The sequence below is a fragment of the Lithobates pipiens genome, unplaced genomic scaffold (genome assembly GCF_037356315.1).
Source record: "Lithobates pipiens isolate NorthernLeopardFrog02 unplaced genomic scaffold, aLitPip1_a1.2 Scaffold_1, whole genome shotgun sequence".
Lineage (NCBI taxonomy): Eukaryota > Metazoa > Chordata > Amphibia > Anura > Ranidae > Lithobates > Lithobates pipiens.
Genome location: NW_027507685.1, coordinates 30,964,756 through 31,108,934, shown reverse-complemented (window position 1 = coordinate 31,108,934; position 144,179 = coordinate 30,964,756).

Below are 144,179 nucleotides of genomic sequence, written 5' to 3'. Positions count from 1 at the left end.
GCGCACCGGTCCTTGGGACCCCCCAGGAAAGATGGCTCCCCCAGGGACGTTATCGTGAAACCACATTACTATTCCACTAAAGAGGAAGTGATGCGTCAATCTAGATTGCAGTCAGATCTCCAATTCCAGGGCCATCGTCTACAGATTTTCGCTGACCTGGCTCCCTCCACCATACAAAAGAGAAGGGCACTCAAACCACTTCTGGTGGTGCTTAACCAGCACGACATTAAATACCGATGGACTTTCCCGTTTGCAGCGAAGTTTTCCTTCAACGGTAAATCTTTCTCTTTCTCCAATCTGACGGATGGTGAAAAACTCTTTCTACATCTGAAGCTGATTTCTCAGGAACTCCCCATGGATTTTTCTACGTCTTCAGCCGGGTCAGCCAAGAGACCCCCCCCATCTAGCCCGGTTTCTCCACTCTGGCTCAACGGTCGCAACAAGAAGAGCAAGGATGGTGGTCCCCCTTGACAGATGTCTACTGCGAAGCTGCCTTTTCACCTCTTTTCCTGACCTCGAGTGGACTTCCTCGGGCACTAGCCCACTCGCTGGCCGGAGGGATTTCCTCCAACCGCACGGTTGATTTGACCTTTTCATCCTTGTTACCGAATGTTCTTATAAGGCACTTAGTTTTGGTTTTGTTTACATAAGTATTTTTTACTTGTTATCTTTTGCTCATGGGGTAGGCATCCGGGTGATTAAAGGGTTTTTTTCCCCCTTTAGCCCCTCCACGGTATGATCGTGGATGGGCTCTAGGAGCTCCTTACTGGTAGCTGCTGGTTCTTTTGGGACGTGTCCGTCTCCCCGCCTGGGGGCCCAGGCCTAACCCGGTCCTGTCCCTCTGGGTCGGAATGGACCCACTTTGCAATTGAAGGTCTTTGTGACTCATAAGTCTACATGGTGGGTTTGGGTTGATGGCTCCTCAAATCCACAGGCTCCCCCCCCTCCTACTCGACACCATGTTGAGTGATAGCCAGTATATCTGCATGCAAGGTTGACCTTAGTGAAACTAACATGTCCTTTAAAGTAGTGTCCAGAACAGGTTGATTTAATGTGGGAAATTCAGTAATAGAGTCCTGTAACTCTCTTGTATCATCCATGGAAGAATTAAGAGCACTCACCTCCCCTGTGTCACTCAAACACTCCTCTGTTCTTTGCTTACTTTTCGCTGGGCTGGTAGATGCAGAGGAGGAGGCAGAGTGTGATGCCTGTAGCACTGCTTGCGGAACGCCATGATCTGTGTGTCGAGCCTTCCATTCCCGCTGTGTCTGCTGGCCTCGTGCGCCGCCGCCATCTTGGATAGGCCTCTGTCGTGGCTGGACAAAGAAATCCAGCATTTTGCCCGGTTTGTAAGACCTTTTCTTTTCCGTGATGGCATCAGGGAGGTTGCCTGCAGGTACTGGCAAAAATTTCGGCCGAAAACGAGGGCTGGAGACGCTATTATTCGCCTTATTTGCTCAGGGTACAGCGGAGCTACTCACTCACACGTCCATCCGCTCCGCTCGTCGGCCACGCCCCTCATGGAAATCACTTTTAAAGCATGCAGGAAAGATGGATATTAGAAATAGTTCCTTAGTACAGGAAAAAAAAAGTATAAAAGCATTTGCAAATTATAAATGATCAATTATTAATGTGATCCCTTATATTATAAACTTTTAGATCTATGAATGTGGAATTCAGTAAATCTGGCAACTGAATCAGCCACCAGAAAGTCAGAGAATAAACTTGTACTGCTTTGAACTAAATTGTATTAGTCATTTTTTTCAGTAAATTTTAAAAGGTGCTTTTCAATTCTTTCCCATGTTATCAGAAATATTGTTTCTATTATTTTATCCCAGTAAGATGTTATTTTTGGGCATTCCCACCATAGATGTTTGAAAGTCCCCAATGCCGTACAGCCCCTCCAACATGTTGGTGAAACATCGCCTCTAATTCTCTGTACCCTTGGGGGGGTCATATACCACCTAGCTAGTAGCTTATATGACATTTCGATCGTTTGTAAGTCTTTTGATAGCGAGTGAGTCATTCTAATTATTTCATTCCTATGTTCATCGTTTCTTAATGGGCATATCTCCCCTTCCCATTTTTCAAGATAAATAGGTTACCCCTGATCTGCCTCCTCTCTAAGTATTTTATATATTTTAGATATTCTTCTGACAAGACTTTGAGATGACTTCAATAGTTTCTCTAGTAGTCCCAGGTGTGACCTACCCCGTAATGACTGTGATAAACCTTGTGCAAAGTGTAAAATTTGAGTGTACAGAGAGCGCATGCGCGAGAGCTCCGACATGGCCGCTTAAGCCACGAGCTCCGCACCACCCCGGACCGCCGAGCAGCCTTACGCCGCCATAAGAGCACGGATCTCCGTCCCAAATACTCCCCCGATCGTGGGAAAGAAAGGAGCACAACGACGGATGCCTGGTCCCCCTGCCCGACGCGATCTCGGGCCGCATTTTAACGGAAAGGGTGTACCAAGATGGCCGCCGGCGCCTCAGCCTCACAGTCTCTCGCGGCCTACACGGACAAACTGCCAGAATCCAGGCAAGTTTTAACCCCAGCCACACTGTCCTACTCCCAGGTGGCACGGAGCGGCTCCCAACGCAGGCATAACCCGCCTGATGATCCCTGCTCCCCTCAGGCTCCGTCCCCTGCGTCCACCGAATCCCTAATAGGCCACCACATGGAGGACTTTCCCCCTTCTCCTGAAAGCCCAGGCACTCCGCAGCCATTGGGACCTGCATCTCAGCAAATTTCCATGATGGACATGTCCACTCTCCAAGCTAACCTGTTCTCCAAATTCTCTGAGCTTTTGGACAGGGGTCTTGCTAACACTGCTACTCAGATCACAAGCAACATCAAATCTGACTTTGCCAATCTGGGCATCAGAATTGAGGCCATAGAAAACAAAATGGACACTACGGTCGCCAGGACCAACCAAAACGAAGCACATATCAAAACTATCCAGGATCAACTTGACCTTGCCATTGCAAGAATCGATGACCTTGAGAACAGGTCCAGGAGGTATAACTTCCGAATCCGTGGCCTTCCAGAGTCCTTTGAGGACACCCCCCTTACAGTCCGGGACATCATCTCCCAATTGGCCCCACAAATCCCCCCTCAACGCCTGGACCTAGACAGGGCGCACCGGTCCTTGGGACCCCCCAGGAAAGATGGCTCCCCCAGGGACGTTATCGTGAAACCACATTACTATTCCACTAAAGAGGAAGTGATGCGTCAATCTAGATTGCAGTCAGATCTCCAATTCCAGGGCCATCGTCTACAGATTTTCGCTGACCTGGCTCCCTCCACCATACAAAAGAGAAGGGCACTCAAACCACTTCTGGTGGTGCTTAACCAGCACGACATTAAATACCGATGGACTTTCCCGTTTGCAGCGAAGTTTTCCTTCAACGGTAAATCTTTCTCTTTCTCCAATCTGACGGATGGTGAAAAACTCTTTCTACATCTGAAGCTGATTTCTCAGGAACTCCCCATGGATTTTTCTACGTCTTCAGCCGGGTCAGCCAAGAGACCCCCCCCATCTAGCCCGGTTTCTCCACTCTGGCTCAACGGTCGCAACAAGAAGAGCAAGGATGGTGGTCCCCCTTGACAGATGTCTACTGCGAAGCTGCCTTTTCACCTCTTTTCCTGACCTCGAGTGGACTTCCTCGGGCACTAGCCCACTCGCTGGCCGGAGGGATTTCCTCCAACCGCACGGTTGATTTGACCTTTTCATCCTTGTTACCGAATGTTCTTATAAGGCACTTAGTTTTGGTTTTGTTTACATAAGTATTTTTTACTTGTTATCTTTTGCTCATGGGGTAGGCATCCGGGTGATTAAAGGGTTTTTTTCCCCCTTTAGCCCCTCCACGGTATGATCGTGGATGGGCTCTAGGAGCTCCTTACTGGTAGCTGCTGGTTCTTTTGGGACGTGTCCGTCTCCCCGCCTGGGGGCCCAGGCCTAACCCGGTCCTGTCCCTCTGGGTCGGAATGGACCCACTTTGCAATTGAAGGTCTTTGTGACTCATAAGTCTACATGGTGGGTTTGGGTTGATGGCTCCTCAAATCCACAGGCTCCCCCCCCTCCTACTCGACACCATGTTGCTGCTTAGTTTCTAAGTTTGGGGGCGGGAGGTGGAAATAGTTGTTTAGGACCAGGGGCTCGGGGATGGGCAGTAGCCTGTCACTTCATTTCAAGGTCTCCGCACCACAGCCCTAGACTTCCGCACCTTAGGTTGGGACCTAGCTAGACCAGGTCAGTCCTTTTCCTCACACAACAGTCACTCTCCTGATTCAGTTTAGGTCCAACGGCTGGCAGGAGACTGATGCTCTTAACTTTTTATCATCCAGTAGTTATGTTTTCTTTTGTTTTATATAGTTTTATGTTAGGGTCCGGGGTGGGCCCAATGTGCTCTCACCCATATCATAGAGGTAGTTTCCTCCTCTCTGACATGGGCCTTTGGACGATCCGTAGGATCGCTCAAAGCATTTTCGTTGGGGGTCGGTGGGTTATGTCGCACCGACCCTACACCAGTCTTCGTAGAAGACATGTTTCTGTGTTCTGTGTTTCCCTTCCCTCCCAACCCTCATGTTCTTTCCTTTTCTTCCCCCAAGCGTGTCCGCAGACAAATAAAGTGGCTGGCTTTTGGGTCATCCGTATTTTCGGAATCGATCTGGGGACTTCGACTCGGAGGTTCATCTCCCAAAAGGTTAGTGGATGTATTTGGTTGATCATTTCCCCTCTCTGTTCTCATGGCTGATACACCCAATCCCAACGGGGATCTGAGATTGGTCTCACACAATGTACAGGGGCTTAACTCCCCTAAGAAGAGGAGAATAGCTTTTGACAAGTATAAAGCCCTTAAAATTGATATCGTCCTGCTACAGGAAACGCACTTCCCTATGCGATATAGACCTAACTTTATCCACTCCTCCTATCCCACGTTCTTCCTGGCAAATGCCACTACAAAAACTAAGGGGGTCGCAATTCTCTTCTCTAGACATTGCAACTATACACATATTTCAGAATATAGGGATCCAGAAGGCAGATTCATTCTAGTGAAGGGTACGCTTAAAGGAGTACTTTATTCTATAGTCTCTTACTATGCTCCCAATAAGGGTCAAGCCAAATTTTTCAATTCTCTCTATTCAACATTGGGGCCAATGTTGGAGGGCAAAGTCATTATGGGTGGGGACTCCAACGTAGCCTTCGACCAGGGCCTTGACAAGACTAAACCCTTTAAAGATCAAGCGATCAGACCCTCAAAAATGAGCAGTAAAATTGCAAAATTCCTCCACTCTATAGGCCTAGTAGATATATGGAGGGAATTAAACCCTAAGAGTAAGGACTACACGCATTACTCTCCCCTGCATCAGTCCTACGCTAGGATCGATCATATTTTGATCCCCCCTGCGCTAGTTCCTCTGGCCCTGAAAGCATCCATTATTGATTCCTCATGGTCAGACCACTCGCTGGTCTTTCTGTCCATCCGCAATGTCTTCTCCACCAAAGGAGGAACACACTGGCGCCTACACGAGTCTATCCTCAGTAACCCTATTCATGCCAAATGCATAGCCGAGTCCATTAAGGATTACTTTTCAACCAACGCTACGGAAGGTATCTCCCCAGAAACTATTTGGGCGGCCCATAAAGTTACTATTAGAGGTGAACTGATTAAACTATCCTCTCGTCTCAAGAAAGAACGGGTCGTAGAGATACGCGCTCTAGAGGCCACATTTTCGAACCTAAAAAGGGCACATAAGCAACATCCCTCTAAGGCCTCGGCAGACCAATTAGATAAGGTTAGATTAGAACTTAACTTAAAATTAACCGCATCAGCAGAGAAACAGATTAGATGGAGCGGGGCCAAATACTACATGCATAAAGACAAAATAGGAACCATGCTTGCTCGTAAACTAACCCCTAAAGTTCATTCGCGAACGTTCCCCAAACTTAGAGTGAACGGCCAACCCCCTACTTCTAATTCAACTAAAATCCTGAAGGCTTTTAAAGAGTATTACGCTAAACTTTATAGCCAAGATACCACAGAGAAGGCTTCAAATATGCCTGCCTTCTTTCGAGGCTTTAGCCTACCATCATTGTCTTCTGCACATAAAGACATTATGGAAGACTCCTTCTCGGAGGAAGAGGTCTTGGCAGTCATTAAGGCCTTGAAACCTGGCTCAGCCCCCGGCCCTGACGGACTATCTACCCCATACTATAAGACCTTCGGAGACATCTTAGCTCCACACATGGCAACATTTTTTAACTCTAAAACGGAAGGATCCCCCCTAGACCCACACCTCAACACCACTTTTATCACAGTGATCCCCAAGCCCAACAAAAACCATGAAGAAGTTGAAAATTTTCGCCCTATTTCGCTTATTAACAACGACCTCAAAATTCTAACCAAAATTTTAGCCAATCGCCTCTCTTCTTTCATTAAATACTATATTCACAAAGACCAAGTAGGCTTCATACCGGGAAGACAGGGACCTGACCAGATTAGAAGAGCAGTTGACATTGTCTCTTTACTCAAATCTGGCTGGAACGGTAAACGAGCTCAGGAAGGGATGATTCTATCCCTAGACCTACACAAGGCCTTTGACGCAATAGACTGGTCGTATATCTTCCTTCTTCTAGACAAATGGGGTTTTGGTCCCCGCTTCAAAGGAATCCTAGGCTCATTGTACTCGACTCCTACAGCCATGATTCGAATTCAGGGTCAACACTCAGAACCACTAAAAATAGCGAGGGGCACTCGGCAGGGATGCCCTCTCTCCCCCCTAATTTTCGCTATGGCGATCGAGACTTTGGCTATAGCAATTCGCTCAAATACAGATATTCAAGGTGTCTCAGACGGGACAAGGGTTCACAAATGCGGCCTCTTTGCAGATGACTTACTTCTCTTCCTTACTTCACCGACAACATCCCTCCCCAATCTATGCAAACTCCTCCAGGATTTCTCAAACGTTTCGGGTCTCAAGGTGAATTACACTAAATCACATGCCCTGAATATCTCTCTAATGCCCCGTACACACGAGCGGACTTTTCGACATCCAAACTCCGACGGACTGAGTCCGGCGGACTATCCGATCGTGTGTGGGCTGCAACGGACTTTAGCAAAGCTAAAGTCTGACGGACTTTAGAAATGAAGCATGCTTTAAATTTTCCCGACGGAACTCCGCCGGACCCGGTCCCCTTTGAAAAATCCGCTCGTGTGTGTGCTACTCCGACGGACTAAAACCGACGCTAGGGCAGCTATTGGCTACTGTCTATGAACTTCCTACGTCGAATCCAGTCGTACGTCATCACGTTCGACTCCGTCGGAGTTTGGTGTGATGGTGTGTGGTCAAGTCCGTTCGGTCGAAAAGTCCGCCAGAACTCCGTCGGAACTCCGTCGGAACTCCTTTGGAGGTCTGTCAGACTTAATCCCTCTCGTGTGTACGGGGCATTAGACATGAAACCAAATTAGCTCTACAGAGCTCATTCAATTTTAAATGGAATGACTCCTCTATAGAATATCTGGGCATCAACCTAACGGCCAAGATAGAACAGCTATACAATGCAAACTTCCCCCCCATGTATCGAAAACTCGAGGAAGACCTGAGACAATGGGAGAAGGGAGGGTTATCATGGTTGGGTAGGATACATTCAATTAAAATGACTTTGCTTCCAAGATTGTTATACCTTTTCAGGGCTTTACCCATCAATATCAAATTGGATCATCTAAGGTCTTTCCAAGCTAAAATAAATAAATTCATTTGGGGGGGTAGAGGCTATAGGATCCCCCAGCAGACGCTGTACGTCCCCAAATCACAAGGTGGCTTGGGGTTGCCGAGATTGCTCTGGTATTTTCAGGCTGCCAGATTAGCTCAGCTCTCAGTAACCTATAACAGCCTGAAAAGACCGGACTGGGTATCCATTGAAAATCAAGCTGCCCCAGACTACACCATTGAGTCGCTACTCTGGTCCCCCCCAAAGCATCGGCCCCCCATTCTTTCCCCGATCCTCTCACAATCGCTCCTCCTGTGGGACAGGTTGAAAAAATCCCCACACCTCATCTCTCATATAAAACCACTAGCTCAAATATTCAACAACCCAGATTTCCCTCCGGGCCTGGACTTCACGGCTTTTAAATGGTGGAGAGACAAGGGTCTTTATCGCATAGGTCACTTTCTGGACGCTCGGGGCCCTATTACCCTGGGACATTGTGTGAACCAACTAGAGATGCCTCCCTCAGAACGCTTCAGGTTCTACCAAATCCGCCATTTCCTCCTGCAGCTTTGGTCGGGTAAGCAAACCTCCCCAAGCTGCACTCCGTACGAATCATGGTGCGGACAAGCCTCGGAACAGAGAGGGGCAGTCTCAGTGGTATACAAGGCCCTGGCTCATCAACCTAATAAATCCTCGTACATGAAGACCTGGGAGACTGAACTGGCATTTGACATGACGATAGAGCAGTGGCAGACTTCCTTCTCCAGAGCCTTTAAAGGCATTAAAAATGTTTCTCTAATAGAGGCTGACGTTAAGGTCCTCACCAGGTGGTATCTAACCCCCGCTAGACTCTCCTTGATGTTCCCCTCAGCTGACCCCTGCTGCTTCAGGGGGTGTCTCCTGACGGGGACCATGGCCCACATTTGGTGGGAATGCCCCAGAATTAGGCCTTTCTGGACCAAAGTCCTAACCTTAATAAAGACTGTCACTACCCAAGTTATCCCAAGAAGTCCTGCCATTGCACTACTTAATGCTAACCTCCCTGGGATTCCAAAATACTCTCGTAAACTAATTCACTTTATATTACTGGGAGCCAAAATGACAATAGCCAAAGCTTGGAAACTCCCTAAAGTTTCCTTTGCAGCCGCAGTCAAAAAAATCTCTTGGATTATGGTGCAGGAGAAACTTTCCGGAATCCTTCTAGACACTACGGCTCAGTTTGAAGCTACGTGGGAGCCTTGGGCTCACCATGTGGGCATTTCGCTAATCCCGGGTGTCCCACCCTAGTTCCCTGGATTACCCTCGATAGTAATGGACGCTCAACTGCGGTCACGCTTCCCCTCCCCCCCCCTTTTTTTCTTTCCTTCCTTTTCCTCTCCCCTCTCACCCCCTGTCCACAGGTTCAGAAGCCTGTTGTTTTTGTTTCAGTTGAGTCTCAGTGGGTTGCTTCAATTTCAAAGACTTGCTCGGTTCTCCTATTTTTTTTCTGCAATGTTATATGCTACTGTTGAACTGAGGTGCGGGCAATGCTCTCACACCACATTTATGATACCTCTACATTTGGTTCCGGGAGACCTCCTCCTCGTTGGGGGATAGCGTTGGTTACCGAGTGTCCCCTCCTCCGCACAGTGTGCTCCCAGTCGGGGTGCGGGGGAGGACTAGCTAGTGTTTTCCAGATTAGACCTCGCTTTTCCCTAAAGCTAGCTAGTAAACGTCCCCTATGAAGTGTGTCTTTGCTTCACATCCTGGACGGTATACTAGGTCACCCCTGATACGTTTCTCTTGCAATGTATGTTACCTGTTTCGAGTATGTATGTTCACTTGATGTATATTGTTTTGTCTAAATTCTCATGATTGTCAAAACCAATAAAATCTTTGAAAGTAAAATTTGAGTGTATCTCCATCTATCTAGTGGTTTGTGCCCCCATTCCTGTGTAATTTCCCTGTAAATGCATATGCTATTCCCTTTCATCACATCCTGTAGTGTTATTTTCTCTCTATTTGCCCACCTGCTAAAATATAAGCGCTCCTCCTACCCCGGTGGAAAATAATTTGTATCTAATAATGACATAAGTGGGGAATTATAATTCCACCCGTGTCTCTTGTTTATACTATCCCAAATTTTAAGTGTTTTCCTTGTTAAAGTGCTTGTGCTTACTCCTAGATCTCTAAACTGAGGTGGTATCCATATCATCTTTCCTATATCTGTCATACTCAACGTGATTTCCAGCTCGACCCAGATTTTCTCTTTCTTATTATGAATCCAATCAATTAATCTAGAGATCACTATTGCTTCATAATATTTTTTGAATTCTAGTAATGCTACTCCTCCTTTATCTTTATCTTTCACTAGAATGTTATAAGCGATACGTGGGCTTTTACGAGCCCAAATAAACTTCAATACTAAGGATTTTAATTTACTGAAATAACTCTGAGGGAGAGGGACAGGGACCATTTGAAATGTATATATGGCTATGGGCCGAACAAACATTTTAATTGCATTAACCTTTCCCATCTATGTGAGTGCTTTATACTGCATACTCTTAAGATGGTTTTTGATTTTATTAATAAGGGGTATATAATTAGCTGCATAAAGATTTCCCGTTTGGACGGTCAATTTTATGCCCAAGTAGTTCAATTCTCTTTCACTCCACCTGAACGGGAGATGGGCTGAGATTGCACTTGCTCTGCTTCCGCCAGGTTCAAGATCTCTGACTTGGACATATTTATTTTAAAATTCGACAATCGTCCATACTGTTCTAACTCTTTAAGGAATGTTGGAATAGTTATTCTAGGGTTGGTTATGCATAATAATAAGTCATCGGCAAACGCAGTCATTTTATATTCTCTCCCGCCGACATGAATGTCCTTCATATCCTGATTCCTCCGGATTGCCACCAGGAGGGGCTCCAACGTGATTATAAATAGGAGTGGGGAGAGTGGGCATCCCTGTCTCATCCCATTAAACAATTCCAAGGGGCGAGACAGGGAGCCATTAACTCTTATTCTAACTGTCGGATGGGTGTAAAGAGACTTAGTCCATCCCATCATCCACTCCCCCAACCCCAGGTACTTCAACGTCTCATACATAAATTCCCAATCGACTCTATCGAAAGCCTTTTCGGCATCCACCGCCATAATTACTGTGGGGATACCCTTCCTAGTGGCTTCCCTGATCAGAAACATGGACTTCAAGGAATTGTCTCTCCCCTCCCGCCCTTGAGCAAACCCCACCTGGTCTGTATGTAACCATTTCGGGAGGAACACTTTTAACCTATCTGCCCTTATTTTAGCAAAGATCTTTATGTCCGTATTTAATATTGAAATTGGTCGGTAGCTCTCCTGGGAAGCTGCGTCCTTACCTTCTTTTTGTATTAAAGCAATATGGGCGAGAAGAGCCTCCTCCTGGAAGCTCTCCCCTGCTCCAATTACATTAAAATACACAGTTTGGGGGCTAGTAACCTCAAAAATGTCTTGTTTTTGTTCAATCCCATCTCCGCCTCTCGGGCTTATGTTATAAAGAGCACTATAGAAAGCATGAAAGCTTTCCACGATTTCCGATGTTGCAAATCGCATCTCCCCACTCCTATCCTTACCATTGGGATAAAGGTCCTGTTCTTCTGTTCCTTCACTCTTCTCGCCATCCATTTGCCTGATCTATTCCCCCACCGGTATCTGTCCTTATTTATCTTATGAAATGCTGACTTCCTCTCCTGTTCTACGTACTCCTCTAACTCGCTTTTTTTGGCTATCAACTCTTGTCTTTCTCGGATCCCATTGGGTCTAGTTTTTTGTTCTAATTCCTGGATCTCCCTATATAACTGGACTTTCTTTTTCTCCCTCTCTTTCTTTTTCCTGGCACCAATCCCGATCAGGGTCCCTCTTATGACAGCTGTATGTGTTTCCCATGGGGATTTCTGCCGTGTCATTTAACTCCAAAAAAATTGTCAGCTCTTGCTCAATCATGCTAATCCCTTCCTGGTCCCGAATGAGTGAGTAATTTATTTTCCAAGTTCTCCCCTCTCCCCTGTCTCCTTGTACCTCTAACTGTATTTCTACGGGGGCATGGTCTGACAGAGTGGTAGATTTAATTTCTGCCTTTTTAAGGTTTGTTACTAATTGATGTTCTATTAAAATAAAGTCTAATCTGGAAAAAAATGTATGGACTGCAGAGAAGTGGATATAATCCCGTTCTTTTAAATGTGTGATCCTCCATGAGTCTTGTAGCTGCCAGTTGGCCAGAGCTTTCTTGACTGCTCTTTGCCTCTGCTCCGTCACTCGGGTTTCTCCCCCTGAAGTGTCTAACCCTGAGTCAAATGTCCAGTTTAAATCCCCTGCCACAATCAGTTTACCCTCCTTAAAGTCCTACAGTCTTTTTAGGATTTTCTTAAGGAATCTATCCAAATTTTTATTTGGTGCATATACATTTACTATTGTACTTTTCCTATCAAACAATTTACCTTTTATAAACAAGTACCTACCCTCTGGGTCAGCCAAGCGCTCCTCCACTTCAAACCTAGATGTCCTACTGAAGTCAATGGCCACTCCTCTTGAGTGTGCCGATGGCGTGTCTCCATAGAACCAAAGGGGAACTTGTAAATTAATATTTGGAAAATAATTTGATCTCTGAGACGTGTGTAATATACGTCTCCTGTAAACATACTACATTCGCACCCATGAATTTTAGTTTATTCTTTATTTTATATCTTTTTTCCTTTGTATTTAATCCCCCGATGTTGTACGTAATCATGTTTACTACTACCATGGGTTATTGCTCAGGAAGTTCACAGGCCCCCGTGGACTGACCCAGCAGGCATCCTAACTGAAGGATAGAGAGGGAGTGAGGAAGGGGGGGGAAACAAAAACAACAGAAAAAAAAAACCCATACCACCCACTACCCATGGCCAGAGTCCCCCCTTTTTTGTTGAGTTTATGGGTTAGGCGAGCTTCTTCCTAGCATCGCCTTCTCACCATAATTACCTAGGGACTCCCACCCTCGGCCATCAAGGGGATGAGTTAACAACAGCAGATTTGTAACTTACACGGCATTACAGGCGCCTCTTTACATCACTTCTGGTTTTCTCGTAGTCTGATTACTTCACAACACGTGACTTCATCAGGGCGTCAAAAAAAAATCAGCTTGCATAGTGCATGACCAGCTTAAGTGCCAAATTTGGAATATAGATGTGCCATGACCCACTTGTATTTTCCAAACGATATTTCTTGGGCATTATACAAGGCACATGAGAATACACCTTTTTTTCAAGACATGCTAGAGTGATCAGAAATCTTCAAACTACGGCTCTCCAGCTGTTGCGGAACTACACGTCCTATGAGGCATTGTAAAACTCTGACATTCAAAGACATGACTAGGCATGATGGAAATTATAGTTATTGAAAGACTGGATGGCTGTAGTTTGTAGACCCCTGTTCTAGACCATTATTATGCCTCCAGAATTGGGAGTGTGGTATCTGCCCAACTTCTCTCTGCTGGTGGACACAAGAACATACATCTATAGCTATATCTAGATATAGATATATCTATTAGGGATGATTAGTTTGCAACAGAACATACCAAATAGGCAAAAAATTGGAAAGAACACACAAACACCATTAAAGTCTATGGGACACGAACATGAAAAATCAAAAGTGCTAATTTTAAAGGCTTATATGGAAGTTATTGTCATAAAAAGTGTTTGGGGACCTGGGTCCTGCCCCAGGGGACATGTATCAATGCACCATTTTTTTTTTTAAAAAAACCTCCTTCCGGTTCCCCCTCAGTCCATTACCAGGCCCTGGTATGAATAGTAAGGGGAACCTTGAACCAAAATTTTAAAAAAAATTGCGTGGAGGTCCCCCAAAAATCCATACCAGGCCCTTCAGGTCTGATATGGAAATTAAGGGGAACCCTGTGTCAAATTTAAAAAATGGCGTAGGGGTCCCCCAAAATCCATACCAGACCCTTATCTGAGCAAGCAACCTGGCAGGCTGCAGGAAAAGAGGGTCTAACCCCAAAGCACCTTGTCCCCATGTTGATGTGGACAAGGGCCTCATCCCCACAACCCTTGCCCGGTGGTTGTAGAGGTATGCTGGTGGGGGCTTATCAGAATCTGGAAAAAGTGTAAAAAAAAAAAAAGACGAGACAGCTTGGGACAAGTCCTTTATTATAAAAAAAAAGTCCAGTGATGTAAATTCACGCCACCAGATGAACCAAGGGGCCACTCGCTGGTGTAAATGGGTGACCCCATCCCCTCTGATGCCACAGGGACAGACCCCAAAACACCCCCCCATGTTGAGGGCATGTGGCCTGGTACCGTTCAGGAGGGGGGCTCTCTCATCCACCCTCTTTTCCTGTGGCCTGCCAGGCTGTGTGCTTGGATAAGGGTCTGGTATGGATTTTGGGGGTCCCCTAAACTATTTTTTTTTTACATTTTGGTGCAGGGTTCCCCTTAAAATCCATACCAGACCTGAAGGGATTTTGGAGGGACCCCTACACCATTTTTTTTTATTTGGGAAAGGGGTCCCCTTCATTTCCATATCAGACCTGAAGGGCCTGGTATTGCCTATATATCAATGCCAGGGTTCTAAACCACCCAGCAAAGAGGTTTTCCATGTGGGCCAAGGCCAAAAAGCACAGAGCAGATATTTTATGTGTTCAAGAACCTCACTTCCAAGTATCTAAGACACCAAAATGCACACACAGGGACTTCCTCCATGTGTTCCTAGCATGCACACCTGGTCAGAAAAAAAGGAGGAGTGTTACTAGCACTCAGAAACACTTTATCTTTCCAACATAAGGAAACCATTGTGGATGACAATGGCAGCTACATCATAGTCAAGCTAGATATCAACTCTAAACCTTACACACTGGTGACGTTATATGCTCTAAACTTACAACAAACATGTTTTCTAAACAGACTGTTCAAAAGAGTTCAATCTCGACCGCATGTTAACCTCATTATCTGTGGATACTTTAACTTCATTGTGGATTTACAACTGGACTTCTCAACACACAAAGTGAACCATAATAAGTGTTTGAGTAATGAACTACATAAAGCAGACCCATTCAATGTGTGGAGATGTCACCATGCAAATGAAAGGGATTATACCTATTTCTCTTACAGGCATTGCTCATATTCACACGTTGACTTATTTCTAACTGATAAATGGTTGTTGCAGAAAGCTGTGCTCACTCAGATCCACTATACCACATGGTTGGATCACACAGCTATTATAATGTCTATTAACGATCAGGTTGTCTCCTCTTCACCACCCATTTGGAGTAGTAATACTAGAATATTGCAGGAACCCATAATATCTACTGAAATTTCACAACGTCTCCAAAACTTCTTTCAGGATAATACCCAATCTACAGAGGACCCATTCATCTTATGGAATGCCCACAAGGCATACATGAGAGGCATATTAATTCAGTTAGGTGCAAGGGAAAAGAAAAGTTACACCTCCAAACTCAATACTATTCTAACTGACATACACACCCTAGAGACACACAAAAAACTTCCCCCATCCCAACCCATGCTCACACACTTTCACGGTTAAGTGAAAAGCTGAGAGAGCTATTATCACAGAAATATGACACACACCTTAGGCGGTTACAACTAAATTCTTATGCTAGTGCAAATAGAGCAGGCAAATATCTAGCTAACAGAATCAAAGCTACCACTACCAAAACCAGAATAGCACATCTGATCCACCCTACCCTTAAACACAAGATCACCAACCCTCAAGACATCATAAACCAATTTGCCAATTATTATAGTGCACTATACAACCTGCATGAGGACCCATCCACTACCCAACCCACAACAGCTAACATGCAACAGTTTTTACAAACAATGAACTTACCTTCTGTGTCGGAGGCCCAACTGCACACACTAAATTCCCCATTTACTGATCCCAAAATCCAAGCGATCAATGTTACCTTACCCAACGGCAAATCGCCAGGGCCTGACGGATCCTCAAATGAATACTTTAAAATATTCAGTAACACCTTAGCACCTCATGCAACCAGTCTTTACTAAAGCGACATTTCCCCCAGAAATGCTGAAAGCATATATGTCACACTACCTAAACCAGCAAAAGAACCCAACACACTTTCCAACTTTCATCCTATATCTCTATTGAATACTAATATCAAAATTTACACCAAGCTACTAACAAAAAGATTATGCCCATCATTGCTGCATATCAGTGCCGCCTATCAGTGCCCATCAATTCTACATAGCAGTGCCTCCTCATCAGTGCCCATTAGTGCCCGTCAGTGGAGGTCACTGTAAAGTCTAGATCGCTGTACTAGACTAAAATTGCATAGTGTTCGCAAAACCAGCCTTTTGGGCCATTTCCCAATAATTCTGGTGGCCTAGTCTACGTGGCGATGTAGCCGCCTTATTAGCTGCTTGTTCCATGCATGCTCAGAGTAAAGCCTCATACACACGATCGGATTTTCAGCAGACAAAACCTCTGACTTTTGTCCGAAGGCGTGTACCTGGATTTGTCCTTCTTACAAACAGCAAGGAATTGTCGGCCAACAAACACGAACGTACTGACGTACAACATGGGTTTCAGCTTTTTAGCACCACCCTTTGAGCTTCTTCTGCTAATTTTGTGTTAGTAGAAGTATGGGGAGTGTTGATTCATGCTTTTCATTTAGCTCTTTTTAGTTTGCGCTTTTCATTTCGTGCTTTTCAATTTGTTTCTGAATGGTCATTCGTCAACCCGACATGTTGCGGAATCAGATGAGATAACGTGTTATTTATTATTGGCCTTGGCATTATTGCTTTGACCCAAGTCCAGTCTAGTCCAAGAACAGGAGGAGTTCTTGGACCAAAAATTGGTTGCTTTATTAATCATGACCAATTATGTCATATGCCTTTACTGAGGGAGCTCCATGAGAATAATCCCGATGCTTGTCCGAATTATCTCCAGATGACGGACCCCTGCTTTCACCAACCCTTGGCATTGTTGACCCCCTATATTAACAAGCAGGAGACATGTATGAGGCTTTTATTTAATTTTTTGGTAGAATAATAATGATTTGATTTGTTATATTTTCTATATTTTTGGATGTATAGAATGCACTTTTTGGTTCACACTTTATGTGTTTCCTGCTCATCAGCTAGAGCTGCTGATTATATAAACTCCTTGGATCAGATCTTCTTTGCCTTTGCCTTGGCCAACATAGCGAGACTCTCTCTGCAGCGCCCCCGGGCACCCCTTACCCTCATACTTACCTGAGCCTCGAAATGAGGCTCCAGCCGGTGTCTCATGTTCTGATTGGATAGATTGATAGCAGCGCAGCCATTGGCTTCCCCTGCTGTCAATCAAATTCAATGACATGGGCGAGTCGTACATTCAGCTGCTATTGATGCCGAATGATGGACTCGGGAGTGCACCCACACACTAACCCCACGGGAGAACGCTTCTCCCAGGGGGTTATCTGATGTGGTTAGGAGCCGCGAGAAGACCCCAGAAAATGACATCTGGAGCCACTCTGTGCAAAACGAGCTGTACAGTGGAGGTAAGTATGATATGTCTGTTATTTAAAAAAAAAAAAAAAAAACCCTTACAATAACTTTAAGTAGGAAACTTGAAGCATCTGGTTGTAGAGGTTTTTTTTTTTCCTTTTTTGTCTGGCCACCAACAGGCTCATTTAACAAAACAATTCCAAAAGTGTTGATGGGACCACAAAGGCAGTAACCCATATAAGCCATTCAGATGAATGCCCTTTTCACACAGGCGTTTTGCCTGTCCATTTTTCATCCGTCTACTAAAGGATGAAAAACAGACAGGAATGCATTCCTATAGGCAAATGGATGTAAATAAATGTTTACATCAGTTTTTCATCTTTTTTTTTAAATGGAATACGTCTGCATTTTTCTTCAATTTAGAAGACGAAAGTTAACAAAAAACAGATGGAAACAGATCAAAAACGAATGTAACCAGAATCCATTTTCTTAGCAAAAGCGTGACTGAACAAATGATGCCCATGTGAAAGAGAATAAACAATCAACTTCTATCACAACAATAAAATATATTTTCAGATGTGTTGATATTTGTGGCTGTCCACAAACATAAGCTAGAAGTCTTCAGAAATGAACATTGAATCAATCTAAAGAAAAATATAGTGAATTTTCAATAAAATCACTCTTTTGGTAGCAGTGGTGTAGTGTGGGGGGTGCAGAGGGGGCCGTAGCCCAGGGCACAATATTTAGGGGGGCGCAACACAGCATCCAGTGCCAGTGTCACTTGGTCCTATGGAAGGTGTCACTCTCTGCGCTCCAGCCACCATGTTGCAGCTCAGGGATGGGCAGCGGCTGCCCGGTGATTGGACGAACGGGTGTCATGTGCGGTGGTAGGGACGGGGTTGCTCTTGGAGTCCCGCCTCTGGCTCGCTGTGCGAGCCCTCGCCATCGTCTTCTCCTCCTCCGCGCTGGACTAGATTTTCCCTTTTCCCCATTGTGGCAGCCAGTCTGGGGCTAACGAAAATGCGCCTGCTCTATCCCACAGGGCAACACATGTGATGAAATTACATCCCCGGGGATCTTCCTGACCAAGTGAACTGTGGTATGTGACACAGATGTATAGTACAGTCACACAGTGTACACTACTACATACATACACAGAGCATCACCATCTCCCCCACTAATCTACAATGTCCCTCCTGTCTCCCCACTGTTTCTCCTGTCCCCCCAATTATCCCCAATGTCCCTCCTGTGTCCCCACTGTTCCTTCTGTCCCCCAATTATCCCCAATGTCCATCCTGTCCCCCCAAATGTCCCTACTGTCACCCCAAATGTTCTTCCTGTCCCCCAATGTCCCTCCTGTCCCCCCAATGTTCCTCCTGCCCCCAATTATCCCCAATGTCCCTCCTGTCCTCCCAAATGTTCCTCCTGTCCTCCCACATATCCTAAATGTCCCTCCTGTCCTCCCAATGTTCCTCCTGCCTCCAATTATCCCCAATGTCCCTCCTGTCCCCTCAATGTTCCTCCTGCCCCCAATTATCCCCAATGTCCCTCCTGTCCTCCCAAATGTTCCTCCTGTCATCCCACATATCCTAAATGTCCCTCCTGTCCCCAATATTCCTCCTGGCCTCCCATTTATCCTCAATGTCCCTCCTGTCCCCCAATGATCCTCCTGTCCCCCAATATTCCTTCTGTCCCCCCACTTATCCCCAATGTCCCTCCTGTCCTCCCAATGTTCCTCCTGTCCCACCACTTATCCCCATTATCCCACTTATCCTAAATGTCCACACTCTCCCCCCACTTATCCCAAATGCCCCCCTCTCCTCCAACTTATCCCCAATGCCCCTCCTCTACTCTCACTTATCCCAAATGTTCCTCTCCCCCCCACTTATCCCAAATGTCCTTCCTGTCCCACCACTTATCCCAAATGTTTATCCTATCCTCCCATGTATCCCTAATATCCCCACTTATCCCAAGGTGTCCCCCTCCCCCCCCACTTATCCCAAACACCCCCCCACTTTTTACCAATTACCCCTCCCCCACTTAGCACCAGTGTTCCAACTCTCCCCGAAGCTAGAAATTAGCACATTGCCACCCCCCCCCCATTAAGCACCAATGCCCCATTAACTTGGCACCAATATCATTGCCTATACCGCCTCTTTCCTGTAATGTGTCTGCAGTCTCTGAACATCTCCTGTAGTATGTGTGCAATCTCTGAACATCTCCTGTAGTATATCTGCAGTCTTTGACCATCTCCTATAGTATGTCTGCAGTCTCTGACCATCTTCTGTAGCATGTCTGCAGTCTCTGACCATCTCTTGTATTATGTCTGCAGTCTCTGACCATCTCCTATACTGTGGCTGCAGTCTCTGACCATCTCCTGTACCATGTCTGCAGTCTCTTACTGTCTACTGTAGAATCTCTGCAGTCTCTGGCCATCTTCTATAGTATGCCTGAAGTTTCTGACTGTCTCCTGTAGTATATCTATCACTAAATAATATGCACAACCCTGATGTCTGGTTTATTTATGGCTGCCTGCTCTGCTGTATATAGGTGTTCCTAGTTATTTGCAACCTAAGCCTCTAATTGGCTGCCCACAGCCTTTTATTATTGGTTGATACTGAGAAGATATCTCTTTGACTACTGTAATCAAAGAGATATCTCAGATCTAACCAATAATAAAAGGCTGCAGGCAGCCAATCATAGGCTCAGGCTGTGAGTGGTGGAACCCGGGCCCCCATTCTCAGGTGCTAAAAGTCCACAGGTTAGGGGTGCAAATTACTTGCCTTGCACCAGGTGCTGTCAACCCACGCTACGCTACTGTGTGGTAGACCAATGTCACTATAAAAAAAATCCTTCTCTGCAGCTATCTAGCTTGCACATCATACATAGAACTCTTGCACATAAAAGCATAATTTTGTATTTTCTGGTTCTGCTTTGTGTACCTTGAAAACATACACATTTTTTGGTAGCGAAAGTTTTATGGAATGATGAATTTATGCAGTTCTGAGATCTTATGAGAAGATTTGATGAGGTCTGATGAGAATTGCTTAAAGGCTATAAGTAACCTTTGTTATCTTTTGTCATCCAAATAATGGACGTTCAGACTGTTGTATAAACATTATTCTGCTTTCTCTGCAAAGGTACATCTGATTTTTCAAGCCAAACAGGATTGATAAACATCTACTAAATATCTACTGTACCTGTCTCCTGGATAGTGTCCAAAAAAGTCAAATTAATGCATGCATAAGTAAAAGGGTCCTGCTTGATTTATTGTAAAATGTAGGCCCTAAACAATAGTTACAAGAGCTGCTCACATCCAGATTGTAATATAAAAGGAGGTACCTTATGTTTTTGTCATTCAGAGGTGAATCAATAGTTCAATTACATTTTTGCATTTTATATTCCAGTAAAGGGTAAATGCTCTTATCAAAACTTTGACTGACCTTTGAAATGTGATCAGATAAAGTTCTAGATGTAATGATGTTCCCTGCTGACATTACATTGTGAGAAACATACACATTTTCTTCTATAGAAAAAAGGTGACTTTATTAATTTACCTTTTCTTTCATCTTTTCTCCTTTTTCAGAGTAATTTTCCCCAGACTTGAGAGAGCAGTCATTTATACAGGCACAATCTAACTGCACTAGTCTAGTCATACATGACAATTTTTGAGTGTCATGGTTATGCAGTAATGTTTGTCTGTCAGCCTACCTCTCCATGTGTTCAGATTAAGAGGCCAGCCACTCTCACCTGGCTGCTTAAGTAATCTCTCCTCAAAGCATGGCTCCAGCCCTTATCAGGGAACTCTATATTAACCTGTGCACTGCAATCCAACCCTGCTGATCAATATTGTGTGTTTTGGCTTCCATGTGCTCATTGCTCTGTGTCCTATGTCTGATCCTGTTTACCGACCTTGGCTTGTTCTTGACTGTCCCCGTCTGCTTCATATCCCAACCTTTGGCATGTTTTTTGACTATCCCTATCTGCTTGTTGCCCTGACCTTTTGGCTTATCTTCTGACTTTGCTTTGTTGTCACAGTCTGCTGCTTTCTCTCTACCTTCCTGTACTCTACTGTAAGCATGAGCTGGGAGACTCTGGGGGGCACCATCAGGGTCTCTGGTGAACATCCACTGGCTCTTAGATTCTGCACCCTGGAAAATCGCATACTCTAGCTCCCAATGTGATCAGTGTTGCTGCTCCAGAGTAGCTGCTTTCCTGAACCACCCAGAGCTCAATCCGCAGCAGTCAGCCATAGGGTCCACTACCTTGTGGTGCACTCCAGACCCCAACGGGGTGCATCTGTCACCTGGACTCAGGTGACCTGACAAAGAGATTTTAATTAGCCTTCAAAAATAGCAATCTCTCTCCCCGGACAGGCTTTGTAACCTGTTTGTTTAACTGTTCTTCCATTCACAGGCTCACACAGACATGACATGTCTACGAGTGTGGCCAAAAACATGTCAAATTATATTTCCGTTCTGTCATGAATGTCTGTATCCCATTGACATATACACTGCTCAAAAAAATTTAAAGAGCACTTTTTAATCAGAGTATAGCATCAAGTCAATTAAACTCCCAGGATATTGATCTGGTAGTAGTATAGGGTTGTTAATCAGTTTCAGCTACTTTGTTGTTAATAAAATTAACAACAGGTGCACTAGATGGGCAACAATGAGACAACCTCCAAAACAGGAATGGTTTTACAGGTGGAAGCCATTTTTTTCCCCACTCATCTTTTCTGACTGTTTTTCACTAGTTTTGCATTTGGCTAGAGTCAGTGTCAGTACTGGTATGAAGCGAAACCTGGACCCTATAGAGGTTTCAGAGGCAGTCCAACTCTTCCAGAATGGCACATCAATACATGACATTGCCAGAAGGCTTGCTGTGTCTCCCAGCACAGTCTCAGGAGAATGGAGTTTCCAGGAGACAGTCAGCTACTCTAGGAGAGGACAGGGCCGTAGAAGGTCCTTAACCCATCACTAGGACCGGTATCTGCTCCTTTGTGCAAGGAGGAATAGGATGAGCACTGCCAGGGCCCTACAAAATGACCTACAGCAGGCCACTGGTGTAATTGTCTCTGACCAAAAAATCTGAAACAGACTTCATGAGTGTGGACTAAAGGCCCGATGTTCAATTTGCTATTAAACACTAAAATTGACAGGTCTGCCACTGGTGCCCTGTGCTTTTTACAGATGAGAGCAGGTTCACCCTGAGCACATGTGGCAGATGTGAAAGGTTCTGGAGAAGCCGTGGAGAACATTATGCTGCCTGTAACATGGCATGACTTGTTTTGATGGTGGGTCAGTGATGGTCTGGAGAGACATATCCATGGAGGGACACACAGACCTTTACAGGCTAGACAATGGCACCCTGACTGCCATTAGGTATTGAGATGAAATCCTTGGACCCATTTGCAGACCCTACACTGGGGCAGTGGGTCCTGGGTTCCTCCTGGTGCATGTCAATGCCTGCCCTCATGTGGCACAGAGTATGCAGCCAGTTCCTGGAGAAAGAAGGAATTGATACCATTGAATGGCCCCCATGCTCGCCTGACCTACATCCAATAGAACACTTCCGGGACATTATGTTTCGGTCCGTCCGGCACTGCCAGGTTGCACTTCAGTCTGTTCAGGATCTTAGTGATGCCCTGGTCCAGATATGGGAGGAAGAACCCCAGGACAGCATCCGTTGCCTCATTAAGAGCATACCCCGACATTGTCAGGCATGCATACAAGCATGTGGGGCCCATACAAACTACTGAGTATAATTTTGAGTTGCTGCCATGAAATTACAGCAAAATGGATAAGCCTGCTGCATAATTTTTTCCCTTAGATTTTCTGGGTGTCTTTGAATTCTACCCTCTGTAGGTTAAAGAATTGGCTGGTATAAAAATGCCAGGGCAGCCACTCACGCTAGCCCTCAGGCAATTCTAACCAACAGTGCCATAAATTGGACTATACCGGTACTTGAAAATCAGCAAAAGACAAACTGATAGAAATGTATATAATTTAATAAAGACAAAGAAAAAGAACAATTACAGACAGTAATACATTAAAATACAATGGTATGTACACCACAATTGATGAGTTCCTAGCGGGTTCCCCCCAGGAAGGGTTCAAAAAAAGGGGTGCACAAGATTTCCTCTACTAGTTTCCCGGAAAGACCACTTCATCAGGAGGATGATCCCCACTTTGGAGATAGGATGCAGACAGGAGGACCCGTTACTTCCCCCGGCGGCGGACACGAGGGATTGGTTAGACAGGCTTGAAAACCATCGGTGTAAGGTACACAAAACGCAAGGGCTGAGACAGTATAACTGGGGGGTATACGTATAATGATAGTAGCCCAAAAGCATTGGAAACTGATGCCGGACCTACGGCTGATAAGCTTGATGTAGCCACAATACTAAAGAGAAGCAGCTTGAAAGTTTGAATCTGTCTCATGCATCGTTCCCCCGCAGACAGCCTTGGGAGAGTCTGTTTACCCCCTGGCAGAGGCGGCCCTTTAATTAGGCAAATTAGGCGATTGCCTTAGGCCTCGCCCACAGAAAGGGCCTCGCCGTCGCGCGATTGCCTAATTTGCATATTGCATTTACGGTTGTTGTGTGACAGTGTGTCTGTGTGTTGACTCACTGTCATCATCATCATCATTATGTAACTGGCACTCGCAAGCGGCAGGGTGAGCGGGCGGCGGGCGCTCTGCGCATGGTGAGCTGACTCGTGCACGGTGCTTTGACTGGCGTGCCACCGCCGCGATCCGCGGCGGCAGACGAGGCGGGACTACAATCTATCATGGTGGATGGGTGGTGCTGGGCATTGGCTCAAGCTGCCTGCATTCAATAGCAGGCTCCACTGCCACAGCGCCGTCCTCCAGCCTTTCCCCAAGTCAGCGACGGCGGCCCCAAAGCATGGCGGGAGTTGTAGTTCTCCAACAGAGCACAGCACACAGACTTCAATAGGGCCATCTGGTGCCTGTGCTCTGCAGAGACAGTGAGACTACAACTCCCAGATTGCACTGCAAGCAGGGAGAGAGAGAACATTGTGTATTGCTCCTCCCTGTCCTGCTGGCTTTAGCAGGGGACCGAGGCGAGGAGCAGGAGCAGGTATTCTAACTATAAATTAATATTAATATTTATTTATTATTTATTATTTATTTATTATTTAAGGAAGCACTTTGCCATGAATGCAGAAAACAATTTAAACTCCTCCAATAATTCATAATAGGACTTGTGGATGCATTGCTGTAGTTTTTTTCACACGCACACACACACACATATATATATATATATATATATATATGTGTGTGTGTGTATATATATATATATGTATATATGTGTGTGTGTGTGTAAAAAACTACAGCAATGCATCCACAAGTCCTATTATGAATTATTGGAGGAGTTTAAATTGTTTTCTGCATTCATGGCAATGTGCTTCTTTTCTGAAATGAATCATTTGAAAATGTTGACCTATTCATTCATGTATCTTTAACCGCTTGAGATCCGCGCTATAGCCGAATGACGGCTACAGCGTGGACCTGCTTTCCCGGGACCACGTCTATTGACGTCGTCCCGTGCACGAGCGGCCTGCGTGCCCCCTGAGGGGCGCGCGTGGCGAGCTCTGTGATCGGCGAGTCTATGAGACTCGCCTGATCACGGATCGGAGCAAGGGGCCGATCCCGACCCCTTACCACGTGATCAGCTGTCAGCCAATGACAGCTGATCATGTGATCACAACAGAGCCAGTAAAAAAAAAAGCCGATCACCGGCAGCCATGATCGGCCCCGATCACGGCCAAGTCATCAGTGCCCACCTGCCCCCTGCCAGTGCAACCTAATTAAAGTAAAAGTGCCACCCATCAGTACCACCCCTTAGTGCCTGTAGTGCCACCCATCAGTGCCCATAGTGCCACCTATCAGTGCCCATAGTGCCACCTATCAGTGCCCACAGTGCCACCTATCAGTGCCCACAATCTGCCTCAACAACACTGCTGCACCTCATATGCCACATATCCGTGCCCATCAGCGTCATCTAACAGTGCCCATCAGTGCTGCCCCTCAGTGCCCAGCAGTGCCACCTATCAGTGCCCATCAGTCCCATCTATCAGTGGTACCTATCCGTGCCCATCCGTGCCACCCATCCGTGCCCTCTTATCTGTGTCCATTTTGCCCATCAGTGCCGCCTTATCTGTGCCCATCAGTGCTGCCTTTTCTGTGCCTATCAGTATCGCCTTATCTGTGCCTATCGGTGCCACCTTAACCGTGCCTATCAGTGCCCACCAGTGCTGCCTCATCAGTGCATTTCAATGAAGGAGAAAAATGACCTGTTTGCAAAATTTTATAACAAACTATTAAACATGATTTATTGTAATTTTTATTAGTAAAAAATAAAACTCCGAGCTGTAATTAAATACCACCAAAAGAAAGCTCTATTTGTGGGAAAAAAATGATAAAAATGTAATTTGGGTACAGTGTTGTATGACCACGCAATTGTCATTCAAAGCGCATCAGCGCTGAAAGCTGAAAATTGGTCTGGGCAGGAGTGGGGTTTAAGTGCCCAGTAAGCAAGTGGTTAACAAGACACTTTTATTTCCCCCCCAAAAAAAAAAAGAATAACTTGTCATCTGCTTTACTGAGGTTTTGGTATGCCTTTTGCTAGATCAATAGAATTAGCCCTGGTGTTGCATACACACGGTCGGACAAAGTTGTTGGAAAATCCGATTGTTCGGAACGTGATGACGTTCGATCGTTGCGACAGGACTACGTTGCGGCTAGTAGCCAATAGCTTTGATCTCGTAATTTGATCTGGGCACTTTGTCCAATCGGAATTCTCTACAAACGATTGGACCAAGTCCGATCGGATCATGTTGTCGGAAAATTTTATATCCAGCTGTTAAACTTTGTTGGTCGGACATTCCGACAGAAAAAGTCAGATGAAACCCACACACGGTCGGATTATCCAACAACGCAGTCCGATCGGACATTTTCAGTCGGTGTGTACAGGGGCTTAGAATAGTTCCACCATACTGAAGGTTGGTTCTCTATGAACCTTAGTAGCTAATGGGCCCATCATGGCACAAGCCATATCTTTATCCATTTCCTGTAACATGATCCACAATGTGCGAGTCAGCAAAAGCTTAGTATTATGGGTGACTCTTCCTTTCTGGATCATATTCACCTTTTCCTAACTTTCCTATCCAATACTTCCATTACTTTTTATTAGCTTCCATTACACTCCATCCTTTCCGTCTTAGGCATGCTGTCTGTCTGTACTGTACCCAATCTCTGTCTATTGGTCTCATCATCGTTGTCTGTACTGTACCCTGTCACAGTGGCAACTATTGATGGGCTCAGTGGCTGCGTTTTATGGCACAGTGGCTGCATTTGATAGCACAGTGGCTGCATTTGATGGGCTTGGTGACTGTGTTTTATGGCACAGTGGCTGCAATTGATGGCACAGTGGCTGCAATTGATGGCACAGTGGCTGTGTTTGATGGGCACAGTGAGCCTGCAATTGCTGTTTTTTTTTCAGTTTGCACCCCCCCCCAAAAAAATTTGAGCACCAGCCACCACTGGATGGGATCATCATTGTGCCCTTCTCCTTACTTGTTGAATGACAGGCTGAGGGCATGTACATTCCCGTTGAATGCCGTTGAATGAGGCTGGCTGTCATTCAAACTGGAGGGATTATTTTCTTTTTCATTTTAATTATTTTAATTCATTATCTTGCTGCAGTTCTGCTTTCACACACATATTCACACACATATGTGAAATGTTTCCTCCACCAAAAGATTTATAATTCTGTGCAGCTATTTTTGTGATTCATATTCCTCTGCCAGACAGTACACTTAGAATGGTGTGACAGTACCACCTTTTTTATTACAATTAAGTAATACAGCAGTTTTATTTACCCTCTCCCTAAACCTGCTGACGATGAAGAAGCATTACACTGATAAGTTATCAATTATGCTCATTCTGTTATCATAGCCGCGCAGTCTCTGACCGTCTCCTGTATCATTGTCCGCACAGTCTCTGACCATTTCCTGTATCTTTGTGGCGTGATTGTCTGTCAGCTCCCTGTCGGTGGCTCCAACTTTTCATACCGTGTTGGCAAGGTAAGAGTTTGCTTGTCATTACCATAATAAAACTGTCTCCTGTATCATTTTCTGCACAGTCTCTGACCGTCTCCTGTATCATGGCCACACAGTCTCTGACCGTCTCCTGTATCATGGCCGCACAGTCTCTGACCGTCTCCTGTATCATGGCCGCACAGTCTCTGATTGCCTCCTGTATCATGGCCACACAGTCTCTGACCGTCTCCTGTATCATGGCCGCACAGTCACTGACCGTCTCCTGTATCATGGCCGCACAGTCACTGACCGTCTCCTGTATCATGGCCGCACAGTCACTGACCGTCTCCTGTATCATGGCCGCACAGTCTCTGACCATCTCCTGTATCATTGTCCACATACAGTCTCTGACCATCTCCTGTATCATTGTCCACACACAGTCTCTGACCATCTCCTGTATCATGGCTGTGCAGTCTCTGACCATCTCCTGTATAATTTTCCGCACAGTCTATGACCATCTCCTGCATCTTTCTGGGGTGATTGTCTGTCTGCTCCCTGTCTGTGGCTCCAACGTTTGATATCGTGTTAACCAGGTAAGAGTTTGCTTGTCATTACCATAATAAAACCATCTCCTGTATCATTGTCCGCACTGACCATCGTCTGTAGCACTGTCTGCACAATCTCTGACCATCTCCTGTATTATTGTCTGCATAGTCTCTCACCATCTCCTGTATCATTGTCCACACACAGTCTCCGACCATCTCCTGTATCATTGTCCATACACAGTCTCCGACCATCTCCTGTATCATTGTTCATACACAGTCTCTGACCTTCTCTTGTGTCATGGGTTGGACTGTCCCTCAGGTGGGCTTAGCTGTCCCTTAGCTGGGACTGTACCTTTTCTGGATTGGATGGGTTGGACTATGTCCCTCACCTGGGTTGGACTATGTCCCTGAGCTGGGTCAGACTATAACTATATCCCTTAGCTGATTTGGACTGTCCCTTAGGTGTACTGGATTGTCGCAGTCCCATAGCTGAACTGAACTGTAACACTCCTATAGCTGAATTTGGCTGTCCCTCAGCTGGATTGGGCTGTCCCTCAGCTGGATTGGACTGTCGCTTAGCTGGGACTGTCCCTTAGCTGGATTTGACTATTCCTTAGGTGAATTGGATTGTCGCAGTCCCATACCTGGATTGAACTGTGACACTCCCATAGCTGTATTGGGCTGTCCCTTAGCTGGTTTGGACTGTCCCTTAGGAGGATTAGATTGTCACAGTCCCTCAGCTGGATTGGACTGTCCCTCAGCTGGGTTGGACTGTCCCTCAGCTGGGTCGGACTGTCCCTCAGCTGGGACTGTCCCTTAGGTGGATTGGATTGTCACACTCCCATAGCTGGATTGGCCTGTCCCTCATCTGATTGGACTGACCCTTGACTGGATTGGACTGTCCCTTAGATGGGTCACACTGTCCCTTAACTGAGTAGGACTGTGTATTGGGTGGATTGGATTGTCACAGTCCCATAGCTGGATTGAACTGTCACACTCCCATAGCTAGATTGGCCTGACCCTCAGCTGGATTGGACTGTCCCTCAGCTGGATCGGACTGTCCCTCAGCTGGGTCGGACTGTCCCTCAGCTGGGTCGGACTGTCCCTTAGGTGGATTGGATTGTCACACTCCCATAGCTGGATTGGCCTGTCCCTCATCTGATTGGACTGACCCTTGACTGGATTGGACTGTCTCTCAGGTGGATTGGATTGTCACAGTCCCATAGCTGGATTGAACTGTCACACTCCCATAGCTAGATTGGCCTGACCCTCAGCTGGATTGGACTGTCCCTCAGCTGGATTGGACTGTCCCTCAGCTGGATTGGACTGTCCCTCAGCTGGGTCGGACTGTCCCTCAGCTGGGTCGGACTGTCCCTCAGCTGGGTCGGACTGTCCCTTAGGTGGATTGGATTGTCACACTCCCATAGCTGGATTGGCCTGTCCCTCATCTGATTGGACTGACCCTTGACTGGATTGGACTGTCCCTTAGATGGGTCACACTGTCCCTTAACTGAGTAGGACTGTGTATTGGGTGGATTGGATTGTCACAGTCCCATAGCTGGATTGAACTGTCACACTCCCTTAGCTGGATTGGACTATCCCTTAGCTGGATTGGACTGTCTGTTAGGTGGATTGGATTGTCACAGTCCCATAGCTGGATTGAACTGCCGCACTCCCATAGCTGGATTGGCCTGTCCCTCAACTGGATTGGACTGTCCCTCAGCTGGATTGACTGTCCCTTAAATGGGTCAGATTGTCCATTATCTGGGAATGTCCTTTAGCTGAATTGGACTGTCTCTTGGGTGGATTGGATTGTCACAGTCCCATAGCTGGATTGAACTGTCACACTCCCTTAGCTGGATTGGACTATCCCTTAGCCGGATTGGACTATCCCTCAGCCGGATTGGACTATCCCTCAGCTGGATTGGACTGTCTGTTAGGTGGATTGGATTGTCACAGTCCCATAGCTGGATTGAACTGCCGCACTCCCATAGCTTGATTGGCCTGTCCCCCATCTGATTGGACTGTCCCTCGGCTATATTGGACTGTCCCTCAGCTGGGTCAGGCTGTCCCTTATCTGTGACTGTCCCTTAGCTGGGCCGGACTGTCCCTTAGCTGGGCCGGACTGTCCCTTATCTGGGTCGGACTGTCCCTTATCTGGGTCGGACTGTCCCTTATCTTGGACTTTCCCTTAGCTGGATTGGACTGTCTCTTAGGTGGATTGGATTGTCACAGTCCCATAGCTGGATTGAACTGTCGCACTCCCTTAGCTGGATTGGACTATCCCTCAGCTGGATTTGACTATCCCTCAGCTGGATTTGACTATCCCTCATGGGTTTGGCTGTCCCTCAGCTGGGTTTGGCTGTTCCTCAGCTGGGTTTGGCTGTCCCTCAGCTGGGTTTGACTGTCCCTCAGCTGGGTTTGACTGTCCCTCAGCTGGGTTTGACTGTCCCTCAGCTGGGTTTGGCTGTCCCTCAGCTGGGTTTGACTGTCCCACAGATCGGACTACCTCTTAACTGGATTGGACTGCCTCTTAGTTTTTTGTCAGATATACACTGAAAAACTCATTATGCAAGTACCCTTGTTAACCAGTGAATTTGTTTGCTTATAAAGGGTGTGACAACAGCAAGTGATTTAGCATGAAAACAGTTTGACCAATTGAGAGACCAGAAGCAGAAATCACTTCAATCAATTAAATTCTGTTCCAGCATTGGTCTTTTTACCATTTTGTTTATTTTGTTCTAAAATTGTGTGTTAGTACACTGTGTGTAATTACTAGATTAGCAGAATTTACATTAGTTTTCCATAAATTTAAAACAAATATGCAAAAAGGTGGAAGAGAACGTGACAAAGGGCGAAAATTTGAATTTGGTCACCAAAAAAGAAAAAAGAATATTGCTTTTGAGGAATGCAAACAAGAGCTACGTGGCTCTATGCATAAGTTTTTGAAGACAGGCAAGATAAATACAAGTCAAGAGGTGCCTGAGCATCAACACGAGACGATGGAATCAGTTTTGACTGAAATAGAAGATGATTCCCAGCCAAGCACTTCTGTTGAATCTGAATCGTATGCCATTTTGGGTAGCGCAGAAGAAGGAATTCAAGAAAGACCTAGTGTTCCTGGTTCTGAGCAACCAGAGTCTACATATCAGCCTCTAAGTTATGATCCTGGAGAATGGACTTTTCCAGTGGAAGATAAAGACCGAATCTGTTTTATACAGAAAGGACCAGTAAGGGAAGAAAAGGTAACTTTTCCATTAGACAGTGGAAAAAGACATTTTTCTACCTTTCATTACACCAGGGTTCTAAGCAACAAGGAAACACAAGACCGGCGCTGGTTAGTTTATTCCAAAAGCAAGGACTGTGTTTTCTGTTTTGCCTGTCGTTTGTTCTCACCATTAGGGAGTGATTTAGTGTATAATGGCTGCAATGACTGGAAGAACCTGAGCAATCGTCTTGGTTTGCATGAACACAGTTCTGACCACTTAAAGAACATCATCACATGGATGGAAACTGAGAAAAGATTTAGATGTGGGAAAACTATTGATGCATCGGTGCAAAAGCAAATACTCCTGGAAAAGCAACGTTGGCATGAAATTCTGGAAAGGCTTATAGCCACTGTTCAATTCTTGTCATGCCATAACTTGCCATTTCGAGGACACAGAGATAATTTAGAGGAAGAGAATAGTGGCAATTTTATCGATCTAATAAAGCTTTGTGCAAGGTTTGATCCTGTTCTTCGTGAACACTTGCAACGAATTGAAGCGAAACGTATTCACAACCATTACTTGGGAAAAAACATACAAAATGAACTAATTTCATTGATGGCCAAACTTGTCAAGCAAAAAGTAATTGAAAAAATTCTTCAAGCTAAATATTATTCCATAATTCTGGATTGCACTAGGGATGTGAGCCACATTGAACAGATGACTGTGGTATTACGACATGTTGATGAAATATCTGGAGATGTTGAAGAGCATTTTATTGGATTTTTACCAGTTGAGAAAACGACAGCTGAAGAGTTAACTAAAACCATACTGCTGGAAATTGAGGAATCAGGTTTGGACATCAAAAATTGCCATGGTCAAGGATATGACAATGGAGCAAACATGCGAGGGGAGAAAAGTGGTGTAAAAACTAGGATATTAAATATCAATCCTTTAGCTTTTTTTACACCCTGTGGTTGCCATAGTTGGAATTTGGTTCTGGGTGATGCAGCAGCATCTTGTGTAAAAGCCAAATTATTTTTTGGCGTTTTGCAAAGACTTTACACATTGTTTTCTGGCTCATCCAATAGATGGGCAATTTTAAAAGAGAAGGTAAATATTACCCTCAAGCCATTGTCAGAAACCAGATGGGAGTGCAGAGTCGAGAGTGTAAAGGCTGTCCGTTACCAGCTAAAAGAAATTGCTGAGTGCCTGGAAGAGATGACACAGATGAATGCTGACCCTGCTTTCTGTAGTGAATGTAATTCACTAAAAGAAGAAATTTTGTCATACGAGTTTGTTCTGTCATTAATTGTATGGTATGAGATTTTAGTAAAAATCAACCTTATCAGCAAGGTGTGGCAAAAGTCTTGTATGCAGCTGGACACTCCAGTAAAACATTTGGAGGCCTTCCTGTGCTGGCTGAAAGAATATCGCCAACATGGCTTTAATTCTGCCATTGTTACTGCCAGAGAAATTGCTGAAGAAATGGACATTCCAAAAGAATTTCGACAGTGCAGGATACGCAGGACCAAAAGAATGTTGATTATGAGTGTCCAGATGAAGCAGTTGTTAACCCTGCAGACAGGTTTAGAGCAGAATATTTCAATGTTATTGTCGACAAGATTCGTGCTAGTGCTGAGCCTCGCTTTGAAGGTTTAAAAAGCTATGTCAGCAATTTTGGATTTTTATATGATATCTCCTCTTTATGCATGAAATCTGAGAAAGACTTATTAGAAGACTGCAAAGAACTTGAAGCCCTACTTACTTTACCTAATTCTTCTGATTCTGACATAAGAGGTCTGGAATTGTATGAAGAGCTACGAATGTGTATGCGTACTGTACCTCCAAAATTGAATATGTCCGATTCCTTGAAATATCTCATTGATAACAATTTAACTGACATTTATCCAAACATCTATATTGCATTGAGAGTCATCTTAACAATTCCAGTTACTGTTGCATCAGCTGAGAGGAGCTTTTCAAAACTAAAATTTATAAAAACTTACTTAAGATCAACTATGAGCCAAGAGAGATTATCTGCCTTAGCAGTTTTGTCCATTGAACGTGATCTGGCTTCAAAATTAAATTATTCATCTGTGATAGATGAATTTACAACTGCCAAATGTAGGAGAATGTTTTGAAACTTCTGATATGGAAACATTAAAAAAAATGTATTACTGTTAAAACTTTCCAGGGTGTTTGTGTATGAGCCCCAACTATAGTTAGCACATATATTGTGGCATTGTATATTGAAACAAAGTTTTTTTTTGTTTGTTTTTGTTTTGATTGACTTTCAGTAAGTGCCTGAGAATTCTAATAGGGCACTCTTACACCAGGCTGTTTTCCTGCAGGCACCGTAAATAGACACGTGTACAGAATTGACAGGCATTTATTGAAGCAGCACCATGGTAGCTGCAGATCAAACAGAAGCAGCTTCCTTGGCTGTACAGGATAGGAGAGTTTAATGTCACTTTAAGGCTGTCAGCAGATTGGCCTCTACAAACTCAACAGTGTCTAAAAATGGAGAGCAACTAAGGAAGTGCAAAGTGGGGTGAGACAGTGTACTACTACTACTACATTTTAAACAGTATAGACACTAAATCTACCAGGACTTAATTTTCTGACAAAACTTCCAATTTAAGTTTTTTTTTTATTCTATTGATGTTTTGCTAAAGAAAACAAGAAACTGAGTTATTTTCTTACTTGAGAAATATTGCACTTTACACCTATTATGTTCCATGCACTACTGAGCAAATATGCCAAGTTACATATTTCTATGTTTTTATGTTTTCCATTTTTGTAAAAAAAATCACTTGTTGCATCCTTGTTGCATTAAACAGGTTATATGCAAGAATAAGTTTGTTGACACATTTATTTTACATTTACAAGACAGACAGCACAGAGAATAATGAGTAGGCAGCTGCACAATTTGATCTATATCTGTGTGCGTGTAACATATATATATATATATATATATATATATATATATATATATATATATATATAATCATACCTACCCACCCACCCTATGTTATGATAGTTGATTAAAAAATAATTGGTTAGAGAAATTTATAGAAACTGTGAATTCATAGGATTTAAGTTAATATATGCATTTATACAGTTAATTTTTAATTGTTTTTTAAAATATTTTTGCCATTATGGGTGTGAGTGGGGCCTCATGTCTAAGTTTTGCCTAAGGCCTCACAAAGTCTAGAGCCGCCTCTGCCCCCTGGGTCCCCAAACACTTTTTATGACAATACCATGCATATAAGCTTTTAAAATTAGCACTTTTGATTATTCATGTTCGTGTCCCATAGACTTTAACGGTGTACGCGTGTTCGAATACATTTTTTACCTGTTTGCATGTTTTTGATGCGAACGGAATCAGGGGTGTTCGGCTCATCCCTAATTATGACACACTTTTTAAAGTGTCCTACTCTGGTGATTACACGTCCAGGAACCTGTAGCTACTATGTCCACCTTTGCTTCTTGCAGGTCATGCAATGCTCCTCTTTAGTCTTTGTAGGGCATACATGCAGGTTTTATATTGTTCCTGGCATGCCTCAAATAGAGCAGGAATGTTCTCTGTGCACAGGGGCATTTTATGAAAATCAGTGAGCCTGTGTGCAAGATCATAGGGCCCCATTGCTTCAAAAAAATGACATGCTTAGTCCACTGTATTAAAGCGTGGGCATTGCTTTCTTCATGGCTAGGATGTTGTGGCTAGGGTGATGCTAGGGTTGTAAAAGATCTGGGGCATTTTTGGGAAACCTAATTGGGGTAGTAATTTGGCGCACCTAGCGCACAAAGATGAATAGTGAGTGTGGCCAAATTTCATTAATAGTGGGAGGGGCTTAAAGGGGCATAGATAACTAAAACAAAAGGTTTGCTGTACCTATAAAATATGCTTACATTGCTGTGCCAAAAGCAAGAGTCTCATAGGCACGTGTAAACCTTGACACAATCATTAAAAAAAAATAAAAAAATCTTCCATTACTTATGATTTTTGTGTACGCTGAAAATAGTCAGAGAGTTAACATTATATCTGAGCCTATCTTACAGAAGAAGTTCACTAGAATAGCCAGGAACTGCTCAACTACCAGCAACTTTTGAGACAATGAACACTTTCATAGGAATTATGTCATGTATAATATAATGTATACGATGCAGGAATTAGAATGTTACAGGTGAGGTTGAAAAAAGACACAAGTCCATCAAGTCCAACCTATGTGTGTGATTATAGTAGGATGTCTTTGTCTTCACAGCCCACCCCCCATCCACGGGCTTCACAGTCCTCCATCCTTGGGCTTTACAGTCCCCCCATCCACGGGCTTCACAGTCCCCCCTGCATCCTCAGCATTCACAGTCTTCCCCGTCTTCTAGCTTCTCATCCCCACATCCTCTGTTCTCACAATTCCCCCATCCTCAGTTTTCCCTGGTCCTTCCAGCTCATCTGAACATTTCCCCTCCCTCTCTAAGTTTACAGACCTCACATCAGCATCACCCGTCCCTGCTCCAGCCGCTCTTGGCTCTAGTAACAGGGTCTGTGTGTGAGTGAGAATAGAGGCACACAGATCCTGTGACATGAACCAAAGAGCAGCAGTAACAGGCATGGGGCGTGGCTTGGTGCCTGAGGAAGATGGACGCTCGCTTCTAAGCTCTCTCTCCCAGAGGTCCAGCTATCCATCTATCGGGTATCTATCTCACCGAAAAACATGGGGAGTACACCGCAAAACCCTTCTGGTTTACCCTCCCGTTCGTCCAGGAGCCAAGACGCCCTTATAAACCAACATATACCGGAGATATTCCGCGCGCAGCCTAGAGGAACAGCGTCTGACTCAAACGCCACACCTCGCGATGATTCACCTCATGGCAGAGGGCCTAACAGATCCAGAAGCCGGAGCCCACAATCTCAACCCACAGATCCACCATCGTCTCCGTCGCTCAGTCTTGCAGATTTGAAAGCTATGACGACTATCAAAGGAGCACACGCGGCTGCGGTCTCCGAATTACGCGCGGACTTTCAGTCGATGATACTGAGGGTGGAAGACATAGAAGACACACAGGCCCGCCATGACACTACTCTTTGCCGACTGCAACAAGTCTCGGAATCCCACGCGGTCCACTTCAGGGACATTAACCGTCATTTGGAAGACCTCGACAACTGTGGAAGAAGACATAACGTCCGACTACGAGGTCTTCCAGAGTCCGTGGAACCTTCACAGCTAACCCGCGCTGTCACGGCCATCTTTAATGGCCTCTTGGAGAGGCCCCCTGATACACCTATTGTCCTAGAATGCATCCATCGAGCCCTACGACCCAGAGGAAGGGATGCTGATCCCCCTAGGGATGTCATATGCTGCATAGCAGATTATATTCTTAAGGAAGAAATTATGCGGAGAGCGAGAAATGGAGGGCGGATGCTTCACCATGGCGCTGAAATTAAACTTTTCCAAGATCTGTCGGCCATTACTCTACAGAGAAGACGAGAGCTAAAACCGATCCTAGATCTTCTGAGAGCCCGCGCTATTCCGTACAGATGGAAGTTCCCGCTTTGTCTCTCAGTCAACTATAACGGTCACTCGGTTAATCTCAGAGTGCCTGAAGATCTTGAGCATTTTTGTAATACTCTCAATTTGCCCAACGTTGAAGTGCCCGACTGGTACAGTGATTTTCGTCTCCCCGTGTTACGGAGAGCTGACTCTATGGAAGGCATTGCAGAAGCAGGCAACTTTAACATCGGCAGACGCAGGAGGAGCCATCCCCCTGCTTCATCACCGAGAGCTCAAGGCAACGTGCGCAATCTCAGCCCTACAGCCTCACCGGACCACCGAAAGCCCAGGAGATCATAAAGTCTCTGCTTCCTGGAAATCCGTATAGCTGACACATTACACCGCAAACCTTGTTTTTTGTTTTCCCGGTTAACTGAGTGAAACGCGGTCTCACAAGAAATCTGGAACTTATACTGTCATGAAGAGTTCTACTTCCTTTTTTTCATTCGTCAACCACTATCGACGTACGAGAAATTTCACGGTTTGCTGCCCTGGACTGTACCTCGGATACACTCATATGGAGTCATCTACCACGAATGTTCTCCTGCATCCTCACCGCACCACCTACAGACCCTGAGACACTGTATTGGATTTCGTACGTCAAACCTGTAGGTAAGCTGTCTGACTGGACACTATCTACACCCACGATGCGATCCTTAAGAGATGGAGAACTTACTTGGACTTGGACTTTGCCATCATCTCCTGCTTTACTTTTTTCCTTTTTCCTTTTCCCTTTTTTGATGATCCAATGCTAACTTACTTTTCCTTTTCTAATGACTGGTATAATGTTTTTCTGCTTTCTCTCCAATTTTCTTAGTTCTCTATATATCTGATAAACTAGATGCATGCTGAATATATCCGTTCAGTTTGAAATACTCTATAACCTTCGATTAATGTTGTTTGCTTAATAACCTTGGCATTTGATTTATGCTTCAATACCGCATAACACTGTATATTCACTGACTGTTTGGCTACGACCGTTTGTTCTCTCTGAGACAACCCTCGCGAGGAGAATCGATCCCTCTCCATTCCTTGAATATACAGTCAACTTGCACCTCAGTGTGTACACTCCTAGATCCTGAATACTCGCTTCGAGCGTAGTTACAAAGAATGCCTTCGGTTTTCATGTTTATGTTCTAGGTTGAATTTTTAAGGTACGTTATTAAGAACTTACATCCGATCCCTCCTAGTTGTTTTGTGCATCTTCCTGATCAACAGTGCCTTCCTCCGTGATCCCTCTGTGGAATTTACTCAATCCCCATATCTATCTTTACATAACAATATCTCCATTTTCTTCCATGTTTGTATATTTCCTCTCATGTTATCGTTGTCGCCACAAACGAACTGATACCCCTCCCTCTCCCTTCTCGACCTCAAGGGAAATGGAGCATATCCCATCTTCATCGGGTTACCGAACACTCTCCACCACAGGAATCTCTATGAGATCCACCTGACCTTTACTGGAATTATTTGTTGTCGGGAAGTTTCTAATAAATACTTCCGGACCCCAGTTGTATTTACACCCCTCAAACACCCACCTTTTCTTTTCTTTTTCTTGTCACATACTATCTACGATATACTTACCTTTGATCATATCTAATTCCTCGCCTCCCCCCTTCCTCCCTTTTTTTTTTTCTCTTTCTCTCTTTTCTCTCTCTCTCTCTCCTCTTTCTCCCCTTTTTCTTTCTTTTTCTTTCCTAATTGCTTAATACCCTGCCCTTCGCATTCCCTTTCCCAACCCTGTAGGTTTTCTGCTACTCGCCGTCCGTTTCTCTGCTGGTCACTTACGATTTTGCTCATCATGCCCTCCCAGCACTCGATTCGCACGCCACAATTTAGATCTCTCAAGATCGTATCTCTAAATGCGAAAGGTCTTAACACGCCTGAAAAGAGGTCTCAACTCCTGACCCATATGAAATCTATGAAAGCTGACATCATTTTTATTCAGGAAACCCATTTTAGCTCTCAAGCCACGCCGAAATTCTCCAACTTACACTATCCTCAGGGTTATCCCTCCACCAATCCGAATTCTAAAACGAAGGGTGTATCCATTCTCATATCCAAGCGGACCCCCTTACAAGTAATTGATACCAAGATCGATGATCATGGAAGATACATTTTTCTTAAGGGCTTGGTACATGACAAACCGATCACATTGGCGAACGAATATATATAGCCCTAATTCGGCACAAGTCCCCTTCTTTAGATTAATCTCGAATCAATTGGCTACTTTTCAATCAGGTATGCTGATTCTAGGAGGCGACTTTAATGTCCCCCTAGATCCTCTGATCGACACATCGACTGGTTCCTCTACTCTCCCTTACAGGGCCCTAAAACAAATTAGACTGACGCTACAAGATCTACTTCTCCACGATACTTGGAGAACCCTTCATCCGACCGAAAAAGACTTTACCTTCTATTCTAATCCTCACGACAAATACTCTAGACTTGACTACCTTTTTTTAACCCAGACTGATCTATCCTATCTCAAACATGCGACTATAGAACCTATGGTCCTGTCGGATCATCACCCTATTTCGATCACTCTGACATTCCCTGAGACTCATGACCGCACCTATATCTGGAAATTGGATCCAAGTATCCTGACTGACACCATTCACACTTCTCAACTACGACAATGTCTCACAAATTATTTCACTGAAAACATTACCCCAGATACCTCTTCTGTCACTCAATGGGCAGCTCACAAAACTGTTATCAGAGGGAAACTCATATCCATTTCTGCTGAGATCAATAGAGAACGAAAACGTCGCCTATCCGATCTTTTCATGCGTCTTAGAAAGTTAGAGACAGCGCACAAATGTACGCTGGCTGAGCAAACCCTCCACGATTTACAAGCAATTCGTTCCTCCATTCGTGAGGAATTGGGGAAATCTATCCGGAAAAAGTACATGCTCTCTCAGAAACTCTTTTACCAGTTCGGCAATAAAAGTGGTCACCTTTTGGCCCAAGCCTTGAAAGCCAAACGATCGAAGACAATTGTACATTCCTTACATACTTCCACAGGTAAAAAACTTACATCGAACGAAGAGATAGCCAAAGAATTCGAATGCTTCTACTCTAATTTATACAATCTTAAAAACTCTGACGTACCCCCCTTAGCTAAACCTCACAGACAACGATCGATGGAGGAATTTTTACAAAAATTCTGTCCCAAAATTCAAAACCCAGACATCATATCCTCTCTAGAGGCCCCGATTACTTCTTTAGAATGGAAGACCGCCCTTAAGCAGACCAAAACTGGAAAGAGCCCAGGCCCTGACGGACTGCCTGCGGTTTATTACAAAACCTTTTCGGATGTTCTCTTAGATCCCTTCTGTAGAGCCTTCAACTCCATTTCAGACACCAATCCCCTCCATCAGGATATGCTAGAAGCCCATATAGTGGTAATTCCGAAGGGTGACAAAGACCCAACCAAAGCTGAAAATTATAGACCTATCTCACTACTTAATGTTGATTTGAAACTTTTCTCTAAAATTCTTGCTAACAGAATTCTTCCTCTTATCCCTACACTGATCTCTGGTGATCAAGTCGGATTCGTCCCTGGCCGTGAGGCACGGGACAATACGATTAAAGCCATTAACTTGCATCATTTAATCAAAATCTCTGGACAAAAGGGCTTTTTCCTTTCCCTTGACGCGGAGAAGGCATTCGATAGGGTAGCATGGGATTACATGCAATGTGTTTTGAAAACCATCGGATTAGGGCCTTGCCTTCTCCGCTTTATTGATGCTTTATATCTCAACCCGAAAGCGAAAATCAGAGTGAATAATACCTTATCGAATGCCTTCTCCATACGAAACGGGACCAGACAGGGATGTCCCCTGTCCCCCATTGTATATATTCTCACCTTGGAACCCTTCTTAAATAGTTTGAGACATAACCCAGATGTCACTGGAATTAAATCGAAAACGAAAGAATACAAAATCGCAGCGTACGCTGACGACATCTTACTATTTCTCACCAATCCCCTTATAACGATTCCGTCCCTTTTAAAAGCATTTGGCTCATTTAATACTTTGTCTAACCTAAAAATTAACTTTAGTAAATCCTATGCTCTCAATATCTCTCTACCTCATGAACTGGCCGAACAATGTAAACTTAACTTTCCGTTTCAATGGACAAATGAGACTATTACCTATCTGGGCATAAAACTCCCAAAAAATTTAGACAATCTATACGCAAAAAATTATCTACCAATACTACATAAGATATTGTCAGACCTAAAACTATGGAACAAACCAATCTTTTCGTGGTTCGGTAGGGCTGCTATTCTCAAAATGAATATTCTCCCCCGCATTCTGTATCTTTTACAAGCCATCCCGATTAAACTCCCCATAGCCTTTTTTAAATCATATAAACGAGCATGCACGAATTACCTATGGAATGCGCACAGACCCAGAATTAGCTATCACCAACTCTCCCTACCCAAAGACAAAGGTGGCATAGGTCTCCCTGACATCGCTAACTACTACAAAGCCACTCATATGATGAGGATTATTGACTGGAACATCCACTCACCTTACAAAGATTGGATTGCTCTAGAAGCTTCGTTCGTGGACTCCCCTCTTCGACATCTTCCTTGGGTACAGCGCTCACACATGCTTGATGCGACTAAATCACATCCATTAATAGCCCCAACTTTACAATGCTTCTCTACTATATGCGCTCAAAAGGAAATTTCCTCTAATCCTGGACCAATGACTCCACTGAAACTGAATCCACTCTTTCCGCCAGGCATGCACGAATCCTTCCTTGATAAATATTGGACTAACGATCCGATTCTCATTAACTCCTTTTACAACAAAGGAAGACTGCTCACGGCACGACAAATCACGGAAAACTTAAAAATGCCCCCAATCCCCATGTGGACCTACCAACAAATTAGACATTACCTACAATCCACGAATAAACAAAATGACTGCACTAGACCCCTGACTCCCTTCGAGAAACTCTGCACATAACGGACTCCCCTGACTCACCTCGTCTCTTTGACTCATTCATTTCTATTCCAAAATTACAATCTTGGCGCTTCGTTGGCTTGCAAGGCTTGGGAGAAAGACTTGGAATCTTCCTTTTCACAGGAAGAATGGGAACGTATCTTCCTACATATTCATAAAGGTTCGCTGAACGTATCAACGCAGGAAAATGGCTATAAATTACAATGTCGCTGGTACCGTTCTCCTGCTCTGATCCACTCCTGGGATGCAGAGACTCCGGATACATGCTGGAGATGTCACAATCCGGGTGGCACTCTCCTACACCTGTGGTGGCTTTGCTCAGCCATACGTCCTTTCTGGCAGATAATACATAGGAACATTGAAAAACTTACGAGCTCGACAATACCCTTCTCTCCAGCACTTTTCTTGTTACATCACGATGCCCGCTCTAACACATCTTACCGAAAATCTCTTACATTCCACTTAATCAGTGCAGCTAAGCAATGTATCCCAATCCATTGGAAATCTTCTACTATCCCTTCCATTGCAGAATGGCTCCGTAGAGTTGACAAGATAGCAAACATAGAAGAACTGATTCACATTCATGCCGACACTCCGATTAAATTTAGCTCCAAATGGGCACCTTGGATCCACTTTCGAACGACTGCTGACTTTCACGACCTGCTTCAAAATCCTCCCTGAATAACCTTCGCATATTTAGATACCCGTACTTAGCACAGAGTATCCCCTGGGTTTCCTACCACACAACACCTCATCAGTCCACCCTAAAAGGGTGTTGATTTGTAGACGGCGAGTAGCGGATCTCCTGAATCCCTTTCTGATTCTTTTACCTGAAGACACATCCTCCCCTCTCTTTACCCTTTCTCACTCGTTCTTTATCCTGTCTCTCTTTACCATAGGTCCCTCTTCCCACCCTCCTCTCTACAAGGAGATACATCTCCAGATTGGAAAATATAAACCTATCACTTACCCCTTTACCTCCTTCTCAATCTTTACTTACCTTGACACGTTCTTTGTTGTCACGGTCGGGCAATCCACCTTTAGACCTGTTGATCATAGTACAACTCTATATATACACAATTAAACGATCTGATTTTATTTACCTTGGGAATTTCTCCCATAGATTTTAGCATCTTGTTAAAACTGTTTATTTAAACCTAGGATTCCATTCTACATCTACTGTACAACCATATCCCATTTGTTTGTATTATTCTTGCTCAACATGGATTGCATGTTTTATATATATCTATATACATATATCTATGTGTTATTATTTCAATGTATGATGTATTCTGAAAACCAATAAAAACCTTTGGAAAAAAAAAAAAGTAACAGGCATGGCTGCAGTGCCCCAGGCTTGTCTCATCTATAGGTGCAAAGTGGGTCAGAGCACAGTGGGCCCCATCCTCCTCAGGGCCTGTGTGCCATACACACTGTGCACCTATGGCTGATACACCACTGACTGTGCATCACATGGGCTGTAAAATGTACACAAAAGAGAAAAGATCACAATAACTACAATACTAAGTATTTTAAAATACTAAGTATTCTTTTACTTTGCAACTTCTAGAAACTTTTTTTATTTATTATGGGACTTAAGTATCACTTCTGTTTCTGTGCCTTTTATCCTTTTCCTCACGTTACCTATTATTATCTTTAGTAAGTGGTTTAACCCCCAGCACACTGCCCAGTGCATAGACAACATTAATCTACTCTATATTTTCACAACTAGGTGCACAGTGCAGTGTAGTGTGCAGCTACTGATAGCTTCTCTCCTCTACTAACAATTGTTAAAAAATCAACTTAGTTTTTTTTATCACGTGATCACCAAATCAAGCTTTTACACAGTGATCCCATGGCTTTGCCTGTAAATAGCTATCAACACAAGTGACAGCAAAATAATAATAAATGCTAAGAAAATAAAACAAAATGAATCAAGGTATTTAATAAAGCAGGGTACTAATGAAAAGTGAGATTGTGCGCTATGTGCAACTCTGCTCTGTTTTCCTTTTGAGTGTGGATGGAACATGCCCTGGAGATATCTCTCAGCCTATGTGTTTATGAGCCTTGTGGATTCTAAGCCTTTGTGACCTATCTGATGTATATTAGTATAGGTCGTTAACAGATGATGAGTGGTGTACAAAAGGAGATTGACTCCTCGCTAGGAAAGTTTGTGCTGTTCACGTTTAATATAGAGAGGAATCTTCTTTTCTTTTCCTGTCTAATAGCTACCCCATTGAGGTTCACTGTCAGAATTGGTCTTCTGACTGGAGGTCGTGTCTGCTGAGGCAGTTTCTCCTGGGTGTGTTGCCCCATAAGCTTGATTGACCCACTAGGTGTATGCCTACTTGGGTTCAATCTCTTCATTCCACATTTTGTTTTTCTATACCACATTGATGCTCAGTTTACCTTTCAACCACTTTGAATCACGTTTTGGATATCTCTATCCTTTATCTCTATCCTGTATTAGTGATTTGTCTTCTTTGAACATCATATTTGGACATTATTTAAAAAATGTTTGTATTATTTGCACATCTTTTATTATTATATTTGGTTCATCATTTTCATTTTAAGGGTTTATTACATATGTGCACTGTGTTTTATACATATATGTATTAATATTTATACAGTAGGTGACTGCGATAGTGTGTCAATCTCGCCTCTTTTATCGGCGAGATTGACACCCTGCGAGCCCCGTCACGGGAGCCAGCACCGAGCTGGCTCGCTCATCGGGAAAGGAAAAATTCGTTTTTTCCTTTCCCAATGAGCGACAAGCATTGCTGACATTGAGGCCGGGTTCACACTGGTGCGGGGTCCTGATTTTGTTCCCCGCCAATACCAGGCACTTTGTTTGGTATGAATCATGAGGGGAACTCCACACCAAATTTTAAATAAAAAACCAGCATGGGTTACCCTCCAGGAGCATACCAGGCCCTTAGGTCGAAAAAGGAGCGTGGGGGTCCCCCCAAAATCCATACCAGACGCCTATCCGAGCATGCAAGCGCCCCCCCCCCCCCGAACCATACCAGGCTGCATGCCCTCAACATGGGGGTAGGTGCTTTGGGGAAGGGTGGCGCCCTGCGGCTCCCCCAGCCCAAAGCACCTTGTCCCCATATTGATGAGGACAAGGGCCTCTTCCCGACAACCCTGGCCGTTGGTTGTCGGGGTCTTCGGGCGTGGGGCTTATCAGAATCCGGGAGCCCCTTTAATAAGTCAGCCCCCAGATCTTGGCCCCCCCACCCTATGTGAATGAGCATGGGGTACACCGTACCCCCTACCCATTCACCTGGGAAAAAAAGTGTCTATAAAAACACACTAGACAGGTTTTCAAAGTAATTTATTAGGCAGCTCCGGGGGTCTTCTTCCAACTTTGGGGGTCTCTTCCGACTCCTTCGCACTCTCCAGTCTCTTCTCCCACTCTCTGGCCTCTTCTCCCGGTCTCTGGTTCTTGTCCTGCTCTCTGGTTCTTCTGCTGGGCTCCTCCGCTATCTTCTTCCAGCTCTTTTGCTAGCGGTGGGCCAGTTTTCTCTGTCCTTCCCTCTCCTGCTGTAATACCATGTACGAAGTCCACAACGACTTATATAGGCATGGGGCATGGTTACTGGGTGATGTCACTCGGTGACCCCGCCCCATGCCTATATAAGTCGTTGCAGACCTCGCACACAGCATTACAGTGGGAGAGAGCATTGTGTCAACATCTGAAGAAGAGAAGAGGGAAGAAGGACAGAGAAGACCAGGCCACCGCTAGCAAAAGAGCTGGAAGAAGATAGTGGAGGAGCCCAGCAGAAGAACCGGAGAGGGGGATAAGAACCAGAGACCGGGAGAAGAGGCCAGAGAGCGGGAGAAGAGGCTGGAGATTGCAAAGGAGTCGGAAGAGACCCCCGGAGCTGTCTAATAAATTACTTTGAAAACCTGTCTAGTGTTTTTTTTTATTGACACTTTTTTCCCCAGGTGAATGGGTAGGGGTACAATGTACCCCAAACTCATTCACATAGGGTGGGGGCCAGGATCTGGGGGCCCCCTTATTAAATGGGGCTCCCAGATTTCCGATAAGCCCCATGCCTGAAGACCCTGACAACCAATGGCCAGTGTTGTCGGGAAGAGGCCTTTGTCCTCATCAACATGGGGACAAGGTGCTTTGGGGAAGGGAGCCACAGGGTGCCCCCATTCCCCAAAGCACCCACCATGTTGAGGGCATGCGGCCTGATATGGTTCCGCACTGGCTCGTCCCCACCTTCTTTCCTGACCGGCCAGGCTGTGTGCTCGAATAAGGGTCTGGTATGGATTTTGGGGGGACTCCCATGCCGTTTTTTCAGCGTAAGGGGTTCCCCTTAAAATCCATACCAGACATAAGGGCCTGGTATGCCCCTGGAGGGGAACCCATGCCGGTTTTATTATTAGAGAGGCGACATTGTCGCTTCTTTCTCACGCTGGCTGCAATAGGAAAATGTAACATTTTCCTATTGCAGCTAGTGCGAGATGTACAGTACCCTGTCGCTGAGAACCAGCGTGATGGGATCGCGCTGGGAACACATTCTCACGGTCAGGTACTGTATATATACACTGTGATTTATATATATTTTTTCTCAGTTCATTCTGAGATTATTCACTTACCTCCCATATGTTTTCTAATTTTTGCAATTGATCTATTGCTGTGCTGGCTGCTTTTAGACTTTTAGATCTTTTGGAGACAGTGGGGTATATTTTTTTTATTTGTTCACATTTCCAGTTTTCTGATCTTTATACTGCTGCAGTCATATATACATCAATACACATTCATTTCAATTGATCTGTTTGAGTAGAGAGCAACAAGTACGGTTAATACTGAGGGTGTGTTTACTATTATGGGTAGTGATACTAAGATGGGTTTCTTATTGAGGCTCAAGAATGCTATGGTCTCTGAGTTACACCTTCAATGGGATATTCCTGGAACAATATATATCAGAACATATGGTATCTAGAAGCCTCAGATGGGATGTTCACCCCCAACAAGGTGACTCAGATTTGGAATCTTGGTACAAGTACTTTAACGAGGCAGGTACAAAATTCCTGGGATTTCTTAATTCTAGGAAAAGGAACAGACTCCAGGTTTTAGATTTAGAGAGATTAAAGAAATAAAGGATAAACGTTTAACTTTTAAAAAATCTACAGAATACAATTCTCTCTCCTCCAATCCCAGTCTCATCTTGAGAAAGAGGACAGGGATCAAAAAAATAAAAAACATAAAAAATACTCAGGGGATTATAAATCCGGATTGGTATTTGGATGGCAAAATGAATTACTTCCACTTCTACTCCCAAGGCATGTTCAATGGCTGATGCTAGTTTGGTGTACTATACTACCATACTAATGCTGCGTACACACAATCGGAATTTTGGTCGGAAAAAGCTATGATGTTTTTTCTGACGAAATTTCCCTCATGCTTGTCTTGCATACACACGGTCACACCAAATTCCGACTGTCAAGAATGCGGTGACGTGCAACACATATGACAGGACTATAAAAAAGAAGTTCAATAGCCACTGCGCTACCCTTTGGGTTCCTTCTGCTAATCTCGTGATTGTAGAATTTTGGTGAGAGATGATTTGTGCTTTTCAGACTCGTGCTTTTTCAGATTATTTTACTGCTGTTCAGTTTGTGCTTGTGGGTCTGTATCTGGTCAGTCAGTTTTGTATCTGTTTTGTATCTGTTTTTCAGTGTGTTCTTGTCTGCTTATTACTGATTTTCAGCTCACTCTTCACAGGCATTGCTGTTCTTCAGTGCGTTCTGTTTAGTTCGTTCTGATCAGCCGAACATTTTGAAGCCATGTTGCGGTTACGTTCTTGTCGTAGAGTTTGCGTTGTGGTTCTTACTTTGACCCAAGCCCAGTCCATGAACAGGATGGGGAGGAGTTCATGGACCAATAATTGGTTACTCCAGCATCACCAATTCTCTGCTATGCCTTTGCTGCATTAGATTCAGGAGAATAACCCTGAAGATTTCAGAAATTATCTCTGGGTGATGGACCCCGTTTTTCACTGTCTGTTGGCTTTTCTGATCCCTTATATTAGCAGGCAGAACACCTGCATGTGGCAAGCCATCACTCCGGAGCAGAGGCTAGTTGCCACGTTGCGGTACTTGGCCACTGGGAGAAGTCTGCAGCACCACAAGTTCTCGACAGGCATCTCCCCCCAGGCACTGGGGATCATTATTCCAGAGACCTGTTCTGCCATCATTCAGGTCCTACAGAAGGATTATATTAGGGTAAGTTTTATCCTTTATTAACATCACATTCTATGTATTTAATGTTTGCTAATGTATTGTATTTATATAATCATTCCCTAATTACCATGATTGGAATATGCTGTGAATGTCTCTTTTATCCTCAAGCATGCTGGATTTTTTTAATGCTTGTTGTTTGGCCTACATGAATATTTGCCTTCACTAACCTCCCCAGCATGCTAACTTAGGCCCATACACACCTATAGCCTAGTCACTTAACAATGTATTTTGTCAGCTCCATTGTACTGCTTTACCCAAAATACCCCCTAAAATGTGTACAAATGTTATGTATGTGCTTAAATCCATGCAGAGTGCCAGAGGCTTTTTTTGGGGGGTCCCAAAATCATTTGGAATCCCATCTGCTGACTTTCCCAAACCCATAAACACTATACCTACCTCTTTTGTTGTCAGATTTAGGGATGAATTCCCCAAAGCTTGTATTGCAAGGGCCTGTCTGAATACTTTGAAATGCTAAAAATGTGCTTCCATTTGTATAGTGTGTATTTGTAATTTTTGTATTATGACACTTCTTACCTGTCCAGTGGGCTGCCAATAGTGTAAGTAAGGAGGGGCTGGCCAAAGTAGTACACATACAGCTCTCAATGAATTGGTTACCTGTCCAAAACATATCCCCCCCGCTAAAATGTTTACAATGAGCCATCAGAGGGGGTGAGGAATCTGATAAGTGGACCTTTTTTGTCTTTAAAGACTCCTTCAAATAAAATGTTATGCTGATGTTGGCCAAGAATGCTTGCAATGATATGTGCAAAAGTACTAATTTTTTTTTTCTGTTTTGACGCCACAGTTTCCTTCAACGCCACAGGAATGGCAGACTGTGGCATCTCACTTTGCAAACCATTGGGACTTTCCCAACTGTGGAGGGGCAATTAATGGGAAACATGTCCACATAGTCCCACCACCCTATTCGGGGTCATGCTATTTTAAATATAAGGGGTTTTATAGTATCGTGTTGATGGCGGTGGTGTCGCTGACATATGAGTTTCTCTATGTGGACATGGGGAAGAATGGCCGGATGTCGGATGGTGGAGTCTTTACCCAGACTGAATTCTACGGACGTCTCCAGAGTGGTGGCTTGGGATTGCTACCTGCGGAAGATAATGTCACAGCACTCCCTTTTGTTTTTATTGTTGATGAAGCATTTGGTCAGGGTGATCATATGATGAGGCCATTCCCCCAGTGGACCCTCACCCTGGAGAAGAGGGTTTTTAACTACTGACTGGCCAGAGCCCAAAGAGTCATGGAGAATACCTTTGGGATAATGGTCAGTCGGTTCCGCCTATTTCTGACACCAATAAATATTGCGGAGTACAAACTGAACCACATTGTATTATGCTGCTTCATACTGCACAACTTTTTAAGACAAAATGCACCAACTTATGTAGCCTCATTTGGACCCGAGGCTGGACTTCCAAAAAAAAAAATGACGGCTCTGGAAGTTGGCCATCCTGGCTTGCCCCCCCCCCCCAAAATGCATGTGAAGTGTGGCAAAAATATGTTGAATATTTTACGGGTAGGGGGGGCATTGCTAGAACAGAACATTTTATAAATATTTTCAAAATAAATAAAAATTTGATATGCAAAAATCTTGATTTGGGTTTGCTGCTTGTGTTTATTTTATCTGTCTCCTAGGTTCTCCTAGTGCACTTGTAGTGCCAAGTGGTTTTAACATTATTTAAATAACACCCATTGTCACTGTAAACACAGACTTAAAGTGGTTGTATAGTAATTTTGGGGACTTTTACCTACAGGAAAGCCTATAATAAGGCTTACCTGTAGGTAAAAAAATATCTCCTAAACCGTATAGGTTTAGGAGATATTCCCCTCGCAATGCGCCACTGACTGCAGCGGCACATGTGCACAGGGGATTCTCGGCTGAAAGCCCGGCAGATGCCGGACCCTGCCGGGAAGAAATCTCCCGATGACGATATCGCGGCTCCAGCCACTCACAGCGACGGTGAAAGGCAGAGGGAACATGTAAGCTCCCTCGGCGTGGATCGGGCCAGATGTCGGGGCCTCGTTCTAAGGTAAGTATTTCATAATGAGCTAGCAGGCGGTGCATACTAGCTCATTATGCCTTTGCAGGTGGAAAAAAACAAAACACAACAGCGGGTTTACAACTGCTTTAATACAAAAAGTGTTATTGAGCACTGAAAGAAGAAGCTACACATTGTTGATTAGAAATCCTTTTACTCTGTGCACATTCACATGTGCATTCTAAAACATTTTGTGCTAAAAAAAAAAACACATAAAAAAAAATGACCTTGAAATTTTTGAAAAAGTACAGAAACAGGCATGTTTCCAAGAATAACATACACAACTCTGAAACTTACAAAGTTCAACATTTTCTAAAATGAAGGCAATATCAGACATTATAGTGTCAAAAATGTGTTGATACTGCCTTCATCAGATGGGGTGAATTTATCCCTGTAAAAGCCAAATTTAGATGCACACAAATTTTGAGTCAAAATGGGGATTTCCTTTCTGATCCCATACCTCATGTCAACATGTGCTATCTCCCATCATGGGGGAACAATGGGTGTGTTTTGGGGGTGCAACCATTTCCTCTCACCTACTAGAGTTGGGAGGAAGGGGTTGCACCCACAAAACGCTTACATTTAAATCCCCTGATTTGGCTTTTAAAGTGTATTAAAACTTTTGATGAATTTTCTAAAAAAAAATAAAAAAGCTGTAATCTTTTTTGGATTTAGATTCACCCTAGTACGTCAATCATGTTCTTTGGTCTTTGTTCAATATACTTGTTTTTTTATTTGATAAGGTCTAAATTCTGACTACAACGCATTATGTTCTGGATAAGCCGTTGTGCGCTATCACTGGTGAAATAAGTAGATTGTTCTTCCACAACCTGCACATCACCTAAAATAAAAATACACATCATGTATTATAAATGTGCAGGCATACATCTATTACCTGAATCTGTGGTGTCAGACACTCACCTGTTGTGGTGACAATCTCAACCACTTCTTCCACCTCTCCTTCCTCCACATCCTCAGGTGGTTGTGACCTCTGCTCCCTTTCTTTCAGAGGTGGGGGTTTCCTGTTGTCCTCCGACATCCCAAGTCTTTTCTCCCCTATGAGAATTAAACAAAAGGTATACTTAGCACACATATATTTGTAGCCAGAAATATGAATGTGAAACATTGCTTGGAATTGGGGTACAATTGTCAGTTTGGGCTGAGTTCCAAGTTGAAGACATGATTAATTCCCTTAACCATACTGGAATACTTACCTTTTTTGGACAAGTTTACCACATGGAGACACCCCAAGTATCCACTGGAGTACCTGTATAGGACACCCTAAAAATGTGCTCTGGTGTCCCACGCTAGTGCTCCTCAGTCCAGATGTGTAAACAGCTGCTGAGTGTTCTCTCCTTACCTTACACTGAATTAAGTTTGCAATTCATTCTAGTTTCAAAGACATCTAGATAACAATGTCCTAAACTTCTTTTAATACAAACTAGCATGACCAAATATAGTTAACCCTGTATCTGCCAAAAAACATTGTATTTAGTTGTCAAATGAACAATGTTTGCTACGACCGATTACTGTCCCCACGAACATGAAAGTAACCAGTTTAAACTGTACAACAGTAAAGAAAAGTACATGGAGCAGCATGCAAGTAATAATCATAATAGAAACACATGACAAGTACTTACTTTTTAGAAGAACTTTCTTGATCCTTCTGTATTGATCCTGCTCCCTCAATTTCAGGTCTAACCAGCGTTTCCTCAGTTGATCTTTGGATCGTCGTACCCCAAAATTCCGACGCAGACTCTTCACAACTTTAGTCATGATTTTGGCATTTCTCACATTTGGGTTTAGGTACAGTCCATGCTTGCCATCATAGTCGGCCCTCTTCAATATGTAGACCATCTCCACCCTGTCACCAAAGGACATATTGGAGGCCTTAGACCTCCTCCTGGATCGGGACGTTTCGGCCTCTGGGCTTTCCTCCTTGTTACTGCTAGTAGTAAGCACCTGCTGTGTCTCTGCCATGTTCCTCTCCCACTGCACACTGTATATAAAATTATCATGCGCATGTCATACGTACGTTCTGTGGGCTGAGGAAGGAGGACAAGCATTCTAACGAAGGAGGTAACATTTTAACATTTTAATTTGGTCCATCAGTGACCTAGACTGATTCAAAATTGAGGCCTATATTGGGATAAGATTAGGAGCGTTTAGCCTGATATTAGTGTTTTTGTTTTGCAGAAAATATGAAACAATTCAAAGACCCTGAATTCATGGGCCACTTCATAGACAAATACAGGGATATGCAAAATTTGTGGGAGGTTAAAAACACCTTATATCAAAATAAACCAGCTAGAAAGGCATTGCTGGAGAAAATTCTGGAATTTGTGAAGGTGCAGTTCCCCGACGCAGACATTGAGTTTGTGGAGGAGAAGATTGGTAGCTTGAGAAGCACATATAGGAAGGAGCTTAATAAAATCCAAGCTTCCATGAGATCAGGAGCTGCAGCAGAGGATGTGTATGTACCCAGTCTATGGTACTACAACAGGATGCAGTTTCTGGAAGACCAGATTGAAGGCAGGGAATTACTTTTGACGCTTCCATCCAGGAGGTGGGGCAAGTGTCAGCCAGGAGGTGGCGGGGCCCTGTAGCCTCACCCAATCCCAGGTGCCTCCCCTCCGCCTTACAACAAAAAGGCACAGGGTGGGGAGTAATGTGGAGGAGGCAGCACTGGGCCTCATTAAGGACGCTAATGTAGCCCTGAAAAGCCCCCCCCACCGATGCTGAAGAGGCCTATGGCTGATATGTAGCTGCTAAATCGCAGCAAATGGAGGAGGGCTAATGCTTCAGGTGTGAGAAATTTCGTTTTGAGGCCATTCAGAAGGGGTTGAGTGGCCAAATATATGATAACATGCACTTATGTGCGCTCGCCCATCCTCCTCCTCCTGCCACAAGTCCACCTCCAGAGCCCCATCCTCCAAGGAAGGCTGCAAGGAAGGCTGCAGGGAAGTGTGGAGGGAAGGCTGCAGGGAAGACAAGAAAGGGGCCTGGGTTTAGTCTGGTCTGACAGAAGATGCAGGCTGACATATATGTCATCTGCTACTGTTCCTGATTTCTGGGAGTCCTGCGCCAGATTGTGCTCCCCATTATATGGACTTCTCAAGCTACCAATTAATTTTTTCCAAATAGTTGGTGTATGCCCTGGGGTAGAAAGTCTTCGCAAATTCCAGCAGTTTCTCCAGTGTTGCCTTCCTCTTTATTTTGTTATGAGCCAGAATAAATGGAGATTTTTTTTATCTGAAAATACTTGCCTATGTGCTTTTCTTCAAAAAAAAGTTTGTGAGTAGGTAGGTACATTTAAAAAATACAAGGTCAAATTAACAATGGACACACCACCAACCTCCTTGAGTTAAAAAAAAATACAAGATAATAATGGTGTTGTGGTAACTTGACACACACAATGAGAAATAATATTATGGAGATCACTAGAAAAAAAATGCAGATCTTGATAAAAAATAAAAATTAAAAAAATGATGTGACGAAAAAAAAAAATATATTATTCACGAGATCACGAGAAATAATAAAGAAAGAAGTTTGTAAGCATATGAGTAGCAAAACAACTTAATTCTTCTAGCATTCTAAGGAAGAAGAGAATGCACTGAATTAAACTATTTAAAAATGTCAGCATGAGGGATGTGCCATCTCCATTATGAATGGTAGTTTTACCAGACCAAACGCTTACGTCTCATAGTTGAATCTGAGCATGCGTGAGTTTTTGCGCATCAGAATTGCATACACACAAAGGGATTTTTGTATAGGAACTTTTTCCGACTGAAAAATTCAGAACATGCTCTCAATCTTTTGCTGGTGGAAATTCTGCCTGCAAAAGTCCAATGGAGCATACACACTATCGCATTTTCCAACCAAAAGCTCTCATCGGACTGTTGCTGGCAGAATTTCAGATTGTGTGCATGCGGCATAACAGTTCAGCTGTGATTAACCAATCTAGTAATGTTCAGTTGAAGCCTCCACAAACACCTAGAGGGGGTACACATGGATATAAAGGTTACCCATCTCAGGCCAAAGATAGTTACTAAACTCCACCATATTCACATAGAGGTGGAAATAACAATTGTAACAAAAGAGGTGATAGAGGCCACCCTAGAGGTAATCAACTAACATTAAAACCCCACCTCAATATGAAAAGGGTAGCCATGTCCAAAATGGCTCCCCTGGGAAACCCAGCAATTACTCTTCCCCTTATAATACTGATTCCCGCCATTATTATCGCCCCCCCACCCCAAAAAAAAACACGTACAATAGATTTCCCCCATCTTCGTAATACATATAATGGTGATAACCAGAATTATATGGAAGAGGAGTATGATCAATTCCCATATGGCCATGATCATTATGACCATAATGCTTATAGCAAATGGGATTCTCATCAGGACACCCAAGGGTGAAAAAGGTTCTCAGACCCAAGAGAGGCTCCAGAGGGGGGAGGCAAACTCAGAAAAAAGAAGAACTTAATAGGCCAATGTGTTTTTAATCTTAGAACCAAGGAATTAACTAACTAAGAACTAATGATTTTGGATAAGGGCTTGAAATTTGCCCCTCCAAAAAAATTTGACAGATTTAACACATTCATTGACATTCATAAATGTGTTAGAAAGATTAATATTCAATGTTATCTTGTGTCTAACACCTCTAACAGTTTTCAATGAGCTGCTATCTCTGGGATGGTGCATTCTGGGCTATCCAACCCTTCGTTGTTCAGCTCACCCGTCCCTGTGGCCCCAGCTGTTACTATTTGTAGAAACTTGGTCCATAACGACTTAGCTGAATTGCCTCCAAAAAAATAAATCCATAGTCATTCCCTTCCTAAAGCAGGTTTCAAATCATTGTGTAATATTAAAGACCTGGTTGTCCACCCTGCCAACAAGGGCAGCGGCATTGTTGTACTGGACAAATTAGACTAAATTAGACATAAAGGCCTGGAGCAGCTGCACATAGAAATGCAAGCACAGGCTAAGAGGATTACACAGGCAGAGGACAGGATATCTCTGCTGGAGGATGACACTACTGCCCAGTGAATGAATGAATGAAATACTTGTATAGCGCACAATGCGAACTGAATCGCCTCTAGGCCAGTCAGCAGCACTAGCATGTATCTCTGCTGAGAACAGAGAATTATGGGAGAAAATCGATGACCTTGAAAATCATTCCAGGAGGAACAATTTGCGCATTATTGGACTCCCAGAATCTGTCGCAAACAACCAGCTCACTAACATGTGCGCCAAAGTGATACCAGAACAACTGGGTCTCCGCATACCATGCGTTATAGAGCGAGCGCACCATATTGGCCAATGCGTGGATAACTGCGCCAAACCCAGACACGTTATTGTAAAATATTTGAACTATGCGGACAAAACTGCTATTATGCAAGCGTTTCGTCACACCCACAACTTGTCCGTAGACGGAGTGAAGCTGCTATTATTTGCAGACTACTCGGTTGAGGTGATGAAGCAACGCAAGGCGTTCTCCACGGTCTGCTCAACCTTATACCATAAGCAAGTTAAATTTTCTCTAGCGTACCCTGCTGTCTTACGCATTCAAACGCACACAGGGGAGCGTCTTACTTTTACATCACCTGAAGAAGTGGAACGGCATCTGCAATGGAACACACAGATTCTTCAGAGGGCTCCTCACCCCACCAGAGCTCTCCCTCGGAGACCGACAGGCCACAATCCAGCCCCAGCAAACCGCCATATAAACGCACTCACTTTACCCAGCACACAGAGCGCACCGGAAATCGCGGGCGATGAAAGATGGTACCTGCACAACCATCCAGGCAGATGGACAGTGAATATCAAGAAGAAGAAAATTGGATGAGTATTCTTTTGTTATTTTCCTTATTCATCTCTCTTCCTGTCTTCCCACGCGACTTTGTGCCTCCACGGCTATATGGGACAAACCACCAGGAGCCAATGCCCAAGTGTGGATACAGCAAGATGCTCCTCTATTAGATATGTTACCTAAATCGCTCCTATGGAGAGCTCTCCTGTACTGATTAGGGCCTTTTGCTGCCAATTGCGAACTACATACCCTGCTCGCCAACGAGCTAACATCTCCGGCCTGCTCCTTCTATATGAGCGTAATAGCTCCCTGGGCCTAGGCCCAGCCCATTAGGTCACACTATCTATGGTGGAGAACGTACATGTACCCCCACCACCCCCCACTGCTTTTGTTCTACTCAGCTCGCAGCCTCGGATATACTGCATTAGGGGGAGCGGGGTACGGCAGGAGGCTAGGTTACCTGATCTAGCTGAATGTGGAAAAAAGTGAAGTTCCTGATAGACTATAATTGTAGTTTGTTTTCAGTTGTTTATTTTTTGTTTTGTTTTTGCTATCTGTTTCTAAGTGCATGTTAACTGATACACAATGTTTGCATATATGCATTGTGCCTTCGGACCTGAGAGCCATACAATCCTTGGGTGCCCTCTTGATTGATGTCGTGATGTCTTGTGGGGAGATTTCCTCCCCTTTATCTAACTCAGTACACCTCTCTACATCAGCCATGGCTTCAGCAGTCGGTGGGAATCACCTGAAGATTGTATCATGGAACGTCAGGGGGCTCCGCTCTCCAAATAAACGTATGATGATACTTAGACACCTGAAGCGTCTACGGGCAGATGTGGCACTGTTACAGGAGACACACGTCCACCGATGATCTACAACGCCTCCGTAAGATGTGGGTGGGAGAGGTTTACGGGTCACCTGCAGTGGGACGTAAAGCTGGGGTAGCCATCCTACTACATAGGAACCTGGACTGCACTCAAAGGCGTAAAAACTGACCAGGATGGACGTAAGATAACTGTCTCCATGACCGTAGCTCATAAAGACATAGCTGTCACCAATATTTATGCAACGAATTCACCAGACTCTATATTTTTCCAGGAACTGATGACATGGGTTGTGTCAGTACCAAAGACCTTACACCTACTAGGGGGAGATTTTAACTCAGTGATGTCACCCACACTGGACCACACGGGTAAAATAACAACATGTAGGGGGACCAGTCAGGACGGCCCAAACCCCTCCTCGACTCCCCTAGCGAAGACAATTGAACAGATGCAGCTAATAGATGTATGGAGACTGACCCACCCAACTGATAGACATTATACTTTTTATAAGTATACTCTTTTTCTCGAATCAACTACTTTTTTGCTTCACCAGCGCTTTCGCAAACGACTCGCGACCCGTAAATTAATGGCGCTAGAATCTCGGACCACAGCCCCATAGCTATTAAATTGATGGATACACAAACTTCGTCCCCGATACAAATGTGGCGCTTCCCTTCATACCTGGCAGGAAATGAGGATTTTCTCTGCATGCTGGAAACAGCATGGGCGGACTATGCATCCAATAATGCGGCACATCTCTCGGACCCAAATCTCTTTTGGGAGGCTGAAAAAGCCTTCTTACGTGGCAAAATAATTTCATACACCACCCAGTTTAAAAAGAATGCCAAACGACATTACGTAAGGTCCAGCGAGACTCTACGATTAGCACACGAACAACTAACGCTTAATCGCACACCCGCAAACGTTCAGACCTGGACAGCTGCCAAGTGAGAGTTTGACCTCTGGGCAGAACAACAGGAGCTAGCCAAAACCTCCTATTCCAGCTTATATTTCCACAAATGTGGTAATAAGGCGGGCAAACTACTCGCAAAACTATGCACTGGGACAAAACGGCCCACTTGCATCCTTGCCTTGAAAAATATTAGTAAAATCCTAGCATATTACTATACCCATTTATACTCGGCAGACCCTGTTGACCAGCGTGTGGCAGAGGCCCTTTTAGATAAACTGCACTTGCCCAAAACTGCCAGGAGATACTTTAGACGCCCTTAACGAACCTATTTCTGTAGAGGATATCCAAGACACAATCAAGTCATTAGCCTCTTCCAAAGCTCCAGGTCTGGACGGCTTTACAGCCGAATTTTACAAATTAACCAAAGAATTCATTCCAGATACATTGAAACAGGTCTTTAAGGCCGTTTGGGACGGAGGCCCATACCCAACTACGGGCACACAAGCGTACATTAGGCTAATAGGCAAAAAAGATAGAGATCCCACACTTCCAGGGTCGTATCGACCAATTTCATTGATCAATGTAGATGTCAAAATCTTATCCAAAATAATTGCAATGCGCCTAGCACATATACTCCCATCCCTACTACTTCCGGCCCAATCGGGATTTGTAAAGGGGCGCTCGGCCACTTTAAATGTCCGCAAAGTCCTGACAGTACTGGAGTACGCTAAACTGCACCCTGAACAAGACGTTGCCATAATGTCGTTAGATGCCGAAAAGGCTTTTGATAACATCAGCTTATCTTGGCTTTTCCGAGTAATGGAACGTCTAAATCATCATCATGAGCTTCCTGCACCGATTATATGAATCCTCAACGGCCCGTCTAGTTACACCTGACTTTATTTCAGACACAATCCCCTTGACAAAAGGAACCCGACAAGGGTGTCCCCTTTCCCCCCTACTATTTAATCTTGCAATAGAGCCACTATCCAGACTACTCAACTCACCTGACGGAATCAGTGGTATAACAATAGGACACCAAACGCTACGCTCCGCTCTCTATTTGCTGACCATATATTGTTATTCTCCACCAAACCCTCAGAGGACTTTGAGAGATTCAGGGACATTTTCCAGACTTTTTGCCTATGCTCGGGGTTACGTATTAATTTTGACAAGTTAAATACTGTCGCTCAGGCCTAAACTAGCTACTAAATGACTCCATCGATCCCCCCTAGCAATAGCAACTCAGAGTATCACTTACTTGGGAATACGCTTTGGTCGAGAACCTTCCTCTCTGTACACACGTAACTTTCCACCATTGATATCAAAAATTGTGAAGGAGTTGGAAGCTTGGGCAGCTCTCCCGCTCTCGCTCTTTGGGAGATGTCATCTTTTTAAAATGGTATCGTTTGCGCATTTGCTCTACCCCATGCAAACTATCCCTCTTTTAATTAAACATTCCGATGTCAAATAATTCCATAGGGCGCTAACAAAATTTTTATGGTCTGGTAAAAAAAACACGGATTGCTCTACATAAGCTATGTCTCCCGAAGGCAGAAGGCGGGGCGAGCTTGCCCAATATACATTTCTATAACCTAGCTTGATTACTTAGGCAAGGCCTAGATTGGATATCGGGCAAATCCAGATACTCTAATAATATTTTAGAAGGTGCAGCTGCCACACCATTTGCCCTATCAGCTATTCTCCACTCAAACCCAAACAAGCTATCTGTACACCTCAAGTCAAATATGCTTATCAGAGACACAGTTATAGCTTGGAGGGAGACCCGGAGACTACTAGGGTTGCCTTCCAGTATCTCACGCCACCTGCCTATCCAAGCCAATCCCATGTTCCCCCCATCTACTATGCATGGAGCATTTGACCGATGAGAAGCGAGAGGTCTTACTAAAGTACAGGACATTTACCTCAACAGTTCGGGCAAAACAAAACCTTTCAAGATGCTGGCTAGAGAATTCTCTCTACCAGCAACCCATATTTTCTATTACCACCAGTTACTCAGTTACCTGAAGAACTGTCATGGACCTAGCACGGATCCTTTCCAAAAATCCTTTTTTAGACACGGTGCTAAATAATGACTACTAAGGACTATAAGGACTACTCTATCTCCAGCCTATATACCAATCTTATTTCCCACCAATCTGCCAAGTACCATCTTCAACCATTCAAAAAGTGGGCTGACATATTTGATGACGTCGACCTTCCCGGAAAAATATTGGAAGGACACAAACGAGTCCGACAACTTATTGTTTCTGAAACGTGGAGAGAAACACAATTTAATATTCTGCACAGAGCATACTACCCCTTTCGCATCAACCGTACAGATCCTGAGCAGGAACGTTGCCAGTGGTGCTTGACACAACGCCCCACACTACTACATCGCTTATGGGAGTGTCCAGCTATTACTGCATATTGGGACTCCGTACTGAAGTTCATACATGAGATAGCTAAAGTTTGGATACCAAGAGACCACTTACTATGCCTATTTGGGTGTGCACCATCCCTGCCCGCATTCTCCTAGGTGAACTCTCTGCGGATTCCTCAATGGGCGCATCTCTGCCTTCTGGTTGCATGAAGGACTATCATGGCACAATGGATCAAGGAAACACCGCCTAAGGTACAGGCCATGAATAAAGCCCTGATAACGCTCTTTTACCTTGAAAGGCTGGATACTATCCTGTTGAACTTCAGCTCCACCACGCAATTCTTCTCGAGGTGGCGCAGATTTATGGAACATGTGTTCTCACAGGAAGAGATACAAACAAATATGCAACCATTTCGATACACAGATTGGTATCTTAAAAGAGACATTACGAACTCTTTGGGTGTCCTAAAATTGCCCAACGCATCAACCTCATAGCGGTCCCCCCGGCCCCGGTAGGACTACCATGTTTAGGCTCTGGTATAGATTTATAGTTATAAGACTAGGAACGTTGCTTCCACTCCTGAAGGCATTAAATGCTGTTAGGTGCTATGATAGAATAACACCAAGACATAGTTATGCATAACCTGTTGATTTGTATTTTATATATTTGACACGTATGTGTATAAGACTGAAAATCTCAATAAACATTCTTTAAAAAAAAAAATAACTGTATTTAAAACCTGGATCACATAGATTTATTAAATTTAGAATTCCATGAAATGCTTAATTTCTGTCTTGCTTTGCAGGTTTTCTCATCCCTGAGCTTTGTGGAATTCATTTACTGTGATGCCTTGTTTGTGAAATGAGACACAGTATGTAGCAGGTCAATATGTGAGTCCATGCAGTGAGTTGGGAGATCTATTTGGGATATAATAGGGGATCAAACAAAGATCCACAGAAGTATGTTTTTTCTTTAATTACTTGTTTAAGTGTGGTATTGATTTTGGTATTATAGAGAAGCCAAGGAACTACAACAAGATATAATAATATTCAGGTCCCCAGCCAATCTTTTACGTTATAATTATAGTAAATGGCAAAATTATTCCTGGAAAAATATATTTTGAGCATTTTTACATCTATACCAAACATACTGTAATTATTAGAACAATCATTTATTTTGGGACAGGTTTGCTTAGGTACTGGAAGCAGAATAAAAATGTCAAAAAATGTTCTTTAAGAGCTAGGAGGATTCATAATCACAATGTTCTCTATGTAAGTGATCAGGGAATGTAGCTTAGTTTAGTGACACCTATAGCAGTCCCTATACCAATAAGAAAAACAAGCCTAGGCTACTTATACGTGGCTGCCCCCATGAATGTCATATTTACTGGCCAGGAAGAACGGGAGGCTGAAGAATGGAAGAAAAAAAGAGTCATAGTGGTTCCAGGAGAAAAGTTGTCTTCAAGGGTGACTGGGACTTGCGTCTCATGGGAACATTGTCAGACATGCAGATGGGCCAGTTGAGACGACAGGAAGAGACATGGTCAGCAAACAGGCAAAGTATTGGTCTAGGCAATAGGCAGAAACATGGCCAACAAACAGGTCAGTGGCAGTACAGGCCGCATTCAGAGGCAACACTGCACTGGTATGGTGGTGATCAGGAAGATTGTTGCTGACTTTACTGGTCTAGTGACTCTGGACTGTTGTGGTGACACTGTGACTGGTGTGTCAGTGATCAGGTACACTGTAACTGGTGTGGTGGTGGTGATGAGGCACAATATAACTGGTGTAGCAAGGATTAAGGATACTGTAATTGGTGTGGTGGTGATCAGGGACAATATGATTGGCGTGGTGATGATCAGGGCATTGTAGGTGCCTGCTGAGAAGCTTTGGTGCATTAAGAAAACTATGATTTTATTGGCATTGCTGAATCTTGGCTTCATTTTTCACATGATTGGTCTATTAATAAACCTAGCTATGCTCTCTAAAAAAAATGCAATAAGCGATTATTGATTGGTTTGCGCAAAAGTTATAGCGTTTACAAAATAGAGGATAGTTTTATAGCATTTTTATTAATATATTTTTTTTACTAGTAATGGCGGTGATAAGCGATTTTTATTGTGACTGTGACATTATGGCGGACATATCGGACATTTTTGACAAATTTTTGGGACCATTGTCATTTATACAGCAATCAGTGCTGTACAAATGCACTGATTCCTGTGTAAATGACACTGGAAGTGAAGGGGTTAACCAGGGAGTGGCAGTGTAGGGGTTAAGTGTAGGGAGTTAAGGGACGTGTTACTAACTGTGGGGGGCTGGGCTTTGTGTTAGTGAACACTGATCTCTGCTCCAATCACATGGAGCAGAGATCAGCGTCACTTGTTGCTAGGCAGAACGGGGAGATGCTGTTCACAACGGCATCTCCCCGTTCAGCCTCCCCGTGAGACGATCGTGGGTATCCCCATGGCGTTCGAGTCCGCGGGACCCACGACCGGACTCACGGGAGTCCCGACTGGCACGTGAGCGCCCATGGGCGGCGCGCAAGTGATGGCAGCGCAGCATATAGCAATGGACGTACCTGTACGCCAATATGCCTGCCCATGCCATTCTGCTGACGTACATCGGCGTGTGCTGGTCGGGAACTGGTTAAAAGAGAATTAGAGGAAGTTGTTACAAAGGGATATAATGAATATATTTTAAATAAGAAAGAAAGAGCATTTTTAGTTCCAATTGCACCCAGAATTCCTACAATGTATTATTTGTCTAAAATACACACAGATTCCATCCACCCACCTGGATGACCAATAGTGAGTGGTATAGACTCAGTCTCCTCTCGCATTGGCTGTTATAATGATTTTTATCTTCAACCCCTAGTGAGACAAACTCCATCATACCTTAAAGATACTGGGGACACCATTAGACTTCTTGAAAATCTGGAGATATGTGGGGACTATTTACTGTCAACTGCTGATGTAGCATTGTTATATACTTGTATCCCCCCATATGCTAGTGATTACAGCCATCAGACATTTGTTAAATCAGGATGAATTCATTACAGAGAAACAAATTGGTTATTATTATAGAACCATTAGAGTTCACTACTAAATATAATTACTTCTGGTTCGACCAAAAACATTTTCTCCAGCAGAGAGGCATTGCTATGGGCACTAAATTCACCCCCAGTCTCGACAATCTGTTTATGGCGAAATGGGAGGAAGATGTCGTCTATTCTGAAGATAGACCATCATTAATCCTTTGGGCCAGATATATAGACGACATCCCCTTCCTATGGGATGGCACCCCAGAATCCCTGCAAAAGTTTTTTTCTTCTTTGAATGTGAATGATCGAGGCATATCTCTGTCTATTGAATTCAGATCTACTAAAAATTTATTTTTTGGATCTTGAGATTTAGATTAGTTCACGTCAATTCACATTTCAGACGTATTTCAAAGCTACAGACTGCAACAATTTTATTCCCACCGATAGCTGCGACCATAGATCTTGGCTTTTTTTTGTTCAGTTCCCCACAGTCAATTTTTAAGACTGCGCAGAAACTGTTCAGATATTAATACTTTTACAGCACAGGCCTCAATTCTCAAACAGAGATTCATAGAGAAGGGGTATAATCCAGCTGCAATCGACTTGGAACTAATAGTATTGTACAAGTTGAGAGAAGTGCTCTACTAACTGTTAAACCTCCACATGAGCTTGACGATTCTTTTAAATGGTTGATGCTCACTACATTCTCAGTTCAACATAGAGAGATCAAGGCCATTATTAACTGTCATTGGAATATTCTTAGGAATGATTGTGTTTTGGGCTCTGTACTGCCAGAACATGTTAGGGTTACTTTTAGGGGTGCCCCTTCTTTACAAAGTAAAATTGCCCCCAATATCAGTACCCCACTCTCTTTTTTCCGCAACCTGGTGAGTTATTACCCTTGCAAGAAGTGTATAGTGTGTCAATATAACACACATGGGAGATGTAGAACTATGGGATTCAAATCAAATGTCACTAACCGAGTTTATCTGATCAAACCATTCTGTACATGTGTTACTAAATATGTTGTGTATATGATTGCATGACCTTGCGGCAAGCAATATGTGGGCAGGACAATAAGTGCGTTCACCACCAGGGTTGGAGAACATATTGCCAAGATAAAAAGTGGAGATACTAAGCACAATGTACCTAGACATTATAGAGAACACACTGTGACCCACAAGGTTCTGAGTTTATTATTATTGATAAATACATCACCCCATGGAGAGAAGGGGACATGACTAGGGGCTTTTCACACCTTTAAATGTATTGGATATATGAACTGCAGTACCACACTCCATTTGGGTTTAACGTGGAGTGGGACATTAACGCCTTCATCAACAAGGGTTAATGTTTATCATGCACATTTTTTTGTTATTTTGAATTCTGGATGCAATTTAGGTTTAGTCTCCATAATGCTTTTTCTCATTCTGCTTATTTTATACTCTTTTGATGTTTATGTATTTTTATGGCTATATGTATGTTATATACATTTAATATACATTTATATACATTTTGAATTCTGGATGCAATTTAGGTTTAGTCTCCATAATGCTTTTTCTCATTCTGCTTATTTTATACTCTTTTGTTGTTTATGTATTTTTATGGCTATATGTATGTTAAATACATTTAAATTGTATTACTGTATTGTAAGGTGACTCCGTGTTGAAGGTTCCACTCCATGGTGTTGTCCCATGTATATGGTATTTTTTATCTCACCTGTCCTCATATTGAGGCTTGATTTTTTGTCAAATCTCTGACGGCGAAGCTCTGCTATTTCGCTCTAAGTTTCAGTCAGATGACCTTTTTACACTTAAATTCACATTACCTTTTTTTGTTTGTCATTTTTTTCGAAGGCGAGATTAGTATTATATTTGGCCATATTATATATGTATGCGTCATTTCCGTTTATTTAGAAACAAGGCTTGTCCCACATATGGCCTCATCATATGCGGTGACACCACTTCCGGTTCCGAGGGGCTGCGTCGCTGCTCATTTAGCTTCCGGTTACGCATATGGCTTCATTATGTGTGGTGACGTCACTTCCGATTTCAGCCTATTCGGAAGGAGGCTTGCACCTGCACGCAGTGGCACCATTTTATGTGTTCCCAGAAGTGGATATTAATCCACACAACTGATACCATGAAGCCGGGGTATCCTTTTGCTATATAAGTGCAGTGGCTAGAGCAGATGAGCACCCCAGATGATGTCTTATGAGACAAAATGTGTCGGAACGCTCTGCTGAAGTCACAGGTTTGCACTCCAAGTGCTTTTTTATCTCCTTTTTAAAAATGTGAGTTTATCTCCTTTTTAAAAAATAAATATCTTCCGATTTCAAAACAGAATTACACTATGTGCCTACCTTCTTTCCCTTTCTGCAAATATATTACATTAGAGAAACCATCCATGTGGTTACCTATCTAATACCTACCGCATTGAGGTTCACTGTCAGAGTCGTGTCTGCTGAGGCAGTTTCTCCTAGGTGTGTTGCCCCATGAGCTGGATTGACCCACTAGGTGAATACTTACTCGGGTTCAATCTCTCTAGTAAGCCTTTTGACTCTCTGGTGGTGGATCACATATCAGCAAGTTTGGGCACATTTTGTTGTTCTATATCACATTGATGCTCAGTTTACCTTTCAGTCACTTCAAATAACGTTTTGCATATTTCTATCCTTATATTGTTTAGTTCACCTTCACAGTTTGCTTTACGTATTAGTGATTTGTCTTCTTTGGACATTATTTTTGGACATTACAAATTTTTTGTATTATTTTCACATCTTTTATATTTGGTTCATCATTTTCCATCTAAGGGTTTATTGCATACGTGCACTGTGTTTTATACATATATACCATATATAAATCATAGTGTACATATATAAATATTAATACATATATTTTTCTCAGTTCATTCTGAGATTATTCATTAGCGCTGCACTTACCTCCCATAGGAATCAAAAGTGGATACTGTGTGGTTAATGATATGTGAATTATCACACTGGAAGATCATATGTGGGTATTATTGGGCACTGCAAAGAAAATGCTATTTTTAATGGATACTTTGTTATTTGTGTGAAACTGACACTGGTGTATAGTTATTTTTTTTATTAGGAATGGTTATGTTATGTTTTTATAAACAGTTTTTTATTTTATTTAAAATAATGTATTTCACCCTGCAAGGTAATGGAAAAGTGTGGATTTTCTATTTACGTTATATTTTTGTATATTTCAGTTATTGTCAAATTAAGCAGTGCATCCTGATACTGCTAAATTTGGTCTGGGAATTAAGGAATTAATCACACAAAGGCATGAAAGGGTTTAGTCCCAGAGCATTTTTTTTGTTTCAGTTGCAAAGATTTTAATTTTTGTAGTCTTTTCTAACATACAGTATTATACATTATTTTCAGGTCAAGACATGGTCCATCATATTTTCTTCAGTAACTAGTGATTTACTGAACCTGAGCAAAGCATATGCATATGAAGTGTCCTGACATCTCATCACCTCATATGCTTTCTCTAGGTCAGTGGTTCACAAAATAGTAAATTAATTTAATTTAAGTCAACCACCTTATAGTTTTTTTTTGTTTTTTTAGGCTTTGATTAAACCGTTAAAGCAATAGTTTACTTTTGGGTGTGCTTATTCAGATAAAAGCTCAATTTGAAAGTCTATTTATACAGTACATACAGCTTGTCAACATGAGGACTACCAGTAGATAGATCATAATATTTAATTTGTCTGTATAATAATTGAAACTGCTATTAAGCCATTGATATAATTTAGTGTCATATTATTTTTAAAGCATGAGATAACAGTGGAATTATCAGGGTTTTAAATAACTGTTTTTAAAACCTGGATGGCATCACATAGATTTATTGAATTTAGAATTCCATGAAATGCTTAATTTCTGTCTTGCTTTGCAGGTTTTCTCATCCCTGAGCTTTGTGGAATTAATTTACTGTGATGCCTTGTGTGTGAAATGAGACACAGTGTGTAGCAGGTCAATATGTGAGTCCATGCAGGGAGTTGGGAGATCTCTTTGGGATATAATAGGGGGTCAAACAAAAATCCACAGAAGTATGTTTTTTCTTTAATTACTTGTTTAAGTGTGGTATTGATTTTGGTATTATAGAGAAGCCAAGGGACTACAACAAGACTAATATTCGGGTCCCCAGCCAATCTTTTATGTTATAATGATAGTAAATGGCAAAATTATTCCTGAAAAAATATATTTTGAGCATTTTTACATCTATACCAAACATACTGTAATTATTAGAACAATTATTTATTTTGGGACATGGTGTTGCTTAGGTATTGGAAGCAGAGTAAAAATGTCAAAAAATGTTCTTTAAGAGCTAGGAGCATTCATAATCAAAATGTTCTCTATGTAAGTGATCAGGGAATGCAGCTTAGTTTAGTGACACCTATAGCAGTCCCTATTCCAATAAGCAAAACAAGCCTAGGCTACTGATACGTGGCTGCCCCCCAGGAATGTCATATTTACTGGCCAGGAAGAACAGGAGGCTGAAGAATGGAAGAAAAAAAGAGTCATAGTGGTTCCAGGAGAAAAGTTGTCTTCAGGGGTGACTGGGACTTGCGTCTCATGGGAACATTGTCAGACATGCAGATGGGCCAGTTGAGGTGACAGGAATATACATGGTCAGCAAACAGGCAAAGTATTGGTCTAGGCAATAGGCAGAAACATGGCCAACAAACAGGTCAGTGGCAGTACAGGCCGCATTCAGAGGCAACACTGCACTGGTATGTTGGTGATCAGGAAGATTGTTGCTGACTTTACTGGTCTAGTGACCCGGGACTGATGTGGTGACACTGTGACTGGTGTGTCCGTGATCAGGGACACTGTAACTGTTGTGGCGGTGAACAGGGACACTGTAACTGGTGTGGTGGTGGTGATGAGGCACAATATAACTGGTGTAGCAAGGATTAAGGATGCTGTAATTTGTGTGGTGGTGATCAGGGACAATATGATTGGCGTGGTGATGATCAGGGCATTGTAGGTGCCTGGTGGGAAGCTTTGGTGCATTAGGAAAACTATGATTTTATTGGAATTGCTGAATCTTGGCTTCATTTTTCACATGATTGGGCTATTAAAGTGGACCTCCACCTTGAAGTGGAAGTTCCACTCATCTGATCCCCCCCCCCTCCGGTGCCACAATCAGCACCTTTCAGAGGGTGGGGGGTGCAGATACCTGGATAATCCAAGGAATCTGCACCTAGTTCCAGGACAAGCTAGCCGCAGCTAGCCACAGCTAGCTGCAGGTGCCCCGCCCCCGTTGTGTTCTGGGAAACACACAGTTCCCAGGACACAGCGGGGACCAGTAGAGACGCGCAGCGCGACTCGCGCATGCGCAGTAGGGAACCGGGCAGTGAAGACGCAATGCTTCACTTCCCAATTCCCTGACAGAGGATGGCGGCAGGGGCAGCAGAGAGACGAGCGATTGCTCGTCATCTGCCTCCGACATCGCTGGACCCTGGGACAGGTAAGTGTCAATTTATTAAAAGACAGCAGCTGCAATATTTGTAGCTGCTGGCTTTTAATATATTTTTTTAAAAGGTGCAGCTCCTCTTTAATAAACCTAGCTATGCTCTCTTTCAGAGAGACAGGGTAAAATGATAAGGTTATGGTGTCTGTCTCTTCTCTATGTGAGAAGTGATCTCAAAGTGAGTGTGAAAGATGACCTAGTTGAAGGAGAGTGTGATAAGGCTGAAGCATTATGGGTGAAACTGCATATGGGTGTGTGTACTTCAAAATTAATCATTGGGATTTATTATAGGCCACCCAGTGTTAATGAGTAGATGGAAACTCAGTTCCTTGCACAGATAAAAATGGCTGCCAGGGCTGGCACAGTGATGATAATGAAGGATTTTAACTACCCTGAAATTGACTGAAGTAATGGAACTGCTGGAGCAGTTTAAGGGCACACAATTTCATTTAATGTTAACTGTAAACAACACGCACTTAACTTTAAAGTGGAACTAAACTGCACCTGAGCACCACAAACCAAAAAATCTATGTAAATCATTTTCAATATTAAAGCAAACCCCCTGATAAATCATTTTGAAAAACACCACCCTAGACTTTCTGTCTGTGGCCATCTTGAGTATGGGCAGATGATTCATGTAGGATTTACTTTCTGGAATCATCTCCTCTTAGCACAGGCATGCAGGTAGGAGGGTGCACTTAGCTGAGAAAACCCTTCCTCCCCTTCTGAAGACTCCTGGGATGTATTACATCATTTGCCCAAGCCTGGAAACCAGAAAGTAAATGAAGAAATGTAAGAAAAAAAAATGTTTAAAGCAAGTAAATATGATCTACTTTCCTCTTTGCTTATATTAACAGCATAAGGATTAAAAAGAGTTAATGTTGATTGAGAGAGTGAAGTTCCGCTTCAAGAGAGTACATTTTACAAGGATGACGGCTGCTCTCCAAGACTTAGACTGGGAGGGAATATTGGCAACGATGAACACAGAACAGAAATAGAAATTCTTAAAAAGACTGTATGGCAACACATTGCAAAATGTATTCATGTGGGCAATAAGTTGAAAAGGATAAAAATAAAATCTATGTGGTTTACGACCAAAGTTAAAAGCTATAAATAATATAACAAAAAGCTTTCAAAAAATATAACAATCATGGAATACTATCATCATTTAAATGTTACAAAGAATATAGCAGAATATGTAAAAAGGAAATTAAGGCCACACAATTTCAAAATAAATTGCAAAAGAGAATAGGACAACCCCAAAAAATACTTCAAATGTATTAATAGTAAGATGGTCAGATCTGAGCATGTAGGACCATTACAAAATAATCTAGAGTGGGTGACTGGGGGCAAAGAGAAGGCAACTTTCTTAAATACTTTCTTCAGCTCTGTGTATACAAAGGAACATGGGGGTGCTCAAGTCAATATTGTGGATGATATTAAAATTAAAGTAGTTGTAGAACCATAAGGTTTTTTTTTATCTATCGTACTGCATTCTGTGCATTAAGATAAAAAACCTTCTGTGTGCAGTAGCCCCCCTTATCCCCCCTAATATTTACCTGAGCCCCATCTCATCCAGTGATGGTGCACAAGAGATTCAGCTGTCTGGCACTCTCCCTCCTCATTGGCTGTCAAAGTCAGCAAGCTAATAAGGAGAGGGGGGCTGGCTGTGGATTTGTATCTGAATAGACATATAGAGTTGTGATTCAGCTTGGGTGCTCTTTAAACCACTTTAATACTGGGCACTTTCACCCCCTTCCTGCCCAGGCCAATTAGAATTTTTTGTTTTTTTGCTAAACAAATGGAAAAATGCAAACATTTTGAACAACAACAAAATATGTCTTTGTTTCTGTTAAAAAATTGTAAATAAGTAATTATTCTCAATCACTGATGTACGCTGATGGAGCTGCACTGATGGGCACTAATAGGCAGCACTGACATGTAGCACTGATGAGCACTGATAGGTGGAACTGATGGGCAGCCTTTATGGGCACTGATGAGCACTGCTAGGTGGCACTGATATGCAGCACTGACAGGCATCACTGATGGGCACTGATTGGCATCACTGGTGGACACAAGTGGGCATCATTGGAGGGCACTAGCAGGGATTGCTAATGAAGCCACACTGATTATCAGTGCACAATGAACTTATTATCAGCACATTGTGATTATCAGCAGATTGTGATTATCAGCGCAGACCCTCCTGTCAGGAGAGCCACTTATCGGCTCTCCTCTACTCACGCCCTGTCAGTCTGAGAAGAGGAATGTTGATAACTGGCACTTCCTATTTACATTGTGATCAGCTGTGATTAGACACAGCTGATCACATGATAAAGAGCCTACATCATAGGCTCTTTACTGTGATCGGAGATGAGGTGTGTCCGGGTGACACACTACACCACCGACTGCCGCGCTGTATGCCCCCAGGGTCCATGAAGACTCCTGCTTTCTGACTGCTCCTAAATAACCAAGGGGTGGAGCCACCCAGTGATATCACCAGGCAACAACCCACCCCCTTGTGACATTATCAACTTAGCATGCTGCTGGGCGATTACTTTTTAATTAATTTTTAAAGTGAAACTTCCAGATGAACACAGCAATCCAAAAAAAGAAAGTTTAGGACACTCACAGCCTATTACTCTTATATATATATATATATATATATATATATATATATATATATAGTCATGAATTGCAAAAGCTCTCATGCAGAGCACACACTTTCTTAGTTAGAGCTTTCCAAACATTAGCATTCAAGTGCTTCCTTGCACATTCCCTCCTCTAAATGAAATTGCATTTGTTTGTACTATACCTTCTGCACATTTTGTAAATAATGAGCAATACTGTAAGCACTGTTACAAGCACTATTACAAACCACCTACACAACCATACCAAATGCTGTCACAAGCCACTAGAGTTGAGCGATCAGTTTAAGCTAAGCAAAGGTTCAGCCCGGGTGTTTGCTGAGCACCCCACAATGCACTGCATGCTGCCCAGTGTGTTCTAGGGCCCTAATTGGATGAAACAATGCACTTTGCTGCTGGTCAGGTGCAAGGTTTTGCCTGATTATGGCACAGAGCACAATGAATGAGTGAATGAATGAAATACTTGTATAGCGCACAATGCGAAATGAATCGCCTCTAGGCGCTGTGGCGAGCTTTGATCATCTGCTAAAAGAGGAAGGTCTTGAGTTTTTCCCTAAAAGCCAGGTGATTTTCTTCCAGGCGGATGTTGATTGGTAGAGCATTCCATAGCCGAGGCCCTTGGACAGCGAATCTCCGATCCCCCTTGGATTTATACCGGGCTTTGGGCACGAGGAGGAGGTTTTTGTTGGCTGATCGAAGACTGCGGTTTGGTGTGTAATGATTTATTTTCTCCATTAGGTATTGAGGAGCTTCTCTATGCACACATTTGTGGGTGAGGCAAAGGGTCTTGAACGTGATCCGATTTTTTACGGTTAGCCAATGTAAGCTCAGCGAAGGAGAGATGGATTCCCAGGGTTTTTTTCCTGTTATCAGCCTTGCCGCCGTGTTTTAGATCAGTTGTAATCGTGCAAGTTGATATTGTGATAATCCTATGTAAAGCGAATTTGCGAAGTCCAGACGTGAATTAATGATTGTTCCAACTACCACTGCTTTGTCATTCTTTGGGATAAAAGGATGAGTCTGCGAAGCATGCGCAGCAGATGGTGAGATCCACTGACTACAGATCCTATTTGCGCATCCATTGACATTTGTGCATCTAAAATAACCCAGAGACTCTTCGCTTTGATCTTTGGGGAGATAGTCTGCCCAAAGACGGTTGGTGGAGACCAGGAGGTTTTGGTTGCGGGCTTATGATTTGGGTGTAAGATAAGAAGCTCTGTCTTTGATTTGTTCAGCTGGAGGGAGTTAGTGGTCATCCAGTCCTCTATTGATTTGAGGCAGTTTTCAAGTTGTTGTTGGTGATCTTTTTTTCCATTGATCCGGAAATAAAGTTGCATGTCATCAGCGTAAGAGTGGAAGCAGAGATCTGAGCATCTGATGATTTGAAGGAGTGGGCGAATGTAAATGTTGAAGAGAACGGGTGATAAAGGAGAGCCTTGAGGGACTCCTCAGGTGACTGCCCGAGTTTCGGAGACAAATTTTCCTTGTTTCACTGTCTGTGACCTATTTCCTAGGAAGGATGCGAACCATTGGAGATCTATGTCTTGGACTCCGGCTACTTCTGTGAGGCGGATGAGTAGAGTATTGTGATCTACTGTATCAAACGCTGCACTTAAGTCTAGCAGTACGAGGAGACACGGCTCTCCGTCATCTGCTGCTTCGAGGGCGTCATCCCAAATCTTGAGGAGAGCTGTTTCTGTTCCATGACCCGGGCGGAAGCCTGATTGCAGCGGGTCCAGGAGTTTGTGAGTATCCAGGTGAAGTTGTAGCTGATGTACTACAGCTTTCTCCATGATCTTCGAAATGGTGTTGAGGCTCGTAATTGGCCTACGGTTGTTTGGATCCTGAGGGTCCAGGTTTGGTTTCTTGAGTAGAGGTTTGACTATGCCTTGTTTGAGGATGCTGGTAAAAATCCCTTTGTGGAATGATCGGTTTATGAGGTGGGTTATGGTTGGAGCAATCAGAGCCACAATTGGATAAAGTCATGATGACCTTGCCCAAACATGGCTCAGTGCTCATAGTCCCACCCCACACTATAAAAGGTTTCTTCCCACAGGAACATTTTGCAGTGTGTTGTTGGAGTTGAGTTAGATAGAGCAGGGCTCTGTTTACTACTAGCGAGTTAGTGTGTTATTGTGACTCTGAGTGTAGAGTGTCAGTGTAGTTTGAGTATAATGTAGTGTCAGTGCAGTGTTGTGTGAGTATAGTGTAGTGTGTCAGTGTAGTATACTATCAGTGCAGTGTGAGTGTAGTGTTAGTGTAGTGCAGTGTTTAACATTAAAGCATTACATAACATTTAGTGCTGAATACAATGCAATACACCCCTTTTTATTTTTTTGGTTGCTGCATTTTTGGGGGCTTTTTTTGTCCCAATCATGTCCCTTTTTTTTAAATTGTGAGTTTTTATGACTGTAATGCTTTTTAATTTTTTTTTATAGTTTTTACATTTTTGTCAGTGGCAGTCTTCAATTTATAGTGAACCAAACAGCACTTTTCATTGAATAAAGTGCATCCAATTACACATTTCCCAAAATCTATTAAATCTGGGTAATAACCTTCCCCATCATGTCTGGGAGGCAAACAAGGTGAAGCAGATGTTTCCATGCCATTTTGAGAGGGTCAGCAGTATCTGTGTCTACATGCAAAGGTGGACCTCAGGGCAGGCTTTTCTCTTTTTAGTGATGTTGCCCATGCTATCTAGCCACAGCATGCAGAGGAAGTGGTGGACTGACTTACTAAACCATCCTCATCCTCCTCATCCTCCATCACCCAAACTGAGACTAGTGCGTAGTCCACCGCAGCTGCCAGAGTGGCTTATTCTGCCTCCTTGTCCACAGCTACTCCTGCCATAACCCCAGCATCATGCATTGTGGAGTTAGCTGAATTATTTGAACACAGCGCCAACCCCTTACTTCGTGGCAATATAGGAATTACTTGATTCTGATGCTGGTTCTGAGGTTAAGGAAGGTGTAACATGAGCCTACAGAGAGGAGAGAACACTGATAAAATACAAATTGTCAGTCATGTTCCCCCAGTCACAGCATATTGCAAGTTGGCTCCAGTGATGATGAAGATGGAGGGGATGATAATTATGAGGTCACTCACACGAATTGGGTGCCAGATACAGCAGAGGTGGAAAGTGAGTTTAAGGCACAACCCCAATGAGGCAGGATGTTCTCCAGTGGTAACCATTATGGAACTGTTATCTCCCGGACCACTTCCAACAGCTCAACTGTGTGGGACATTTTTAGCACATGTGCCAATTCTTGCTTTCATCAAATGTACCTCTATAGGGTTACAGAAGGCACCACCAAGACCCAAAACACAATTTTTCCACACCTGTTTAACAGGTGCATATTCTTTAAATTCTTTACAGAAAGGAAAATTCTTGCTTTAATCAAAAGTACCTCTAGTCATTTCCTGCTCTCTATGGTGGTTGCAAACAATATTCAGGAATTTAAAGATAAATTACAATCCAGATTACCTAGAAGAAATGTTTACATTGAGAATTAAATCTGAAAAGAAATAAGTAAAAGACCATAAGGATGTTTGAGGCCTCAAATTGTGAGAAATAAGCAGGGCTTTGCCAAATGAAGATACTTGGAATCCTAAGGCATTAAAATCCTCAAATACTGTATCAGATATAAGAAAAATAAAGATTACTGGACAGTGGATTCTGGCTCAGAGTCTAGTTAGGAATGTAAAACTAAATATTTCACTGACATCTGCCTTTGAATTTACAGATTTTGACGTGAACTTATTTGAAGGAATTCATAAAATGAATGTCTTAAACTGTTTTTCTACACATAAAAAGAGCAGTCAGAGATCTGATAAATACTATGAAGATATAACTATGGGTCCTTTGGGTTTATGGTGAAACAAATGTTTTAGAATGAAGAGGTCCAGGTGTTACTGGATCTGACTATGTTATCCTGTGGGGAAAGCGTTAACATCACAAAGGAATGTAGATACAAATGATTTTGGTTTAGACAGGTGTTTAAATGTGAAATCTCTGCCCAGGTCTAAATGATGAAACAGCTGCTACTCAAGACCAGGTATAAAGTAAAAAAAAAAAAAAAATATATATATATATATATATATATATATATATATATATATATATATATATATATATATATATATATATATATATATATATATATATATATATATATATATATATATATATATATATATATATATATGGAGCACTATTTCCTGTGTTAAACCATATAAAATGTGGCAATATATAATTTACAAAGTGATCATTGTGCATAAGATAATACTTGATGAAAATGTGCTTCAATATAATGAAAATTAATAGCGTTACTGATGTATAAACCACAATATAAAAACAGTGCTAAACAAAATGTGCAAAACGAATAAACATTCAATAAACTTATTATAAATAATAAGTGCATTTTGTTACTATTTGTAACACACAAAGTTAATTTAGTGAATAAATGCAGCATATGTGGATTCTCATTCAGGCAATCTCCTGCATATGTCTCATATGCTTTCAATCACTGAGCATTGCAAGATGTCTGATATGTTCTGCTTGAAAACAATCACATATGTTTGAAGATATGAAGATATGATGTCTCATAAGGTAAAAGTTGGCCTCTTACCCGAAATGATGGACCCCTATTACAAAGATCAAACTCATTGTAGGAGTAATATTCGCTTGTCTGGATATCATCCACTTGGTTGACCTGCTTCCATGCAACTCACAGACTTGATTCAAAGATCAAGGAAAAGCTTTAGTATAGACAAGTCTACTTTAACCCCCTCCCCCCAAACACCTTACCTTTGAGTACCCCACTAGATGTGTTTTAAAAGTAACTTTTATTCAAAATTAAGCCAGTAATTTACTTTTACCATTTACATCAATTACAATCTGACTGACCAACCAGGAACATAAAACATTGAAATTGATAATACATTTTGATTATTTATAAGCATTAGTTAACATGTGTAACTAAGGGCAAAACCCTTTTCTTCATTTTGGATAGAGTAAGTGAGGGTTATAAGCTGTCTTTTTTTTATAAACAAAGTAAACACCAGAGTATGAAGCATTAGTAGAAAGATAAAATGTTACCTTTAAAACAAATAACCTGTCAGTTTTTTTTCTGCCATCTGTGTTCCCTGGGGGAGATATGAGATTTATTTTCACTTCTTGTCCCAAAACCAAAACAGTAAGCCCTTGTACACACGATCGATAATTCTGATCACCAAATCCGTCGGATAATTTCCAACGGATTTAGTCGGGAACTGGCGTTGCATACACACGGTCGGACAAAGTTGTTGGAATTTCCGGTCAACAAGAACGCAGTGACGTAAACGACGTACTAGACGTCCAACGGGACTAGAAAAGGGAAGTTCAGCATGACTTGCGGCACCCTTTGGGCTCCTTCTTCTGATCTCGTGTTTATCGCATGTTAGTAGAAGTTTGGTTAGAGGCGATTCGCGCTTTTCAGATTTGTGCTTCAGATCATTACTGCTCTTCAGTTTGTGCTTGTCGGTGCGTATCTGCTTATCAGTGTGTGTAGTCAGTTCACATTTGTTGGTTATTGTGGACTATATTTTGGTATAGTATTCTTTGTATCTTAGTGCTTATTGTCCACTCGTTTCTGGTTTTCAGTTTGTTCTTTCGGGTCTTGCTGGTTATCGGTGCTTTCTGTTGTCCGTTCTGACCAGCCGACCGTTTTGAAGCCAGGATTCGTGTACGTACTCATCGTAGAGTTCGTGCTGTGCAGGGCCTTGGTGTTGGGCTTTTAGCTTTAACACAAGCCCAGTCCGTGAACAGGGTGAGGAGGAGTTCATGGAGCAAGAATTGGTTGCTCCAGCGTGACCAATTCTCGCACATGCCTTTGCTTCGTGAGATCCAGGCGAATAATCCTGATGATTTCAGGAATTATCTCCAGATGACATACCCCATTTTTATTTGCTGGCTTTGCTGTCCCCTTATATCAGCATGCAGGATACCTGCATGCGACAAGCCGTCACTTCGGTGCAGAGGCTCATCGCCACATTGCGGTACTTGGCGACAGGTAGAAGTCTTCAGGACCTGAAGTTCTCAACAGGCATCTCCCCCCAGGCTCTGGGAATTATTATTCCAGAGACCTGTTCTGCCATCATACAGGTCCTGCAGAAGGCCTATATTAAGGTAAGTTTCCTTCTTTAACATTACATTCTTGTGTGACTTGGACCATGCTCATCCTCCTCCTCCTCCTCCTTCTGCCACACCTCCAGCACCACAGCCACAGCCTGGAAGGAAGCGTGGAAGGAAGACCAGAGAGTGATGACCTGGGTTCAGTCTGGTCTGACAGAAGATGCAGCCTGGGGACATAGATGTCACCTGCTGCTGTTCCGGGTTTCTTGGACCAGACTGTTCTCCCTCAGATATGTACTCCTCAGGCCACCAATTTTTGTGTTTAAATAGTTGATATGTGCCCTAGGGGCCAAAGGCTTTTGCTAATTTCCCCAGTTTCTCCAGCGCTGCCTCCCTCTTTATTTGTTTATGACACCTAAATAACGTTTTTTTTGGTTCAAGAAATTCTTGCCTATGTGTTTTACTTCAAAAAGAACAGTTTATTTGTGAGTAGGCAGATACATTTCAAAAATGTAAAGTCAAATTAATAACAAGGGGCACCAACACCAAACAACCTCCTAGAGATTAAAAAAGAAAACAATAAAATAAAAAGATAATAATGGTGTTGTGGTAAGTTGACACATGAAACACACCAAAAAAATTATGAAGATGAGCAAAATGTCATAAAAGGAGATCTTGATTAAAAAACCAACCACAAAATTTACAGGAAAAAAATCAAAAATTATTGGGGAGATCTGACGAATTAAAATATTGTATTCATGAAATCTGGAAAAAGAATAAAGAAATACGTTTTGGAGAAGTGTGTGTGAATATGAGCATAAAAACAACTTCATTCTTGTAGCATTATAAAGAAAAAGAGAATGCACTGCATTAAACAATTTTTAACATTGCAGCATGACGAATGTGCTATATCGATTACGAACGGTAGTTTTACCTGACGGAGTGCTTCCGTCTCAGAATTTATTCTGTGCATGCGTGGCATTTTGTCTGTCGGACTAGGCTACACACAATTGGAATTTACACATATCGGATCATGTTGTCAGCAAATTTTATATCCAGCTCTCAAACTTTGTTGGTCAGACATTCCGACGGAAAAAGTCAGATGGAGCCAACACACTTGGGTTATCCGACAACGCGGTCCGATCTGACATTTTCCATCGGAATTTCCAACTGTGTGTACAAGGGCTAAGTGGGAAGAAATCCCTCAAAAACGTGTGAATCCCTGTGGGTCACCAGAGTCATCAGAACTAATGTCCCTATTAGAAGATTTCCCCTTTATCATTGTGCTGATACAATTTGGGATTTTCTTTTACTCCCACTTTTGTTGATATTGGTAAACAGGATAAATAGGGAGGGTGAATCTCCTTAATGGGGACACAGACAGCAATACAAACTGACAGGTGTTCTAATCCCTCCCCACTCTAACCAAAACTAAAAAGGAAGTTTACTGGAGGGAAGGAGACAGTTGAATGAATGCTCTATATCTCAATTGCTAAATACTGGCCCTACATTTAAATATCAAAATGTTCTGTGCTTCTTGTTGCTCAGAGTATTGGAGAAAGGTTTTCTTTCCAAAAGAATTCTCCCAAGAATCCCAGGGGCACCCAATAGTGTCCAAATATGGAGAGAATGGCAAAATGTTTAGATTTTATTTTAAGGCTGTCTTCAAATCTGTCTATTACTTATTCAAAAGAAACAATTATTTGATGGATGATGATAAACCTATCACCATTTATATGGTTATAGTAAAGGCATTAAAGTTGTTGCTTTGTAATGGAAAGAGAGCGTGCTGTATATTGATTATATCCTTGAGTGTTTGTGTCATATGCAAACCTTGTTTTTCTTTGGAATTGTTTGGGTGTGAAAGTAGCAAGTTCATGAAATATATAAGAGCTTGCATCCACTATGTGGATACCATATTTGTGATATGCAGTGGTGAAACAGATCAGTTCAAGGAATTTTCAGATTACTTAAACAAGAATAAAGTCAACATAATGTTCACTTCTGTGGTGGAGATAAAGAATTTTTTTTATGGACCTTTAAATTAACATTGAAGAAAATGGTTTGATAATTTTGGATACACAATAATAGTTAGTTTAATAATAAATAGATTTTTTTATAAACAGGCAGTAGAACTCAATAAAAGGTTTGTGAAGAGAGGCTATGGCAAGGATCAGATAAAACAGACTTAGTTGAAAGCATGTCTCCAGGATAGGAAAGGTTTACTAAACAGTAGGAGATGCAGAGAAACAAGCAAGATTAGTTATTCTTTTCTTTTAAGTTCTCAGAAAAAAAAAATAAACAAAGTAATAAAAAGAACTGGAATATAATTCAACAGGATGATGTATTAAAGGGCAACACATAACAATGTCCACTGTTTGTGTTTTAAGAGTAATTACATTTTTGTTAAAAAAAAAATCTGACTTTTATCCTAGTGCAGACTTCTGGGAAAATCAGTGAGCCAATCACTACAAGAAGGAAGTGCCACTTTTTTTGTGGCATCAGCTATGTACAGAATACACCCAGGATGCCATATTGCAGCTGCAAATTGAAAAGAAAAGCTAATTTTTAATAAAAATGTAATTATATCACAGGTTGGGTAGCAATACTATATGCTTTCTTTTGCCATACTTTTTCCACAAAAGTGTAGTTACCCTTTATGAATTTTAAGACAAGTACGGCCTATTTGATGAGAAGTGAATCTATTCCCGAAAAGGGAAAAAAATAAAAAAAATGTGGTTATCAGACATGTTCGCCAAAAGGAAATTAATTATATAGTGGAAGACCTACAAATATAAAGTAAATAAGATTAAGTTGGATGGGTATATGCATTGAATTCAGAAACTGATCATGTGTTGCACAAGATATGTGTTTATTGTATGATGTGCCCTTGTGGCTATTATTATATTGGTAAAAACATTAGAGTGTTGAAGAATTGCTTTCAATAATATTTAAGATCAACTAAAACTGAAGTAGGCTTGGTAAGGTGTATTAATTATATTCAAGAAAGACATAATGGAATGTAAAAGCAGTGAAGATTGACAGGGTTCAATATTAAAAAGAAATGGGGCATTGTGGGTTTCAGTGAGGCAAAATACTTTTGCAAGAAGAAACCAAAATAAATGAATGCTTGTAGTGACATTCTGGGTAGACTGGTTGCATATGTGGCTTGTACCAGTACTTGTAGTGAAAGTAGGGGGCCAACTGAATGATCCCAAAGGCCTACTGAATGGTCCCAAGGCTCTTTCCCAAACTAGTGTATTCACAGCCAGGCACACAGTCTTGGTCACTCTTCTGGTTCAATGATTATTATAAGGGTATTATTTTTCTGATGTTTTATTCATCTTGAACTTAAATGGGTGCAGGGTAACTGTTGGACACTTCTGTAGGGCAAAGTAGTAATGTAAGTACATTTGTCTCAAAGATTCCTATATCAGTCCTCGCAGCAGCAAATATTAGGCTGAAATACTCAGGGACACCTGATGAATGAGGGATAGTAGCAGCATGCAATCACTGTGATCTCACACACTAGCCTGTACTCACAAATGTCCTTGGATATTTATAAGCCTCCTTCCAATATCAGCCAGATATATCTCCTGTGGTCTCTTTAGACCTGATACCTGGGTGAATCCCTTGGTCAGCTCCAGCAAAATTCAGTAGATTAGGTCCCAGCTCTGCCACAGCTTGGACCTTGATGAGCAAATTGAGAAACTGGAGTGCCCATAAAGGCAGTAACCTTTCAGGCTTGGAACTTCATCTCATGGACAAGAACCCCTCTAATCCAGGCCTCATACTATTTGTGTACTCTTCCAGTCACTTACTGGGAACCCTTCCCCAGATATTGGCTGAGACCACATAAATATTCAAATCGTAGATTAGATTCTCCAGGGCCACTACTTTCCAGAACTCTCCAGAATACAGGGGGAAGCAGTCATATCCACAACCAGTGAAACTTAGAGCATACCAAAGCAATCACAAACTGCTCAACTGACTACAGTAGAGCTAAAGAACTAAATTTGCCTAGCCTGGCTAACAGCCTAACTATTAGTGTTCTACACATATATGCCTTTTTTTCATGGCTGACTAACTTATGACACTGCAGAATTTCCTGCAGGTTTAGTAGAATGTGGACATACAACAGCCAGCGTATCTCCGTCGAATTACGGGGTAATCTGTTATATGTCCTTTACATTTACAAAGTTGATTACTGCCCCCTTTTAGGAACAAGTTATGGGGGTTCTTGATTAGTCGGCTTAGAGCCATCATTAAAGGAAGCAAAAGGGGGGGGTGCTTTGTATTGGGTAGGGTGGGTTGAGCTCCCTGTGGGGATTGTGCCTTCTGCCCCTCTGTTCTTTTACGAGGGGTGCATCATCGTTGTCCCATACAGGGTGCGGTACTTAGAGGTTTTTGTAAGGGAGTGGATAGAAATCTTTTTGGGGGGTTTTAGGTATGTGGGGACTTTGAGGTTCGTGCTAGAAATATTTAGTATAGCTTTTTGATGTAATAAATTATATAGTTAACTCTATAGGGTGTGTAGAATCCTTTGTTTTTTTGTTTTTTTACTCTTGTCTACTATATTTTGATTACACCCCCTGTGTATATATAGAGTGAGTACTACACATTAGTATCAGGTGGGATTCCCATCTCTTCTGATTTTTGTATATATGGCTTATAACAGTGTTTGTTATAGCTGTATATATAGCCGGCAAAGGTTCTTGTTATGACTGTATAAGTGGCTTGCAATAGTACTTGTTGTGGCTTGCAACAGTGCTTGTGACAGTGATTGCTATAGCTGTATAAGTGGCTTGTGACCATGTTTATTATGGCTGTAAAGGTAGCTTGTAACAGTCCTTGAAACAGTGCTTGTTAGTTAAGAAATGTGTGGAAGGTACGGTATAACATAAGTTAATAAAACTTCACTCAGAGGGGAGATGTAAGGAAGCATCTGCATGTATTATTGGCACTTAAGTCCTGAGTGAGGATTGATCCAAGTGCTTTGAAGAAAGTGTGTTCTCTGCATGAGATACGTTTGTTGGCTGGATGCGGGGCCATTCCTGGGCAGGTGCACAGGGTGCACCGTGCCCAGGCACCACAAGCTGAGACAGTGAAGGGCAATGAAGCTCAAGTGGCACTTAGTGAGTGCCACTCACTTACATTTAGTCGCATGCTGCCTCCCTGGGCCTGGCACCATGGGACTTTGAGTTTCTATGGCACACCGTGACACCCAGGATCGGCTTTGTGTATGGCTGCACCTGGCCACTGCACATGCAGAGCCTGGACCAGCTGTCACTGCAAGCAGCACGCCACACCTCTACATCATTCCTCCCCACAGCGATTGGCCACTGGTGACTGGTAAAGGTGGGGCTACCATAAAAGTGGCAGGAGCATGTGGGTGTGGGGATGGAGTTCTTGAGGTCACTCTGCTACCCCAAGGAGATTTTTAACTTCATCAGGTACAAGATGGGTGGCAAAGTGTGCACATAGTTCTAATTTACTATATATGAAGAAATGCTGTACTCAGCTCTTTCATGAACAATAAAGCTTTGTTCCAATAGGGGGGCGTCATCCTTGTCCCAGTCAGGTGTCTGCTCTGTGTGCACACTGAGCAGACACACTCATTACCGCATCCCGTGTAATCATAAAGTGAGGGTGAGAGTGTGCTGAGTGACGTGGGTGTGCAGAACCTGCGAAAGGAGGTGGATTGAGAGCTGGTAAGTGAGAGGGAGAAGGGGCAGAGGAATCACAGGGGAGGGTGTCTGCCACTGCCGCTTAAAGGGGAACAATTAACTAAGAATATAGATTTAGTGAGTAGAGCCGTGTCACCCTTTCCCCTGATCCGCTGTGTGTCTGGGTGACGGGCTTCCAGGGGTGGAGTGGGGGGGAGAAGGTCATGCCACCTTAAGGGCCAGGGGATTGGCAGGGGTTAATGGAAGCTGGACTGCCGACATCTTTCTTTATTACTGGCCTCTACCAAGAGTCTGAGTGATGGGCCGGGCCTGGACAGGGACACTGGAGCAGCCTCCCCGCGCCTTTAATATTTTTAAAGGGGAGGAGTTTAGAAGATGACCATGCCCATGTGGAGGGCGCCAGAAATATTTCTGCACCCAGGTGTCTGTGACATTATGATCGGCCCAGGCTGGATGTGTTTTAATTAGTTTTAGTCTCTGGAATTTAAGACTAAACAAAGAAGAGTGATATTCATTGAGTGCTCTAGATCGCTGTATTTTGACTACTTACTTACTGGGAGCACAGAGACCTGTTGCAGTAATTTTACAGCACACAAAAACATTTTATAAAATTGTGTAATTTTGGGGAAGGCCCTTACTATAAGCTTGATTGCAAGCCAGGTCTTCTGGTCTAGCTTTAACCTTACACATGCTCTCTTAGCAAGATGGGCAAATATTCATACAGACACTCCAAAAGGTTATGGAAAGCCTTTCCAGAAGAGTAGAGGTTGTTACAGCAAGAAAGGGGAGAAACATCATAGTAGTACCCACGGTTTGGAAATGGGATGTTTAAAATAAATAAATAATAAAAATAAAAAACATCATAGGTGTAATGGCCAAGTGTACACAAAGTTTTGGCCATATAGGGGATTATTTACGAAAGGCAAATCCACTTTGCACTGCAAGTGCACTTAAAAGTGCAGTCACTCTAAATCTAAGGGGTAGATCTGATCTGATTTTATATCCAATCATGTGCAAGCTAAAATGCTGTTTTTTATTTTCCTTGCATGCCCCCCTCGGATCTACAGCGACTTTACTTCCAAGTGCACTTTCAGTGCAAATGGAGTTTCCTTTAGTAAATAACCCCCATAGTGTAGATAGATATACACATAGGGGATCATTTACTAAAGGAAATATCAGCTTTGCACTGCAAGTGCACTGAAAGTGCACTTGAAAGTAAAGTAGCTGTAGATCTGAGGGTGACATGCAAGGAAAATAAAAAAACAGCATTTTAGCTTGCACATGATTGGATGATAAAATCAGCAGAGCTTCCACTCATTTCAGATCTACCGCTTAGATTTATGCCGCGTACACACCATCAGACTATCCGGCGGACAAACCGCTGTAAAGTCCGCCGGACTGTCCGAACGAGCGGATCTGCCCACACACGGGACTATCCGCCGGACTATCCTCCGTACTTTTGAAATGAACGGACTTGCCCACACACGGAGGAAAGTCCGTTCATTTTGAGCGTGGCTCCAGGTAGCCGGGACTAGCGAAGGAAGTTAAAGGCGGCAACATTGACTTCCTTCGCTAGTCCTGGCTACCTGGAGCCGTGCTCAAAATGAACAGACTTTCCTCCGTGTGTGGGAAAGTCCGTTCATTTCAAAAGTGCAGCGGACTAGCACACACACGGCCTTATTGGGTCCAGCGGACAATTTTTGAGTCAAAACGACTTTCTAAGTCCGCCAGACTTTTGGGTAAAAAAAGTCCGCCGGAGCCCACATACGGGCGGATTGTCCAGCGGACTCGAGTCCGCCGGACTTTTCCACCGGATAGTTTGATCATGTGTACGCGGCATTTGAGCGACTACACTTCCAAGTGCACTTTCAGTGCAAAGTGGATTTGCCTTTTGTAATTAACCCCCATAGTATATATTGCTTATATAACTATGCAAATGTTTAATTTATAGAAAAATATGCATCAAATGGTATCTAATTGCTAAAGTTTCTACCTGTCCAAGACAAGACTAATTTAACATGTAACTTGAGCCCTGACCATTTTTTCTGCAATAATCATTAGATAAAATATCTTATTTAAAAGTTACAGTGCTGATAATGTATTATGTTGGTGCTATGTATGTAGTGATAATTGCAGTGCTATGTGACATAAGATACTGTGAAGAACACGGAATTTCCAGTAGTGTGGCTGACCTATTTTACTGACCTGTTTAAGCTTTCTCTGCTTCATTTGTTTTTTTCCAGATCTGACTGAAGGTATCATAGATACCGTGACTTGCAAGTCTGCCAGGAGCCCTTCTTGCACCTGAAAATCATGCCACTGCTTTATTTGTAGAAGGGAGTATAAATAAAAATGCTAAAATCACCCATAGACAAAAAATAAAAGCTGTATTGGCTGCCCAAGACAAGGGGAAATGTATACAAATTAAAGGAGCCTCCCATTTGCTATTACATGCATTATGCCATTGTATCCCCTGAGTTTTAACACATTTAATTTAGCTGTCTATGAACTTTTTAATATTCTCTTCACGTATGCTACTTCAGCCTGGGTTCACACCGAATTTACAGACGGTTTGATGTATTTAGGAGCACACAGATTTGCAGGACATGTAAAAAGCATAGTATTCCATGGCTTTGGTTCACATCTATGCATTGCGAATTTGGGGCAAGAAAAAAAAAGGGTGCTGTGCGTGTTGACTGCGGGTGCAATGCGAATTCCTATGGTGCAGTGCAAATTTTATCTTCATAGGCTTCAAATGAACTTGCAGTAAACTCGCAGCACACAGTTGACATCTCTGTAAACTGTTCACTGTCTGACTCATGAAATACGTGGTAAAATCGTAGTAAATTTGCTGTAAAATTGCGGTAAATTCGCACCTGTCCACCTCAAAGCGCAAGGCAAATTCGCACCTCACACAAAAAATGTATCAAATTTGCAGTACATCACATTGCAGTAGTTTGAACCTAGGCTCAGGGATGAATTTTTGAATGGCATCTGCTTATTTATTTATCAAAAAATAAATATTTACTACTCACAATTCTGGATTTAATATATGCAGAAGACTTTGTAAACAGTATGTTTAAGGTGTTAAGTAAACCTTTAAGACACTCAATTAAAAAAAGTTAGTTGTATCAAAGCATTTACAACTGGCTAGGTTTTCAAATGCCCTGTCTTAGAGAAAGATGGACTGCTGAGTTCTCCCTCTGAACATGCTAGTTGCCTGGCTGCCATGCTAAGCCTCTTGCTTCAATAATTTGAGTCACTGCTCAGGCACCACTATTCAGATAAGAACCTTAGACACCTTGGAGAGCTGTTATTTGCCTTGTGAATTCAACCCGAGGGAATTGTCGGTGTGGATCATTGGGATTGTGTAGATGGGTCATCAGAAAATCATTCATCCTGACTGATGATGGACATGAATCACTATGTAACAAGATTGACTTTGGATTTACATTGTATTTTACATTGTATTTGGGGGAGGTTAACCACTTCCCACCCATAAGCCGTCATATGGCATCCTGGACTTTAAGTGGTGATATCTAATTGATGCCTGCAGCTACATGCATCATCCAGATATCATCTTTTTCAGCCAGCAATTCTGTGCACCATAAGAACAATCATAACGGCAGTTCAGCTGCTTGATCATTCTTACAGATTGCAGAGGGGACATCCCCCCTCCCGCTGCCCTCCCAGTCGGAAGGTGAGCATAGAGATTTTAAGTCATCTCTATGACCCTCAGAGGCCATGACCAGGAAGAGAGCACAGCAGTGCTCTGGCCTGAGACTCAGAAGAGAATCTGAGAGAGAAGCTCTTTGTTTGGACTGACAACGAAGGTTTGTTTTACCTCATGTTTTGTGGGTGATAGGAACCAGCCCCACACCGTATAGAGAGCAGTGTCCTGTTTAGTTTAGCGCCGGATGGCAAGGATTTGTTTTACTGTTTTATTTATTTTTATGACTTTGCAAATCACCTGTAAATAAAGCTGGCAATCCGCCAGATTTTAAAGAAACTACATGTACGCTGACCTTCATTTCAAGAAAAGGTGGTCCCCACAAGCTAATCTCCCCACACAATATATATTAATATAGCAAAACAGGGCAGATAAACAGGGGGCTAGAACTGGAACAATGCGGGTATCACTGTCTATCACAAGGACTGAGCGATTAGCTTGCTTATAACAGGTAAATTAATACATCAATCACCTAGCAGGTCGACACAGACAGGGAGTATACCCAAAACCCGGATGCTGGAATGAGGAGCAGGGGCACTTAGGTGATCCTGACATTACCCCCCCCCCCCCCTGAGGAGGTGCCCCCCGGCAGATTTGTCAGGATTCTGGTGATACAAGGTCAAAACAAGTCTGTTAGCGGAAACAGATGCAACTGCAATCCAAGAATTTTTTTTTCAGGACCAAAGCCCTTCCAGGCCATCAGATGCTGGACAGCATTCCTTTCTTTTCTTGAGCCCAGAATATGTTCTACCTCATATTCTTCCTGTCCATTGACTATGATCCTAGGATAAGATTAAACAAATGTATCCCTCTGAAGGGGTTTTAGAAGAGAAACATGGAAAACTTCCCCATGGAGGCAGGAATTTGTAATTTAAAGAATGCCGAGTTTATCTGGTGAATAACTTTGTAAGGCCCAATAAACCTAGGAGCCAGTTTCTGTGAGGGAACTTTAAGGGACAGATTTCTCATGGACAGCTAGACCCGTTCCCCCACCTTAATCTGAGGAGCCAGAGAGCGGAGATGATCAGCAAAGCATTTATGGGCAGCGGAGCTAGAGGATAAGTTAGTCTGGGCTTTACTCCAAATCTGAGAAGATGTGTGAAAAGTGGTGTTAGCATCGGGAATTTCAGAAGAAATGTCAGAGAATGAACAGGATGGAAACCATAAATGCAATAGAAAGGAGAAATTCCAGTAGAAGAATTAGGAAAATTATTATAGGCAAATTCAGCCCAGGGCATTCCTGAGAACCATTCCACTAGCTTATCACTTGCTTATCAGAGACAAAACAGCGAAGATGGATCTCCAGGGATGGGATGGCTTCTCAGTTTGCCCATTCGTTTGAGGATGATAGGAATATGAAAAGGAGAGTATGGATTGTGTACCCCTGTTGGAGACAATGTTCTGAGGCACCCCGTGGAGCCTAAATATTTCTCGGAAAAACAAGGAAGCCAGAAGTTTCAAGGAGGGGAGGTTGGAAAGTGTTATAGGTTATAGGTCACCCTTGATGCATAAAGATCCATGTAATTGCATACCAATTTGGCCATGATAACGTCAGGTGTAGTAGTCAGCCTACCAGTCACTAATTTCAAAGCCCCAATGTTAGGGACTATGGGGCGGACATTGACAATTTTTGCCACGAAGCAGTAAGTCTGCTTCCCCTCCTCGTAAAAAGTCACCCTGGAAAAGAAACGCTTCTTTTCCACCTTCAAACTAATAGCTTTACTTAGGGCATCCTGAGCTGATACCCAAGAGGCCTTTAGACTTTCTGTTGGATTGGCAACATACTCCTCTTCCAATTCCCTAATGTGTCTAGTCAACAGTTCCTCATGTGCCCTTGTGTTAGATTTAATATCCTTTATAGTGGTTAGAAACACCCCCTAAGAAAGCACTTAAATGCATCCAAGCGTAGTAACCATCCTCATATAATGCATTCAAATAGAAAAAAATTCAAATTGGGACCTAATGTCAGTATCAGAGGGAAATAAATCTAGCCAATATGCATTTAACTGCCAGTTAACTCTCTTTAGATTAGTCTGCAATTTTGCTTTGAGCCATGAAACTAAGGGAGAGTGATCAGAGACCACTCTCTGTGCGCACTCTATCCTACTCACTAGGGGGAGAGTGGATGCAGATCCCACACAGAGGTCTAAGGACAGAGAGAAGTTGGTTTTAGAGAAGCACGGAAATTGGAGTGTATAAGGGTCACATATTAACCCATCCCATTTCTACAACAAATCTGGAAAGAGCTATGCCCCTAGCGGGAAACGTTAAGTTGATTGCAGGGTGTCTATCCAATTGAGGATCTAAGATCCCATTAAAGTCCTCCAAGATATAGATAGGGGCATCAGGATTAGATGATGCAAAGGACACTAATTCCCTCAGCACTACTGAGGAGGTATATATACCATTGCCAGCACTCAAGTCACTGTATACACTTTGCAGTAGAGAAACACATACAGTAGCATCCTTCTAAATCAATGTGTGAGTGAAATTCCTGGAAGTCAAGGAATTTATGCACCAAGATGCTCACCCTCCTAGAATAGGAGGTGTGAACAGAGTGGTATGCCCGGCCTACCCAGGAATACCCTATACAGCTCACAGATTCCCTGGTGAGGTGTGTTTCTTGTAGGCCAGGGTGATATTTGTGAAGGATAGTGGACACAATTATCCTTTTTAAAGGGCTACCAAGGCCTCAAACATTCTAAGTCACTATTGGAATATTCCCCATGGTAAAGTACATGTTTGTAGAAGACAAATAATTCCAGGCCAAGTGGCCTTACGCAGTTTGAAGTTATCAGGGTATGAAGAATTCATTGGTGGGTAATTCCATTCACGTACACCCAAAAACACCAGAACTGCACGTGATATCTCCAACAGAAAAAGAAGTTGGAAACAAAAAACAAAAATCAGTCCATAGGAGCACAACGGACTCCTGAACACTCAAACAGTTGGGAACAGAACTGCGCCCTGCCAGCTGCAGTACTACACAGTTGTTATATATAGCACCTACACAGAGTCATTGCTTTGAAGTGGAGCATATGCAAACCTAAATTATAGTTACCGAATCTCCAGCTGGGGTTACTTTGACTTTAGCATGGGCACATTAGAACAGACATCCTCCTGCCGGGTCTTTAAGTAGCAATGCAACCTTCAATGTTCATGTTTATTTCTGGGCCTTTGCCGCAGTGCAGGTTCATGGATATCCATCCAGGCCTCCACCTCAGGTGCATTAACGAAGAAGTATGCCCAGTAGGCTTGTGCAATTCGTTTCGTAACGAATCGAAATTCGGCCGAATTTTGCATCTTTCGGACATTCGGATGCATCCGAATGTCCGAATAAAAAAATAACAAATTACAACGAATACGAAAGAAATATAACGAATGAATTCGAATGAATTCGACATCATCCTAAATTATTTCAACCGCATTCAAAAATATTTTGTGACCCGACTTTAGGGCCATGTATCTCGGAGTCACTTGGTGCTAGACACTTCAAATATGGATATGTTGTAGTGCTAGTATTATTGTGTTTGCATACCATATTTGGGGTTTCTAGCTATAAGTGACCCCGAGATATGTGGCCCCAAAATCCGGTCGCAAAATGTTATTAGTTATTAGAGCAGAGAATGACATTTTGCGACTCGATTTTGGGGCCACATATCTTGGGGTTACTTATAGCTAGAAACCCCAAATTTGGTATGCAAACACAATAGCACTACAACATATCCAAATTTTAAGTTTCTAGCACTAAGTGACCCCGAGATACATGGCCCTAAAGTCGGGTCACAAAATATTTTCGAATGTGGTTGAAATAATGTCGAATCATGTTGAAATCATTTCGAATGTGGTTGAAATAATGTCGAATCATGTTGAAATCATTTCGAATCCGGTAGAAATATTTTCGAATTTGGTTGAAATATTTTCAAATGTGGCCGATTTTTCGAATTCGGTAGAAAACTAAACAAAATCCGAAAACGAATTTAAGGAAGTTAACGAATATAACTAAACGAAATTAATGAATTAACAAATTAAAACGAAACGAAACTAAACAAATTTTTTCCTTTTGCACATGTCTAATGCCCAGCCCTCAGCAGTGACTAGCAAACGGGCCAGATATAACATAGCATAGGGCAGTCCCAAACACTGCAGCCGTTGTTCATTACACTCAGCAGTCAAGACAATACATAGATAGACATACATCTCCAGTGATCATTCACTATTGTCCCATCTTATGCTTTTAAAGCCGAGTTCTACCCTAAAGTGGAACTTCCGCTCATCGGAACCCTCCCCCCCTCCGGTGCCACAGTTGGCACCTTTCAGGGGGGAGGGGGGTGCAAATACCTGTCTTAGCCCTTGTACACATGGTCGGACATTCCAACAACAAAATCCGTCGGATTTTGTCCATCGGATTTTGTCCGAAACTTGTGTTGCATACACATGGTCGGACAAAGTTGTCGGAAAATCCGATCATACGTAACGTGATGACATTATTTCATTATGACGGTACTACATTCAGGCTAGTAGCCAATAGCTTTGGTCTAGGAATTTGATCTGGGCATGCGTGGCACTTTGTCCGATTGGAATTCTCTACACACAATCGGACAAAGTCCGATCGGATCATGTTGTCGGAAAGTTTTATAGCCCAGCTCTAAAACTTTGTCCGTCAGATATTCCGACGGAAACAGTCCGATGGAGCCCACACACAGTCGGATTATCTGACAACACGGTCCGATCAGACATTTTCCGTCAGAATGTCCGACCGTGTGTACAAGGGCTAAGACAGGTATTTGCACCCACTTCCGGGCATAGACTCCCACGGGAGTCTATGCTTCTTCCTGTCCTGCCTCACTGTCTACTGGGACACACACGAGTCCCAGAGACAGCGCGGACCATTCCCATTGCGCTGTGCGACTCGTGCATGAGCAGTAGGGAACCAGGAAGTGAAGCTGCAACGCTTCACTTCCTGATTCCCTCACCGAGAATGGCGACGGCAGCAGCCGAGAGTCAAGCGAACGATTGGCCTTGGCTGTCGACATCACTGGACCCTGGGACAGGTGAGTGTCCATTTATTAAAAGTCAGCAGCTGTAGTATTTATAGCTGCTGGCTTTTAATAATAATTCTGGTCCGTCGGAATAGCATACAGACGAGCGGTTTTCCCAATAGGAATTGGTTCCGTTGGAAATATTTAAAACATGTTCTATTTCTAGGTCAGTCAGAATTTTCGAAAAAAAAAAGTCCAATGAGGCATACACATGTTCGGAATATATGATGAAAAGCTTCCGTCTGACTTTTTCTGTCGGACATTCCGCTGGTGTGTACGTGTCATTAGTGAATTTCCCTCCCTAGGGGTAGATTTTGTCTCACCTTCTGTTGTCTCCCTCCGTTTTTAAGTAGGAGTTGTAAGTCAGATGTTTGTAACCCGGAGACCGCCTGTACTTAATTACTGGTGTTTATGCATGTACTGTAGGTGGGGAACATTTTGATACAGTTCTTTTGCTACTATAATTTCAATTAACATTTCTCACATTGCTACTTGACAAATACAGGCAATTAAAGCTAATATGCAAACTTTTTCTCCTTAGAGATCACACATTCAATTCTAAAGATACAATGAACATGTTTTGTTTCATCTATGTCACTAGAGCATAATTTGATTTGTTTCTATGCTATACAAGAATGTAAATTCTCACAGTACAAGTTAGTTTCAAACTAACTTGGACCTATAAAGAGCTGAGTTGTGTTTGCTCTAAAATACTTGATAAAGAAAGATCAGGAGGGAGGTATAATATACTGCAATAACTAAAAGTGTGAGCTGCAGAGAGGAAATAAAAGGTGGCTTGAAAGCAGTGGCTTTTTAAACAAAAATTCAGAAATAGGCTTGTTGCTTAACCAGTTCCTGACCAGCGCACGCCGATGTACATCGGCAGAATGGCATGGGCAGGCATATTGGCGTAGAGGTACGTCCAATCTTTAATGCCGCCCTGCCATCGCTCGCGTGCTGCCGGTGGCGCGCTCACGTGCTGGTCGGGACCCCTGTGAGTCCGGTCGCGGGTCCCGTGGAGTAGAAAAGATGTAGCTGGATAGCCGCACTCCGAATTATTCAACTTTATTTCAAAAATGTAATTAAAATCATAGCATCTAGGCTGGTAAACAGACTAACTGCACAGCCGCTGACATGTTTCACACCGAACACGGTGCTTAGTCATAGCTAATGAGCAGGGGTCCCGTGGACTCGATTGCCGCAGGCATACCTGCGATCGTCTCGCGGGGCGGCTGCCTAGCAACCAGTGACGCTGATCTCTGCTCCATGTGAATGGAGCAGAGATTAGTGTTCACTAAATGAAAGCCCAGCCCCCAACAGTTAGTAACACACCCTTAGGAACATTTAACCCCTACACTGCCACCCACTGGTTAACCCCTTCACTGCCAGTGTAATTTACACAGGAATCACTGATTTATATAGCAGTGATTGTTGTATAAATGACAATATTCCCCAAAATTTGTAAAAAATGTCCGATGTGTCTGCCATAATGTCGCAGTCACAATAAAAATCGCTGATCGCCGCCATTACTAGTAAAAAAAAAATATTAATAAAAATGCCATAAAACTATCCCCTATTTTGTAAACGCTAAAACTTTTGCGCAAACCAATCAATAATCGCTTATTACTATTTTTTTAACAAAAATATGTAGAAGAATACATATCGGCCTAAACTGAAGGAAAAAAATGTTTTTTTATATATTTTGGGGGGATATTTATTATAACAAAAAGTAAAAAATTATGAGTTTTTTTCAAAATTGTTGCTCTATTTTTGTTTATAGCGCAAAAAATAAAAACTGCAGGGGTGATCAAATACCACCAAAAGAAAGCTCTATTTGTGGGGAAAAAAGGACGTCAATTTTGTTTGGGAGCCACGTTACATGACCACGCAATTGTCAGTTAAAGCGACGCAGTGCCGAATCGCAAAAAGTGGTCTGGTCTTTGGCCAGCAAAATGATCCGGGCTTAAGTGGTTAATGTAACACAGACCTATTGCCTGTATTGTGTCTGAGCATTTAACAGTCAGTCCTGCTGGGAGGCCTTTTGGGGTAAAGTATTGACATAAACAAGGAATGCAGTTTCTGCTTTTTCAGCTTGTTTTCATGTTAAAGTGAAGTGAGCCCTCAGTTAAAGATAAGCAAATCTTTATTGCTTTAATTAAAGCACCTTGCTTACCAACCCTCAACTATCTTCCCACCTGCCTCACCATACGTAATCTCAATATGACTCATCATAGGAACCCTATTGATCACAAACAAGGTGGACTTTAACGCTACAACATGAGGGAACAAGTATTAAAATTGTAATATTTTATTTCCACAATGGTTAAAGTTCAAAAGTTAAAGCAAATTGCAACACCCTCTATACATAAAGTAGTTAATACTAGAGGGATACCCAACCCAGAAATGGAGATATGCAGTCAACATGAAGTAGTGCTGAGCAATGCATAAGTCACTGTATTACCGATAGTATCAGTATCAATATCAGGTAAAATGTCAATCTTGATTTTATGAAGGATTTTTCCACTTTATGAAGCATAGCAGTCATCAGGGTTGGTAATTAGCTGTTCAGATTGCATGTCTCATACTGAATGCCTTGTTTTATAAATATTTAATAAAACCATATTTTGTTATGCAAAACAGTCAATTACATTGAATTTGGTATGTATTTTTTTAAAACTGAGTGCAATGAACTGTCAATTTTCAAAAAACTTTTCTTGGTTATATGTGAAATAACATTAGGTTAAAAACAGGACTATTGTGAATTTACAGAGTAAAAATGGATTTGGAATTTAGTTTGCAATGCCTACTCAAATATGACCTCTGATTTTTTTTCTTTCCATTATCTATTGTAGCCCTCTTCCATATTACAGAGAATCTATTTTACTCTTGGAGGTATATAGGTGGCATATTTTAGTATCTAGTATTTCACTTTAAACCTATAAAGTTTCATAGTCTGTTTAAACAGTTTCAGATCAAAGTGATGGCAAACCTAAGGTTTGGAAATGATTCATGTTCCCATAGTGACAAAAACTGAATTCTGAGCTTGGAATATCATCAAATAACCTAACTACTTAGAAGTCACAATTTCTTCATATTCCATACCAGGTAAAGATAATCTGTGCAGAGATTTTTATAAAATCACCCACAGGGTTCTGAATGGGAATGTTTTTTCAACTGGACTTCCTCAAGTGTCTGAAAAATATGACTTTCAAACAAACACTGTATTCATTTATTCAGCAAACGTTTGCATAAATGATGTTTCCTTGCATGTACTTGGGTAGCAAAAATGTATATACAAATTTTATGGAAAAAATTACAATACAAATATTTTAAAAAAACATTTGTAAACATATTCATTTTTTTAAAAAAGAGATGATGAAATTTGGTGTCAGGAGGACCGGATCTGAACATGCAGTCTCTGCTGTGTCTGTCAGTATATCTTCTTGAGCTGAACCTGAGATGAGCTGAGATGCTAGACAGCTCCCACCCTGATTGCTTAGACAACCTTACATTATGTCTAGTTTCTCTTGAACTTTGAACCCTTTGCTCAGTGGTGTATTTAGGTTTTGTGCTGCCCTAGGCCTGAGTACACTCATGCACCCCCTAATTTAAACATGACCCACCCCTTCCTGTCAAAGCCACACCCTTCCTGTTTAAAATAAGACCCGCCCTGTGATCTTCATGGGATGAGGATAGAGAGATGCCGTGTGTGGAGGGACACCGTGGAAGGAGGTACACCATGTGAGGAGAGACAGAAGGATGCCATGGGATGACGATAGAGGAACACTGTGGTAGGAGGATAGAGGAATGCTGTGGGAGGAGGGACAGATGGACTCCATGGGAGGAGGGACAGAGGGACTCAGTGGGAGGAGGGACAGAGGGATGCCATGGGAAGAGGAACACCATGGGAGGAGGGAGACCAGGGGAGGAGGGACGCCATGGGACAAGGGACAAAGGAATGCCATGGGAGGAAGGTTACAGGGATGCCATGGGAGAAGGGACAGAGGGAGGCCATGGGAGGAGGGAAAGAGGGAGGCCATGGGAGGAGGGACAGAGGGATGCAGTGGCAGGAGGGACAGAGGGAGGCCGTGGGAGAAGGGACACTGTGGGAGAAGGAACAGAGGGATGCCATGGGAGGAGGGACAGAGAGATGCTGTGGGATAAGGACAGAGGGATGCCGTGGGATAAGGAAAGAGGGACACAGTGGGAGGAGGGACACCATGGGATGAGGACAAAGGGACGCCATGGGATGAGGAGAGAGGGATGTCGTAGGAAGAGGAACACCATGGGAGGAGGAAGGCTGTGGGAGGAGGGACATAGGGAGGCCGTGGGAGGAGGGACACCGTGGGATGAGGAAAGAGGGATGTTGTGGGAGGAGGGACAGAGTAACGGCGTGGGTTAAGGACAGAGGGATGCCATGGGATGAGGACAGAGGGACACCGAGGGAGGAAGGACAGAGGGACACCATGGGAGGAAGGACAGAAGGATCCCATTATAGGAAGGACAGAGGGACGGCATGGGAGGAAAGACAGAGGGACGCCGTGGGAGGAGGGAAAGAGGGACATCGTGGGAGGACAGAGTAATAGTAACTTGAAGAAATGAGAACAAAAATGCATACAATCAGTCGCAGAGACAATTAACACAATATTACAAGCATTATTGGAAAGCAAGAAGTACTCACTTAAAGGTATAAAAATGCTATATGTAAAAATGGCACCTAGGAGCAAAATGCACCAGTGTTCCATGTCATATAATGGGCACATCAATAGGAGTTAGGAACAACCAAAACATCTAAAAAAAGAAAAAGCTCTTTAATCTAATGCCAAAGAGAAATGGGCAACAGGCGGGATATTGACTTAGATAGATTGTGGGATTGATTTAGGTGAACATTAGCATTTATCTAGTGCCACCATCTCCGCAATATTTTACCTGCTGTCCTGGTGCCCCATGGCACCCTCTCTCACCCTCTCTCTCCTTCTCTTGGACAGACCCCACCCTGGTTCAGGGAGAAGAGGCAATGTAAGGATGGAGGCCGTGGAGGAGGGTTGTTAATTTACGTGCAGCCGGTCTGGCCCGTCACTGGCTGCTTTATGCAGGTATCAGTCGCTCCTGCCTCCTGGCCAAGTACACCCATACTGCCTAGTAGGGATGAGCTTGGTGTTTGAGTCAAACGCATATTCGACTCGAACACCGGCTGTTCGCACGTTCGGCGAATACCGAACATTATGGGCCGTTCGCGCCAAATTCATGTGGCACTCACGGCCCACAATGCACTGCGCCATCGCAGTGCATTGCTGGCTCATGATTGGCCAAGCATGCACTGTGACCCCGCATGCTTGGCCAATCACAGCGCCGACAGCGAGGAGAGCCATAATTGGCCACAGGCAAGATGCCTGTGGCCAATTATAGCTCAGGGGGTTTAGTACATGCCCCACACTATATATAAGACCGCCAGCGCAGCGGCCTTGTGTAGTGTGTTCCGGCGTGCAGGAAATGAGTAAGATATGAAGGGACAGTGTGTTCTTTTCTCAGACATCTGCAGGAGTTAAAGTGAGTGTTGTGTGCCTCCAGCACAGTATACACCTGTATCTACCCTTTATTGCTGGTGTTCTCTAATACAGGCATCTGCAGGAGTTAGTGGGTGTTGTGTGCCTCCAGCACAGTATACACCTGTAGCTACCCTTTATTGCTGGTGTTCTCTTATACAGGCATCTGCAGGAGTTAGTGGGTATTGTGTGCCTCCAGCACAGTATACACCTGTAGCTACCTTTTTTTGCTGGTGTTCTTTAATACAGGCATCTGCAGGAGTTAGTAGGTGTTGTGTGCCTCCAGCACAGTATACACCTGTAGCTACCCTTTTTTGCTGGTGTTCTCTAATGCAGGCATCTGCTAGAGTTAGTGGGTGTTGTGTGCCTCCAGCACAATATACACCTGTATCTACCCTTTATTGCTGGTGTTCTCTAATACAGGCATCTGCAGGATTTAAAGTGGGTGTTGTGTTCCTCCAGCACAGTATACACCTGTAGCTACCCTTTATTGCTGGTGTTCTCTAATATAGGCATCTGCAGGAGTTAAAGTGGGTGCTGTCTGCCTCCAGCACAGTATACACCTGTAGCTACCCTTTTTTGCTGGTGTTCTCTAATACTGGCATCTGCAGGAGTTAAAGTGGGTGTTGTGTGCCTCCAGCACAGTATACACCTGTAGCTACCCTTTATTGCTGGTGTTCTCTAATACAGGCATCTGCAGGAGTTAAAGTGGGTGTTGTCTGCCTCCAGTACAGTATACACCTGTAGCTACCCTTTTTTGCTGGTGTTCTCTAATACAGGCATCTGCAGGAGTTAAAGTGGGTGCTGTGTGCCTCCAGCACAGTATACATTGTATCTACCCTTTATTGCTGGTGTTCTCTAATACAGGCATCTGCAGCATTTAAAGTGAGTGTTGTGGGCCTCCAGCACAATATACACTACCCAATTTCTGGTTTTCCCATCTCCCTGCAGGCCTTTACTATGTCTGGAAGGCCAACAAGGAGAGGCAGACAGTCAGGAGCCAATAAAAGAGGGCAAGCAGGCTCTGTGTCTAGAGACAACAGTGCTGGTTGTGGACGCGGTGCATCATCATCAGCACGTGGCCATGGGACACGCTTGACCTTATTTTCGGCAGTTGGATGTGTTGAGCCACATCATGCCGAAGACTTGGTAGAGTGGATGACCAAGCCCTCTTCATCCTCCTCATCCTTTCTCACCCAGGCTCAGGGTACTAGCAAAGCAGCTGCCAACGCATCCTCTTCCCTTGTCTCAATGTCATCAGTCACTCGTTCCCTAGACCCACCATGTCCTCCTGAGGAGTCCCCCGAAATGTTTGAGCACAGTGTTGGGTACATACTCCAGGAGGATGCCCAGCGTTTTGAAGGCTCTGATGATGATACCCAGCTAGAGGAAGACAGTAGCGTGAGCGCAGAGAGAGGGGATGCTCAAGAAGGACAGCAATCTGGCAGTCATGTTCCACCAGCTACAGCATACTGCCAGATTTGCTCCATTGATGAAGAGGGAGGGGATGATGAGGTCACTGACTCCATGTGGGTGCCTGATAAGAGAGAGGAGGAGGAGGAGGCACATCTCCAACAAGGCAGGATTCCCCCCGGGGGCAAGCTTAGGGGCAGCATACCAAATGATTCACACCGCAGAGCTCTGCCTGTGCAGGGCGCTGCCTCTGTGCGTTATTCCAAAAGTTCTTTGGTGTGGGCCTTTTTTTGAGATGAGTGCATCAGATCGCACCGCTGCTATTTGCAACATATGTCTCAAGCGTATCTCGCGTGGCCCAAACATCAGCCGCTTGGGCACTGCATGCTTGACCAGACATATGTTGACCTGCCATGCAGCTCGTTGGCAAGCATACCTTAAAGACCCACACCAAAGAACAAAGTGGACCTCTCCTTGCTCCTCATCAGCTGGGATCTCCAATCCCACTAGACCTTCAGTCCTCTCTGAAACCTGCACTGAGAGGAATGAAGGTGTAGAATTAGATGTGTCACAGCCAAGTACTTGCGGGTATTCTGCTAGCAGTACACCCATGTCCGATTGTAGCAGGCAAATTTCCCTGCCCCAGCTGCTGGACCGTCAAAAGAAGTTCACTCCCAGCCATCCACATGCCAAGCGGTTGAATGCTAGCTTGGCTAAATTGCTAGCACTTCAACTGCTGCCTTTTCAGTTGGTAGACTCGGCCCCCTTCCGTGAGTTTGTGCAATGTGCGGTTCCTCAGTGGCAGGTCCCCAAACGCCACTTTTTCTCAAGGAAGGCGATTCCGGCTCTCTACCGGCATGTGGAAGGCAATGTCCATGCCTTGCTGGACAGGGCGGTCAGCGGTAAAGTGCATATTACCGCTGACTCATGGTCCAGCAGGCATGGACAGGGATGTTACCTATCTTTAACGGCCAATTGGGTCACTCTTATGGCAGCTGGGAAGGATGCAGGACAAGGTACAGTAGTGTTGGAGGTTGTTCAGCCACCACGCCTCCAATATGCTACTACTGGTTGTGACACACCTCTCTCCTCCACCCCTCCTCTTCTTCTTCCTCCATGGCCTCTTCCAGTGCTCTGTCCTCTGAACCAGTGGTGCTCCGTAGGCGTTCAAGGGGCAAATAGATGCCATGCCTTCCTTGTGCTAGATTGTTTGGGGGACAGGAGCCACACTGGGGCAGATATTTTGTCAGCTCTGCAGGGGCAGGCCGAGAGGTGGTTGACACCACGCCAGCTTAAGCCAGGAATGGTTGGTTTGTGACAATGGCACCAACCTCCTCTCCGCCCTCTGACAGGGACAACTGACCCATGTGCCCTGTGTGGCTCACATCCTTTACCTGGTGGTGCAGCAGTTCTTGGGCAGGTACCCGGGCTCAGGATGTCCTGAGGCAGGCCAGAAAAGTCTGTGTGCATTTCCGCCGATCATTTAATGCCAGTGCTCGGCTGGCTGAGCTCCAAAAGGAGTTGAACCTGCCCAAGAACCGCTTTATATGTGACATGCCCACCAGGCGGAGCTCAACATTGGCCATGCTGCAGCGGCTGCACATGCAGCAGAGGGCCATCAATGAGTACCTGTGCCACTACGGCACCAGGACAGGGTCAGGGGAGCTTGTTTTTTTTTCACCACGCCAGTGGGGCATGATCAGGGATGCATGCACTGTCCTGTCACCTTTTGAGGAGGCCACGAGGATGGTGAGCAGTGACAGTGCATGCATCAGTGACACTGTACCTCTTGTCCACCTTTTGGAGCATACGCTGCATGGAATAATAGACAGGGGACTTGAGGCAGAACAGAGGTAAAAAGAGGAGGACTTCCTTGCCTCTCAAGGCCCCCTTTATCCAGACAGTGTTCCTGCTGTTCCACCCATCACACAGGAAGAGGACAAGGAGGAGGAGGAGGAGGAGGTTTGTGTCAGCATGGAGGTGGAGCTTGGCACTCAGCATCAGCAGCAGCAGTCTTTTAGGGATGATTTACAGTCCCAAGATACACGTGGACTTATACGTGGCTGGGAGGAGGTGGCTGTGGATCATGTTGTCCTTAGTGACCCAGAGGACTCCGGATCGAATGCCTCAGCTAACCTACACTGCATGGCCTCCCTGATCCTGCAAGCCTGTGGAGGGATCCTCGTATTCTTCAGATCAAGGAGAGGGACCATTACTGGCTGGCCACTCTCCTTGATCCATGGTACCTTATCTTGCCGTCGCAGAGGGAGCAGAGGATGAGACATCTCCGGGAGGCCTTGCAGAAAGGTCTGTGCAATGCGTTCCCAGAGACTGGGAGGTTACAAACTCCTGGTCCTGGACAACGTTTTGCTGAAGCTTTGGTCAGTCACAGAAGGAGCGGTGGAGAAGATGGCCATCTGACCGATGCATTCGGACAATTTTTTAGTCCGCAGCCCCTAAGTATGATTGGTTCCAGCAACCATCCGCAGTGTCTGATTTACATGGTGCAGGCAAGGTCAGACTTGGACACCTTTCCCACCGAAAATCCTCTGGCTTACTGGGTCTCGAGGATGGATCACTGGCCAGAGCTTGCGCAGTATGCAATTGAGCTACTGGCCTGTCCTGCATCCAGCGTTATTTCAGAATGCACCTTCAGTGCTGTTGGTGGCTTTGTAACCGATCACAGGGTGCGCCTGTCCACCGACTCGGTTGATCGACTGACCTTCATAAAGATGAATCAGTTTTGGATCACCACCAGTAGGGATGAGCTTCGTGTTCGAGTCGAACGTACGTTCGACTCGAACATTGGCTGTTCGTCCGTTCGGCGAAATCCGAACTCTTGGTCCGTTCGCGTCAAAATTCGTGTGGCGCTCACGGCCCACAATGCACTGCGATAGCGCAGTGCATTGCTGGCTCATGATTGGCCAAGCATGCACTGTGACCCCGCATGCTTGGCCAATCGCTGCGCCAGCAGCGAGGAGAGCCATGATTGGCCACAGGCAGGATGCCTGTGGCCAATCATAGCTCAGGCTGTGTAGTGCACGCCCCACACTATATAAGGCCGCCATTGAGGCGGCCTCGTGTAGTGTGTTGGCATCTGAAGCAGTGGGTGTTCTGTGTACCTTCAACACAGTACACACCGATCGTTTTTGGCTGATTTCCTATCTTGCTCTTGTGTAGTGGTTATTGTCTGTGCCCTGACCGCAGTATACACCACTATATTCACCTCACCTATATAGCTAGTGATCTATCTTTAATAATAGAGCTTGCAGTCAGTAGTGTTAGGAGATAGTGCGTGCTGTCTGCGTGCTCTGTACCCAGTACATACCGCTATAATCCACCTACATAGCTCTTCTCTATTTGAGCCCACTTGCCATCTGCAGGAGTTATTGGAAGTTGTGTGTGCCTCTAGCACAGCACAGTATACATCTGTATATACCCCTTTATCTCTGCTGTTTTCTGGTTATTGTCTGCGTGCCCTGACCGCAGTATACACCGCGATATTCACCTCACCTATATAGCTAGTGATCTATCTTTAATAATAGAGCTTGCAGTCAGTAGTGTTAGGAGATAGTGCGTGCTGTCTGCGTGCTCTGTACCCAGTACATACCGCTATAATCCACCTACATAGCTCTTCTCTATTTGAGCCCACTTGCCATCTGCAGGAGTTATTGGAAGTTGTGTGTGCCTCCAGCACAGCACAGTATACATCTGTATATACCCCTTTATCTCTGCTGTTTTCTGGTTATTGTCTGTGTGCCCTGACCGCAGTATACACCACGATATTCACCTCAGCCTAAGGCCCAATTTTTCTGCCCCTGTTTAACATGGGCGTTTAAGTACAATTTTTGATGCAATGCTTTGCAGCAGGGCTAATTCCAGCAAAAAAACTAGAGTATATGGAAGAGGTTGCAGTGTGGTGGCACCAGCAGCAGTGCCTAAGGCCAAATTTTTCTGCCCCTGTTTAACAGGGACATGTAATTACAATTCTTGATATAATATTTCACAGGAGGGCCCCTTCCTGTGCCCACCCAGAGTAACGGTGAGGACTTATAGTGTTGTGGCACCAGCACCACAACCACCAAAGGTCAATTTTTCTACCACTGTTCAACAATGGCATGTAATTACAATTCTTGATATAATCGTTCACAGCAGGGCGCTCCAGCGCCCACCAAGAGTCACTTTGAGGGCTTACAATGTTGTGGCAAAACCAACACCTTGTTCCGCCATTTCTGCATAGCATATAGGGCAGGCCCCTACTTTCAAACATCCAACTTACAAACATCTCCTACTTGCAAACGCAAGGAGACAGCAGCAAGTGAGATGAAAAAAGATGGACGACAAAACAAATTATACAGGGGTGATAACCCTTCCCTATGTTTTCCAAAAAGCTTAAAAATAGTTTTTTTGACTGGAGCTACACTTTAAAAATGTACCAGTTGAAAATTACAAACAGATTCAACTTAACACAACAAACCTACACAGTCCCTGTCTTGTTTGCACCGCCTGTATACTGCTGTTCTGAGTATATAGGGCCTGGGGGCCACACGCATTTCCTTTTTTTAATATGGGTACAGGGTTCCCCTTAATATGCGTACAAGACCCAAATAGGCTGGTAATGGGCAGGGAGGGCTACCCATGCCATTTTTCTGAATGATTTTCAACCATATTGCAGGAACCAGATATAACATTAAAACCGCAAGCAGTTTTAAATGGTGTTATTTCCGTTTAATGTCATTTTGTGCAGGGACTGTTCTAAACACGGGAAACACGTGGCACTTCACAGGCATACTACAGACACCCCCCAGGCACCATATTTAAAGGAATATTTCACTTTTTTTTTCACTTTCATTGTCAGTAAAATCAGTGCTCCCGCCAAAACGGCCATTTTTAAAAACATTTTAGGCATTGACCCATGTCCCCTGGGGCAGGAGGCAGGTCCCCAAACCTTTTTTAGGACAGTATCTTGCATATTAGCCGTTAAAATTAGCACTTTCCAGTTCGAACGTTCGAGTCCCATAGACTTCAATGGGGTTCTAACGTTCGTAACGAACGTGGGGTCCGTTCGAAAGTTCTGGTACGAACCGAACCGGGGGGTGTTCGGCTCATCCCTAACCACCAGCTACCAAGAACCTGAAGCTGATGTGACTGCCTATGCTGATGCTGAGTGACTGTTATGTTGACTGACTATCCTCTTCCTCCTCAATGATCCTGCTGATATCTTGGAAGAACATTTTTGGTTCTGGGTGATGCCACCAGCCCAATTTTCCAGCCCCTGTTTAACAGGGGCATGTAATTACAATTTTTGATGCAATGCTTTGCAGCAGGACTCATTCCTGCACTCCAACTAGAGTATCTGGGAGAGGTTGCAGTGTTGTGGCACCAGCAAGGCCCAATTTTTCAGCCCCTGTTTAACAGGGGCATGTAATTACAATTCTTGATATAATATTTCACAGCAGGGCCCGTTCCTGCACCCATCGAGAGTAACTGTGAGGACTTATAGTGTTGTGGCACCAGCATCACCACCACAACCACCAAAGGCCCAATTTTTCTACCTCTGTTCAACAATGGCATGTAATTACAATTCTTGATATAATAGTTCACAGCAGGGCGCTCCAGCGCCCACCAAGAGTCACTTTGAGGGCTTACAGTGTTAACTTGTGGCAACACCAACACCTTAGGGCCATGTTTCTGCAGAGCATATAGGGCAGGCCCCTACTTTCAAATATACAACTTACAAACGTCTCCTACTTGCAAATGGAAGGAGACAACAGGAAGTGAGATGAAAAAAGACGGACGGCCAAAAAAAATTATACAGGGGTGATAAACTTTCCCTATGTTATCCAAAAAGCTTAAAAATAGATTTTTTGACTGGAGCTACACTTTAAAAATGTACCAGTTCAAAATTACAAACAGATTCTACTTAACACAACAAACCTACACAGTCCCTGTCTTGTTTGCACCGCCTGTATACTGCTGATCTGAGTATATAGGGCCTGGGGGGGCCCCACGCCTTTCCTTTTTTTTATTTGGGTACGGGTTCCTCTTTATATCCGTACAAGACCCAAAGGGGCTGGTAATGGGCAGGGGGGCTACCCATGCCATTTTTGTCAATGATTTTCATACGTATTACCAGAACCAGATATTACATTAAAACCACAAGCAGTTTTAACCACTTGACCACTGGGCACTTAAACACCCTTAATAACCAGACCAATTTTCAGCTTTCAGTGCTCTCACAATTTGAATGACAATTACTCGGTCATGCAACACTGTACCCATCTGAAATTTTCGTCCTTTTTTTCCCACAAATAGAGCTTTCTTTTGGTGGTATTTGATCACCTCTGCGTTTTTTATTTTTTGTGCTATTAATGAAAAAATACCGAAAAATTTTGTAAAAAAAAGCATTTTTCTTCATTTCTATTAAAATTTTTTGCAAATAAGTAATTTTTCTTCATAAATTTGGCCAAAAATGTATACTGCTAAATGTCTTTAGTAAAAATAACCCAAATTAGTGGATATTATTTATTCTGCGTGAAAGTTATAGGGTCTACAAGCTATGGTGCCAATCACTGAAAATGTATCAATTTGATCACAGCTGATGTACTGACAGTCTATCTCATTTCTGGAGACCCTAACAAGCCAGTAATGTACAAAAACCCCCCAAATGACCCCTTTTTGGAAAGTAGACATTCCAAGGTATTTAGTACGTGGCACGGTTAGTTTTTTGAAGTTGTAATTTTTTCCCACAATTCTTTGCAAAATAAAGATTTTTTTTATTTTAATTTTTTTTCACACCAAATTGTCATTTTACCAGGCTATTTCTCTCACACGGCATATACATTCCACAAATGAAACCCCAAAATACATTCTGCTGCTCCTCCTGAGTACGGTGATACCACATGTGTTAGACTTTTACACAGCATGTACACTAATCATTATTGTTATTTGCATTCACGGTTTATATTTCACTTACTTTTTTTAACATTTTTGTCACTGTTTGAGTGCACAGATGATTTATGTTTAGCACTACACACTGTTGTGGCACAGGCGGCACAGGTGGGCACTGATGGACACAGGCGGCACAGGTGGGCACTGATGGGCACAGGTGGGCACTGATGGACACAGGCGCCACTGATGGACACAGGCGGCACTGATGGACACAGGCGGCACTGATGGGGCACTGCAGTGGCACAGGTGGCACTGATGGGCGCAGGTGGCACTGATGGGCGCAGGTGGCACTGATGGGCACAGGTGGCACTGATGGGCACTATAGTGACTTTGGTGGCACTGGTGTGGCTCTGGTGGCACTGATTAGCACACAGATGGCACTGGTGGGCACAGGCGGCACTGGTGGGCACAGGCGGCACTGGTGGGCACAGGCGGCACTGGTGGGCACAGACGGCACTGATGTGGCACTGCAGTGGCGCAGATGAGCACTGATGGGCACAGGTGGCACTGATGGGCACAGGTGGCACTGATGGGCACAGGTGGCACTGGTGTGACACTGGTGTGGCACTGGTATGGCCCTGGTATGCACTGTAGTGGCACTGGTATGCACTGGTATGCACTGGGGTGGCACTGGGGTGGCTCTGCTGGCACAGAGGTGGCACAGAGGTGGCACAGAGGTGGCAAAGGTGGCACAGGTCGCACAGGTGGCACAGATGTGGCACAGGTGATAGATGGCACTGGTCTGACACTGGTCTGGCACTGTTCTGGCACTGTTGTGGCACTATTTGGGCACTGCTGGGCACTGCTGGGCACTCACGGTTATTTTTTATTTTCACTGGAATGTTCTCCTCTCCTCTCACGCTGCATCGGTGTGAGGAGAGGAGACTGATGACCTTAGCTTGACCCGGCAAGCCGAATTGTTTACATTTGTGATCGCTCCGTCATTGGACGGAGCGATCACGTGGTAAAGGACCGCTGCCATTGGTCCTTTACCGCGATCCGTGTTGCGCCGGGTCCCGTGAACTCGGCGAGCACGGATGTTCCGGCGTGCGCGCCCCAGGGGGCGCGCACGAACGATTCTCCGGGAGGCCGTTAATTAACGGCCTCTCAGAGATAGCAAACCGACCTATAGCCGTTAATCGGCTATAGGCCGGTTATTAAGTGGTTAAATTACTTTTTTTCCCTTAAATGTCATTTTGTGTAAGGACTGTTCTAAACATGGGAAACACGTGGCACTTCACAGGCATACTATAGACACCCCCCAGGAACAATATTTAACCACCTCAATACAGTGCACTTACACCCCCTTCCTGACCAGACCAATTTCCAGCTTTCAGCGCTCTCACAGTTTGAATGACAATTACTCAGTCATGCAACATTGTACCCATATTAAACTTGCGCCTTTTTTCTACACAAATAGAGCTTTCTTTTAGTGGTATTTAATCACTGGTGGGTTTTTTATCTGTTGTGCTATAAATTTAAAAAAACATAAATTTTGTGAAAAAAATGCCTTTTTTTTGCTTCTGTCATAAAATTTTGCTAATTAGTAATTTTTCTTCATCAATTTTGGCCAAAATCTATACTGCTACCTATCTTTCGTAAAAATAACCCACATTAGTGTATATTATTTGGTCTTTGTGAAAGTTATAGAGTCTACTAATTATGGTGCCAATCACTGAAAATTGATCACATCTGATCAGGCCTTCAGTACATCAGGTGTATCTCATTTCTTGAGACATTAACAAGTCAGGAAAGGACAAATACCCCCAAATGACCCCTTTTTAGAAAGTAGACATTCCAAGGTATTAAGTAAGTAGCATGGTGAGTTTAAGTTGTCGTTTTTTCCCACAATTCTTTGCAAAATGAAGATTTATTTTTTTGATTATTTTTTTTTACAAAATTGTCATATTATAAGGTTATTTCTCACACACAGCATATGCGTACTGTACAACAAATTACACCCCAAAATACATTCTGCTACTCTTCCCGAGTATGGCGATACCACATGTGTGAGACTTTTACACAGCATGGCTACATACAGAGCACCAACATTGAAGTGGCACTTTCAGACGTTCTATGAGCAAAAATGACACATCTCATTTCACAGCCACCTATTACACTTTTGAAGGCCGTGGAGTACCAGGACAATGGAATTGCCAATAAAATGACCTCATTTTGGAAAGCAAACCCTTCAACGTATAATCTGTGAGGCATAATGAGTAATTTTTTTCCAGAAGTCTTTGGAAAATGTGGAAAACTATGAAAACACATGAACGCATAAACTTTACCCCTCTCTGCGGGCTATCTGGCACTTTATGGACCATCTCTCTGGTGTATGTGCAAAACAGGACTTTTTTCTTTGGGAACCAATTTTGCATTGGATCTGATCCCTATGCCCCCCTATTTTGGAGGTAGGGGTTACATGTAATATCATGTCGTGCATTGGAACATATACTTTCAGAAATGTTGTTGGGGTAGGGGGTTCTGAAGCCACACACCTGCAAATTTGTGTTTATGTTAATATATGTTCAAATATTTGGATGTACTAACTGTGTGTTCTTTTCTAGTTATATACATCTTGAGGACTCTTTTATACTCAGATAAAGCATTTTGTGTCCTTTTCCTGAGGAAGCCCTACAGGCGAAACATGTCGAAAAATGGTAACAGAATGATTTAGCTATTTGAACATTGTAGTCTCTGTCATGCTTGTAATGGGCTATGTGTATAACAACAGATATGTTTTCAGGCATTACAAATGTTCTTTTAACCACTTAAGGACCGCCGCATGCCAATGTACTTCATCAGAATGGCATGTACAGGCACAAGCACGTACATGTACGTGCTTGCCTTCCAGCGGGTGGGGGGTCCGTTTCGCTTCAGGAGCGATCCGGAATGAGGGGACGGCCGTTGGTTTCTGGCCACCCCCTCTCGATCGCTCCTGGCGAATGAGAAGCTTCCTCCCGCTGTGTATAGTAAACACAGGCAGGGAGGAAGTGATGTCATTCTCCTCGGGGCGGTCTTTTTGACCGGACTACGAGGAGAACAGTGAAAGTAAGTGTGCACCAACACTACACTGACATGTAGGCACACAGAGGCACACAAACCCCCCCCCCCCCCCGATCGCCCCCCGCCCCCCCCCTCCCAGTCACAGTGTCACTGATTGCAGTGATCATTTATTTACTGATCACTGCATTCAGTGTCAGTTGTGACAGTAAAAAGTGACAGGGCAGTTAGTGTTAGGTCCAGGGTAGCCCCCTACCACCCCCCAATAAAGGTTTAACCCCCTGATTGCCCCTAGAGTTAACCCTTTCACCCCCTTTTGCCAGTGTCACTAAGCTATCGTTTTTATGATCGCTGCATTAGTGTCACTGGTGCCGCTAAGTAGCTAGTTATTTTTTTAGGTTCACCGCCAGGTTTTTATAGCGCTAGGTACCCCGATATACTACCCAATAATGGTTTTAACCCCCTGATTGCCCCTAGTTAACCCTTTCACCCCCTTTTGCCAGTGTCACTAAGCGATCATTTTTCTGATCGCTGCATTAGTGTCGCTAGTGTCGCTAGGTAGCTAGTTATTTTTTTAGGTTCACCGCCAGGTTTTTATAGCGCTAGGTACCCCGATATACTACCCAATAATGGTAGTAACCCCCTGATTGCCCCTAGTTAACCCTTTCACCCCCTTTTGCCAGTGTCACATATGCCGCGTACACACGTAGCCATCTATCCGACGGACTTAGTCTGGCAGACTTCCCGCCAGACTGTCCGTCGGACTTTCCGAACGGGCTACTTGCCCACACACGGCACTTTTTCAGCGGACTAATATGGCGTACTAAGTCCGCCATACTATCTGCCCTACCTTTGAAATGAACGGACTCGCCCACACACGCAGAGGAAAGTCCGCTCATTTCGAGCGCGTCTCCAGGTAGGCGGGGCCCACAAAGGAGACGTCGCTGGCCCCGCCGCCTGGTATGGACTTAAAGGGGAACCACAACGCTGGAAAAAATCGGCGTGGGGGTCCCCCCCAGGTCCACAACAGACCCTTGTCCGAGCACGCTACCCGGCCGGCCAGGAAAGGGGGGGACGAACGAGCGCCCCCCCCCCCCTCCTGAGCCGTACCAGGCCGCGTGCCCTCAACATGGGGGGTGCCTTGGGGAAGGGGGGACGGCGCGGCCCCCCCACCCCAAAGCACCTTGTCCCCATGTTGATGAGGACAAGGGCCTCTTCCCGACAACCCTGGCCGTTGGTTGTCGGGGTCTGCGGGCGAGGGGCTTATCGGAATCCGGATACCGGCCCCCCACCCTATGTGAATGAGTATGGGGTACAATGTACCCCTACCCATTCACCTGTGAAAAAAAGTACAAAAAAAACACAACACAGGGTAAAAATAGTTTATTGCACAGCTCCGGGGGTCTTCCGTCTTCGGGGGGTCTTCTCGCCGGACTCCTCCGCTATCTTCTTCTAGCTCTTTTGCTAGCGGAGGAGCCCAGCTTTCTTCCTTGCCGCCGCCCTTCTTCCGACTTCGGGGGTCTTGTCCCCCTCTTCAGTTCTTCTGCCGGGCCACCGCGCCTTCTTATAGCTCTTTAACAGGCGGTGGCCCGATCTTCTGTTGCCGCTGTCACTGTCGCCGCCGCCTTCTGTTCTTCTGTTCTTCTCTTCTTCTTCTTCAGATATTGCCTCGTCGAGTCCTCCGCTCACAATGGCTCCGACACAACGTGGGGTGACTTATATAGGGACATCACCGGATGATGTCCCCGCCTATTATGATGTCACAGTCCCAGCATCCTTTGGGACTGTGACACCATAATGGGCGGAGACATCATCCGGTGATGTCCTTATATAAGTCGCCGTGTGTCGTGTCGGAGCCATTGTGAGCGGAGGACTCGACGAGGCAACATCTGAAGAAGAAGAAGAAGAACAGAAGGCGGCGGTGACAGCGGCGACAGCGGCGACAGAAGACCGGGCCACCGCCTGTAAAAGAGCTATAAGAAGGCGCGGTGGCCCGGCAGAAGAACCGAAGAGGGGGACAAGACCCCCGAAGTCGGAAGAAGGGCGGCGGCGAGGAAGAAAGCCGGGCTCCTCCGCTAGCTAAAGAGCTAGAAGAAGATAGCGGAGACGGAAGACCCCGGAGCTGTGCAATAAACTATTTTTACCCTGTGTTGTTTTTTTTTGTACTTTTTTTCACAGGTGAATGGGTAGGGGTACATTGTACCCCATACTCATTCACATAGGGTGGGGGGCCAGTATCCGGGGGCCCCCTTATTAAAGGGGGCTCCCGGATTCCGATAAGCCCCTCGCCCGCAGACCCCGACAACCAACGGCCAGTGTTGTCGGGAAGAAGCCCTTGTCCTCATCAACATGGGGACAAGGTGCTTTGGGGTGGGGGGGCCACACGGCCCCCCTTCCCCAAGGCACCCCCATGTTGCCTGGCCGGCCGGCTGGTACGGCTCAGGAGGGGGGGCGCTCGCTCGTCCCCCCCTTTCCTGGCCGGCCGGGTAGCGTGCTCGGACAAGGGTCTGATGTGGACCTGGAGGGACCCCCACGAAGATTTTTTTTGGCGTTGGGGTTCCCCTTTAAGTCCATACCGGGTGGTGGGGCCAGCGACGTCTCCTTTGCGGGCCCCGCCTACCTGGAGACCCGCTCGAAATGAGCGGACTTTTCTCCGGGCGGGAAAAGTCCATTCATTTTAAAAGTACGGCGGACTGGCACACACACGGCCGGATTGTCCGCCGAAATGCGAGTCCGGCGGGAAGATTGGAGTGCAAAACGACTTTCTAAGTCCGCCGTACTTTCGGGTAAAAAAATTGTGCCGAAGGCTACACACGGGGGGGGGGGGGGGGGGTTGGTTTGTCCGGCGGACTTGAGTTTGCCGGACTTTTCCACCAGATTGTTTGATCGTGTGTACGCGGCATAAGCGATCATTTTTCTGATCGCTGCATTAGTGTCACTAGTGTCGCTAGGTAGCTAGTTATTTTTTTAGGTTCACCGCCAGGTTTTTATAGTACTAGGTACCCCCATATACTACCCAATAATGGTTTTAACCCCCTGATTGCCCCTAGTTAACCCTTTCACCCCCTTTTGCCAGTATCACTAAGCAATCGTTTTTCTGATCGCTGCATTAGTGTCACTAGTGTCGCTAGGTAGCTAGTTATTTTTTTAGGTTCACCGCCAGGTTTTTATAGTACTAGGTACCCCCATATACTACCCAATCATGGTTTTAACCCCCTGATTGCCCCTAGTTAACCCTTTCTCCCCCTTTTGCCAGTGTCACTAAGCAATCATTTTTCTGATCGCTGCATTAGTGTCACTAGTGTCGCTAGGTAGCCAGTTATTTTTTTAGGTTCACCGCCAGGTTTTTATAGCGCTAGGTACCCCCATATACTACCCAATAATGGTTTTAACCCCCTGATTGCCCCTAGTTAACCCTTTCACCAGCGATCACAGTATAAGTGCCACTGGTGACGCTGGTTAGCCAGTTAGTTATTTAGGTTCCCGTCAGGTTTTTATATAGCGCCAGGGACCCCCATATACTACTTAATAAAAATTTGAACCCCCTGATTGCCCCTAGTTAACCCTTTCACCGGTGATCACCGTATAAGTGTTAAGGGTGACTCTGGTTAGTTAGTTTTCTTTTTATAGCATCAGGGCACCCACCATTTATTACCCAATAAAGGTTTAACCCCCTGATCACCCGGCGGGTGATATCAATTAGGTTAGGGTCAGGGTGTGCGTCACCCCAGGCAGCGCTAGGTTAGTGCCAGTACCGCTAACACCCACGCGCAAAGCATAAACCTCCCGTAGTGGTATACGATCTGAACAGATCAATATCTGATCAGATCTATACTAGCGTCCCCAGCAGTTTAGGGTTCCAAAAAAATGCATTGTTAGCGGGATCAGCCCAGATACCTGCTAGCACCTGCGTTTTGCCCCTCTGCCCAGCCCACCCAAGTGCAGTATCGATCGATCACTGTCACTTACAAAACACTAAACACATAACTGCAGCGATCGCAGAGTAAGGCCTGATCCCTGCGATCGCTAACAGTTTTTTTGGTAGCGTTTTATATTTAAATCCGGAAGGCAGTGCTTGGATTTCGGGGTCCCGTACATGGCTAGGCTCCCATAAAGTCCCCCACATGTGGTATCCCCGTACTCGGGAGAAGCAGCAGAATTTATTTTGGGGTGTAATTTGACTTATGCCCATAGCATGTGTGAGCAATATATCATTTAGTGACAACTTTGTGAAAAAATTTTGTTTTAATATTCCTGCAACTTGTGGCAAAATATGAAATATTTCATGGACTCAACATGCCTCTCAGTAAATAGCTTGGGGTGTCTACTTTCCAAAATGGGGTCATTTGGGGGGGGGGGGGGTTTGTGCTATTATGGCATTTTATGGCATTCGAAACTGTGATAGGTAGTGAGGAGTGAAATCAAAAATTTGCGCCCTTAGAAACCCTGAAGGCAGTGATTGGATTTCGGGGTGCCGTACGCAGCTAGACTCCCAAAAAGTCCCACATATGTGGTATCCTCGTACTCAGGAGAAGCAGCAGAATATATTTTGGGGTGCAATTCCACATATAACTATGGCATGTGTGAGCAATATATCATTTAGTGACAACTTTTTGTAAACTTTTTTTCTTTTCGTGTCATTATTCAATCACTTGGGACAAAAAAAAAATATTCAATGGGCTCAACATGCCCCTCAGCAATTTCCTTAGGGTGTCTACTTTCCAAAATGGGGTCATTTGGGGGGGGGGGGGGGTTGTGTTATTTTGGCATTTTATGGCCTTCGAAACTGTGATAGGTAGTGAGGAGTGAAATCAAAAATTTGCACCCTTAGAAATCCTGAAGGCAGTGATTGGTTTTCTCAACATGCCCCTCAGCAATTTCCTTGGGGTGTCTACTTTCCAAAATGGGGTCATTTGGGGGGGGGTTGTACTGCCCTGCCATTTTAGCACCTCAAGAAATGAGATAGGCAGTCATAAATTAAAAGCTGTGTAAATTCCAGAAAATGTACTCTAGTTTGTAGACGCTATAACTTTTGCGCAAACCAATAAATATATGCTTATTGACATTTTTTTTACTAAAGACATGTGGCTGAATACATTTTGCCCTAAATGTATGACTAAAATTGAGTTTATTCGATTTTTCTTATAACAAAAAGTAGAAAATATATTTTTTTCTCAAAATTGTCGGTCTTTTTCCATTTATATTAAAAAAAATAAAAATCACAGAGGCAATAAAATACCATCAAAAGAAAGCTCTATTTGTGGGAAGAAAAGGACGCAAATTTAGTTTGGGTACAACATTGCATGACCGCGCAAGTACCAGTTAGAGCAGTGCAGTGTGAAAAATTGTAAAAAGACCTCTGGTCCTTAGGCTGAAAATTGGTCCGGGGCTGAAGTGGTTAAATTGGTCTCAATAAATATTTCATTGTTATTTTATTCACTTCTTGTACCTTGTTCCCTTTATATTTTGGTATCCTTAAAGTATCTCCAACTTTTTTTCACTTTCTTCAAAAATTGGGATGTTGATACCATGTCTTTGAGGAACTAAGCTTCAACCAACACTTTCAAATCTTGTCCACATGTTGATGAGGACAAGGGCCTCTTCCCAACAACCCTGGCCATTGGTTGTTGGGATCTGCAGGCGGAGGGCTTATGGAATCCGGGAGCCCCCTTTAATAAGGGGGAACCCATATCCCGGCCTCCACCCTATGTGAATGAGTATGGGGTACATCATCATTCACATGGGGTAAAAAAGTGTCAATAAAAAAACACACTAGACAGGTTTTTTAAAGTAATTTATTAGGCAGCTCCAGGGGTCTCTTCCGACTTTGGGGGTCTCCTCCGCTCTCTCTGGCCTCTTCTCTTACTTTCCAGCCTCTTCTCCCAGTCTCCGGTCTTTTTTCCCAGTCTCCAGTTCTTCTCCTGCTCTCCGTTTCTTCTGTCAGGCTCCTCAGCTATCTTCTGCTCATTTGATGCTCTTTTGCTAGCATTGGCCCGGTCTTCTCCATTGTCTTCTTCCCTGTTCTCTTCTTCCGATGCCGACACAATGCTCTCTCCTGCTGTAATGCCGTGTGCACAGTGCGCAATGAATTATATAGGCATGGGACTTGGTCACTGGTTGATGTCACCCAGTGACCCCACCCCTTATGACGTCACAGTCCCGGGGCTCCTCCCTGCATCAGATAACCCCCTAGGAGAAGGGCTTTCCTGGGGGTACCTTGTGGGCACTCTCCCGAGCCCAGCATTTGGTGTCCATAGAAACTAATGCCGAACCCCCCAGCGCTCGTGTCATTGGATTTGATTGACTGTAGAAGAAGCCAATGGCTGCACTGCTATCAATCTATATGATAAAGATTCTGGACCCCGTGGAGAGAGGGGCAGCATGTCTCCAACAAGGGAAATACGGGGCTCAGGTAAGTAAAATGGGGGGCTGGGGGGCCAGTCACTGCCAGAAGTTTTGTTCACCTTAATGCATAGGATGCATTAAGGTGAAAAAACATGAGGGTTTACAACCCCTTTAAGTAAAAAGATGTTGGGTACAGGAATTGGTAGGGTTCTGAACGAACTATGCTTTAAGATTTATCTGGATTTTGTAAGTCTGGATTTGGGCTGGAAGCTTGAAGACTTCAAAGAGCATTGGGTGGAATAGAGACTTCAGTCATGTGCCCGGGTTTTCAAGAAGCTCTGTAAGTTGTTTGTGTGTCCAGGTGCACAAGCCCGTTATAAGGCAGAGCTGAGCATAGCTCAGTGTGTGTGGGACAAGAGCCGTTGGTGGAGCAGTTGTTGCAGACAAGAGTGAGGTGTGCTACTGGTTAAGGACTCAGGCAATATCCTTAAGATGGTACTCCATGTGGGAGAGGTTCCTGGTCGGTGGACTGAGAGAGAGTTGGGCCAGCTGAGAGAGTCAGGGAGACTATAGCTGAGACAACTAGAAGAGAGAGTCTTGGGGACCAGAGTGTTGGAGGAATGTGGAAGCCTGAAGTGTTAGTAGAGCCCCTTCCTAGAGGCTAGGAGTGGGCCTGTGCAGCAAGGAACTGTGCCCAAGGCTGAGCAAGCCTTAAAAGCCAGGTGGATTGGCATTTTTCAGTTGTTATTTTTGGGAGAAGAACCACTGTGTGGGAAACCAAATGTGTGTGTGAACTTTCATCTTTTTATTACTTTCAATAAAAGTGGACTACCACGCCCTTAAACCTTAGTTCCTATTGGCTGTGAACTCACTTAAAACCCAACTATCACTGAGCTAGACATCCTCCAATGTCATATTACATACACACACACATATATATATATATATATATATATATATATATATATATATATATATATATATATATATATATATATAAGCTCTTGGACATACAATGTTTTTACAATTGATAGTTAACAAATTAAGGATATTTCCAGCTATATTAGCACCTGGTTTGCCTACTTTGTTATACATGAGATCCAAGAGATGGATAAAACACATTGCTTTTTTTTTTTTTTTACCTATCCAAGCACTGGCAAGATGATATGGTAGCCCCAAGCAAGTTAATTATTTAGCATTTATGTGAATGAAAATTGCTTCTCAGTCCCTTAAGCTGCGCAAGTTTGTGCAAGAGCTTCTATTTCAAATTTAATAAATGTTATGAACTCTTTCCCTTGGGAAAGTAGAGTCTTTACGGTATATCTTTTGTATTTTACTGTTTTCAAAATGTGTATATGTTAAGTTTTGTTCTCTTTGAATGTTCATGCAAAACAATATATTATTGGTTAAAAAAATAAAAAAGCGACATGACTGAATTAGTATCAATGGAAATCAAATAGATGCTAAATAGGGAAAAGAAAACCTGGGTGAAAACAATGGGCAAATGCTCTACATTTTTCCTAGTTTTTCGCAAACTCTAATGTTGGAAAACATCCCCAACATGAATGCCCCACTACCAACTGACAAACGATTAGTTTAAAGAGTAACACAATTTTTGTGGGTAAAAAAAAACAAACAAAATAATAATAATGTAGACTATACAATTGCAATACAAGTCATATTGTAATTTAATGCAACTCTGCAAACTGTAACTTTCTGTAAAATGCAATTCAAGATGCTAATGGCGTACAGAATGCCCCCCAGAGATACTCAAAAAGGGAAATGACTTATAAAGGGATGCGGCCCTTGTCGCTTTCCTCAATAAAGTCCTGCAGGTACAGCAGCTAATTGATCATTATAAAACCACTTTCATACAAATTTATTCAGCACACGGACACAAACAACTATTTCTTCAGAATGACAAAAGGTATTAATCTGCAAAAAAGTTTGTTAAAATCCCTGCAATGTACGGCTACAGGGCAGTTGCTTAACTCTGAGAGGCCGTTATATAACATCCTCCCAGAATTCCACTCTCGCACGCCCCCTGGGGCACGCACTCGAGAGCATCCGTGACCCGGCGCATCACGGATCACAGTAAATGGGCGCTCATCGCGGGCGTTTACCACGTGATCGCTCCGTCAAATGACGGAGCGATCACTTGTAAACAAACTGGCGTCATGTTATGATGCCGGCTCCTCCCTCCCCTCTCTGTACCGATCGGTACAGCGGAGGGGGAAGAGATCGGTGTCAGCAGCGCTGTGGGCTGCATCTGCAGTGCCCACAGTGCTGCTCACCAAAAATGAACCCCTCAATTCCCTGCCAATACCCTGCAATACCCTGCCAAAACTCTGCAATACCCACCAATACTCTGCAATACTCTGCAATACCTGCTAATACTCTGCAATACCCGCCAATACTCTGCAATACCCGCCAATACTCTGCAATACCCACCAATACTCTGCAATACCCGCCAATATTCTGCAATACTCTGCAATACCCGCCAATACTCTGCAATACCTGCCAATACTCTGCAATACCCGCCAATACTCTGCAATACCCGCCAATACTCTGCAATACTCTGCAATACCCATCAATACTCTGCAATACCTGCCAATACTCTGCAATACACGTAAATACTCTGCAATACCTGCCAATACTCTGCAATACCCACCAATACTCTGCAATGCCCGCCAATACTCTGCCTGCCAATACACTGCAATACCCGCCAATACTCTGCAATACCCTGCCAATACTCTGCAATACTCTGCCAATACTCTGCAATATCCTCTCAATACTGGGTTACTGGTTTAATTATCTTTTGTTAGTTTTAATTGATCAGCCTTTCAAAGTGCTAGGGCTAGGAATGAGTCTGGTTTGTTTGATTTAAAATAAAAAGATGTTTAGTAGACATGTGCAATTTGTTTAGTTCCAAATTCGTTCTCGAAATTTCAAATTTTTCTAAATATTCGGAAATTCGGAAATTAGAAAATTTGGAAATTCGGAAATTCAAAAATCCGAAAATTTGGAAATTCCAAACTCAGAAATTTGAAAATCCGGAAATTTGAAAATTCGGAAATTCAGAAATCCAAAAATAAGAACAAAAATCTGAAAATTCAAAAACCCGAATACTGGAAAATCTGAAATAATAGCTAACTTTTAATAACTTAACTATTACTAACTATTAAATTATAGGTATTGGAATTCCCTTTCAAATTTGGCTGGTAGTGAACATAACAAATACTAATTTATCCAAAGTTACGAATTATCCATAATAACAAATGCCATATAAACGAATGTAATGTAATGAATTAATAATAATAAATAACAATAATAATAATAAGAAGAAAAATGTATTATTATTATTATTATTATTATTATTATTATTATTATTACTTAGTTTTGTTCAATTTGTTTAGATGAAGCATTTATATTTTGGATAATACGTCAGATAAATTTGTATTCATTACGTTCACTAACAGACAAATTTGAAAGGAAATTCCAATACCTATAATTTAATAGTTAGTTATTATTTCAAATTTTTAGATTTTTGGATTTCTGTTCTTTCTAACTGTTGGATTTTCCTTTCTTATTTTCAGATTTTCAAATTTTTGGACTTTCAAACTTCAGAATTTTAGAATTTTTAAATTATGAATTTATGAATTTTAAAATTTACAAATTTAAGAATTCCAAATGTTCGAATTTATGGATTTTTGAATTTCCGAACTTTGAATTTACAAATTTTCAAATTTATGAATTTACAAATTCTGTATTTATGAATTTACAAATTTACGAATTCTGAATTTTCAAATTGATGAATTTTCAATTTTATGAATTTACAAATCCCAGAATTTTCGCATTTCTGAATTTTCCAATTTACAGATTTCCAAATTTTCCAATTTCCGAAGAAAACAAAAAGCCAATGAAAAGAAAACGAACACATTTTTCGGCAGTGCACATGTCTAATGTTTAGATTTACGGATAATTTTTACTGCTTATTCTGTAAAAAAAAAAAGATCCCGTTCTAAATGCGATTTATCATAAATCTATTTATTTGATGGAGAGGGTGTAATTTGAAAATCCTCTGAAGCTTTATAAAATGCCTCTTCCGAAAGTTTGTGAAGTTGTCATTTTATCTTACGATTGTGGGAGGCTTGGCTAATGCAGACCACTCTGATATATGGCTTGAGGGCTTCCTAGAGGGTCAGATGGTCTGTCAGTGATACAGTTATTTATAAGATAATCTTGTATGGCAGTTTCTATTTCTTGGTGATATATGGGATTTGTCAACAGACATCATTTATGTACCAAGTATGGAGGTTAGATCGTTGGACCAGGGAGGAAAGAGTTGGTATGACCGCATTATGGTCTGATCAAGAACATGGTACAATAATTGAATTAAGAAGAGTGCTGAGGTGCTAACTTTCACCAAAAGATGATCTATATAGGAAAACTGTGGGGATGGTTATAATGTGTAAATAGTCGTCTTGCAGGGTTATGTTCTTGCCTGGAGCTCAAGATTTGTCAAGAAATGGATATAGTATTAGGTTTGAATCACCACCAATTATGAGTGTGCCGTATTTTCAGGATTCCACTACTGAAAACAAATGGGAGAGAAACGATAAATGATTTTTATTGGGAGCATAGTAAGAAACAATAGTGACTTCATCATCTTACAGAAGACCAGATATTATAACCACTTAAGGACCGCCTCACGCCGATGTACGTCGGCAGAATGGCACGGCTGGGCACAGGCATGTACAGGTTCGTTGCCTTTTAAGAACCCAGCCGTGGGTCGCGCACGCACCGCCGCCGGCGCACTGGCGACCTGGTCCTGAGCTCCGTGACCGTGGGACCCATGGACCCGATTGCCGCCGGTGTCCCGCAATTGGGTCACAGAGCTAAAGAACGAGGAGAGGTAAGTGTAAACAAACCTCTCCTCGTGCTTCCTAGTGTGGCTGTCACCGATCGTCTGTTCCCTGTTATAGGTAAAGACGATCAGTGACGTCACTTGCCAAGCCACGCCCACCCAACAGTAAAAAAAACACACAAACTCACACTTAACTCCTATACTGCCCCCTAGTGGTTAACCCCTTCACTGCCAGTGAAATTTTTACAGTAATCAGTGCATTTCTAATCGCACTGATCGCTGTATTAATACCAGTGGCCCCAAAAATGTGTCAAAATTGTCCGACGTGTCCGCCATAATGTCGCAGTCACAATAAAAATCACTGATCGCCGCCATTACTAGTAAAAAAAAATTATTAATAAAATGCCATAAAACTATCCCCTATTTTGTAGACGCTATAACTTTTGCGCAAACCAATCAATAAACACTTATTGCAATTTTTTTACCAAAAATATGTAGAAGAATACGTATCGGCCTAAACTGAGGAAAAAAAATGTTATATATTTTTTGGGGATATTTATTATAGCAAAAAGTAAAAAATATAGCATTTTTTTCAAAATTGTCGCTCTATTTTTGTTTATAGCGCAAAAAATAAAAACCGCAGAGGTGATCAAATACCACCAAAAGAAAGCTCTATTTGTGGGAAAAAAAGGACGCCAATTTTGTTTGGGAGCCACGTCGCATGACCACACAATTGTCAATTAAAGAGTCGCAGTGCCGAATTGCAAAAAGGGGCCTGGTCCTTTAGCTCGAAAATGGTCCGGGGCTTAAATGATTAAGGTATCAACCTTCGGGTCTTTGAGTTCCTCTAGTAGAGTAAATGGTGTAATATGATGGAAAGCAATCAAGACTCCCCTTTGCTTAGTGACTACCAATGCAGTGTAAACCTGTGGGTATTTGTGGCCAAAATATGTAGGTAAGGACTGAGTCGTAAATTGCGTCTCCTGTAAACAGACCACATGTGCTGAGAGTTTAGAAAAGGATAGGAAAGCTTTAGTAAGTTTTGAAGGAGGGTTGAGACCTTGAGCATTTAGTGTCAATAGGTTTAGGAAAGTCATTTCAGAATGTGGAAAGGATAAAGGTTAAAGGTTATTGGTTTTCAATCTGTAAGGCTAACTATCTAAAGAGAAGGGGAAAATGAAGAGTTAGGAAGTAGTAAAAAACTAAAGCAGGGGAGAGATAACGTGGGAGTTGTGAAATATGCGTAGACAGTGATGAAATTAATATGTAGGAGAAGCTACTGAAAAAATAAATTAAAAAGAGAGGGGGGATAGGTTCCTATGATGTAGCTGTCTATTGTAGGTGTTGCCCTGACTCTGAGATCATCAGGGCTATTAATCACAAAAAATGTATATCGGTTTGCACACTTCTGTTGAGTAGTAAAATAACATCCAGGTACAGATTTATATATTGATTACCTTACCCTGCTATGTTAGTAATTGATACCAAATAAGTGTACCAGTGTGTGTGTCTAAGGCCGCGTACACACGGGCGGACTGTTCGCCCAACTTTGTCCGCTGAACAGTGTTTCAGCGGACAGTCCGCTCGTGTGTGGGCTTCAGCGGACTGTTTCAGCGGACAGTCTGACGAACAAAGTTTTTCGGAATTTCCGTAAGACTGTCCGCCCAAACTTGGTTTCAGCGGACAGTCCGCTCGTGTGTAGGCTCGTTCGACAGACTAAGTTTCGCGCATGCTCAGAAAGGATTTACACGGCGAAGGTTGCATTGCAGTGTATTGGACGTCGAATTTCTCGTCCCGTCGTACGTGCCGTTCACGTCATCGTGCACGCTTTCAGCGGACTGTCTGCTCATCGTGTGTGGTCAAGTCCGTTCATGCAAATTTTGAGCGGACTGTTTGTCGGATTGTCTGACGAACTAAGTTGGGCGAACAGTCCGCCCGTGTGTACGCGACCTTACTTTCACATTTAAAATACGATTTACTGGTATATTTTTTATCTATTCAGTTATTACAAATACTTTCTATTTTAAAGCAAAACTATAGGCAAATCTTTTTTTTTTTGGAGATGTGTCAGCGCGTACTCACATGCAACTATAAATAAATATGATGTGTAGGCATCTGGCAGCTTAGTATATAATACACAAAACACCATGGATTCCACAAATTTACACTGTACATGGAAAGGTGCATACCGAGTAGAAAATAATTTAAGAACATAACAAATTAGTTCACTAAAAATGTCAAAAATAATTGGGCAATTCAGAAGCATTACAATTAAAAACTGAAACTATTGCTGTTCTACTTGCATAGCACTTTATATAATACTCTAAACGGCAGAACAACATAATGAGCCCCTAACATGGATAAAGCACAAGGAAGTACAATTATACCATCTATCTGAACACTTAGCAAACTCTGAAGTGGAAAAAAGTAATATGGTTAAATACTACTATGTTCTACATAATAATTGTAGCACGCATCAAAAATAGCCAACATTATTGCCATAGATAATTTCAATCTTTCTAGTCCTTTTCCAATTATTTCTGACAAATGAAGCAAGAAAAAAATCATGATTATGAGACACATTTTGTGTTCTTCCAAACACTTGGAATTTTCATGTTCCACTAACTTTTAAATTCAAATATGTATAAGCTTGACAAATAATCTGCTTAACCACATGTGTACCAGCCTGTAATACCTCATTACAAGATTATTTTTCAGTGTTCTGTGCTGTAATAGTGTCACTATATGGTTTTTGGTGTAGCGGCCATAACCCTCGATAGGGCAGCCTTCACTTTTGGGCTTATCGGTTACCTCCGCTTGGCTTGTTCTTCCACGTCTAGGGGTTCCCAGGGTTAGTACCCAACAACTTTGGATGCTGACACCATAAAAGTCCTTTAGAAAGGTTTTTATTTGCAGGGGTAACATCCAACAAACACAGTCTCGTATGGGAACAGAGCGCAAGGGTGAATAAACTCAGGCACCTTGAACTGCTAATCATAAAGTCTCTAATACAACCCAGAGAGTAGCCACTCGCAGCTGGGAACTTCAAGGCTGAACACATCTCTAGCCAGAGATTATGGCAGTCAGCACCTTGATCCAGAATTTACAAAGTCCTTAATCTACTCTACTTAATCTACTTAAGCTGGAGATATACTGTATGATTTTCTGACTTGGGTCCAGTATTGAACCTAATGATACAGATAGAGATCTGCTTATATTCATGTTTAACCTTTTGATATATTCACCTTTAATTACTGGTGTTTTTTGTTCTTTTTTGGTTTGGCACAGTATGCATGCACTGTATTTCTCAAGGAGGTTTCCAGTAATGCAACTATTACTGTATAAATGACTGTGAAGTTAATCTCCATCTATAAGTGACATTTGCATGAGGTTTACACACATACCGATTCCCATATTTATTTGTTCAAATAGTTTAGAGCCCTAGAAGAGCTGTTGTTAGAAGCCCAGGCAGATTTTCCATGGATGACTAATCTTCCACCTTTTGCCTCTTGTATGAGAGCTTTACACAGGACCTAAAAAGCTATTACAAATATTACTTGTGCAGAACAAGACTTCAGCTTGCGTGATCCTTAAAGGATTATGCGTAGGAGGTACACGCCTATAGCGTAAGTTGTCCTGGAATGGTGGTCAGCTTTATAATAATAGGAGGACATGGATTTCTTGAAAAATTGAATTCTATTGACCACCAATATAACACATTTCATGACTAATTGTCAGTTCCAATGATTAGGGCTTTTAGGGGTCAATATATTTGATAAAACTTTTCATGCCAGAGCTTTGTGTACTGCGAAATGCCCAGTGCACATGGGGTCTAACTCTGCATGCCTTTCACAACCGTGTATCTTTTTGTCTTGTTATACAATCACTTAGTATCCCACTCCCTGTTTACTATGCTAGTAAATTGTCTGGGGCTGATGCAGTGGTGTATTTAAGTTTTGTGCTGCCCTAGGCCTGAGTACACTCATGCACCCCATAATTTAAATATCTCCCACCCCTTCCTGTATAGACCACACCCCTTCCTGTTTAAGACCCGCCCTGTCATCTTCATGGGATGAGGACAGAGGGACGCCATGCGTGGAGGGACAGCTTGGGAGGAGGGACAGAGGGGCATACTTGGGAGGAGGGGCAGATGGACTCTGTGGAAGGAGGGACTCCATGGGAAGAGGAACTCTGTGGGAGGAGGGACACCATGGGAGGAGGGACAGATGGACTCCGTGGGAGGAGAACAGAGAGACACCATGTGAGGATGGACAGAGGGACACCATGGGAAAAGGAATGCCATGGGAGGGGGCACAGAGGGACACGGTGGGAGGAGGGACAGATGGACGCTATGGGAGGAGGAACAGAGGGATGCCATGGGAGAAGGGACAGAGGGAGGCCGTGGGAGGAGGGACAGAAGAATGCAGTGGGAGGAGGGACGCCATGGGAGAAGGGACAGAGGCACGCCATGGGAGGGGGGACAGAGGGACACCATGGGATAAGTACTGAGGGATGCCATGGGATAAGGACAGAGGGATGCCATGGGAGGAGGACAGAGGGATGCCGTGGGATGAGGACAGAGGGACGCCGTGGGATGAGAACAGAGGGATGCCATGTGAGGAGGGACAGAGTGACGCTGTGGGATGAGGACAGAGGGACGCCTAGGGATAAGGACAGAGGGACATCGTGTGAGGAAGGACAGAGGGACACCATGGAAGGAGGGACAGAGGGACTCCATGGGAGGAGAGAGTAATAGTAACTTATTCATTTTAATTCCATAAAAGTTTAATAAGAAATGAGAAGCAAAATTAATACAATTAGTCACAGAGACAATTAACATAATATTACAAGCATTATTGGAAAGCAAGAAGTACTCACGTAATGGTACAGCAAAACCTTGGATTGCGAGCATAATTTGTTTTGGGAAACATGCTTGTAATCCACAGCACTTGTATATCAAAGTGAATTTCCCCATAAGAAATAATGGAAACTTAGGTGATTCGTTCCACAACCTTTTATTCATAAGTCTTTCAGTTTATAGTCCATATAAAAATATTATAGCAATGTGATAGGTTATGTAACCATAAAATGTCCATTCACAAATGGCGGCCTCCACAAGGGGATTAGAAGCAAAATCCAGCAGGAGCTACACAGTATAAAAGACAAGAGAGGTGCATCTAAGTGTAGCAATATGGTTACATTTAATGAAGGTACAACAATTAGCAACTCACATGGTTGATGATTAAAACAGACACAACTAAGTATGCAGGCATCCAGGGTAAAGCTGTCTACACAGACCATCCTCCGAAGTGTCCACAAGTGCAATGTCCTAAAATGGAGAACTCTTCTCTTCTCTGGATCAACAGTATATCTTGAGAGTGTTAAAAATGTGAAGATGGGTACTGTTACCGCACCAGATGAACACGCATACCATACGCCAGTGCGTCTAATGCTCTTAAAGTACTGGATCCCCAGCGATGGAACGTGGCCAAGAGTGATGCTAATGTCACAGCGGCATGCTCTGTTGCATTCCAGAGCAGAGCATATGTAGAAGAATATGTATCGGCCTAAACTGAGGAAAAAAACTTTTTATATATTTTTGGGGGATATTTATTATAGCAAAATGTAAAAAATAATGCGTTTTTTTTCAAAATTATCGCTCTTTCTTTGTTTATAGCGCAAAAAATAAAAACCACAGGGGTGATTAAATACCACCAAAAGTAAACCATTTGTGGGAAAAAAAGGACGTCAATTTTGTTTGGGAGCCACATCGCACAACTGCGCAAATGTCAGTTAAAGTGACACAGTGCCAAATCGCAAAAAGTGCTCTGGTCAGGAAGGGGGTAAATTCTTCCGGGTCTGAAGTGGTTAAGGTTAAAATGCGTTTCTTCTAATTTTACTGAATGGCCGCATGTCTTCTAAATTCCCTTCCACGGAAATGTTTTATCCCTATTGCGGGGTCCCCAGTACGATATTTGTGCATTGAAATCATATCCCCTCTCAAGCGTCTCTTCTCCAGGGAGAACAAGTTCAGTGCTCATCACCCTTTCTCATAACTAAGGTCCTCCAGACCCTTTATTAGTTTTGTTGCCCATCTCTGGACTCTCTCCAGTTCCAGCACATCCTTCCTGAGGACTGATGCCCAGAACTGGACAGCATACTCCAGGTGCCGCTGGACCAGATTCTTATAGAGTGGGAAAACTATCATTCTGTTCATAATACAGTTCATTATTTGGCTAGACATTTATTGTTTTTGTATACCTAATTGATTTATCTTTTATAATCTGTTTGTGCTCTTTTATTTAATAAGTCATTTTAGTGCCATTCTTTTAATCTTATTTTGAATTGTTGCCTTATAAGGTGTATTTATATTGTGGTTTTACTTTTTAAGATTTAGATAAAAGTATCTATTTGCTATAAACAAAAATACCCCCACTGAGTCCAGAGCTGATTGCTATTGCTAGTAATCTAATTGTTTAGTATTCTAATAAAAGTATAAATTTTTTTGTATTAAGTTAAGAATCCCTGCTGTGTGCTTCTACCGGCGATTCAATTGTGAAAATGTTTATTTATATGTGGCTTTTTAATATGGATTTGAGAGAAGTATTCCTTTTTTGATAATAAACATTTCCAATGTTTTTAATGCTGAGTGCTATTGCCGGTTATCCCACTGTCAAACTGTTTGTCAGCTGCTCCTTTCACCCTGCTGCTGTTCTGTCAGATTAGTGAACCCATCAGATCAGCGAACGGAAGTAACGCTCTGTCAGCTACACATGCGTTCCGCTGCTACCATGTTTGCTAATCTGACAGAACACCAGAAGTCAGAAGGTGGCAGTGGACATCTTACTACACCCAGCTACGTCTTGAATTTCAGAGTAATTTTAGCAAATAAAGTGAGCCTATATAAATAAATATAGTGTATTGGCATCTGTGATGCTGTTTGGATGTGTAGTCTCCATATCGGTGTGATTATGTCAGATTTTTGAATCTCAAAACGGTGCATTGTTTTGCATACAATTTTGTCGCTTTATATTGTAGGCCTGTAAGTCTTAGTAATAACATACTTAAATCTGTCCAAACAAGAGTCTAGTAGACATCCCGGGTATGATAAAGTTTGAAACACAAAATCATTAATTATAATATAATAAATAACTATAAATAATTATAAAAAATAATAATATAATATAATAATAATAAAACTAATTTCTCCATATATCACTATGGCTCAATTCTGCAAGTGTTCTAATTTACTATCGCTGTTTTCTAGCTGGTCTAAACCCACTTTTTATGTAAAGGGACACTTTTTGGTTGCCATGGACAATCTCAAGTTTCCAGGAAGAAAGAACAGTGCTTTAGTGATTTGTCCAGTGCCCTGCATGCACTTTTATGTACAAGAGAAAGGTGAAATGATCTGATACAGTAATGTAAACTGTAAGATTACAGTGTACTGTATTTTTTTTGAACTTTTTGAATTTGTCACACAGAGCATCGGGTGTATGATCTGGCGGAGGACACATCGGGAGACATCGTAGGATCCTGGGGATAAGGTAAGTTACCTGGAACAGGATTCTGCAATGCAATCCCAAGTGTGGCTCTGGGTTACCACTAATAGTACTGAAATTTAACCCGGAGTCACACTCAGGAATACCACCAGGAGGGTTAATTTTGAAAGCCTAAAGGTTTAGTGCTGAGCAGTGTGGGGTGTACCAACATGGCCCTCGCTACCTTCCTACTGCTGGCGTGTAGCTTCTTTGAAAATGTAACATCAAAACAGTATCACAGATGTCAATACACTATATTTAGTTCTCACTTTATTGCTAAAATTAGTCTGAAATTTAAAACATAGCTTGGTGTAGTAAGATGTCCGCTGCCGCCTTCTGGCTGCAGGTCTTCTGTCAGATTAGCAAACATGGTAGCGGTGGAACGTATGTGCAGCTGACAGAATGTCAGAGAGCCGCAACCTGGGGGCTGCCATGCACCACAACAGCCACATCTCCAGTGGCTCTGGTGAAGACCAGGTGGCTCCTTAGACCCCACAACTCCTGCAGCTATGAGGATCCATTCCCGAGTACACATGGTGAGTTTTCATTGGTCCACTAGATCTTGAGTTACAGTCCCAGGTGGTCTTACCCTCTGATTGTGACACTGGTACACTGATATGCATAGTGCCTGCCCACGTCTCTCAGTGTTTGTCTGCTGTCTTGTGTGAAGAAGGCTGTTGGAAGCCGCCACTGTCATCTCTTTTTGGCTGGTCTGGCTCCATGCACTCAGCTCAGTGACTAGTGTCTGGTCCCTCCATAGCTGCTGTATGCTCACCCTTCCACTGATAAGCAGCTACATCAAGTCCTAAATGTAAGTTTGGATATGTGTTTATTTACCTAAAGTGATACATTTTACTTTTCATGTGCCCTGGACACTGTTCTCTTGCATGTCAAATTGGATCATTCAAGGATCTGTCCTTATCAGGAGCTACAAATTACATTTTTTTCCCTTATGATCTCTTCCAGGACCAAGATCCAGCATGAGTGGTTTCTGTCATAGTTTTCATGATTTGGGGATCACCTCATCATCTTTTTATTGCCGCTTTATGCTAATACATTTGGAACTGTGTGGAGCACATATTGTTGAGCTCCAAGTAACATGTGGATTAGTGCACTTGGTTGTACTTTAATCTTGTCCTAATTTTGAAGAAGACAAGGAGCTTTTTCACACAACCCTGGCCCAGTGATCGCCGAGGTCTACCGGCTGGAGCTTTTTAAAATAATGAAGCCCCTTTTAGGAATAAGGTAGTTCCAACCTCCTCACGTAAATGAGTAAGGGGTACATAATAGCCCCAATTATTCACAAAAAATAAATAGTAAATAAACACACATACAATATTTGACAAGTCCTATTTAGAAAAATAAAAAATGTCTGGCAATGTACATTTGCTATCAATCATGTCATTTCCATGGAAGATATATATGCTGTTTTTAATTTGATTATTTTTTTCTTTCAGTTGTCGAGATTCCCATTACTTCCCATTAATCCTGGAGGGCCAAAATTCATTTTTTTGCTGTGATGCATTGCTCTTACCTGAGCGTTCATGAGCATATTACCACAATGCAGATTAACACATTATGTAGGTTAGCATTTTGTGGCCCCATTCAATTTGAATGGTATCTGAATGCACTCAGTACCGATGCACATGTTTTGCAGCCCCCACAATACATGGTAACCATTCTGCATTGTGGTGCTCTGTGTTTGGCAAAAATGGTACATGTATCTGAAGAGGCTGCCTCAATGCAATGTACATTAAAGCAAAACTACAGTAAATCTGGACACCACAAAACAAAAAATGCCATTTAATTAATTTTTAATATTCAAAGCAATTGTATCCATCCATGTCTCCCTGCTTTATTTTGCTGAAAGAAAACCACCCCCAGAATTTCTGTCTATGTCTACGGCAGATGATTTATGCATTTACTCCATTGAACCCACCTGCTCTTAGCTCAGGCATGCAAGCAAGAGGATGGTGCTTAGCTGAGAAAACCACCCCTCCTTAAGACTTCTGAGATGTATGACATAATTTGCCTTGGTCTGGAATCCTGGAAATTACTGAAGAAATGTAAAACTGTAAAAAATATATACTTTCCTATCTATTTACGCATGCTAGCAGCGACAGGATTAAAAATAGTCAATGTTGATTGAAAGAGTGAAGTTCTGCTTAAATGTGCAAAAAAATGCACATTAATTCATGTGTGTCAAAGAAATGCACCGATATGCCTAGGTCAGAATTGGCCTTGAGTGAAAGGCAAGGATAAGGAATAGGAATTAAAGAAAAGAAAAAAGAAGTCAAGTAGAAAATGTTTTGTTGTTTTCTGATGGTGCATGTTGTATCCTAAAAGTTTAATAAGGAAATTAGCATTTAAATTGTATCCAATTTCATCACATAACACCTTCCAACTGAATTATTTTAGCTACAAGAGGCAACTAATTATATATAATCTTCATTGAATGAATAAGAAAAACATATCTAAGTATATTAAATGAATGGTAAATCACTCTCCTAGAATGCCATAGCATCAATTACAGAAAATTAAACTGATTTACAGATTTTTTTTAAGTAGAAATGTTAAAGTTATAAGATATATCTTACATTTACTACAATAAGTACTAAATTTTTTTGAAACATATTCATCTATATCTATACATATATGCCTGAATAATATTGGATGAAGAATACATTTAAATACAATATATATATATATATATATATATATATATATATATATATATATATATATATAGCACACCTATTAGTGTTAGCTTTTTATGTGGGTACAATTCCTGTCTGGTAACACCCTTGACATTCTGTAGACAACTGTAAATTATAGGTAACTTTATTCACTGATGGCCACCTGCTGAAAATCTGAGAATAGTTAAAGCAAATAGAGCAGCACTTCGATAATAGGTAGAATCACAGTTTTGGTGTTGCAACAGAATGTATTATAATAGCACATTTTTGTTTATCTAGCTGTGTTGCCTGTATTATATTAGTTCCTAAATTTGATTGTTGGTGATGCCTGCATTGGAGACCTGCAGAACTGCACAATAACAAGTTTCTTCCTAAAATGAATAACTGATGTACTGCCTCTTTATCATACTACACAGTGAAAGAAATAACAAACTGCATGGAGCTAGCATGCTCTCCTTGACATGCTGTTAAAGTAATTGTAAAGTCTATTTTTTTCCCTATAAAAATAACAAACATGTTATACTTACCTTCTTCGTTGCAGTGGATTTGCACAGAGCAGCCCGGATCCTCCTCTTGTCGGATTTCTCTTCTGTGATCCTGGCCCCTCCCCCCTGTTCAGTGTCCCCACAGCAATCAGCTTGTTATGGGGGCACCCGAGCTGAGGCACAGCTCCATGTGACCATTCAGACAAAGGGCCCTGGCCCAGCCCCACCCCCATCTCCCCTGATTGGATAGTTGTCTTTGACAGCAGCGGCAGCCAATGGCGCCATTGCTGTGTCTCAGCCAATCAGGAGGGAGAACTGGCTGAGACACTTGTGGACATCGCTGGACAGAGAGGGACCTCAGGTAAGTGTTAGGGGGGCTAAGGGGGGCTACTGCAAACAGAAGGCTTTTTATTTTAACCTCCCTAGCGGTAATCCCGAGTCTGGCTCGGGTTGGGATTTTAGTACCATAAGCGGTAACCCCGAGCCAGACTCGGGATTGCATCACTGGATACAGGGAGAGGTTACTTACCTTGTCCCCAGGATCCAGCGATGTCCTCCGCGCTGTGTGATCGAGCTGTCCTCCGCTCGATTCACAGTGCCTGAATCCCGCCGATCTCCATTCCCTGTGACGTTACGGCGCACTGGAGCGGAGATCGGCGCCAAATTGGAAAAAGTAAAAACACACAAAACACACACAGTACTGTAATCTTAAAGATTACAGTACTGTATGAAAAAAATTACACACCCCTTTGTCCCTAGTGGTCTGTGCAGTGCCCTGCATGCACTTTTATATTATAAATACTGTTGTTTCTGCCTGGAATTTGGAGATTGCCCATAGCAACCAAAAACTGTCCCTTTATGTCAAAAGTGATTTTAGACCAACTAGAAAACAGCGATATTAAATTATAATCACTTGCAGAATTGAGCGATAGAGATTTGTGGGGAAATTCGTCATCAAACACTAAATCTAATGACAGCGACAATTCGGCAAATTAGCAAATTTCAGTGTTTTTGGATTTGATTACATTATTGAATAATTTTTATTAGTATTTATTATATTATAAACTTTATCATACCTGGGGTTGTCTGCTAGATTTAAGAGAGTTATTCCTAAGAATTACAGGAATACAATATAAAACGCCAAATTTCCATGCAAAATAATTGTACCGCTTTCAGCACCTAAAACCAGAACTCCCCGCCAGGGAGGTTAATGCATAGAATGCATTAAGATAAAAAAAACAAAAACTTTACAACCACTTTAAGTTATAACAAATCAAAAATGATCACTCTTAAGGTTAAAATCAAACCAAAGTATTAAAACTCAGCCATAATATGTACAAAAAATGTCCCATAATCAAACACATATAAGAAATCTAAGACCCAAGTTAACATAAATAAAAATTTGTGAAAAAAGATACATAAACTAATAAAGTGAACACTATGTCAATCAGTCCAATCAATATATTCTTTACATAGAAGAATCTTCCAACCAATGTGTGTAAAAAAAAATTGTCTTGAACCAGTGTCAATACTACCACTCTCGCTTTTGTGAGTACGATCTCACCTTCTATGATGGACTTTTAAATGATAAATGATAAAAGATCAGCATAAAGTAACTTGCAGTAATGATCGCCTGGAAGAAAATCACCTGGCTTTTAGGAAAAAACTCAAGACCTTCCTCTTTTAGCAGATGATCAAAGCTCGCCACAGCGCCTAGAGGCGATTCAGTTCACATTGTGCGCTATACAAGTATTTAATTAATTAATTCATTCATCGCAAGAAAAAAAAATATCACCATAGAGTTCACCGTTTACATTAACCCAAATGATATTTATTTGTTTAATAGTACACTCATATTAAAACCAACATAGGATTGCTATTCTATATATAAGCCTGAGAGCAGGGAAATCCTTCACAGCTCTTAAATTCTTCTGGCTGATGCTCATAGTATAATAACTGAAGACTGGCAGCTGTTGCATTGTCCTCACTCTTCTCTCTTCTTTGTGAAACCAAAAGATCTCGAAGCTCTACCCTATGCATTGTGTCATCAACTTCTTCAGGGAAAACATTTTGTATTGAAATTTCTTTGTGCACACCAGAAAATGCTATCATAAAATCGGTGGTAACTCTATGGAAACAGTGTTGGCTCCCTTTCATGTCTCCCTGCGCCTCAGCTGGTGGGAGCAGTGAGAGGTGTATGGCAGGCAGGTGTTTAAGTGGACACAAAGAATTTCTCCTGCGTTCTGGTGTCTAGTTCCTCAATGCGTGATGTGGCCAGCTTCCTAAAGTAATGCCTGACATCTTGTCCATGCCCATTTAGGCTCTGAGGAAAGGGGTTCTCCCCAGCCATTTTGAGATATTGTTCAATCCACTCAACATCAGGTCCTGGCTTGCCGATGTTCAGAATAGTGGATTTTGCTTTTATTGATTTGCCTTCTATCAATACTCGTTTGGGAATATACATCTTGCTGTTTTATATTTGAATAAAGCTTTACCAGTGGTAATGCGCTAGGTCGGTGCGCCCTCCTTCTTTTATTTTTTTCTTCTTCTTTTTTTCCCTTAGGTGTTTGAGTGGCACATTGTCTTTGGATCTGCTGCATGAATAATGTGATGACTTTATAGACCCATTGTGCATGTAAGGCAGATGTTCATGAAATTGGAATTCAATTCACACATAAATCTGTCCAACTGTTTTTTTTTTTTGCCCGTCCATACATGCTTTATTATTGGCTCTTTTGGTTTACCCTAGGCTGCATTATACAAGACTGGCAAAACCTCACAATACATTCACAGATTGAAAAAAATGAAAGACTGCATCAAGGATCCAAGGACAGATTCATCATCCTAGTGTGTTATCTAAATTCCAAGCCATTCACATTGGTGAACACCTATGCATCCAACTCCCACCAACTTAAATTCCCCGGGCAGCTGTTCAAGACAATACAAGCAGTGAGTTCTGTAAGTCTTATCATCTGTGGAAACTTCAATATAGTGGTCAATCGTTCTCTAAATCCTTCATCCAGAGTCAGAGAATGCTATCCAGCCTTTGGGGTTCAGAGAAGAACATTTTGATGTGTGGTAGCATGAAGATCACTTCCCGCCAGGCATCCTTCGAGGCTGTGGCTGTGCTCCTGTAGTTGTGGCAGGAGGAGGAGAAGGAGGGCGATGGTTGACCTCCTGGCTGCCCGTTGACACAGCCCCCCACCCCCCCCCCCCCCCCGGCTGAGGTCTTCCTGTGCATGAAAATGGGACATAGTTTTAGTTTTTTGCTCATCAATCACACCATTTTGTGCTCATGACTGTTGCAAATTGAATGTTACCAAATAGAGCAGACTATCATTCTGAGCCCAGCATTTTTCTTCCTCGTCCCAAACATTTTTGGTCACTACTGTCTATTGAGATGTAAACCACTTTGTTAAATCACAACTTACTGATCAATAATAACATCTAGTTAACATCATTAAATGTACGACAAGAAATATGTTCAACAATGCAATACCTGTCTCAAGCTGGGCCCCTCCACATGTTGCTGCCTGGAAGGCCCAGGTTGGATGTTAGAAGCCTCAACTGGGGGTGAAGGAAGCCTTGAAGGAAGACGGTAGAGTGGTGGCCTGGGTACCCCCTGGTCTACCAGAAAATGCAGCCTCTCGAAGTACACCATCCTGGGGTAATAAATGGAATCTGGATCTCCTGATCTCAGGGGCTCCAGGGGCTTCTTTCTCTCCCTGAGATATGTACTCTTCATGGCACCAATTTTAAACTTCACATAGGTCATGTCCGCCGTGGGGACCATGATCCGCACCAAAGCAAGAAGTTTCTCCAGCGCTGCCTTCCTCTTTCTTCGGTCATTATAAAATGGGTTGTTGATCTGCCACAGGCAGGGCATCTCCCTGAACAGTTCAAGGAATAGCCCCATAAAATTGGCATTTTGGAAGGGATCCATTTTGTCTGCAAGACACAACACAAGACAAAGCCTAAAATACTAATAATGCCATGATAAACCCTCCTAATCTTGTCCCAACATAGGCCTAGATAGATGCAGTCTAGTCTAGTGATGTACCAAGTTAAAAATGTTACCTTTGTTTGCACGATCGGCGCGTCAGCTTCTCACTCTGTTGACAGATCGTACGTACGACACACGTGTGTTGCGTTTTATATACAGTGCGCATGCGTGAAACTCCGCCCACCCCTGACGTTCTTTCTAGACTATTCCCCGCCCCTTCTCTTTTGTCGTAGTGGGGAGAGCACATGGCGGAGACAACGCAGGTGCGCAATCAGAGTTCCACTAACGAGGAGGAGGGTGAGGAAAGCCCGGAGCCTGAATCGTCCCGATCCTGGAGGAGAATATTTAAGGCCTCAAATATGTTTTTTTGTGAGAGATGTTGGAGATGGTGGACATATTGAAGAGGACCGTCTATGATGGGAAGTATGGACCTTACCCAAACCCAAATATCAGAAAGGCTAAGATCATGACTAAAGTTGTGAAGAGTCTTCAGAAGAATTTTGGGGTACGACGATCCAAGGATCAACTGAGAAAATGCTGGTCAGACCTGAAACTGAGGGAGCACGATCAGTACAGAAGGATCAAGCGTGTTCTTCAAAAAAGTAAGTAGTTTTCGTGTGTTCATATGATTATTCTTGCTTGCATACTGCTCTATGTGCTTTGATTTCATGTTGTACAGTTTACAATTGCCACTTTCATGTTCATGGGTTCAATCGTTCGTTAGAAACATCGTTCATTAGCCCACTCCCAAAACGATGTTTTCACAAATTACACTTTACTACATTTCTTCACACTGCAGGTAAGTATTCCAGCTTAACAAAGTGTCCACAATAATGTTCTCACCTTTGAACAATTGTACCACACTTCCAAGCAATGTTTCATATTCCTATTTCTGCCCTCTGTGTGCTAAGTAGGGATGAGCCGAACACCCCCCGGTTCGGTTCGCACCAGAACTTGCGAACGACCCCCGCGTTCGGTACGAACGTTAGAACCCCATTGAAGTCTATGGGACTCGAACGTTCGAATTGGAAAGTGCTCATTTTAACGGCTAATATGCAAGATAGTATGCTAAAAAGGGTTTGGCGATCTGCCTCCTGCCTCAGGGGACATGGGTCACTGCAAAAAAAAGTTTTAAAAACTACCGTTTTGGCGGGAGCACTGATTTTAATGACGATTAAAGTGAAAAAAAAAGTGAAATATTCCTTTAAATATGGTGCCTGGGGGGTGTCTATAGTATGCCTGTGAAGTGCCACGTGTTTCCCGTGTTTAGAACAGTCCCTGCACAAAATGACATTAAACGGAAATAACACCATTTAAAACTGCTTGCGGTTTTAATGTTATATCTGGTTCCTGCAATATGGTTGAAAATCATTCAGAAAAATGGCATGGGTAGCCCTCCCTGCCCATTACCAGCCTATTTGGGTCTTGTACGCACATTAAGGGGAACCCTGTACCCATATTAAAAAAAAGGAAATGCGTGTGGCCCCCAGGCCCTATATACTCAGAACAGCAGTATACAGGCGGTGCAAACAAGACAGGGACTGTGTAGGTTTGTTGTGTTAAGTTGAATCTGTTTGTCATTTTCAACCGGTACATTTTTTTTTACAATAAATTTTTTTTTTTTATTGAAAATTTTAACATAAGGTAACAGAGATATACCTACATACATGGTGAAGCAAAATTTCACTTACAATATAAATATGAAGCACATAAGACACGCACAGGATATATAATGTAGAGAAGGTATCTAAGAGCAGAAGTACATCACAGCTGGTTTATCAGAACGATAGGCAGAAGATAATAATAAGGATGGCCTATATATCCAGTCTGTTCCCCAGTGTGGAGAAGAGAAGAGGCCCCCCCTCCGGCACCCCTAGTGGGTACTCACTGTGCTCAGAGGGGGAAGACCTCCACCCACCCCGGAGACATTAAACAAATCAGGTGACATCCACTGCGCTGTATCCGGGTAAGCGTAATATGGCTTGTAGGTAAAATAAGAATATAGAGCGGGTGAAGAGCACCCAAGATTTCAACGAGTATAGAATAAAACAAAGATGGAAGAAATGAAGAATAGAAGAGAACAAAAAAGGCAGTAAAGTAGTAGAACAAGAATAAAGAGAGAAAAGAAAGGCTTGAGTTTTGGAGTTTTAACACAGATGACCTCGTGATCCTTCACAAGTCTAAGTTATTGTAACTCTACAATCATATCAGTTTAGAATTAGTAAACCAGTCAGTCCACCTTTCCCAATTAGCTCTGGCCACGCCGAGTCTGCCTTGGGTTGAAGCAAACAGGGTTTCATACATAGCATGTGTGTTGGTAGTCATGACAATTTCCCCGAACGTGGGTGCGTTAAGATCTTTCCAGTGGCGCGTTAAGGCCAGTTTGGTGCTCAGTATAATATGGGAAACAATCGTTCTGGCTGGTTGGGGTATTTGATCAATATTTAGAAATAAGATGGCCAGTGCCGGGTCAGTGGGGATGGGAAATTGTGCTATTTGTGAGCACAAGTGAAACACCCTATTCCAAAGTGTCCGTATTTTAGGACACTCCCAAAGGATGTGGTACAAGGTGCCGGGGTGTTGACATTGTCTCCAACAAAGTGGAGATGCAGTGGGGGCAAATTTGGATATCTTATAGGGAGTAATGTACCAACGACGCAGTATTTTTTGCGTCAGTTCCCAAAGGTTGATGCATTTGGTGGATGCGTAAGCTGCTTTCAGCGCGGCTCTCCATTGGGCTTCTGTAAATGTTTTCCCCAAGTCCTTTTCCCAAGCATGAATGTTGGAAGTTTTGCGGAATGTTAGTTTGTCATTGAGGGTGTTATAAAAAAGAGATATCCCCCTTAGATTAGTAGAGGGTTTAGTAAGATATAAAGCAATCCTCCAGGGGAGTTGTATATCTGGGATATTGTGAGATTGGAAAAGATGCTTGATTTGGATGTATCTATAACTATCCAAATCTGCCAGGCCGTATTCAATTTGTAATGTGCGAAATGTTTTCATTGCTGGACCTATCATAAGATCCTCAATGTGTTTTATACCTTTTGCTTGCCAATGAGATATTTGCAGGTCGGGGATGAGTACACTGAGACTACCCAGAGGGATTTTTAAAGTAGAAGTAGGGACGGTAAAAGTTTGCGCAAGAAGTACCCTCCAAGCTCGTAGAGATGCCACTATAGAGGGGGCCAAATTGGCAAGGTCGGGAGCATTGGCTACGTGGGTCAGTAAATAGTTGTACAGGCTAGAGTTGGGGATTTGGTTTTCCTCAAGATCCTGCCATCGCGTGGGGGGTGAGTCAGGGAACCACGTCCTCAGTTGGGCTAGTATGGAAGCTATGTAGTAATCATAGATCTGTATATTGCCCACTCCCCCTGCTGTTCTCGCGGTCAGTGAGTCTTTGAAGGCCCACCTGGCCCTTTTCCCTCTCCACAGAAAATCGTTTATTATTGTTTGTACTTCAGTAAAGTATTTAATGGGGACAGGGATGGGAAGGGACCTGAACAGATAGAGTAGTTGGGGCAAAACTATCATCTTTACTGCTGCCAATCTACCTGACCAGATGAGTTCTGTTTTATCAAGGGCTTGCAATTTAGATGGTAGGGATTTAAGAAGAGGGATATAATTATTGGTATATAATTCCCCGGATGTGGGGGTCAAGGTGATTCCCAGATACTCTATGCCCTTCTCACTCCACCTATAGGGGAACCGTGCGCTAATTCTCGACTGCATATCCTTGTCCACGCCCATGCCCAAGATATAAGACTTGTTCTCATTAACCTTATAATAAGACAACGTGGTAAATAGTCTCAGAGTGTCGTGTACCGAAGCCAAAGACTTTTCAGGGTTCGTGAGCATCAAGATAATGTCATCAGCGAACAGGCTTATCGTGTGTTCAGATGTTCGAGTTTTGAATCCAGTGATATTGGGGTGGGATCTTATATGTTCCGCCAGGGGTTCTAAAATTAAATTAAAGATCAAAGGGGAGAGTGGACATCCCTGGCGCGTTCCATTTGATATTGGGAAGGGGGCAGAAAGTACACCCGAGGTGTATACCTTCGCTGAGGGATTCGAGTAGAGGGCCGTTATAGCCGAAAGGATCATACCAGAGAATCCAAATTTGGTTAAGACTGCTTTCATATATCCCCAGTGGACCCTGTCGAAGGCCTTCTCCGCGTCCAATGCAAGGAGCAGAGAAGGCCCCCGCCCAGCGCCAGCCAGATGAATGATATTGGTCAGCCTCCTCGTAGCATCTGAGGTTTGTCGTTCTTTCGTAAACCCAGTTTGGTCGGGATGTATTAAACAGGGCAGAATATTTACTAGCCGGTTTGCTATAAGTTTGGCATAGACTTTCACGTCCGTGTTTAGTAAGGATATAGGACGAAAATTGGCTGGTGTATCAGGGGTCTTACCTGGCTTCGGCAAAGTCACTATGATTGCACTCAACATTTCGTGTGGAAAGGAAGAGGAAGCGGCGGCAGCGTTAAACACTTCTGTCAGACAAGGCAGTAAATACGTTTTAAACGTCTTATAGTAGTCTCCGGAAAAACCGTCAGGACCAGGGGATTTAGACCCAGGAAGTGAGTCAATAACTTTGAGAATTTCGTCAGACGTAAAAGGTGTATTAAGTTGTTCCACGTGCTGTGAGGATAGAGTAGGCAAGGATAGCTGTTGTAAAAAGTCATTAATCAAGGAGGGTGAGGGCTGAGTAGTGGTAGAGTCGTCTTTTAAGTTATATAAGGAACCATAGTAGTCGCTAAATGCGTCTGCAATATCTCGTGGGCGTAACATCTTATGTTTGCTAGTGGGGTGAAGGATGTAAGGAATTTTTGATTTCAGTCTATGACCTTTAAGTCGGTATGCAAGTAGTTTTCCTGCCCTGTTGCCCTGAGTGTAATATGTCATTTTTAGTCTTTTTGTCTGTTTTTCAAAAGAGTCCAGTAAAAGGAGCCTCAGGTCGTGTCTCAGTCTGTGGAGCTGTTCAGTCAAAGATTGGGAAGTGGCCCGTTTGTTTTGTGATTCTAAATCACGAATTTTGTTAGTAATGTCACGTATCCTCTGCTGCCTCCGTCTCCTCTCCCCAGCTCCCAGTTTAATAAAAATCCCCCGAATGTATGCCTTATGGGCATTCCAGAGCACAAATTTATTAGGCATCGAGGGCCCGTTGAGGGAGAAAAATTCCCCCAAGTGGTCCTCGATATACGATCTACATTCAGGCAATTGCATAATGTATGAGTTCGCCCTCCAAAGAGGGATTGATTCAAATGTAGAAGAGTTTTTCAGAGACAGCGTGATAGACGCGTGGTCAGACCACGTGATGGTGTTGATAGATGCCGATAGTGCCTTAGATAATGTGTGTTGATCGACCAAAAACAAATCTATTCGCGAGTATGTGTGGTGAGGGGCAGAAAAAAAAGTGAAGTCTCGCTCCGTTGTATGCAAACATCTCCATACGTCATAAACATCCTCGCTATGCAGTGTGCTGCCCAGAGATAGGGGTATGCGTTTGGACGTGGAGGTAGTGTCAATGGACGTATCAGGTACAATATTAAAGTCACCACAGATTACCATCGATCCTTGGCCATGTTTCCGAGCCTTCTTCATTATTTTGTGAAAGAAGCAAACTTGACGGGTATTGGGGGCGTAGACATTTACAATGGTGTAAGTCGTTTGATTTATATCACATATCACAATCAAGTAGCGACCCTGAGGATCAGCTATTGCCGTATGTAAATTAAAAAGGACAGAGTCTCTGATTGCTATCATTACCCCTTTCGTTTTAGAAGTGGCATTTGCGAAAAACGTGTGTGGGAAGTTCTTATGTTTACAGACAGGCGCTGCGTGTTGGCAGAAATGGGTTTCCTGGGCGCAGAGGATGTCTGACCCAGTAGATAACGCTTCTTTCCACATAGACTTCCTTTTCATAGGGTGGTTGAGTCCTTTAGTATTAATAGATAAGAAGTTAATGGCCATGGGAATAGTCGGGGGATGAAAGTGTGATATGTGCTGTATACATAAAAAGAGAATAGAAGACGTCTTCTAGAGGTGTTAGCAGGTGTAAAATGACCACTCCATGGGGAAGGTACTCACAGTTAAGCCGAGATTGAGTGTGGTCTGTAAACCGCTTTTGAAGTTGGTCTTGCAAGCTGCTGTCCGTACGATGAACAGGTGGTCTTAAGGTGAGTTGCCGGATTTGCAGGAACTGGTAAAACTCCAGGAAAAGAGAAAATGCATGTAAAGTAATTGAATGAAAAAAAAAGAAGAAAATCCAACTTGTATAAACATAACTAAAATATTGAAAGAAAGAGAGCATGATAAGCTCTAACTTAGAACCAAGACACCCCTCTAGGGGGAAGGGGTGAGTCGTAAGCAACCGAGTGTTGCTCAGGTAATTCGGGGTAACAGTTCAGGCCCAACGAACGACCTGCCTCCCCAACTAGAGGAGAAAGGACCCCGTTGGTGTACAATCAAACTTGTGAGTTGGCGTTTCGCGGTGTCGCTGACTTCCAGTCCGGGCTGAGCGTCCGACGATTGGAGGTGTCTGCATTGTTGTCCTTAGGGTCAGGGAGAATCTTCCATTCTTTTAGTAAGGTAATACCTTTGTCCAAGGAGTCTATGACAAACGAGCGTTCCTGATATGTGATCGTAATTTTGGTAGGATACCCCCAACGATAGGGGATTTGATGGTTGCGCAAAACTTTCGTGATCGTATTTAGATTTCTTCGTTTTTGTAGTGTATGCTGGGACAGGTCAGCATAGAACTGAAGGTGTTGGTATTGAGGAGGGAGCTGCTCCTGCTTACGAACGTACTGCATCAGTTGTTCCTTTGAGTAATAGAAATGCATACGAAGAATCACATCTCTGGGGATTTTGTCTGGGAGATACGAAGGTTTTGGTAGTCGGTGTATCTGGTCGATAGACAGTTCAATGGCTGAAAGATTGGGTAGTAAAGAGGTGAACAGGTCGGTAGCATAGGAGCGCAAATCCGAGGCTTGGATGGATTCAGGAATTCCTCTAATCTTGAGGTTGTTCCTCCTGGACCTGTCCTCAATGTCGGCCAGCTTATCTCTAACCCATGTGGACTCCCCTTCTTGCAGATCGTGCGCATCCACCAAGTCATTTATGGTGGAAGCAAATTCCCCCATCTTGCCTTCCAAATGATCAACCCTGTCTTCCACCTTTCTCACAGCTCCGCTGAGTCTATTCATGCAGCCCATCAAGTCAGCTTGGAGTGTGCTCCTCAGGGAGACCAGCATGTCCTTCAGTACCGTATCCAGCACTGGTTGATTGGTAGTAGGATAATTGGAAATAGAGTCATGGAGTTCCCTGGTGTCATCCTCAGAGTCTGCAGCCGGGCTCAGCGCGGGACTGCATCCAGAGCCATCCAGCTTCAATTTCACTTTAGCTGGGCTCCCCGAGGGAGAGGATGCCGGTGGGGAAGCCTGGTCGCTGTAGGAGTCTATATTGTTAGGGGATGAGGTATTTGTGGGCAGTTTTAGTTTATGCTTTGCAGTCAGTGGAGAAGGGTGGTCGGCGCCATCTTGCCTACCTTGATGGCGCGGTTGGAGGAAGAAATCCGTGAGCCGCTGAGGCTTCGATGAGCCTTTTCGCTTGCCCATCATGCTCACCAGGTGTGCCCCTCTCAAAACGCCAGGTATGTGGACGAATATCGGGGTCCTATTAGCCGCTTGTCGCCGTGTTGTCTTTGGGGAAGCAGGAGCTCTGGAATCAAACGTCCATTCGGTTCCGCTGCAGGCCACGCCCCCCTCAACCGGTACATTTTTAAAGTGTAGCTCCAGTCAAAAAAAAATATCTTTAAGCTTTTTGGAAAACATAGGGAAGGGTTATCACCCCTGTATAATTTGTTTTGTCGTCCATCTTTTTTCATCTCACTTGCTGTTGTCTCCTTCCGTTTGCAAGTAGGAGATGTTTGTAAATTGGATGTTTGAAAGTAGGGGCCTGCCCTATATGCTCTGCAGAAATGGCGGAACAAGGTGTTGGTTTTGCAACAACATTGTAAGCCCTCAAAGTGACTCTTGGTGGCCGCTGGAGCGCCCTGCTGTGAACGATTATATCAAGAATTGTAATTACATGCCATTGTTGAACAGTGGTAGAAAAATTGACCTTTGGTGGTTGTGGTGCTGGTGCCACAACACTATAAGTCCTCACAGTTACTCTGGGTGGGCACAGGAAGGGGCCCTCCTGTGAAATATTATATCAAGAATTGTAATTACATGTCCCTGTTAAACAGGGGCAGAAAAATTGGGCCTTAGGCACTGGTGCCATCACACTGCAACCTCTGCCATACACTCTAGTTTTTTTTTGCAGGAATTAGCCCTGCTGCAAAGCATTGCATCAAAAATTTTACTTAAACGCCCCTGTTAAACAGGGGCAGAAAAATTGGGCCTTAGGCACTGGTGCCATCACACTGCAACCTCTGCCATACACTCTAGTTTTTTTGCAGGAATTAGCCCTGCTGCAAAGCATTGCATCAAAAATTTTACTTAAACGCCCCTGTTAAACAGGGGCAGAAAAATTGGGCCTTAGGCACTGGTGCCATCACACTGCAACCTCTGCCATACACTCTAGTTTTTTTTTTGCAGGAATTAGCCCTGCTGAAAAGCATTGCATCAAAAATTTTACTTAAACGCCCCTGTTAAACAGGGGCAGAAAAATTGGGCCTTAGGCACTGGTGCCATCACACTGCAACCTCTGCCATATACTCTAGTTTTTTTGCAGGAATTAGCCCTGCTGCAAAGCATTGCATCAAAAATTTTACTTAAACGCCCCTGTTAAACAGGGGCAGAAAAATTGGGCTGCTGGCATCACCCAGAACCAAAAATGTTCTTCCAACATATCAGCGGAGGAGGAAGAGGATAGACAATCAACATAACAGGACAGTCACTCAGCATCAGCATAGGCAGTCTTGAAGGGATGTGGTATTTCAAAAAAAATTATTCGGTTACATCAGCTTCAGGTGCTTGGTAGCTGTGGGTGATCCAAGACTGATTCATCTTGATGAAGGTCAGTCGATCAACTGATTCGGTGGACAGGCGCACCCTGTGATCGGTAACGAAGCCACCAGCAGCACTGAAGGTGCGTTCCGAAAGAACGCTGGATGCAGGACAGGCCAGTAGCTCAATTGCATACTGTGCAAGCTCTGGCCAGTGATCCATCCTCAAGACCCAGTAAGCCAGAGGATTTTCAGTGGGAAAGGTGTCCAAGTCTGACCTTGCCCCTAGGTATTCCTGCACCATGTAAATTAGACGCTGGCGATGGGTGCTGGAACCAATCATACCTTGGGGCTGCGGACTAAAAAATTGTCTGAAAGCATCAGTCAGACGGCCACCTTCTCCACCGCTCCTTCTGACTGATGCCTCAGCAACACGTTGTCCAGGACCAGGAGTTTGTGACCTCCCAGTCTCTGGGAACGCGTTGCACAGAGCTTTCTGCAAGGCCTCCCGGAGATGTCTCATCCTCTGCTCCCTCTGCGATGGCAAGATAAGGTCGGCAACCTTACCCTTGTACCGTGGATCAAGGAGAGTGGCCAGCCAGTAATGGTCCCTCTCCTTGATCCGAAGAATACGAGGATCCTTCCGCAGGCTTTGCAGGATCAGGGAGGCCATGCAGCGTAGGTTAGCTGAGGCATTCGGTCCGGAGTCCTCTGGGTCACTAAGGACAACATGATCCGCAGCTACCTCCTCCCAGCCACGTACAAGTCCACGTGTTTCTTGGGACTGTAAATCATCCCTATAAGACTGCTGCT